Here is a 144179-nt window from a genome sequence, read left to right as displayed (position 1 = left end):
CTTTGGTCGATATGGTCAAAAGGTCGACTCGTGCAATAGGTCAAGGTGGGAAAGGTTGGCGTGAAGAAAGTCAACATGAGTTTTTCCACATTTTTTCCCCCAAATGTGGAAAATGTGGTTTTTCCTACTTTACTATCCAAAAGAGCATAGAGTTAGATTATAATAGTGTTTTGAGCGTATTGAGGCACCATGCCCGAAGCATGGCAAGCAAACGAGCCATGCGAGGGGCCACGGTACACTTATACAGTGTCCATGCTGACGTTTGTTGACATAGGCACCATCAACACACAAACCATGTGGTTACCTCCAAAAGAATTCACTTCCGATCCTGCCCACTTCCGTTTTTTATCAATAAAGATTATACTATTTAAACTGAAAACTTTTACCGAAAAAAAAAATCATCCTTGAAAAAGCATCCATTGGTGTAAAATGCATTGGTTGAAGTGCAAGCCCCAGGAGGAAAGAACACCCCTTCAACAGATACTGTCACAAACTTGGGGTGCACTACCACTCTGGGATTGGCTAGACCTGACACAGGGGCGCGGAGTCTAACCGTGCCGGGGGTTTTCTGCCAGTGACCCCTCCAAGCGGGATATGGGCTTCTGCGGCACCCGACACGTCGGTCGCGGCCCCCTGGTCAGGTTCCCCGTATGAGTGGCGGTAGCTTGTGAAATATGGAAGCGTGGTCGTCTAGCCGAGTTGGTATCAGTGCGGGCAAGTAGGAACACAAGGGAAAGGCAAAGGAGTATCCAAGGACAGGCCGGGTCATACACTGGAAGCACAGTTCGCGGTACACTGGGATAAGGTTGAAGAATAGTCAAACGGCAAGCTGGGTCATACACAGAGTCACTGGACACGGTACCAAAGGATCAGGCAGGAGAATAGTCAGGAAACAAGCCGGGGTCAAATATGGTAATCAGGAAACTGGTAATATACTAAGCACAAGGACGCTGGAGCTGGTGTGAACCTATACTCTGGCAGCTTCTTTCTGCCAGAGGCTGCCTTATATAGGAAGCACAGGGAACTCACAGGTGAACTAATCAATGGGCTGAGCATGCTCAGTTTACACTGAACTCTCCTGCAGGAGAGAGTTACCAGGTGTTACTAATTAGCTGAGCTCAGATCCCACAGCACAGTTCAACTATACAGAGCTTGTCAGCAGCAAGGACTCCTCCAGGTGCTGTAATTAGCAAAGCTTAGGCCACACAGAACTTCCTTGCAGCATGGAGCAGGCTGAACAGACAGGAAAACCAGGTAAGAAACAAACAATAACTGAATGTTGTGACATTACCCTCCCCTCTAGGGGTGGGCTCCGAACACCCCACATGGATACTTTCAAGGTCGTCTGCGGTGCTTTGTCTTTTTGGAAGATCGTTTGGATTTGGTTGATTGAGATGTGGCCTTTGGCTCTACAAAACGGGCAGTAGAGAATATTGGACGTCCCAACAAAGCAGTGACATCATGATCTGAGCCACACTCTGAACTTGAATCCTTGTCCATGATCAGTGTAGGGAGTTCTTGAGGATCCACCACCAACTTGGAAGAACCTACACATATAACTCCACCTCTTAAATCCAAGGAATCGGGTCTCAAAAAAATTTGGGAGATGCTCTGGGAATTTTAGAATGTAGTCTAGCTGACTCACCACTCTGACTGACCTCAGGTCCGGAAAGGATAGACCTCTCACCAGGAGTCTTTGGTCCAAATCTTTCAACCACAGCCCTGGAAAAAGAAATTAGGTCTTTTAGCCTGGGATCATGAGTCTCAATGAGTGGACTAACCCACTCCATGGCTTCTCCCTTGAACGACAACACTAAGTATTTGACAATGTTTGCCAAATTAACCCCAGAGGATGGATCAGAGTTCATAGCATCTAAATAATAGTCTGCTAGGGCTTGGAAATGGGTGAGATCTCCATCAAATTGGACGAACCGAGGCTCTTTAGATGGATCTAATTGAACTGGATTCCCCTGAAGAATGGACTGGGAGGACAGTTTGGGTAGGGTAGGGACTTCCAGCACGGCAGGTAAATCTTCCTGAATGGCAGGCATTGGAACCTTAGAGACCCTGATGGTACTGGAGACAGGTCCGGAGGCTGCAGAGGAAGACCCGGAGACCTTGGAGGCAGGCCCGTAGGCCGTGGAGACTGGCCCGGAGGCTGTGGAAATTGGCCCGGAGGCTGTGGAGACTGGCCCGGAGGCTGTGGAGACTGGCCCGGAGGCCTCGGAGACAGGCCCGGAGGCCACGGAGACAGGCCCTGAGGCCACGGAGACAGGCCCGGAGGCCGTGGCACATAGGTCCTCATGCCCGGAGGCAAGGGCAGATGGGTCCTCATGCCCGAAGGCAAGGGCAGATGGGTCCTCATGCCCGAAGGCAAGGGCAGATGGATCTCTACTGGGAGTGACACACTCGGAACTCCCGTCTGGAGTGAAGGACTCGGAACCCCCATCTGGGGTGATTAACTCGGAACCCCCATCTGGGGTGATTAACTGGGGACACCCTTCTTGGGTGCTTAACTCGGAACCCCCTCCTGGGGTGACGGACTCAGAACCCCTACCTGGGGTGACGGACTCGGAACCCCCACCTGGGGTGACGGACTCGGAACCCCCACCTGGGGTGACGGTCTCGGAACCCCCACCTGGGGTGACGGACTCGGAACCCCCACCTGGGGTGACGGACTCGGAACCCCCACCTGGGGTGACGGACTCGGAACCCCCACTTGGGGTGACGGAGTCGGAACCCCCACTTGGGGTGACGGACTCGGAACCCCCACTTGGGGCTGGAACCGACAGGATCTCCTCTTGTGGCTTGCCCAAAATTTTACTGTCTTTATGTAAAACTATCTTAGTTCTGGGACCCCAGTGATAACCACGGAACTTTTCCAGAGTGAGCATAGAAGCAGTACTCTTAATCCTGGCCTCACGGAGGGGACAATCCTCAATAAAATGGTTCTGGGCTCCACAATAGAAACATAAGTTCAAGGACCTGCGCCGCTGGCGTTCCTCCTCTGTCAGCTGAGGACGAGGCCGACTCAGGAACCTGTCCTTACAAGACACAGATGCATCTGCCGATGGGGTTCCTGGACTGGAATCTAAGGGTCTAGCAGGTACCGAACCCATAGCGAAATCGCCAAGTAATTTAGTGACAAGGGTGAGGATGTTGGCCAGCAGCCCCTGTAACTGCTGTATTAGCTGGCGAAGCACTCCAATAGTGCCTGGATCTGATATAGCAGGTCTTGGAGAGAGTGGAGCGAAGTCCATTTGCTGCTGCAGAGTCTGCAAGCTTTGCATAATCAGAGCTTGGTCCTGTTCTTGCTTGTTAACCCTGGCCAGCAGGAGTTCCAGGAGTTCTTTATGAGACAAACCACTAGCGGACTCCATATTCCAGTTGGGCCAGAGTATTCTGTCACAAACTTGGGGTGCACTACCACTCGGGGATTGGCTAGACCTGACACAGGGGCGCGGAGTCTAACCGTGCCGGGGGTTTTCTGCCAGTGACCCCTCCAAGCGGGATATGGGCTTCTGCGGCATCCGACACGTCGGTCGCGGCCCCCTGGTCAGGTTCCCCGTATGAGTGGCGGTAGCTTGTGAAATATGGAAGCGTGGTCGTCTAGCCGAGTTGGTATCAGTGCGGGCAAGTAGGAACACAAGGGAAAGGCAAAGGAGTATCCAAATACAGGCCGGGTAATACACTGGAAGCACAGTTCGTGGTACACTGGGATAAGGCTGAAGAATAGTCAAATGGCAAGCTGGGTCATACACAGAGTCACTGGACACGGTACCAAAGGATCAGGCAGGAGAATAGTCAGGAAACAAGCCGGGGTCAAATATGGTAATCAGGAAACTGGTAATATACTAAGCACAAGGACGCTGGAGCTGGTGTGAACAGCTTCTTTCTGCCAGAGGCTGCCTTATATAGGAAGCACAGGGAACTCACAGGTGAACTAATCAATGGGCTGAGCATGCTCAGTTTACACTGAACTCTCCTGCTGGAGAGAGTTACCAGGTGTTACTAATTAGCTGAGCTCAGATCTCACAGCACAGTTCAACTATACAGAGCTTGTCAGCAGCAAGGACTCCTCCAGGTGCTGTAATTAGCAAAGCTCAGGCCACACAGAACTTCCTTGCAGCATGGAGCAGGCTGAACAGACAGGAGAAGCCACAAACCAGGTAAGAAACAAACAATAACTGAATGTTGTGACAGATACGTCTGCCGGAGATTCGCCAACCATGGCATCCACGAGGTGCCGGCGGGTGACGTCACTGAAGTCCACTGCAGACAAATGCCAAAGACGCTGATCGCGGAAGATTGAAGGTAGGGAAAGGATAGGGAAAAGCCTCCAATCAAAGCCTCAAGTTCCAACACTGGTGCGCTTCACGCAAAAGGTGCCCAACAGGGCTGTACACAAATCTTAGCTTCAATTTTAATTTTTTATTTATTTTATTTTTTATTTATTATTTTATTTTATTATTCCATTCATTCTTTCTCATTCTCTTGGTCATTTCTTAATTTTTATGTACGTTGACCCCCATAACCCCCCAGCGCTGTGTTACCCTTTGCCTAGCAACGAATTTGCACCAAAAAATTTGAAAAATACACATCAACCTTTTTTCATGACGACCTTCTCCATGTCAACATATTGTGCTTGTTGACCTTTTGACCCTGCGACCTAATGCATATAGACCTTTTTCCTGTGTTGACATATGGCCCGTCGACCAATAGCGGTTGACCTATTCATTGTCAACCTTCTTAATGTCGATGTTATGACTTATACCTGAGAGCTTATATACCAGTGTGTATTGTATCATTCCTTTCGTAGCTGCTGAATTGTGCGTCAGCTTTAAAAAAATAATAATTATAATAATAATAAACATCATCATCATCAATTACTAATAAAAGAGATGCATGTCATCACCACATGGTATTTAGGATGCACGGCGCAACTTTGCGGTGTCCTTATTTCTTGCAAACAAAATCTTTATCTAGAATACAGGTTCTCAAAGTCGGTCCTCAGGACCCCACACAGTGCAGTTTTTGCAAGTCTCCTCACAGAATCAAGTGAAATAATTAGCTCAACCTGTGGAACTTTTCAAATACGTCAGTCAGTAATGAGTGCACCTGTCGGGGGACCTGGAAAACGTGAACTGTGTGGGATTCTAAGGGCCGAGTTTGAGAACCACCGATCTAGAACGTCCTTATACACAGAGTTACGGAAATGTGTTTAGTGGCGAATTGGACAGTCAGACTGGGGCGCACTGATGCTTATTTGGAGTCAGTAAAAAACGTGAACTCAGAGTCAACATTTGAAATGGCTTTAATAAGTTTTCAACATTTATAGCTGAAATAAGCCCAAACCAAAAAACAAACATCAGCAACCAGTCCATTGTATTATCATTACTATAATCCTAAATGAATACAGCATAACAAATGATCCAGTGCTGGACGGGGAGAACCATCGTCCATGCACAATCTGAGCAATATCAGCTCGCTGCACCTTCCCATGTAATACACACAGATTATTGTGTCATTTCTTATTACAACGACCACTTACACGGTTTCAGTGTTGCACAGTATTTGTGCTTCAGTAATATCACATAAATATATATTAGGGAAACATATATTATCTCTCGACAGCAGATTGAAATTCAGCAGTGTTTTATTGCTGCATATTCCCCATAAATGGCATAATTGCAGCTATCACCATTCTACGCTATAGACTGACTTGGTTCTAACATACAAATCATAATGTAAGTACCCCGTCCCCCCCCCCCGTCCCCGTCCCCCCCATATAAAGACACTGGGATCAATGACGCGCCTCCAGTGCTACTGGCAGTCAATGTAAATGGCTGCTCCCTGCAGCATTTCATTTCATTTATCTTAACAGGTGCATATGTTCATTAAAATAAATGGGGATATACTGTGTGTGTATATATATATATATATATATATATATATATATATATATATATATGCGTCTAGTCCATTCTGCTTGCATCCATCATCTGGAGGGGATTTTGATGTTCTGTGATGTATCAGGGACTGTGCATTGCAGGAACCGAAGCATATTTGGTTGCAGAGGAACGTCAGCACAAATGCGCTCTCCAGCCTAATGCCTTGTGCTGCTCCAGGCACTAATAGCTTTAAACACTATTAGATTAGGCTGTTGTTATGTGGGTGGCTAAAACCAAGATCTATTACACGCTCATAAAATACAGTGCAATCTACTCCCTTACATTTGATTAGGATTCTAAATAAAGGATGAATTGAGTCACATGCAAAACTATAACAGCAGTATGGCCTTAGCTCTATCGTCAGTACCACGGACAGCTCCAATGTCATATCTGGGACCCATACATGTGCACTAAAGCTTTGGGTGATTTATTTTGAAGTCAAGTATGGGAAGCTATAGAAGACCAACTGGGGAGCCGTAACAGAAGTAACCTAGTCCTTTTGATACACGAGCTAAGCATTATTCATTAAGAGCAACCATGACAACAAAGATTTGCTGGCGTTCCAAGCTGTTATAACGGAATTATATGTCATTCACACCACTTATATTAAGACAATGGTTGTTCCCGTGTAGGCGAAGGTAGGTGAGTGTGTGTGTGTGTGTGTGTGTGTGTGTGTGTCTGGGACTGTGGGGTAAGACTGTAAGGTAAGTCTAGTAGCGCCTGTTTGCAAGGGTACCACACATGTGATTACTGTTTGACTATGCCAATTATTATTATTATTACATTTTAATTATAAGGCGCCACAAATGGTATGCAGCGCCGTACATATAGCACACAGAACAATACAGGATACACCACACTAAACATAACAGTAACTGAAGAACAAATGGTAACAATTAGCAGCACAATTCTTAGTACCCAATACAGCTGCGATGTAGGGAAGCAGAGGATTGTATTCATGCTACCAGGGGCAGGTTGTCATTGGTAGAGATGATGAACACAGGTGAGAAGAGATGTGGGTATAGATGGTAAGCAGGAAAGAGCAGGGCGCAGACAGCGCAGTCGGGTCCTGGTAAAAAAGGGGCATGGCCTACAGGAGGGGCATGGCCATGCCCCTTTTTTTTTTTTAAAGAAGCTTATCAAGGGTGTGTGCGTGCAGGTGGGCGGCCGACCATATGGTGGGAACACAGCTCAGGGAGAGAGGACAGGCTGCCTCTCTCCCCCGCTCAGCACACGGCCCTTACCAGCATGTGCTGGGCTAGGGAGAGAGGCCGTGCTTCAGCAGCAACCTGTCCTCTCTACTCACACTGCCTGGGGGTGGGGGGAGTGGGATCCAGGCCTCTCCATCTCACTGGGGACCTGGTTAAGATGTACCCGCCCCCTCTCAGCGCGACTGAGTAAGAGAGCTGTGATCGAAATGCAAGAAGAGGGCTTTGAGAACAGGAGGCAAAAGGGCCCTGCTTCAAGGAGCTTACAGTCTAGGACAGTGATTTTCACCCTTTATACCTTGCGGCACACTAAATAAGATTTTAGAATTGCTAAGGCACACCATGAGATCCCCACAGGGCAAAACACATTGCCCCCACAGGAAAAAAAAAAAAACCTATTGATCCCCATATAAAAAAAAACAATCACACTGGTCCCCACAGGTAAAAATACATTGGCCCTTTACATGAAAAGAAGAGACCAGTAAATAACAGTTGATCTGGTGGTGGCTGTAAACTGGCTTGGGCATCTCTAGATCTGGGGGCTCACTTGAGAACAGCTCAAGGCACACTAGTGTGCCACGGCACAGTGGTTGAAAAACACTGGTCTAGAGGGAGGGGGAGACAGACAGGCGAAACGAGGTGCAGGCAAGGAGGCCTGAAGGCAAGAAGTGAGCATGGCAGGGATGGCCAGGACAGGATGCAAGGTCCCTACGAGCATGCACAAGTCTCCAAATCACAGCAGTGTCGGAACTACAAGTCTCAGCAGTGGCTGGCAGAGCATGCTGGTTCTTGTAGTGCCACTGGAGCTGTAGATCCAATTATAATGCTCTTCCACCTTCCTAAAGACCCTCAGACTTTAATGCACTTGGACTCTAAGATCACTCTGCCTTTGAGCATTTCGGACAGGCCTTGGTCAATGCAGAAGCTGTAATCCTCTGAGCAACATACAAAAGGGATTGAACCACAAGGTATTTCTCAAGTATTCTGTTATGAGGTGCTTAACTGGTAAATTGCAGCCATAGTCCAAACATGCTTTTTCAGGGAGGCCATTTATTTCTAAGAGAAAATGGTTGTGAGTGAGCAATAAAGGCTTCTGTTGCGTTTCCCCATCAATAGCAAACCTTTAAGCACACCATATCTCAGGCATAGGAGCAGCACTAACACCAACTTCAAAAGGAGCTAGCCCGCTAATTCACACTGAGGTGCTGTGAAGTGTTTTGAACGCTAAAAGCCGCTTCAGAGTGTCAGCTCCTGTGGCTATGACAGGGCTATGTTTTGTGTAGTGGCAGCGAGTCTGCAATTATCCATTGCACAGAGGTAACAATTTGCAGTTTTTAAAAAACAGTGGTTACACACCACCAGAGCGGGGGGTGAACAAAAAAAAAAAATCTTTGATGGGATAATTATAGGATCAATTATCCATTTACACAACCTCCTGAACACCTCAAGTAAATTACGGTTTTGTTCATACAGAAGATTCTTTCCGTATATGCAAATCAATGATAGGCTTTTAAAAGGAAGTGAGAGCTAATTGCTGTGTTAAATAAATAAAAATATTGCACTAATGGTGTATGATAATAAAGTCATTGTGCGCTGAGATTAGCCGCTGCATAAACAGTAATAGGGTGTACACACGGTTTGATGTGGCCTATTTGTCTATTTGATTTTGCTCAGTGGCGTAACAGAAAATTTTGCTCCCCCCCGCCCCGCCGGGACAATATCGTCGCCCCCCCCCCCTCCCTCCCGGGGAGCTGGCAGGGGGGTCCGTGCGGCGCGGGGGTACCTGTGGTCAGGGACTCGGGAGAGCCTGGAGGTCCCTGCGGCGCTGATTATGAGTTGCCGGGGTCCCTGCAGCGAAGTGGAAATACTGCGCTACCGCCGTGCGGCGGCGCGGGAAGCGCTTCTAACTTTGAAAACACTGGCCGTGGCCGCACACTGATTGGCTGAGATTCAGCCAATCAGCATGCGCCCAGTGTTTTCAGAGTCAGAAGTGCTTCCCGCGCCGACGCACGGCGGTAGCGCAGTATTTCCACTTCGCTGCAGGGACCCCGGCAACTCATAATCAGCGCCGCAGGGACCTCCAGGCTCTCCCGAGTCCCTGACCACAGGTACCCCCGCGCCGCACGGACCCCCCTGCCAGCTCCCCGCTGCACCTACAAGCAGTGGGGAGCTGGCGAAGAAACAACAGCGCCCGCAGACCCCCGGCGCCTCCCCGCCACCGCGGCCCTTTAGTTACGCCACTGATTTTGCTTAGATAAGCGACATTGAATTGAATCTAAATCAAACGCATTAGATTTCGAATCGATCCCAATTTAAATCAAATAGAAAAATAGACCGTACAGGCAAGACTATATGGTACAGATCTGTACTGTATAGTCTAAATGGAATGTGTAGACCGTGCCGTGCGATTTCATCATAAACGAATAGGGATTGAATAGAAAAGGAATCGCACCCGGTGTGAAATGATTCCATATAATGTATAATGTGTGTAGCCCAGGATCTACTCAGCGGCTGCGATAGAAACAGGCTGATTGGGACCGCAGCTGATGTCACATGACTTCCCTGAAAACGGTTGTGCGTGCCTGTATTTTTCCATGACACTCCCAGAAAACGGGCGGATTCAACCTCCAAATGTCGGTTTATGGTCTTCTAACTAGCGTACGGCAGCAATTTAAAAAGTAGCAGGATTTTATATTAGGGTGAGCTTGCGCATGCGTACTAGGATCTGTAAGCATATCTATCAATCATCGCTCTGGCCTGCGAAACTGCAGCCGTGCGATCAGTTCTGAATAACCCCCACGGTTTTGTCCATGTGAGAGAAAAAAACAGCTTTGCGATCAGGTCTGAATAACCCCCTGAGTTAGGCCCGGGGGAGGGGAACGAGTAGAGAGAGCAAAATTGCTAATATATGTATTGTATGTGTGTGTGTGTGTGTGTGTGTGTGTGTGTGTGTGTGTGTGTGTGTGTGTGTGTGTGTGTGTACATGTTCTTCCTACAGAACATCCATTTTTTATCTCTTATTTGGTCACTGGAGATCAATGTTTGTGGGTACCACAAAAACTAGAACTAAAAGACGAAATAGTGTAGTATGTCTATATGAGTGGAAATGTTACAAGGAAGTATAGTAATATGTGTATAGTACTATGGGCCTTATTCTGGTTGACTCTCAAGGCTGCGAATTCCGCAGCTTTGCAAGTCATTGAAATGCTGCTTGCCACCCGCACAGCTGCTCACCCCCCCCCCCCCACACACACACACGCAGAGTTCCCGCGCACGCATACAAATGGATATTATCCATATACATCCATTCGCTGCTTTGTGTGCGGGGACAAAATCACTCGATAGTCGCCAACCACCTCTGTAGTGTCTTAGATCTGCAGGCAACCCTGTACGGGAAGCAGGCGGGCAGCTGGCATCTGCTGTCATTAGCTGCCCCCACATGTGCATCATGGATACATTAGCATGGAAACGCCCAGCGTCCTTTCGCCAGCACTCTATGTTTATACTGATTCAAATAATGCAGTTTGTGAGTTTAAAGCAGGGGTGGGGAGCCTCAGGCCATTCTGAGCGGCCCTCCCACACACATGTCGGCTTTGCCGGGAGTCTAGTACTGGGGAATTCTTGCGAGAGGTCGGTTGTTATCACGAGATTAATCTTAATCAACAGCAGCTGGAGACTGTCAGTCCTATTCAGCAGCAGCCGCCGGAGCGTGGGGCGGCTGCAGCAGGACAATTTGTAAGATAAATTTTTACATATGGCCCCGAAGGAATTTTTCCCCATACAAACAGCCCTTGGCACAAAAAAGGTTCCCCACCCCTGGTTTAAAGCATAGAAGAATCCAGATCATTCCTGAGTGTTCCACATATTATTTGGGATGAGACCACTTTATTCAAGCTTTTATTGGTATACCCTAAAAATGAATATTAAAACCAAGAAGAGTGCAATACGCTATACAATATATAATCCTGGTACTGTAAAGGAAGAACATATAAAATCCCCCTACAAGAATTGTAGTCTATATAGGCTTATCAGAAATCCTTAGCAGGACAAATGGAATTGAACAACCTTGGCCACAGGAAAGTCCATATGGATTGGTGACTTGTAGTATCCACCAGGTCAGTCACAAATACCAACGCGTTTCATCTGCTTTTGGACTGAGACAACTCCACATAAAGATATAAGAACCATGTGCACTGCAGGTGGGGCCAATGTAGCATGTGCAGAGAGAGTTAGATTCACAGAAACAATATAATTCACACAAATCTTACTCTCTCTGCATATGTTACATCTGCCCTACCTGCAGTGCAGGACTGGCCATCTGGCTCTTGCCAGAAGGTGGATGGCCTGTTGGGCCAGTCTGGCCACACAGACTTTGACTATCAGTGCAGCCTGCCCGTCAGCACCTGACATACAGATAAATGGTGACCATGTGTGGCTAGGCCCCACTGACATATGCGGCACGCCATTAGGCGGATTTTTCATAAGGCAACCTAGGTGACTGCATACGGCCCAGCAGGTCCCAAGCGGCTTCATAAAGATAAAGAAATGTTTCATCCACTGTATGTGGGCAGTCAGTTTACTGTAAATGGGACACAGGTATTAAGTCTATGCAGCTTTAGGCATTTGCCTAGGGCGCCGGCCACTGGAGGGCGCTAGTGAGCCGCCGAGGAGACCAGGAAGTTGTAAGAAAGCTGGCAAGCTGCAGCAGTATGGGACACCCAGCCAATTCAATGAAGCAAGGAGCAGGTGAGTACAACCCCCGTCCCCACCCCTGACTATAGCCTACCCGCAGTCAGTGCCCAGCGCTGCCCTCCCCCCATGCTGAACAGCAGCAACCTGCTGCTTTCCCTCCTGGAGCGTGGTAGTTAGCTCCCGGCGCCCGCTGCCCCCCCCCCCCCGTGCTGAACAGCAGCAACCTGCTGCTTTCCCCCATGGAGCACAGTAGTCAGCGCCCGGCGCCCGCTGCCCTCTCCCCCATGCTGAACAGCAGCAATCCAATCTGTCAGCAAGGGTGAGGAGGGGGTCGGAGCGTGTGAGGCGGGGGGCGGGCGGCAGGCTGCTCGCTCGGGGCGCTGACAGAGCTTGCACCGACCCTGAGTCTATGCCCCCAAAGTGAAGCAAAATGGTGATGTGTCTTGCATCTGCAGTATCCCCATGAGGTCACGCTTCTTCAGCATAGGCCACACCCCCTTTCCAGACACTCCAGTGTCCTAATCTCCAATACCAATACCTAATCTCCAATGCTTCAATGTTGGGAGGTATGCTCTATCGATGCTGCCTGATATCAGCAGCAAAAATATAGTGCTATTAATTGTTAGAGGAAGGCCCCACACCAGTATCTTGCCCCATGAGGTCTAATCCTGCTTGTGCTTCATGGCCACAGTCATCCCTGCATAAAGCTGTATTCAGAATTGCAGGGGGGGGGGGGGGGTGTGTGTGTGTGTGTGTGTGTGTGTGTGTGTGTGTGTGTGTGTGTGTGTGTGTGTGTGTGTGTGTGTGTGTGTGTGTGTGTGTGTGTGTGTGTGTGTGTGTGTGTGTGTGTGTGTGTGTGTATGGAGGATAGTTGATAACTGGTTATCAACAGATGTTGGGGGCGCAGAAAAATATGGGGTGCTTTGTCAAGCTGCAGTGTGGATAAATGCAAAGAAAGAACAATGGAGGTACACTGCACTATGCAATCACAATATACATTTTAAAAGAATCATTGAGGTTAAAACTGAATTAAATTGAATAGTACTGTATAGTGCTAATTGGGTGTAAAATGCAATGACATTTATTAAAAACATATAACAATCAGACATGACATAACATGATTAAAATAGTTAGCAATATGACAGAGGGAATTGTGGGCTAAGTCCATTCAATACGGTACCTTATTAGGAGAGTCTTCTGTTCAATGGGTCCGTTCCTATAGTGCCTCCTTATTGTGAAAGAAGCTAAAGCCAGCTCAATCTTGTCCAGCAATTGGTGCCAATGTAGTTTAGTGTACAGTATATCCAAATGGCCCGGTACAGTTCCCATAGAGGCGCAGCAGCTGCCCCTTCCGAATTCCTTTTTCCCATGGTAGATAGTGGGCACTGCATTTGAACCAACTTCCTTTGTATAATTAGAAGGGTACTTGTTTCCTATCTGGGCGCCCAGGTTTTCTACGTACGGCACCGTAATGAAATCGGATCGCATCGCATCGGATTCGGTACTCGATGATGTACGATGGCATACGATGCTATCCGATCCGATCGGTGACGCGATCAACCCCGATTTTTACATTGGAATCAATGTTAAATGGTCCCTGAGACCCGATTTTACATTGATTTCAATGTAATAACCCCGCAAACCCACGATTTGTATAGGAAACCCCACCCTGATGGTTTAAAATGCGCCTCCATTGTTAACGCCACCCCAGTATTGACGTCAACCCGAAGCGTGGCGAGCGGCGGCGGTACGCGTCCTCCGACTTTTTCATACCCCCACTATCCACGTCGGCGTGGAGTTGAGAATAGAATAGTGTGGCGAGCGCAGCGAGCCACCGAGCCCGAAGCGTGGCGAGCGCAGCGAGCCCCGCGAGGGGACGCGGATACCTGTGAAGCCCGCGAGGGGACACGGATACCTCGCGGGGCTCGCTGCGCTCGCCACGCTTCGGGCTCGGTGGCTCGCTGCGCTCGCCACACTATTCTATTCTCAACTCCACGCCGACGTGGATAGTGGGGGTATGAAAAAGTCGGAGGACGCGTACCGCCGCCCCTCGTGGGGCTCGCTGCGCTCGCCACGCTTCGGGTTGACGTCAATACTGGGGTGGCGTTAACTATGGAGGCGCATTTTAAACCATCAGGGGGGGTTTCCTATATATCCTATGGGCCAACCATAAAAGCGGGAACGAAATCGGATCGCATCGCATCGTTCAATATCGTGTATGTGCATTTGTGGTATCCGATGCGATGCGATCCGATTTTTATACGGAGAATAGCATGGTGCGCAATTAACGTAGCGGGCGCCCAGATAGGAAACAAGTACCATTAGAAGTAATAATCCTACCTACTACTGCTTCAAGGGTCAGATCCAGGAAAGAGATCCGACTTTCCTGATAGGAGTGAGTGAAATGTAGATTCCAAGTGTTCGAATTGAAATGATTGACAAACCATTGTGCAGATGAGTGATCTCCTTCCCAAATAATAAAAAGATCATCGATATAACGGCCATAGAGGACCAGATTCACACCAAAGCCACTCCCCCAAATGAATAGATCTTCCACTTCACCCATGTATAGATTGGCATAGCTTGGTGCGAACCTGGTCCTCATGGCCGTACCCATCACCTGAAGATAATACGTGTTCTCAAACAAAAAAAAATTGTGGCGTAAGATGTAAGAAATAGAATCCGTATAACCAATACCCTCTACGCCTTGATAAAGCCAGCAAAACGCATTGGTCGACTAGAGGGCAACCTACATCCAGTCTTACCTACCTTGCTATTACCATTCACACTTGGTTCCGGACCAGCCTCCTTATCTAGTGTATTTCCTGACCAGCGGCCACTGTTTGGTTCCATCCGCAAGGGCAAACCTACGCCCCAACCCGGACGGAGGTTCTACACAAGCCAGGGAGTGCTATCCCACAAAAAGAAACCTACCGTGGGCCATTTGGATATACTGTACACTAAACTACATTGGAACCAATTGCTGGACAGGATTGAGCTGGCTCTAGCTTCTTTCACAATAAGGAGGCACTATAGGAACGGACCCATTGAAGAGAAGACTCGAGAAGAGTCTTTATCAAGGTCCAATTAGCGTATGCTAATTATTGGACACTAATTGGACCTTGATAAAGACTCTTTTTGAGTTGAAACGCGGTGGTCAGCGGAGGGGAGCCCCAGCAGTGGACAAAGGACATAAACACCGGAAGACTGTGAGACTGGGAAGTGATTTGCCCCGGGACAAACCACACATGCAAAAAGAACAGCCGTGTCAGTTCCACAAACTCTGGTAACCACTGAGCTTCCCCATGAACTTTTACATGTACAATACATGTTTCCTTTGTAAAACTGCTTGTGAATTGTTTTATGTTACAAAGCTGGACACATATTGTGATTGAAACCAGCAATGTTATGTTTTTAATGTTAATATTCATATAAAATTTTTTTTAACTGTGCTTCACTATATGTTACTTTCTTTCCTCCTTACATGGTTTAACTGAGTCATTATCAATAGGAGGAGCTACGTGTTTGAACTCATCAGCGCCTGACAAAGTTATGTATTCAATTTTGGTGCATATTTTTTCTTGGTGAAGGGTCTAGGCCCGGGAATACCCTAAATACACAACTTGTAACAGCAGGGCGCACTGTTTGGGAACACATCTTTCTCTATACAGCTGTTTGACTGACACAAAGCCATTTGTGGGTGGTAACTGGCTGTTATATGGGAGTGTCAGGGAAAACACAGGCGTGTGCAGGCTTTTTCAGGAAAGGGCGTGTGACGTCAGCTCCTCCTTGATCAACCTGTTTCTGATGCACAGGCAGAGTAGGTTCTGGGTTACATACAGATTGCACACACTGGGAAAATCATTGCGAACGGATTGGCAGCTATTCGCCGACTGGCGTGATTTCCGCAAGTAATACACGGCCTTGCACAAGGCAGGATTTCACTCTGGGGGGCCACGGCTATCTGATCGCAGGTTTCTGCAATTTCGCAGAGCCCTGCAATCACACAGGTCTGAATAACCCCTATATTTGCAGCAATTACATTTTATGCCTACCAGCCCATAAATAATGAACAATATATAGAATATTAATAGCTTAAAGCAGCAATCCAACATACTGTACATGAGGGATTTTTTTTAAATGGAAAATAAAGGGGAACATTTATTAAAAGTAGTTTTTTCACCTGGACTGGATTTAAATAGTGACAGTAATATGCAAATATGGTTTTACACCTATTACTATTACCCTTTCAAAACCAGCCCTCAACAACCGATCTAGTAGTTAACGTACCCCTAAGTATTCTTTAAGCATGTGGGGGTAATGTACTAAGCCTCGGAGAGAGATAAAATGGATTGAGATAAAGTACCATGCAACAACCTCCTAACTGCCATGCTGCAAGCTGTGTCTGCAAAATGACATTTAGGAGCTGAGTGGTTGGTAGTCTCTCTCTCTCTCTAATTTATCACTCCAAGGATTAGTATATATGAACAATGTGATCATTTTTAGTAGCCGTAAAAAGTCTTAGTTGTGCATCTACAAATCTCTATCTCTTTTTCAAAATCTCTCTGGAAGTTTCGAAAAAATGTATATGTGAGGAAAAATAAGTGTAGTGTATATAAATTAGGCCAAAGTTTGTGAGATATAGTTAAGGTGACCACTTGCGGCACGACTGGTAGATTGACTAATCTTGCGGACCCAAAATGAGCAAGATACCCATATATTACATAATATGATTGTCTTGGATCATTATCAGTTATTATATGTGGATGGTACATGACCACACTAAACATTAAAAGTAAAAGAGATAAATCAGCACGCTGTTGCTGGCAGCTGGTATGGGGGTTGTCCATCCCCAATTGTGCACACGCATCTGAGCTGCACTGTGTGTGTGCCATGTTGATTTGGCAGTTGTTTAGAAGATTTATGATTGGCGGTGAGGGGCCATATTGGGGAGGTAATGGGGGGTGGCAAAACACACATGGCACAGGCATGTAGGGACCATTTTCAGGGCATGTTGTACCGTGTGACTCCAATGCTGTGGCCCAGGGGTAGTCAAACCAGTCCTTAAGATCACCTGTGGAACTGTAGTCGGTTAGGAATGAATGCAGCACATTTTTGAAAGTTAATAATGACTATACTTATGCACCAACTAGGTGGTCTGGAAAACACGAACTGTTGGTAGGTCTTGAGGACCGGTTTGGCCAGGGGCTTAACTAGTTATTTGTAGGCCCCATAGCAAAAGTTTGTAAGGGCCCCCTATTTAGCAACTGATGGTGATAAATGTATGTAAAACATATTACTTAGACAGAAAAGATGGGCCCCCTTCAGCTCTGGGCCCCATAGCAGCTGCACCCCATGCACCTATGGTAGTTACGCCTTTGGGTTTGGCCATCAGTGCATGTAAAGATGGTCCAAGTGCAGCCTGGAATCCTCGAGAATCACCTGATTTATTTTATTTACTTTTCAAAAAGTTAGGTCGAAAACACGGACTTATCTTTTAAATGTGCTAGAGAAAAGCTGGCAGACAATGCAAATCTTCAGCCAGTAGAGGCCGTTTCATGTGTAAATATTATGCAAACTTAGCTTTATCTTGAAATACGACATAATAAAAAAAAACACGATTATTTTTTTTCCCCCTTCTCTCTAGGATAAACTCCGTTATATTTTCTTTCATACACGAAGCCGAAAAAAGGCCCGTTATCTGTAGGGAAAATCCTCCCAAGCTGCAGTTAATAAAAGGTATATCAGCTTGCCGATCGGAAACAAAACACATAATGGAGATTATCTTAACTAAATTCAATGTATCCTATTATTTGCAATATGCCTGAAAATATTGAGGGCAGGGTATCAAATGTCTGTCGTGTTCATAACACTCACGCATTAATTTTTTCGGGATTAAAACCGCGTAACATAGGCTACTGTACGGAACGTGTTAAGTCTGGTTTTCCTGCACCCATACGGAACATACAGCAATTTTTTTGTACGTTAAATGAGCTAATTGGCACCGATAAAAGCAAACAGGATAGAAAGAGACAAGAGATATTATGCAAAACTAATATTCCCGCTGGCTGGATTTTTTTTTCTGTCACCGCCAGTAAAAAAACCCTACGGAAACCTTAGATTTAAAAAAAAATAATAATAATTATCATCAAAACAGTGATAAGGCTATGGTTAATCACAGCCACAGTAATTGCATTTGGAATCAGGAATGCTGAAGTAACATTATCGATTTTCTGCTATAAACCTTTTTAGCAAACAAGCAGCACATCTATTCATTAAAGTTGAGTGCCGTGAGTTATATGTCAGCTCTAGGGGCATTATTAGACGGAATTACACCGATGAGGGCGCTAATTATTTTCTCCTAGATACCAATGTCGTCTTTGTGTTTTCATTGCTGCCGCTGACTGGAAAACTGCACGGGGAAAGAGGGGAATGTTGTCCTTTTAAATACATTTTCTCTTTATTTGACGCTAATACAGCACGTCCGTGGCTGGGTTTATTGTCCCATTGTACAGAGCTGTCATTAAGATGCTTTGCCGATGCTGTTCATTCTGCCGGATGAGAGTTATTTGCTTTATCTATCAAGCATTAAATGGACGTTTGTTACAGTACATCTCCCGTGATACAGATATTTAAATATGTGGACCATAACTGTCTCAGGGATTCTGATTGGATGTGGTACCGTATTGTTTGTAACCTGCAATGGTGATCTTAATAAGCTTTCATCTAGTCGATCAATAAGTGAATCAATGGATCTGTTTTATAAATCACCCACTATACAGAGGTTTTGCAGCTTCTGATATATATCCTGCTCATGTCGTTTGAATGAGAAAAGTGTTTATGTGTATTAATATGAACGGTCATTTAAAAAAAAATTGTATTATAAACATTTTGGGGTAAATTTAATGGTACTGCTTTCCTAGCACGGCGCCCACGATCTAGATTGTATGTGTGGGGCTGATATCTCAAGCATCTCATGCATCTTATGTGTTTGTGCGGCATAAGATGCATGAGATGACGCGATCGACGAGATTTTTACATTGGAATCAATGTAAAAAGTCCCCAAAACCCCAATTTTATTTGCTAATCCCCCCTCATGGGTGAAATGGCCCCCGCATTGTTAACGCTACCCCACTATTGACGCCAACCCGAAGCGTGGCAAGCACAGCGAGCCCGCGAGGGGCGGCGCTACGCGTCCTCCGACCTTTTCATACCCCCACTATCCACGTCGGCGTGGAGTCGACTTTATATAGTGTGGCAAGCGCAGCGAGCCACCGAGCCCGAAGCGTGGCGAGCGGACGCGGAATACACGCTTCGGGCTCAGTGGCTAGCTGTGCTCGCCACACTATATAAAATCAACTCCACGCCCACGTGGATAGTGGGGGTATGAAAAGGTCGGAGGACGAGTACCGCCGCCCCTCGCGGGCTCGCTGCGCTCGCCACGCTTCGGGTTGGCGTTGATAGTGCTGGTGGCGTTAACAATGGTTATTGGGGGCTCACGATTTTTTTATCTCATGCATCTCATGGATCTCATGGATCTCATGCATCTTATGCATCTTATGTATGCATAAGATCCATGAGATTAAAAAATCGGGTCCATCGCGTTGATTGTATGCCTTAAGTACCTTAAACTTAAGGCATACAATCAATGAGACGGGCGCCGTGCTAGGAAAGCAGTACCAATTTAATAAACTGTTGTTTTTTTGGGGAAGTGGAGATGTTGCTCATAGAAACCAATCAGATTTTATTTATTACCTTCTAGAAGCTAATAAACAAATAAGAGGTAGTATCTGATTGGCTAGGAGTACACTTCTAAAAAAAACACACTTTAGAAAATATATCCTCTAGTATACTTATTATACAGAAAAAAAAATATATATATATATATATATATTTTTTTTTTTTCTGTATAATAAAGATACTAGGGGATATATTTACTAAAGTGTGTTTTTTTTTAGAAGTGTACTCCTAGCAACCAATCAGATTCTACCTCTTATTTTTACTTCTTCTATAAACTTTAGTCTGATGCCGGGCACACCTCCGGAATATAGGTACTTGTCGGGTTCCTTCATCCAGGGTAAATGTAGACGACGGAATGATCCGGCACTCCAGACCACGGAAATAGTGCAATAAATCTCTTTTTATTCAGCAACGTTCAATACTTGAGTATTATCTTCAGGCTCAAAAACACAAGTGACACAGACTACATATATAGCATACAGGTGTACCTTGCGTCAGCAGGACGGCAACCAAGACCGCCCCTTGATGCAACAACATGTGGGTGGGACCGATCCCCTCAGTGTCTTGCATTTAGGCTATAATCAGGTGGGACTAGGGTTGCCACCTCATCCCTTTAATCCTGGAGACATAGTAATTACACAGGTTCTGTGGCTGATTAAAAAAACACAGCTGGAATGAAGTCTGATGGCTGTTTAAAAAAAAACAGTTGAAATTGAGTCTTGAAGTGAGCCAGCCACAGAACCTGTGTAATTAATATGTCTCCAGGATTAAAGGGATGAGGTGGCAACCCTAGGTGGGACGCCCACCTATCCCATGTACAAAAATTTACATCCACATAATATAATGCATAAAAAAATAAAAATAAAAAAGAGTGAAAAAATATACACATATACATAAGAAGATATAAATAGATGTTAATAAAGTGATAATAACAATAATACATAGTAAATCATAATTGTGTATCAGCTTGAAGTAACAGCCAATGCCGTTGTACAATCCTAGTAGTATCAGGACTGTGGTGGTTGTACGTGGTTACCCACGGCAATCGATTTTCCATGTTTGCCTCAGTGCTATCAGGATTTAGCAAGGTGTTTCTATTAAGGGACATTACTCTCTTTTTGGTGGCTTCTAACTCAGATGCCAGGTAGCCTCGCTGTAAAAAACATTCTATCATCTCATCCATTTGAGCATAATTACTGAAAATCAATACAAATCCAATTATTCCAACTATACTGTATATGTCCTCCTTAGGGTCCATAAAGACCCAATACAGTGGGGAGACCAATAGTATCAGTAGTGAATTCTTTAACAACTAATTTCTTGATTGATTGATTCTTTTCTTAAGCCATTAATAGTAAAAGATGATCACATCTCAAGGACACAAATAGTGTATTAGAATTTTTAGCAGACATTAAATGGCAAGAAGATTATTATTTGGTAACAGCTGATGTCAGTTCTTTATAAACTATTGTCAACCACACCCAGGGGATCGATGCAAATAAAAAAGTGCTTATTACCTCATCCCTAACTAAGGAAATGCAGGGTTTCATCATTGAGGGGATTGATTTTATCTTATTTTTAAGGATGAATTTTATATACAGAATTGTGGTACAGCCATGGGCACTAGGTTCGCCCCAAGTTATGCCTATTTATGCCTTGGAATGTGTGACGATGAAACAACATGGTCTAAATAATCCATTTAAGGCAAAATTAGTGTTCTAATGAAGGTATATTGAGGGGAGCAAGAACAACTTGAAACATTTTGCACTTTTTTAAATGCTAATCATTTCAATTTAGTTTTAACTTTTGATATTAGTCTTACTGTTTATATTGAGGAACATCTTATTCAAACAAAAACCTTTAGTAAAGAGACCAACCCTAGGAAATATATTATTAAAGATAATTGTCACCAAGATCAATGGTTAGACATCATCTAAACAATGTTACACTATTGAGCTTTTATTCCTCTATGTTTTGGGTATGCCTAATGAGAAATATTGTGGAAAACTTTGGAAGGATTTATGAATATTCCATCTGAAACTAATGCTGGGTACACACTAGAAGGACCATGATCATGAAACGATCGTGAAACAATCGCACGATCTTGTTGGAACATAGGATCAGCACATGATCTGCACACAATCTTCTCATGATCTCTACCCAATCTAATGTAGATTAAAGAATCTTTAGTGCAGCAGGTAAAATATCCAAAGCAACCAAATGACCTGCTGCGATGCCCATGAGTGCCCACACGTGTAATATTACTGTCTTTTGTTCTTCTTCTTGGATGCAAGCTTGCGAAAGATATAGCAGAGGCTTTATAAAGAGTAATGTGGCAGTGTTCCAGCAACTTTATCAAGAAGGTAACTACACCTATATCCATAGCTCAGGTCCAGCTTCAGAAGAAGGTCCCAGCAGTCATAATTCCACATGCATACACACTTAACCTCATACTCCTACTTACTATACCCTAACCCTACTTACTATAGAATGTAAGGGCCTTTCTACCTTTTTAACTCTATAAATACCCAGTTTGTAGTATCACTGTTTATAATTTTGTAAATCGCAATGGAATTATAAGAAACTGTTAATAAATTAAATTAAGGTCTGACAGATCTCTTGGGCATACTTGCCTATTTTTTTAAAAGCATGTCAGGGAGATAGTGAAAGTGGAACCTAGAAGTGCGGACATGTAACGCTACATCTGAGAGGCGCATCATAAAATGACTTATGTGGGGTACACACCATGACGATATGGCCCAAAACTAGCCAATTTAGATACAATCTCGACCGATTGTATGTAACTTGGCCGTGTTTTGAGCCATTTCGCAGCCCTTTTGATGCGATCCCGATCCGATGCACGGCCCCATGGGTCAGTCAGTCTTTTCTGAGATCCTGCCTGCTGCAGGTAGGATCTCAGAAACGACCATTGTAGCGGGTGGGGGTCGCGATCGGATCATGATCACATTAGGGGCATTTTCGTGGCGGCCATCAGCTCGTGAGCGGATCGTACGTTCCTGTGACGACTCGCTCATGAGCACCATCGTCCTGGTGTGTACCGGACATAACATCCAAATGAAGATGAGCCCCAATGCAGTTTGTAAGATCTACTGCACTTTTTAAATAAAAGACAGTGATACATGTCAGCGCTTATTCACGTATTGTGTTTTACATACAGTTCCATATAAGTAGCCATGAGAAATATTTAAAATGCATGTAGCCATAGGGATCATTGTGGCGTATAACCAATGCAGGTAAATAGCTTTGATGTTTCCATTTGAATATATATATATATATATATATATATATATTTGGGATTTATTTATTTTTTTTCACCAAAATTGGAAGTTACTGTATATAATACAGTTATATTGAATCGGGGAGATGACTAGAGCCTTAAGTGAGTCAGGGAGGGTAGGTAACTATATTCTTGCAGGATCACTGTGAACATAATGTTGCCCTCTGTAGCTGGGACCAGGGGCATTACTATATACAGGCCATTATTCAGATCTGATCGCAGTACAAATTTGTTCTCAAAATGGGCAAAACCATGTGCACCGCAGGTGGGGCGGATGCAACATGTATAGAGAGAGTTAGATTTGTGTGAGTTATTTTGTTTCTGTGCAGGGTAAATACTGGCTGCATTATTTTTACACTGCAATATAGATTTCAGTTTCAACACACACCCCCAAAATGTAACTCTCTCTGCACATGTAACATCTGCCCCACCTGCAGTGCACATGGTTTTGCCCATTTTGAGAACAAATTTGTACAGAGCTCAGATCTGAATAAGGGCCACAGTGTTTGTAGGCCCCATATCAAATGATTGAAAGGGCCCTTAGCTACCAACCAATGTTGAGAAATGTATATAGCACATGTAACTTACACAGAGAAGACGGGGCCCCACTCAGCACTGGGCCCTATAGTAACTGCACCCCGTGCTCGCCCTTGGCTGTGTTCATGTAATCTCTTGTAGAAATGGTACCCAATTAAAAAAGTTAAATGTTGGGAGCTGTTTAATCTCAGCTGCTCAGAACCCAGTTGCTCAACGATCTCCCATACAAACACTAATGTCATGTTGTCATTCCAATTTAACTTTTAATTCATGAAAGAGAAGGGTACCGCACAGCACTGATGGCAAATGCCTCACACAGACGTTATTGATTCTGTGCACTGGTCTGACCAGTTAGTAATTGTGTGATAACAAAGAGACAAACACTCTATCAGATAATCCGGCCTTTATCAGACAAGGCTCAGGCAATTTCCTGACTTCCATGAGTCCTGGTGGTTTAGCGGCGCAGAGAGAGTTAAAAAGATCACATGAGGTTGCGGAGGTCAAGGGATGAAATTGACAATGAAGTAACAGATACCCCTCTGCTCTCCTCCCCCCACTGCCCAGGCCAGCAAAGGATCCCCTCCAGTCGCTTCCAAAACATGTAACCCGAACCTCAAAGGGCCAAAGACATTTTGTTACATTAGTTCTGCTCAGCTGACCATGAATAGAACATTCAGGAAGAATTCAGTGATTCCTCTCTGCCTCCGGGGTGAATGCTGCAACTCACAAAGCAGAGGACAGGGCACCAATACCTGCCCCATGTTTCTCCTATCTTAAACTGGCATTTAGATGTTACTAAACAGTGAGCTTCAGATTTGAATGCTACAATGGAAAACATTTTGCCAACCTAGGATAAACTTTGCAAAATATCCTGGGATTAAGTATAATCTACTTCAAAATGGGGATCTGAAGGAGACTCTGTGAGGTCTCCTCTTAAAATGAACCCATGACTGGTCCTTAAGCATTTCCAAATCTGAAGAAGAAATATCATACCCCAGGGGGTATGTACAAATTGATAATGATACAATATTGTTGGTTGCTGGGACATTGGCTGACAAGGAGGGAGGGATGGTGCCGGGAAGGGGGGTCGGGGGATTGGGCTAAGGGGCTTTGCTGGAGCATGGCCCTCAGTACCGCGCATCGGGACTGGATGCCGCTTAAAACGATGCAATTTGAACTAACTAGCTATCGAATATGACTATATAGACATCGATAGCCAAAATCGTACCGCATGTACACACCTAAAGGCTTTCTGTTTTAGGAAATAAGGGGGAGGTGTTCTAAGCCTTAGAGAGAGAGATACAGTGTAGAGAGATAAACTACCAACTAGCTCATAACTGTCACTTTTCAAACACAACTTGTAATATGAGATTTAGAAGCTGATTGACTGGTATTTTATCTCTCTCCACTTTATCACTCTATCACACACGATTTAGGGGTATTTTATAAGCGATTTGACTAGATTAGGAAATGGCCATACATCGCTCCGTGTGTAGGGGTGATAGTAATGTGTGGCCCTGCCCGTTGCTATCGCCCGGCGATTATAATAAAGCATGCAGGATAAATCTAGTAATGTCGGAGGGGTCAGGGCCAGTGATCTCACAGAACACACTGGCCCTGACAGATCGCTCAGCACACAGCGCTGACACATGGCTGTGTGTGGAGCGATCTTGCTGAGCGTTCTAATGTCACTCAGAATGCTCAGCACATCTCCCCGTGTGTAGGCCCCTTACGGCTTATTGCATTTGCCCCTAATACCCCTTTTACACCAGAGCCAAAACCCAGGCTATTGCCGCTCCAGTCCGGGCCAGGGCTTGATGTTAAAGGTGGAAAAAAAATAACCCAGGTCCTGTTACCCGGTGTCGGACCTGGCAAATGTTCAGGGTCGGACACGGGGCTTCCCTGGAGTCAGGGGCCGTGTAAATGGGTAATCCGGGTCATCCGACCCAGGGACCTATTTCCTCCAATCAGGGAGCCCCAACCTCTGGACCGCAGCGCCCTGAGGTCAGTCCGGAGGTTGGGCAGGGGCTGCGTACAGCATCCGCTGTTGTCTGCGGTACTATGCAAGCAGCGGAGGCTGGGAGGAGGTGAATGGATACCTGTGTGCGGCATCCATTCACATCATGGACAGAGACTGGGGGCGCATGGAGGCTGGGGGCAGCCCAGCAACTTACCTGGTTGCTGGGCTTACCCCCAGCGGGTTGGACGGCGTTGCGGGGGTGACGGTTAGTGGGTTTCCCAGCGCTTGGAGATGATGTCATCTCCGAGCGCCGGCTCAGGGCCCGAATTCACCGGCGTCGCCCACCCGGCATAATGCAGGGGGGACGCCGGTGTAAAAGGGAACAACTGCCGGGTCGCATCTGAGTCCAAAGACCTAGGTGCGACCCGGCAGTTTTGGTGTAAAAGTGTTCCAAGTGTTTTCTCCTTGAGAAAGACCGTAGGGACGGTTGAAAACGCGCTTGGCGCTCTGTTTACACTCTTGGATGGGACGTAGTGTGGACTTTGGACCTTTTACCTGCTGTGCCGGACGTGGAGGTTTTATCCCGGGTACCACCTCCACTTTTGAGCGCTTATGAGAACTGTTTCACCTCGGTTCTCCACCATCTGGGTAATTGGCCCTTTCTTCTACTTATGTCCCATTTTTTATGTATGTATGTGTGTGTTTAATAAATTTATATTGCACCATATACTTTTTCTCTAATATTTTGGGTACACATCTGAACTATTTCTGTTGGGAGCCTATTGGAGAAATTCTGTTTGCCTGTGAACCAAGGCCACCTACATATTCTTAATCACTTATCGGAGAAGAGGAGACGCCACCTCTTAAGGAGGAACGTGCGGTATTGTTCATATATACCTTCTGTTTGTAAAAGTGAACAAGATACGGAGAAGAGGATCGTCCCTTTAATATTAGGGTTGTACCTCTTTTATTACTTAAAGGCACCACTGGAGGGAGCACCCACATCTTCTGTTCATTCTAATACCCACTAGTGCCTAATGTAACCCTATCCTTCCCCTCCCTAGCCTAACCTAATACCCCTTAGTGCCTAATGTAACCCTATCCTTCCCCTCCCTAGCCTAACCTAATACCCCCTAGTGCCTAATGTAACCCTATCCTTCCCCTCCCTAGCCTAACCTAATACCCCCTAGTGCCTAATGTAACCCTATCCTTCCCCTCCCTAGCCTAACCTAATACCCCCTAGTGCCTACTGTAACCCTATCCTTCCCCTCCCTAGCCTAACCTAATACCCCCTAGTGCCTAATGTAACCCTATCCTTCCTATACCTAGCCTAACCTAATACCCCCTAGTGCCCAATGTAACCCTATCCTTCCCATCCCCTAGTCTAACCTAATACCCCCTAGTGCCTAATGTAACCCTATCCTTCCTATACCTAGCCTAACCTAATACCCCCTAGTGCCCAATGTAACCCTATCCTTCCCCTCCCTAGCCTAACCTAATACCCCCTAGTGCCTACTGTAACCCTATCCTTCCCCTCCCTAGCCTAACCTGATACCCCCTAGTGCCTAATGTAACCCTATCCTTCCCCTCCCTAGCCTAACCTAATACCCCCTAGTGCCTAATGTAACCCTATCCTTCCCCTCCCTAGCCTAACCTTATACCCCCTAGTGCCCAATGTAACCCTATCCTTCCCCTCCCCTAGCCTAACCTAATACCCCCTAGTGCCCAATGTAACCCTATCCTTCCCATCCCCTAGTCTAACCTAATACCCCCTAGTGCCTAATGTAACCCTATACTTCCCCTCCTCTAGCCTAACCTAATACCCCATAATGCCTAATATAACCCTATCCTTCCCCTCCCTAGCCTAACCTAATACCCCCTAGTGCCCAATGTAACCCTATCCTTCCCCTCCCTAGCCTAACCTAATACCCCCTAGTGCCTAATGTAACCCTATCCTTCCTATACCTAGCCTAAACTAATACCCCCTAGTGCCCAATGTAACCCTATCCTTCCCCTCCCTAGCCTAACCTAATACCCCCTAGTGCCTACTGTAACAATATCCTTCCCCTCCCTAGCCTAACCTAATACCCCCTAGTGCCTAATGTAACCCTATCCTTCCCCTCCCTAGCCTGGATTCAGTATTGAATCCCGGCGGTCGGGATCCCGGCGTTCAGAATCCCGACGCCGGAATCCCGACAGCCAAAATCCCGACAAGGAGGGGACGTGGATCGCCCCCCCTTGCGGGCTCGCTGCGCTCGCCACGCAGCGGGCACGGTGCCTCGCTACGCTCGGCACACTAATTTATTCTCCCTCCAGGGGTGTCGTGGACACCCCAGGAGGGAGAATGTTTCGGGATTTCGGCGGTCGGGATTCCGGCGTCGGGATTCTGAACGCCGGGATCCCGACCGCCGGGATTTTAACTGCATCCCCCTAGCCTAACCTAATACCCCCTAGTGCCTAATGTAACCCTATCCTTCCCCTCCCTAGCCTAACCTAATACCCCCTACTGCCTAATGTAACCCTATCCTTCCCCTCCCTAGCCTAACCTAAACCCCATAATGCCTAATGTAACCCTATCCTTCCCCTCCCTAGCCTAACCTAATACCCCCTAGTGCCTAATGTAACCCTATCCTTCCCCTCCCTATCCTAACCTAAAACCCCCTAGTGCCTAATGTAACCCTATCCTTCCCCTCCCTAGCCTAACCTAAACCCCATAATGCCTAATGTAACCCTATCCTTCCCCTCCCTAGCCTAACCTAATACCCCCTAGTGCCTAATGTAACCCTATCCTTCCCCTCCCTAGCCTAACCTAATACCCTCTAAGTAAGTATCGCAAAGCAAAATAGACTGTACAGGGTGGCAATTTTGACTAGATCGTAGACTATCATAGTGAACATAGACAAAATCGCTAGTGCATATAGTCAAAACCGCTCCCTGTGTACCCGCCTTATGGGCCTAATTCAGACTTGATCGCAGAACATATTTGTTCTCAAAATGGGTAAAACAATACTGCACTGCAGGTGGGGCAGATGTAAGTGTGCAGAGAGTTAGATTTAAGTAGGGTCTGTTCAAAATGAAGTCTAAATTGCCGTGTAAAAATAAAGCAGCCAGTATTTACCCTGCACAGAAATGAAATAACTCACCCAAAACTCTCTCTGCACATATTACATCTGCCCCACCCGCAGTGCAGCATGGTTTTGCCCATTTTGAGAACAAATTTGTCCTGCAATCAAGTCTGAATTAGGCCCTACGTGCATTTAGGAGGAGATTTATCAAAGCTTGGTGAGAGATAACGTGACAACTAATCACCTCGACATTTTTTCAAACCCAGCCTGTAACATGGCAGTTAGGAGCAATTGGCGGGTACATTCTTTCTCCCCAATCTTTGATAAATCTCCCCGTTAGTTCCATGCACGCAGCGTGAGTGCAACTGCGGACGACTTGCATCCAATTCTGAATCGGTGTCTATACTCCATGTGTGCCATAATGCAATGTAGTTCAGAAATTTCGGTATCTGAAAGTCTCCCCTATCTTTTACCCCACTGTGTCCATTTGACATTTTAGGTATTTTATATATATATACCAATAGCAATGCTGGACTTTGTAATCTATGCCCTGGGAGGCAAGGAGTTAATAGATTTGCCAGACAGTGCATCAATCTGAGCGAGAGAGTGCGAGGGTAATTACAGCATTAAGTGATTACTTCGTAAAACGGCCACGCTTTGCCAATTAGTCAGAGAAAGGCGGGCACGGAGGGAGGGGGGCTCCTATTCTAAAATAAAATCATTGACAGTAGTATCTGTATATAGGGTTTTATTTCAGAATCACAGAGCCTATACAGCTATCTCCTTCCAAAGAAAAGGCTGAGAGGGCTTTTAAACTTCAGAGGTACGGAGCAGCCATATAGACCGTCCCTGGTCTTTTTGTCTGGGACGCTGTAAGTGGGATAGTGGGCAACTACTCACCGGGTCTAAGGAGACAGCCGAGAGCGCAGATGCTCCCTAAAAACAGAGGAAGTAAATGATCTATTGTCCGGCTCTTGTGTGTGAATGGAGGCAGGTGGATAGCACCGGCAGTGACTCGGAAGAATAGGTGATACTGAACACATTGAGACCAAGTACCTCTGACTCTGTCTGGCCACAATGGAGAAGTTTAGCTGCAATGGACCAAGTGCTCCCACCACTTCAGAGCCAAACAAGAGGGATCTTAATTGGGGAAAACAGCTGCTTCAACTATTAAATTCTGGGTGTCCCCCTCCCACTCAATTTGCCATTCTATTCATCCATTAATTTGCTGTAATACTGCCCAGGAGAGAGGAGCACTTGGCTGGGAGGAGATGTTTTGGCTACTATCTGATGCTGTCACATTGGTTGATCCAACACGGCTTTAACTCTGCTGAATTCATTAACCTTGTCCCTCGCTATCAAATATGCACAATATCACACCAGATCCAGCTCCACTGAAATGCATTGTGGGCACCAGGTCCCAATCTTGGGCCTGGGTTGGTTTGGATTCTTAACCACTTCCTGACCGGAAAGGTCACTTTCCTCCATCGTTCACCACTAACGTAGGGCACACACCAGAACAATTTGGCCTCAAAACACCCGATTTAGATACAATCTCGACCGATTGTATGCAAATTGGACATGTTTTGGGCCATTTCTGATCCGATTCCAATCCGATGCACGGGCCAGCGTGTCGTTTGGTCGTTTTTCAGATCCTACCTGCAGCAGGTAGGATTTGAAAATGACCCCTTCAACTGGGTACCAATCGGGATCAGATCGGGAACAGATCGTGCGCAGAACATGTGCTTCAACAGATCGTGAGGCAATCGTACGATCGTCTTACGATCTGCTCCCGATCGTTCCGGTGTGTACCGGGCATAAGTCTATTTTGAGGGATTTCGATACTTGTTCTAATAGGATTTGCTTCTCTTTGTTGATAGCTTAGCAGTGTCATTTTGATATTGAGAGAGGGGGTATGGGTCATTGGGTTGACCCATATTAGGTTAACCACTGTAGTTCGACATGACTTAAGTCGACACATGAAATATGTTGACATAGCTAAGGTCGACAATGGGAAAATTGACAGTCAAAGGGTCGACATGAGTTTTTCAAGTTTTTTAACAAACTGGTTAGTTACAGTCAAAATAGTAGGAGGGCCCTGCTCACAAGCTGTAACGCAATGCGAGTCCGGCAGCCGCACAGGATGCTGGCTGATCTCTGAGTATTTTTTTAAAGGGGCAATCAAACAAGGCAAAACCATGCCTTTTAAATGACTGCTCCTTCAAAAGGCAGCATCCCACCCGACCGCTAGCATTCGCAACGCATTACATCCAGCCCCCTGAGTATTTACCCCTAAACCCAGGCATTTTTTCAAAACGGTTAACTTAATTATGACACATCGCTCGTCTCCTGAAATACTCTGTGCTTCTGAGGGACCCTGTTCCTTCTGCTATATAAATCATAGTTTGTGGCTCCTGTCTCAGTTTCCCTCCTCATATTATTACAACTCCCATGTCACATGCAGCTCTGACCTCACTATCACTCATCTCCTGATATGCTCTGTACTGCTGGGGGACCCGGTTACTTCTGCTATATAACACATCGTCTGTGGTCTATTGTCTCCGTTTCCTTCCTCACATCATATCATATGCAGCTCATCGCCAGATATACTCTGTGCTGTTGAGAGACCCAGATTCTTCCACTATATAAGTCTCAGTCTGTGGTTTGCTAGTGCCCTCATTCCCCTCCACAGTTCAGAAGCATGCTGTGTATTTGCATAGAGTCACCTGTAGAATGGCAGCAAGTGTATTTTAGATGTGTCTGGTGTTAAAATGCTTGACCGGGCAACCCTAGTAGCAGGTTATTCTAACTAACAGTCCACACAAACAGCAGGTTAAGTAAAGACTATTAAAGTAAAGAAATGAGCAGCACAGAGATATGACATAATTAGATAATAATGAATTGTTCCTTGCACTGGCTGTGAGCAGTGGCTTTAGATCATGCGGAGGAGGCCACTGCAGGGGTCTAGGATTGCCCTGAGCATTGCTAATTGGTTTCTAATGCAGCTATAATTCATCTGCCGAATGTTTTCTCTCTCAGAGCCCTCTGTAAAAGCCTCCCCTGCGGGCGGTGTGGAACAGAGAGCTGTGTATGGACACCTCTGACAGGCTCCCAGCACTGCTGTCCACTCTGATCCAGAGGGAGCAAGCGACAGGGTCCAGCAGGTAATAGGCAGGAAACATGATACTGTAGGTGTTAATAGTAGGAGCAGGCAATCCATCGCAAGCCAGAGTACTTTAGGCCACCCTATCAGCAGGGCATCTTCATTCCTGCTAAGGAAGTCAGGAGTCAATATTGCGACCAATGACGCATCACCAGTGCACTTGAGCACTACTCGGGCATGCAAAGCAAGCGTCGCAGGTCTTGCAAAGTCCGTCTCACCATAGTACACAAGGGAAATGCTTCATCTTCCATTTCTAGATTTTTACACTTGAGAATCTGAAGCCGTTCATGATCTGTGTGCCTGTTTGACTCAGGCCTATTGCGCCTACCACAGTGTCATCACTACAAGGTATATGGAGTGTGGCCACAATGGGTGACACCATGGTGTCACCAAACAGCGTTACTAGATACCGAATGGTGTGCGCATCTGTCATACTGTCCAGGGAGAGGCTGGGGGCTGCCCTGCAGCTCCTGGAGCAGCGGGTATGCTTCCAGTGTGAGTAGAATGGGTGTGTTACACGTGGTCACACCACCAAAGTGTCAAACTCCAAAGGGTGTGGCATTATGGGCACGTGACCACACCCCTTTCCTGTGCACTGTCTGTACTGGGTGACGTCACCGCCTACTGTACACAATGGTGCCAGAAGGGAGTGTTACCTATAACACATCTGTAACTTTATACAGATGCCACTGAAAGCCCTTCCCTGGTGTTCAGACCTGCATCTGAACACACAATACCTGAGAGCTGAGGGTCTTTAGATGCTCAAATACCAACTGGTGCGATCGTAGTACCATGGAGACTTGCATCAAAGCCATACAGATTCTATACCAGAGTACAACCTCCAATGTGACCAATCATGCGTCTGAGTTCGCAACCAGTTCAGTGAATTAAACTGGATACTCAGTACTAGAGACAGGATTATAAGCATTTGCATATTTGCATATGCATTTGCATAGTTTGCCCATTCTCACTGGTTATTGCATATTTGACCTAAAATCTAGTGATGGTGATATTTTAGGTCCCGCCCCCTTTCCACCCGCGAGTCAATGCACTGCTTTGACCTACTGCTGCTGGCCAGGTAGTGGTAGAGTCTGCAGGCTGGGGCAATATGTGCGCAGGGTGGGGAACCTTGGATGTACGCTATGTCTGACACTGCTCTAGGCTGCCAATCCATGTTGATAAAAGTCAGTAGGGGCGGATGCCATTACGAAGCTCCTGAACCTTTGCCCTCCCCTGGCCTGGGACTTTACACCAAGAGACAGACTTCTGCAGCAGAGGAGGTGGGCGGAAGAGTTGTGACATCACGCGGCGCAGAGGAAATGCCGCGTCACAGTGAGTATGCGGCACAGGGAGGAAGCCTTCCACTGCGCCGCCCTCACACGCTATGCTGACATTTGATCCATCGGCGCTGGAGATGAGGGTCCGTGTAGTTGATGCCAGAAGAGCCTAGGACACTGCAGTCTGCTGTAGCAGCGCCTAGGACCCTGCAGTCTGCTGTAGCAGCCAGGAAGAAAAAAAATCCTGTGTACAGCACTAGACATCTGCAGATGCTGTGGGCCTATTTTTGAGGTTTATTTGCTACTAATTGTATGCTGATTTTTAAATAAACAAGTTAAAAATTACTTTTTTTATTATTTAATGTAGCATATTTTAACACTTTTCATGCATATTTTAAGTATTTTTCATGTATATTTGCATGCATATTTCAAGCTTTTTATGTTGCATATAATCCTGTCTCTACTCATTTATATTACAAACTTCAGGTAATCTACTGTTGCATAACTACATGCGCTGAAATGCTGGGACTTGTGGTTCTCCAAATACTGGAAAGCTACAGTTGCCTACTATAGTGTCAGTTTATAGTGACACAGGGCCTTATTCTAGTTCACTCTTTCTGACAAAATCCTTCTTAGATGGACAAAACCATGTGCACTGCAGGTGGGGCAGATGTTACTTGTGCAGAGAGAATAAGATTTGGGTGAGTTATTTTGTTTCTGTGCAGGGTAAATACTGGCTGCTTTATTTTTACACTGCAATATAGATCTCACTCTGAAGTAAAATCCCACCGAAATCTAATTCTCTCTGCACAAGTAACATCTGCCCCACCTGCAATGCACATGGTTTTGTCCATCTAAGAAGGATTTTGTCAGAAAGAGTGAACTAGAATAAGGCCCTTACACCTGATGAGGCAACTTTCCAATATGACGCTCACTGTCTTAGGGTTCTGTAGGCACAATGTCTTCTAAGTGAGCTCTTTTGTATGTCTGTTCCTAGACTAAGAGGGCGCTCTTCGCTAATGACATGTATCATCCTCATCCTCTTGTGCCTGACACTGCACCTTTCTCTTTTCTCCTGGTCCTCTCGCTGTCTCTGGCACTTCACAGAGGGGTCATTGCTAATATATTTAGGAAACTGACCCTCTGTTGATTAGTTCTTTGTGTGTATTTGGGGAGGTATTAACCTGTAACCTGCTGAGTGAGTGCTCTCCCTTAGGTTTTGTTATTACTATCACCTGTCAACAAATTAGTGGGTGTCGTTTGTGAAAGAGATTCATCATCTAACGCTCCACAGGTGTCACATCGGTCACCTTTGGGGTCTCTGTGTTGGGTAAAGTATTAATTACAAAATGATTAGACACAGTCTCTTAATCCTGTTCCCAGGGTCTCTGCAAGCAGAACATCTCCAGGCTGGATATCTGAAGGTGTTGTGTTTCTAGATCTTGTTTAACTAATAGACGTATTAAACCCTTTCTTCTCCCTATGCCTAAAGGATGTTGTGTGATTCTGTTACTTGCTGCAAACAGTAACCGCACAATGTAACTATCACTGGCAATTACTAATGTAGTGCGGACTGATCACCATCGCTAACCAGTTACACTGATAGTTACTTATCGCTGAGACGTCTCATGGCACTTGGTGCTTTATCTTATTATTCGCTGTATGAATAGTGATTATTGTTACTTCAGTTAAAATAATCAATTTCTCTCTCTCTCTCTATCTCTATCTAGTGTCTGGTCTGATTGTGTGACTCTAAACCACTGCCATCTGTTGGCAGCAAGTGAAACTACATCTCTTTCTCTATCACGCATACACAGACACAATCACAAGGTAGCACAATAGCTTTTGAAGCATTTACTTTGAGCGAGCTTACTAGTATATATATAGCTATATAATAAGTTGAAGAGTGTGTGTGTGTGTCTGTCGCATTGCGGAGGCACTCAGAGCCCCCATATTCGGCAACAAGGTACCCCTGGACCCAGTGGTGTGCACCTCGAAGGCATATTTGCGAATTTTTTGAAATTTTAAAAACACCAAGGTTCAATTTGCCTTGATTGATGAGCTGGAAAAAAGATGGATGATCAGGGAAACAGATGACGAATGAATAACTCCACACATGATTTCATTGCTGGCGTTGAGTATGAAGGACACATTCTAAAGGTGCCCACACACGCACCGATCCCGGCGGTGCGATGCTATACGATGGGGTGCGTGCTCCCGCGGCACCTCATCGCACAGTACAAAAAGTATGTGCTGCACATACTTTTTGTACTAGCTTTTTCTAGCATAGCATCGCATCGCATCGCATGCACATCGTATGCACAAGGCATACGATGCGATGCTATGTGTGCTAGTTAAGCCCACAACGCACGCCGGGATTGGTGCGTGTGTGGGCACCTTTACATTATGGTGGAGGCTACACACGTACACATTGTACACACAAAAACACACCCAGTACACATACACACACACACAGCATGCTACACACACATTAGACAGATACACACAACACACACACACACACACACATACAAAGACATAACACACCACATGCAGTACAATGCACACAGAACACACACACTTGAACATTGCACATATACAGAAACAAACAGAACACACACTTAACACACACCCACATTCACTACAACACACACACAAAAATAGTACAGCACACACAAACACACAGAACACATACCTAACTGTATAACACACACCCACATTCGCTAGAACACACACCCAAAAACAGTACAACACGCACAAACGTACACACATTAATATTGCACAGATACACAAACACACACTTACATATTGCACAGATACACACAGCTATACGTAGCGCATCTCACACACTTACACATTGGACAGATACTAGTCTACACACACATACATAACACACCACACCGCCAGCCACAGAACCTGTGTAATTAATATGTGTCCCAAATTAAAGGGATGAGTTGGTAACCTAACTATAACAAACACACAAAATATATACAACACACACAAACACACAAAAAATAAATGCATCATAGGTGCTAAATCTAAGGAGTGGATGTGGAATTCATCAACTCCTGAATTCCACCCTTTGGGTGAAATGTAATAGGATGAGAGATTCAAAAAGTGAGAGATTTGTTAAGAAATCTCCAGGTTTTTTAAAGCGGCAATCATTTACACTGCAAGATCAAACTGGTTTTGTCGTGTAAATAATTGCCGCTTTAAAAAAACCTGGAGATTTTTACAAAATCTCTCATTTGCTGTCATCCTATTAAATTTCACCTATTCAGTGTAATTCAGGATGCCATAATGAATTGAGGTGGGCCATCCCGGCGGTCGGGATCCCGGCGTTCAGAATCCCGACGCCGGAATCCCGACCGCCGAAATGCCGACACTTTCTCCCTCCGTGGGTGTCCACAACATCCCTGGAGGGAGAATAAATTAGTGTGCCGAGCGTAGCGAGGCACCGGGCCCGCTGCGTGGCGAGCGCAGCGAGCCCGCAAGGGGGGGGCGATCCACGTCCCCCCCTTGTCGGCATTTCGGCTGTCGGGATTCCGGCGTAGGGATTCTGAACGCCGGGATCCCGACCGCCGGGATTCAATACTGAATCCGGGCACAGGCCCCTATCACTGTTATACTGGAAGTCCGGAATGGACACAGAGACTTGTATCATTGATCATTGTCCTCTCTGTAGATTCCGTCCATTTCCAGCATAAATACATTTCTGAATGAAACGCTAGCGCTTGAGATGAGGTTATGACTGGCTGATCTACTGCTGTAGTCTATCACAAGCTCTGTCTCACAGAGCTGGGCACAGAAGCTTCTGCTTTATTTAACATGTCTCAGCTCTGGAGACAGGCCTCCCTAGGTAATGATGTTAAGAGAGAGACACCCGTTCTATGTAATAACTTGGGAGGGCTGGAAGTCAGAGACACAGATGAAATCACTAGATTTCCTCCATGATAGATGTCCATTGAGACTTATGTCTGACAGGGCATAGCCATATATTTGCACTCTGTGTCAACACAGCCTTATCAGGGCAGGCTGTCCGATTGTTACATATAGGCAGAGCCTTTGCATTTGTTGTGGAATGACCAAATACTTGCGAGCAATGTCTGCTAGAAATACTTGATAGCACAGGGAATGTCAATTAAAGGAGATCAATATCTATTTATGGAAAGCGAGGCCAAATAAGGAAAGTTAATGTACTAGCACTGAGGAAGTTGTATCATGGATGTGTAACCAGTCTGTGGCGGCCATTTTGTGTGCTGATCCAATAATCAGGAGAATGCAGCAATTCTGTTACTGAGGCAATAGTGACATCACCGACATAATGATGTATTGGAGGATGTCAAAGATTTCTTGTGATGTAATAGTCTGCATTAACATGAAATTTGATTCAGTCTGTGCATTGGTTGCCTCCAAATTAGACATATCATGTTATTAGTAGTGCAGCGCTGGTTTACGTAATGTTAGTGGGCACCAATACATAGTTCATAGTTGTGCACTCAGGCACAACCAAATGTCAGCCAATTTACCCTTCTCTTTAAAAAAAAATTCTCGGTACTCATGTAATGTCTGGGCTCCCGTTTTTCTTATGAGACCGCGTCCCCTCGCCACGCTTCAGGCATGGTGGCTCGCTGCGCTCGCCACACTATATAAAATCAACTCCATGCGTAGTTGGATAGTAGGGGTATGAAAAAATGGGGTGCATTTAACATGGGAGCCCAGATAATACATAAGTACCAAATTCTCTTATCAAACTAGGTGGCAGCACAGAGACTATGCTCCTCTTGGCAAGTGGGTCAAATTCTGACAACAATAGCGATGGTATATAATACTATTACTAGAGCTGCTGCCACAGCATACAGTTTGAAGGACAGAACGGAGCTACAGCACATGCCCAGTGGTAACAGCTTCTTCTTCCAAGTTCGTTGTGTGTGTTGATCTGAGTCTCCAGTCAGTGCACTGGACCAGAAAGTAGCTACCAGGAAGCAGAGACAGGAGCCTTACCATGAGGTGGGAGAATGTGAGCTTAGAAAGTGCAGTACTGGTTCCATTATGTTTGTGTATTTATATATTTATTATGGTATGTTTAACAATACTTTTTTAATATTTGAATGTACCTCCGCGGGGTGAAGATGGGCGTGATCTATGGGAAGGGGGCATGGCTTTGTGGCAATGCTGTGATCATGAGGGCCAGACCCCTGTCTCTCTGCCTCCCTGAAAATACACTGTCGCATGCACAGTATCCATTCTGTACTGCTCTGGGGGGATTCCCAACTGCCCCACCACCACTGCGAGACACTGTCAGCTGCGGGTGGGATGCGGAACAGCCCCCCGCCCCAAAAAATTGTTTTGTTGGGAGGTATGGTTTAACCCAGCAATGTCCAAACTATGTCGTCCCCCCCTCCAAAAAAATCTTTTGGATCTTGCGCAATTCCTGCCCTTGAAAACAATACTTTCTCTGGGCTCTACTAAACCTTCAAGCGTCCCTACAAAACCACCCAAACATCCTTAAATATCATGATCCTTCTACACTAGTGATTCTCAACCTCTTTTAAGGATTTGCCTTTCGAAGCAGGTGGGCTAATTACTGACCCAGCAAAGTAGATTAACTCACCTGTGCATGTTTAAAGAAATCCATAAAACATGACCTGTTGGTAGTACCTCAGGCTTAGATTGAGAACCACTTCTATACACACAGTTCATTTAAAATGTATAGGGGACGCCTGAGGTCTAAGTACAGGAGGGGTGTGGTCATAGGATTGATTTCCTCATGACCCCACCCCCTTCCGCACAACAGGCAGTGGGTGTATTACCGTGATGCGGTGAATTGGTACTCATCCCCAGTAAATTGGGTAGGATACCAAAATCCGTGGGTCTCCGGGACTTTTTGCAGAGTAGTCGGAGGCCATTAGTGTTTTTACGGCCACTTCTGTTTAATTACTGTCTTTATTTACTAATTGCAAACAGCTGCACCGCTTGCTGGCATTATGTAAATAAATGGTAATAGCATTAATAGCGATATACCTGTACGTTACAGTCTCCTGTATAGGCTGGATGAACTAATGCAGCCCCCCTACATTACTCAGTGTAATTCTCAAGTGCAGAATCTGTATTGATGATGAGGGAGCCCTGTATACAAATTGTTTTCTATGGTGAACCAAAACTGACAATTAACTTCGGCTGCAGCTTCATTAGCAATTCTGAGCCTCTTAATTAGCAAAATGTTTTGTCCTGTCATTTTCCGACATCATTTGCCTTCATTAATCATTCAGGAATTGCACATAATTATTAGTAACATAAACATTATTTCACGGATCCAGCTGCATTAAGTTAGAATTACAGCGTGCCGCGCATTTTAATTGTCCGTACTTCTGCTTCTAAACTATAAACAAATACTCATTAGGCTGCGTTAATGGGGAGATGATCATTTTTATAAACTTATCTTGCTTAAGTGTATAATTCATTCCCACAATGGCAAGTTTTCATTTCGCTGGATTCTCTCAATCGGTTTCCTACTTTTTGAAATAATCTCTACAGTTTCGGGAGTTGGAATTGAGTTCAGTGTGATGTACAGCCATGACGGGACTTTAAAATGCGCCTTGTGCCGGACGCCGCATGATGTTGTTAAGTCATGCAATGGGGGAAAGGCTGGCAGCATTGGTAAGTGAAGTGCTGACTAAGGACGATCTGATTGGCTGCACTGTGCATAGACTACAGCTGGGCTGGCCCAACCGGTCCTTGAGATCCCCCAACAGTTCACATTTTCTGGACTAACCATCTGGTGCACTGGTGTATTCATTAGTCACATTTTCAAACATGTAGTGCATTCATTCCTAACTGACACATTCTACAGATCCACAGTTGGCTTGGATAACGATCGGTTGGTAGATCTCGAGGACCTGTTTGGCCACCCCTGGACTACAGGGTGCTGTCTGAACATCCTGACCCTGAGAAGGACTCGGGCTGCTTTATCTGCTTGACAAGTAGGTGTGGCCAAGGCTTACAAGGGGCTTGTCCTCGCAGCACACTCCCTTCTATCAGCCACCCACAATTGGATATGAAAGGGGGCGGGCAGTTAGAAAGCCGGAAGGCTCTGCTGCGTGCGGCCAGTTGGTCTCTATGGGCCTTATTTTGGTTCACTCTTTCTGATAAAATCCTTCTTAGATGGACAAAACCATGTGCACTGCAGGTGGGGCAGATGTAACTTGTGCAGAGAGAATTAGATTTGGGTTGGGTTTTATTTCAAAGTGAGATCTATATTGCAGTGTAAAAATAAAGCAGTCAGTATTTACCCTGCACAGAAACAAAATAACTCACCCAAATCTAATTCTCTCTGCACATTTTACATCTTCCCCCCTGCAGTGCACATGGTTTTGTCCATCTAAGAAGGATTTTGTCAGAAAGAGTGAACTAGAATAAGGCCCTATGTGTGGCAGGACTGGCTCAACAAGCCATTGGCTGTCTTGGCATTTACCGGAAGTGCCAGTCCGGCCCTCCACTGACCCATGTGGCCGACTAATTATGAACTCTTTTAGACATGCGGGACAACTTTAGCATGTCAGACAGACCAATAATTAGCAGTCGGTTGCAGCATTGCACCGCACAACTATCTGAGTGATTCGGACAATTCCCCTATCGTACAGCCCATGGTGTTGGTCTATAAGCAAAGATTAGAAGGATTGCGTCAGGTCCAGTTTCCTGCACCAGTGCATTAAACACCACAACACCATGATTGAAGCTGCGGAGCCTCTTATTTAACCCTTTCCCGACGGGGCGTTTTTTGTTAACTTTTTTTTTTTTTCCCCTCCTTGCGTTCAAATAAGCGTAACTTTTTTAATTTTCTGGCTATATAGACACATGAGGGCTTTTTTTTTGCGGGACAAGTTGTACTTTTTAATGGTACCATTTACTATACCGTATAATATTCTGGGGAATCAGGAAATAATTCAATGTGGGGTAAAAAGGAAAAAAAACGCAATTCCACAATTTTGCGCTGGTTACGGTTTTTTTGGAGTTCCTAGTTAGTTTAAAATGATGGGTTATCTTTATTCTATGGGTCGTTACGATTCCGGTGATACCAAACTTATATAGTTTTCGTTACGTTTTACCACTAAAAAAAAAATAGAAAATTTTACGGTTTTTCTAATTTGCGTCGCGTCGCCATGTTCTGCGGCTTATAACTTTTTTTATTTTTCTACCTACGGACCTGGGTGAGGGCTCATTTTTTGCGGGCTAAAGTGTACTTTTTAATTAATACCATTATGGGATATGTGCGACTTTCTGATCTCTTTTAGTTACATTTTTTTGGGTAGGCGATGCGACCAAAAAACGTAGTTTTGGCGTTGGGAATTTTTTTCCGTTTACGCCTTTAACCGTGCGGGATAACTAATGTTATATTTTAATAGATCGGACTTTTAGGAACGCGGCGATACCAAATATGTTTATTTTTTTATTTTTTATTTATTTTTATTTGTGAAATGGGGAAAGGGGGGTGATTTGAACTTTTAATATTTTTTTATTTTTTTTATATTTTTAAAATTTTTTTTTTTTTTTTACTTTTACTACAAGGCCCCCTAGTGTACTTGACCACTAGGGGGCGCGATCGCCTGTACTAGGTTCAGCCATAGAGCTCTATGGCTGAACATAGTGATTTTCAGCACTTCCTATTACATCCTGCCTCAGGCAGGATGTAATAGGAATGCTGACATGGCCAGCACAGGGGTCTACATTAGACCCCTGGCTGCCATGGCAACCGATCGGCACCCTCCGATCTCGCCGCGGGGGGCCCCGATCGGCGCCGGAGGGGGGCGCCCCCCCTCCGATCAGCTATTTAAGCACTGCGGGCGCTTTGCCCGCGGTGCTTAAAGGGTTAAACGGCCACGATCGGCGAACTCGCCGCTCGTGGCCGTGAGAGCAGGTACCTGGCTGTAATATACAGCCATTAGCTGCTCTCTTTCAAGCCAGCTCACTCCGTGAGCTGGCTTGATTCCCCCGCAACCGACATATGACGTACATGTACGTCATATGTCGGGAAGGGGTTAAAGCATGCAGAAAACACTCTCTTCTAGAGCGTATTCAATATAAAATACTTTTACTTACACACAAGGCCATAAACCAAACCAACAAACATTGCTTATCCCAAAATATCTCCCAACTCAACCTCTTCGCTCCTCACAAAATCGATGTCTCTCCCACTGACAGTCTATATGCTCCCATTAGTGATTGCAGGACTTTCTTCATGCTGCACCTATTCTTTGGAATTCCCTCCCATGCACAATACGACGATCCAAACCTTCTAACGTTCCCTTAAAACTCTCCTCTTCAGGCAACATATCAGATTCCAGTACCAAACACACAACCTTCGTATACCTTTCCTATCTAATCACGTATATGGATCATTAGGTCTCCAGCAAGTTGGTCAATAATCATTAGGTCAACATGCATTAAGGTCGACATGCAGGAAGGTTGACATGACTGAAGGTCGATATGGGTTAGGTCGACAGGGTCATTAGGTTGACACATGCATTATGTCGACAGTCAAAAGGTCGACATAGGGTTTAAAAAAAAAAATTTTGAGCCGACATGTGCCTACAGGTGGTATTTAATGCCCTACTATCCACTACGGCGTGGTAGGAAAATAAAATAGTGTACAAAACATGGCGGACAACCAACACTTGGGTCATTGAATCATATAGCCCACCAAGAACCTTTGCAATCTAGTAGACTTTAGAGCAAATTCTCTCTTTAATGGACAAAGAAATGTGCACTGCAGGTGGGGCAGTTGTAACTTGTGCAGATAGAGTTATATTTGGGTGGGGATTGTACTTCAAACTGATATCTATATTGCAGTGTAAAAATAAAGCAGCCAGTATTTACCCTGCACAGAATCAAAATAACTCACCCAAATCTAGCTCTCTCTGCACATGTTACATCTGCCCCACCTGCAGTGCACATGGTTTTACAATCAATATGTAGCCGCACACATCCATACGCACCGCATGCACACTGATTCGCAAGGTGCGATTTCACTCTAGTGGGGCGGTGGCTTAGCACAAGGCGTCAGCATTGCCCAAAAGAGAAAGGAGGTTCAGCTTAGATAATGGTGAAGGATGGTCATGGTTGCCAGCAGGTGACAGTATTAGGTTTCCCAGTCATTACCAGTATTACACCAGTCACCCATGACTGCCACTGGTTGCTAATATAATGCTGCTGCATTACAGAAGTCCGGCAGCAGCTCCAATTGTCCCCCGCAGGTCTAAAGGTGCATACACACTACGCAATATGCTCAATGTGTTATTGTGCCGTGCCTAGCATGGTTATGTTGTGTGATTACGTCCAGAATTTGTGTACCTGATGTGTTAGTGTCGAGCATGTGTATGCTGGATGTGTAATTATGTCCAGCATGGGTGTACATGGTGTGTCATTGTGTCAAAAATGCATGCGCTTGGTGTGTGATTGTGTCCAGCATGGATGTGTTTGGTGTGTAAGTGTGTCCAGCATAGGTGTTATTGGTGTGTAAGTGTGTCCAGCATGGGTGTTATTGGTGTGTGATTGTGTCCAGCATGGGCGTTATTGGTGTGTGATTGTGTCCAGCATGGATGTGCTTGGTGTGTTAGTGTCCAGCATGGGTGTGCGTGGTGTGTGATTGTGTCCAGCATGGGTGTGCTTGGTGTGTTAGTGTCCAGCATGGGTGTGTGATTGTGTCCAGCATGGGTGTGCTTGGTGTGATTGTGTCCAGCATGGATGTGCTTGGTGTGTTAGTGTCCAGCATGGGTGTGCGTGGTGTGTGATTGTGTCCAGCATGGATGTGTTTGGTGTGTTAGTGTCCAGCATGGGTGTGTGATTGTGTCCAGCATGGGTGTGCTTGGTGTGATTGTGTCCAGCATGGATGTGCTTGGTGTGTTAGTGTCCAGCATGGGTGTGCGTGGTGTGTGATTGTGTCCAGCATGGGTGTGCTTGGTGTGATTGTGTCCAGCATGGGTGTGCTTGGCGTGTGATTGTGTCCAGCATGGGTGTGCTTGGTGTGTGATTGTGTCCAGCATGGGTGTGCTTGGTGTGTGGTTGTGTCAAGCATGGTATCCATTCCATAGGCTGACATAGCAATGGTGGACACATGAAAAATTTGACATAAGGTTTTTTTTTTTTTAGAAGCACAGTAAGGGGACACGGAACACTAATTTGGGGTTCATGTGCTGAAATCTAAAAAATGACACAAAAAAAACCCATTCAAATACAAATGCCGATAATTGCCATGTCACCTTTTTGTCAGTGTCAACCATTTGGGGTGGATGTAGACACGGTCACCCTTTTGGCCATCGACCCTTTATACCATAATCAGAATCAACATCTGTATTGATTGCCAAGAGTATCAGAGATGCACAAGGAATTATTTCCATTAGCCACAACTTCCATATAATCCCACATTTAACACAGCCAATAAGGACACAATTTAATAACACAATCGTAATAATATAAAACACACATGTGCTATGAGATTTAGATTCCAAGTTAGATTTCCAAAAACCATCCATCATGGGTGTACTTGTTGTGTGCTTGTGTCCAGCATGGGGTGTGATTATGCAAGTGTGCTGGATGTGTGATTGTGCCCAGCATGGGTGTGCGATTGTGTTCATCAATGTGTATTTCTGTCCAGCATAGATGTGTTATTGTGTCTAGAATGGGTTTATTTGCATAGCTGCTGGAAATATATTTTGTGAGTCCTTTGTTGATGTGCTGTTAGTGGCCACATGACTGATTTTTTGCATGCATATGAGAGAGAGACTGTGTGTATAACACTGCTCTAATTACGTTTTACATCACAATGATCATACACATGACAGCGCCATCACTGACATAACACAAGTGTAGTTATATCACAATAAATCCTCTGCAAGCTACAGTCAGCAAATAATGCGCACACACAATAGAATTGTACTTCCTCTGCCACAAGAAACATTATAAAATCATATACGTTGCCCTTCCAAAAAGCATTCTTTATATATTCACTGCATATCGTTATTTTATATTATCTGTAACGCGCTACATAATGTATTATGTCTATAGAAATAAATGCTAATAAATCTTTACGAAACAGGGAACAAAAAAAAAACGGCTATGCCATAGATTTCGACTTATACAGTTATTTTTCCCACATCTAATTATCAAAACACCTAGTATACAATAGATTATAAATGAGTTGGTTATTATGAAAATCTGCCGCTAGATTTTATTCCAGATCTTCAGTTTGCAAGTCCGAAATTGTTGAATGAAATGTTTTTGAATAAAAAAATAAACCAAAAATGAAACAAACAATACAATAATAGTTTTGTTAATACATGACTGGATTACAGAGGTAAACAAATGGGATCATTTGCTCATTGTTAAACTACAAACAAAAATGCTCAAACAGAACTTTCATAAACAATAATTGTTGAATGAAATGTTTTTGAATAAAAAAAATGAACCAAAAATGAAACAAAACAATACAATAATACTTTTGTTAATACATGACTGGATTACAGAGGTAAACAAATGGGATCATTTGCTCATTATGTTTAAACGACAAACAAAAACGCTCAAACAGAACTTTCATAAACGATAATTGTTGAATGAAATGTTTTTGAATAAAAAAATAAACCAAAAATGAAACAAACAATACAATAATAGTTTTGTTAATACATGACTGGATTACAGAGGTAAACAAATGGGATCATTTGCTCATTATGTTTAAACGACAAACAAAAACGCTCAAACAGAGCTTTCATAAACAAGATTTTTTTTTATTTTGATTGAATGCTATATTGGTTGTTTTTGCAGCTGTGCAACAATAATTTTTTGGGGGGGCGACTGTATTCCACTGCGTCCCCCCCTTTCCTCAGATTGTGCTCACAGACCAGTAAGAAGGAGTAAGGGGGCAGTGGTGGGAGTCACCAAAATGCAGCATCTTCAAGTCATTTGGAATCGGTACTAATGTTCCTCCTGAAACCTAATTTCATAATTTACTGGCAGCCGGGCTAAAGGAAATAAAATAATAATTTCTAGCCTCTGGACAACAAACTCCGCTTTTCTTCTGAAAAGGTAATTAGCCCCTTAAAAAAGAAGAAAAACCGCCATCTCATATTAAGCTAAAATCTCATCAGAAGAGAAAGAGGCCCTCATTACAGGTAATTACGCAGGAATTAGAAACATCATTTAACTAAATGAGTGAATAATACTGTGGAGATTGAGGGAAACTTGGTACACTTCTGCAGAACACTCTAAGTCGCATTACAAAAATTGTTCCTCTTTAATGGAATAATTCCTTTTTCTCGTCTGAGCGGCTTTCAGAAAAACCTGAGACTGCAGCCGGAGAGGGGGACTGAAAGGAGCGGACACGTAAAAGCCATCTCCGCAGGAGAGTGGAAGTATAAAGAGTCCCTGAGACAGCATAATGAGCCAAATTAAGGGCTGCAAGGAGGGAAAAAGGAAAAACGCAAGCACTTTTTTTTATTATTATCATTATTATTATTATTATGAATATCGAGCTTGTTCAGTGAAGAATGTGTTCCAGCGGCTATGTAAGAGTTGGCCGGGAAGATGGAGCTGGAAGGCCGAGGTTATGTCCGTGTCATAAATCAGCACGTCTCTGACTTACCCCTTGTACTACGGTATGGTAATCCTCTATGCTGACCTATATGCCACACGCTCCTAAGATACACAACAGATGAACACAAGTCAGCCATAATTGCTCAAGCATGGGAAAAATGTGTACAACCGTACGCTGAGCCACGGCCGGATCAACGCTATAAGTACCTTTGGTCTGGTACCCATTGTAGCATTTGCCCCAACATTATCCGTGTCTGAAAACAGGCAAAAATGATGCAAACTAAGAACACCAGCCTATCACACGTGTCTCTATCTGAACTACGTGCAAATGCCTCCATTGCCTACACCAGTGATGGCTAACCTTCCAACTGTTGTTGAACTACACATCCCAGCATGCCGCTAGTTTTACTATTTGGCCATGCTAAAACTGATGCAGGACATGCTGGGATGTGTAGTTCAACAACAGCTGGAGTGTCAAGGTTAGCTATCACTGCCCTGTAAAGGGCCGGTGGAAGGCACCGGAGCGCCCCAGGCGGGGGGCGCTCCAGCGCTACACTGGGGGGGGGGAGGTGCCAGGTACTCTGGTGCCACTACACTATTGGGGGGGGGTGAGTCGCTCCAGGGAGGGGGGGGGGGGGGGGGGGGTTGCCGCTAACCTCCATCCCCGGGGACCTGCTCCTAATGTCTAAGGCTGCCTAGTGGTGGCGCTGCCTGTACATGCGAGCAGGGCTGCAGAGTTAGCTCAGTGCAAAAACACACACTATATGGGCAGCAGGGTGATGCAGTGGTTAGTGTTGCTGCATCACAGCTACGATTACAACCAAAACAACCTCTATATATTTTTAGAGTTTGTTTTTTGAGCTTAACCACAAGGTATATGGGTAAAGACCATGGGCCTAATTCAGACCTGTTCGCTAGACTGGTCGCTCACCATCAAATTATTTTTTTCGGAACTTGTTTCCTAGCACGGCGCCCGTCGGGTCCCATCACATACCATAACTTAAGGTATGCGATGGGACCCGATCAGACCCGATTTTCGGGTTTTAAAGACCTTCCCATATAATTTAAAAATCGGTCGCATCGCATGCCATTACAATGGTATGCGATGCGACGCGACCGACCCGATTTTACATTGTAACCAACGTTAAATGCCCCCCCAGACCCGATTTTTAATTGTATACCCACATGATGGTTAATTATTGTCAAATGCCCCCCCTTTGTTGCCACGCCACGATAAACGTCAACACGAAGCGTGGCGAGCTCAGCGAGCCCGCGAGGGGCGGCGGTACGCGTCCTCCGACCTTTTCATACCCCACTATCCACGTCGGGGTGGAGTTGATTTTACAGAGTGTGGCGAGCGCAGCGAGCCCCGCGAGGGGACGCGGAATACATGTTAAGTAATACGCGTGCGCTCGCCACGCTTCGGGCTCGGTGGCTGGCTGCGCTCTCCACACTATATAAAATCAACTCCACACCGACATGGATAGTGGAGGTATGAAAAGGTCGGAGGACGCGTACCGCCGCCGCTCGCCACGCTTCGGGTTGCCGTTGATCGTGGCGTTAACAATGGGGGGCATTTCACATAGTAATTACCCATCAGGGTGGCTGTACAATTAAAAATCGGGTCAATTTGGTCGCATCGCATGCGACTGATTTTTTCGACCCGATGACATACAATATAAATCAATGGCGCCGTGCTAAGAAACAAGTACCTTTTTTTTTCTCCTTCGCAGATACTAGTCAGTCTAAACTGACTTTTATCCTGGCCAGAGATGGCCGAATTCGGGGCGGGCACGTGATGTCAGCTGCCCGTCCCAAGCAGGCATTGATGCTCCTGCGTTCACAGGGCACACCTGCGTTTCTATGGGCACACCTAGAAAATGCTGGGTATTCCTCCCAATACTGGAGCGAACGCCTCGTTGATTGTGAAACTGGCTGAAGGCGGTCGCTCAGTGGGTTTGCACATGCGTAGGCCCCCGCCATAGGCCGGTGGACCGAATGCAGCCCGCTGCTAGTGGGTCTGTATCACTCACCAGATTTCCGCATCAAGATGATCTTTCCCTCATTGGTGGGGTGCATACAGCACCAACATTTCCATTACTGACACAATCTCATGTAGAAATGTTGCACCTCCCACACACAAGCAGATGTTTCCTGAACATTTATACAAACATATCCCCATCTTCACAGCATAGTCTTGCTCCTGTCACGCTGCCCGGGACATGTTACAGACAGACCAACACAAAGACAGGCATCCAGGAAGCAGGGGCAGGCGGGTGACTTTCATTTCACGTTTATTTGCGATCTAATGAAACAAGTGTGTATACCGTATGAATTATACATGGCTTGGGCCGGTAATTGTCGCACTGTTACACACATTTATGATGCAGTTATGCAAGAAATGTAGAAAATCCAAAATCTTGTTGAAGCTCACTTCCCCCATCGCTTCTTGTCAGCGAGTCTTTAAGTCCCCACAAAGGAGCTCTTCAGAGCGGCAGACAGAGCTGCTCCAGATCAGCAGCCACAAAATGTTTCCAGGTAACGCGATCCTTTAACCTGACCAAACACAATTCCCTGATATTTTCTCTCTCCCCCCGCACAGAGGTCCTCAGGACAATGGCAGCTTGTCTGAAGTCTCATGGCCACGGTCCATGCTCATGAGGTAATTACCTGGCCATATCCTCACCTTTATTGGTACTTCCGATGTTGCCTCTGATTCTCTGATGTCCTTCATGATGGTTATCGCTAGGCAGGGTCAGAAGGGCATAGGGTGAGAACGCACTGCTGCGCAGCTAAGCTGCTACAGACATCATGGTGGGGTAATGGAGTAGAAACGGACATTTCCAAAATCACCTCGCAGATACCTTGGTGGGGGTAGAGATGGGAGGAGGGGAACTGGCCAAAGTCACTTCAGAAGCAAGCGGCAGGTTACAGCCATCAACAGATGGTAAAGTGTCTGCTCAGCAAAGGGACTACCACAATCCTGCTGTCATTGTAGTTCCCCGAAAGAACTACTAATCCCAAAACAGAATAGTGCCAGGGTCCCCCATACACATATGTGACTTCTCTTTCCGAGAATGTTGCATAAGAATTTTCTTGAACTTCCCAGCGGCTTTCCAAGCAACGGAAGTGTGACACATTTTATGCTTTGGGTCTGTCATAATTTTGCCTTTTAAATTATTGCAGCTTTAAACATAGAGGGGGAAGGTTGAGATGCATCAATCCATCTAAATAATGGACATATTGCCCATAGCAGCCAATCAGCTTATTGCTAGCAATGTTTTAGAATGCACTTTATGAATGCTAGCTAGATATTACCTATAGCAACCACTCTTTAGGAGGAGAGTCCTACATTTCTCCATCAATATAATCTCATAGGGTTACAGTATAGATGACAGCTCATGTCTAGGTCGACACCGAAAAATTGTGGACACTGGCAAAAGGTCAACATAAGTCTTTTATAATTTCTTGGTGTATATATCTATCTTCACTCGCCATGCTTCGGGCATGCATATTCCCAGTTTGACTGCAAAGTATGAAAGACCACCTTCAAAAATTTTTATTTTTAAATCATGAATATCTACTGTTGACCTTTCCTATGTTGACCTTTTGGCAGTGTCGACCATTTTTAGGTCAACATAGACATTGCCCGGGCAGCCTAGATGGTGTAATGGCCATGGGTTTGATTCCCACCATGGCCCTTACTGTGCGGAGTTTGGATATTCTCCCCGTGCTTGTGTGGGTTTCCTCTGGGTACTCCCAATTTCCTCCCACAACAAAAAGTAACCCTAGAATAAATGTGTGCGTGCATGTGGTAGGGATTGTAAGCTCCACTGGGGCAGGGACTGACGTGAATGTTTAAATATTTTTTTGTACAGCGCTACGGAATATGTGTGCGCTATATAAATAACTGGTAATAAATAGTCTATCCACTGACTGCATACAGTCTCATAGGCAATTATATGGATCCATTATACCTTTACATTTGTATCTATAAACATGTCAGGTGGGGATTGCAGCGCTCTGCAATGTTTAATGGCTTGTGTCACCAGAAGTGTGAACCACCATAGCCCCGGGATTACAACGAAACTTTGCAGTAACAATTCCTGAGAACCAAGATGCCATGAAAATCGGGAGAGCTTCAACTGTCTATACAGGAAGGGGGCGCTACAAACGTTACTGGTTTCAAAGAACAGCGGTGGAAATTTCGGCTGGACATTGAAAAAAAAATGCATTTTACTCATCATGGTGCATGTGTGACATATTAGGGCTCAGAGCAGAGTATCCCATTGCAGTCACAATGATCTGAAAGCTGAAACATTCTACAAAAAGGAAGCTCAATAAGAATAGCATAGGAAGTGAATGGGGAATTCTGTTTGTGTTGGTACATTGGTGATCCTAGTATCAAAAGACATATGGCAGGACAGATTACCTGGGAACGAATGGTAAACCTGATCATGTTATAGGAGTACACTTGCACTGCCATGCTAAAGTTTTTATTTTTATTTAAAAAAAAGTTAGGTTAGTTACAGTTGCTTGTCCTCCACGTTTGTCAGTTACAATTTAAAAATCTATCAGATCCTCTTTGTGGCTAGATATAATCCACACTTCAAATCCAGTGGCAAGAAAATAGGGGTATGTATGTATGTATGTATGTATGTATGTATCTTCACAAGAGGAATCCACCATTGTATAAATCAATGCCCCGTATGGATAATATATTAAACCGTAAGTGCTTCTTCCGACTATACTACGACAGAACAGACTGCGCTTTGACCCACCGGGCAGCAACTTCCGAATAATGAAACTTTCATATATCGTAGTAACATCTCTTTACTCAGCAAGACTGAATACAAACATTTAAAAAAAAAGTACAAGTTTAGGACTAGTCATTCCTATACATGAGGATCTTATTTACAGCGAACCGCAGCTCTAAGTGAAGGGAAAATAACGAAACGTGAAACTGTACAAGTGAAAGGAGAAAACCGGGAACAAAGAGTAACCAATAGCCAGTCAGACCCATAACTGCATTTGTAGGAAGAGTCATGGGGGCGAGAAGTCCTCCAGGTGAAATAATGAAGGGCAAAAAATGCAGAGGAGGTCGACACGCTTCTGTATAAAACAACTGAGCATAATTTTATCTGTCAGACGTCTATCAACTGACGGATATTGAAAGCTTGGGTGGATGTGATAAAATCTCCCCCAGCCCTACAGTGAGCCAGAGTTATCTCCCTCTGCCATCAATAACGCTATTCATGAGGCAAGGGAAAATTAATAAATCTCGGTGCTGGGGGGGGGGAGGCAGGTGGAGCTGCCTCACTTGGGCTTTGTCTCGGCGTCTGTCACTTGCCGTATGAAGATAGCATCTTCGGGGTGTTCAATGTCATCCATTTCATACATGTAAGAGGCAGCAATTGCTAGAGTGCTGCCGTCATTGCTGAAAGCCAGGGAGGCGATGCTGGTTGGGTAGCGGTGGAATTGGCACAGACGCTTCTTGTTGAAAGGATCCCAAATATTGACAAAACCATCTGAGCCACCTGCAGGAGATATACAAATAGGTTACTACAGATATACAGGGGTAAACCGCCCCTACTGCCCTTGGGAAATCCCAGCTTCAGCTTGCAAATTAACTGATTAATATAGATTAAGGGAATAACTACATGTTATAGCTGTAGGTATAAAAAGGCAGCAGCGTGGATGCAATGTTGCACAAATAAATGGCATTCTTCCCATTGGTTGGATTTTGAATCAACCGTTTTACAAGAGCCATATGCGGCTTTCTGTGGTATCTTCGCACTGCACTAACAGGAGTGAATCAAAACTTCTAGGCACACGTGTACGTCTTTGGGCCGTGTTCAATATAACCGGGCGAGGGGGTTAAATGGCAGGGATCACCGAGAAAAAAAAAAAAAAAAAGGAACCCTCGTGGTTTAACCCCCGTGCCAGACGCTCACCATATTCTACATTATGGGGGAACACTTGAATATACCCCTTTAAGTCACTATGACATCTATATTCAACGGAACAAATAAAAACCCCACCGCCACCACATACCCCCTGCCTAGTCAGTATCATGTGGTTTAAAGGGGGTTGAGTGCAAAAGGTCGTGACTCACTATGCGAACAGTTAGTGTCAACTCACAATGCAGGAACCTATAACCAGACACAGATATAGCTGCTAATAAAGTATTTTACCAGAGTAGTTCTGATATAGTAGGACACGTATCAGCATAATTAAAGTTATCACACCCGCATGGATACCTTGCTCTAAGTAGCATTATACCAGTGTTGGGATCAGTATTTTCAGACCACTGATCTAGGATACTTATTCGGAGATACATTCATGCTGTAGGTTTTCTGCTAAACAGAGCGCAGGGTAATTCACAAAGTGAATACTACATAAACCCAAGAGCAGGTATCGAAACCAACAGTAGTGGGACCTCAGGCTATTAGCCTTTTTTAATAAGGTATACACTTCCTCTGGGATATGGTTACCATAGGTCAGGCATGTCCAAACTATGGCCCTCCAGCTGTTGCATCACTACAAGTCCCATCATGCATTGCCACTGTTTTGCTATAAGGGGATGCTAAAACTATAGCAAGTCATGCTGGGATGTGTAGTTTCACAACAGCTGGAGGGCCACAGTTTGGACATGCCTGCCATAGGTATACACAAGCATTAAGTGGTCAGTCAAAAAGGTAGACACGAGTTTCACTTTTCTTGAGCCGACAGGCGGTATTTCATGCCCTACCATCCACTATGGTGTGGTGGGAAAATAAAAAATAGTGCCCAAAGCCTGGCGAGTGCAGCGAGGGGACAGTGCCCCTCTGACTATGTCAACATTCAGGACAAAAAAACATGAAATGTCGGCCTTGCCATAGCCCACCTAGTGATTTGGTCCATCTTCCATCCCTGTCCATCTATTTTAGGTGTCAACCTGAATTGGGGTCAACCCAATGACTCATACCCCTTGCTCTAGCGTTCCGGGTCACCTCCTGTTACTGTACCTGTGGCAAAGGTGTTGTGTAAGCTGTGGAAGGACACGGCATTGACAGGATGGATCTGCTCAATATTGTTCTCTTTCAGACGGTGACACTTGAAGGCGTATTTCTTCTTCTGCACTTCCACGCTTGGGTCCAGGTATTCAACAGCAACTCTTCCCTCAATGGAGCTCAGCACATAGCCCTGAATGAGGCAACAAGACGGATGTGAGATTCCTTAACCTGTGCTTGGGAGGGTACCGGTCAGGTAGCAGCCAACACACCATACGCTCCTAGTGTTTTATTCTAATTTAAGGCAGACATTTTTATTAAGATAAAGCCACAACAACCACTCTCATCCTAAAGACACTACACTAACCCTTTGGGTGCTGTGGCCGGAAATTTTCCAAGCTCAGCTTCACTGACAATGTGCCCAATTTCTCATTGTATATGCCCCCTATTGCTTTTGAACTATGTTAAATGTCCCGTCCCCCCATTGTTAACACCACCCCACTATTGACGTGAACCCGAAGCGTGGCGAGCGCAGCGTTACGCGTCCTCCGACCATTTCATACACCCACTATCCACGACGGCGTGGAGTTGATTATATAAAGTGTGACGAGCGCAGCGAGCCCCGCGAGGGGACGTGTATACCTGTGCTCGCCACACTTTATAAAATCAACTCTACGCCGACGTGGATAGTAGGGGTATGAAAAGGTTGGAGGACGCGTACCGCCGCCGCTCGCCACGCTTCGGGTTAGCGTCAATAGTGGGGTGGCGTTAACAATGGGGGGCCATTGATATTAAATTAGGGGTTTTTACATTGGAATCAATGTAAAATTGGGTCTCAGGGACCATTTTACATTGATTGCAATGTAAAAATCGCGGCGATTCAATCTTTGTCTATATTGATCCCTTAACGGTACTTGTTTCCTAGCACGGCGCCCGCGATTTTAATTGTATTGATCGCGGGTGCAAAAATTTGCATTGCATGCAACCAAATCGCATGCAATGCGTTTTTTTCACCCGCGATCAATACAATTAAAATCACGGGCGCCGTGCTAGGAAACAAGTACCGTTAAAAGTGATCAAAATAGACAAAGACGCAAAAGCAGAGTAAACATTTAATTCTTAATCATTAATCCAAGACATGCTGCTCAGACACTCATGTAAGCGTACAGTAAAGAGCTACAGAAGGCATTAATACCTGTTTATTGGGGAAGGCTCGGATACATCGGGTTTGGTACTTCAGACTGGATTCACGCCTCTGCTGCACATAGCCCATGTTGCGGAGGTCCCATACCAGCACCCTACGACCAGCAGTGCCTACGATTAGCCTGTCGCCAGACACAGACAGCGTGTACACCTACGCGAGAATAAGTTGTATACTTAGGACATGTCATGTGATAAAGCAGCACAAGCGGCAGCGAGGACAGTGCTCCTTACTTATATCACCTTTGTCTGAACTCAAACGCATTCATCTTAAGTAATAAGTCTTCAGAACACAGGCTTAAGCCATCATAGTGAGGCTGGCATTATATCGGCAGCAGGTGGAGGAATTCCTATGCATCACACATTACATAAATATAACATCGTATCGAAGAAGTTTTTGTACCTGCGCACTGAATCTATGTGTGTTTTCTTTGACTAGCAGCTGCACTTTGAACGGATGACTGGGTCCGTTTGTACAAGATACTGGAATGGGTGGTGGTGCCGCACTCTGTCACTGAAATTCTACAGATGTTTGATAAAATGTTGTTCTTTATTTACAAATGTAGCTTTTATACATATGGCAATTGGCCTTTTCAATACACTGTTCAGTCAATCGGGCTGAAAGAGTGCATTCCTTCAAGGTCACATAGATATGATTTACAAAATGGTACATGAATGTTGTGCCTGAATTGCACAATATTAGAATACAATTAAACGAAAAAAATGTGGAATAGAAAAAATAATGAAGAATTAAATAAATTGGGTCATGGATTGGATGTCCAATAAATTGTATGGTGTGTACACTTGTATTGGATATGTACACAATGAAGTGGTAATTCCTGAAAAAAAGTTTATACTGTATAAACTTTTTTTTCAGGAATTACCACTTCATTGTGTAAAAAAAAAAAAAAAAAATTCCTACCCCTGGGGATTAACTCATTTTTGCAGCCTACGGTCACTCTGGTTCACATACCTGAGATCATTACATGCAGTAAATGATACATAAAAGTGTGGTTGAAATTGGATTTATTTGTAAAATAATATATAATTATATGAGATACAAATCACAACAAAACAAAAATTATAAAAATTATATTTATGATTTCCATTGCGCCTGATTCTTTTAAGTAAGTTCATAATAAAAGCTATGTTTTAAACTAATTCCAGAACACTTAATCAAAACCATTAAAAAAAGAGTGCGCCCACAAAGCGTTTACTGTCTTTTGGGTTGCATCTCTGCAAACACAAAAAAAAAAAAAAACACTTTCAGTCTAGTTACTGAACGCTGGGCGCACCACCAACACCATAACTACGAGCATTGGCCAGAAGTAGTTTTTACGTTTGTCAAAAATCATTGAATCATCTAATTGATATTTAAATTGCAGCTGTTGCGGGTCCACCCCCTCTCTTTCCTAGAATGTTTCAGTGGGGTGCCACCCCTGGACCAGTTTTACATTTTCAAAATTTGCCCTATGGCTGCACCCTGCTGAAGAAGTCTACCCTCCCCAACCACAGGCCGCAATGCTCAGCAGGTGGCAAAAGTTGTGGTTTAGTGCTCACTACCAGTGGTCACAAATGTCATTGTCTGATCGGCCAGACGATATCCAAGCAACCTGGTTTATGCTAATAAAGGACAAAAATGTGACCGTTCTGACCATCACAAGATCGTTTTTGTTGTATACCCAGCATATGTCTCAGAACTAGTGCTCTTGACATGGTCAGTCAAACACCTGCAAGCCAGACTGCATATACACACACACGGCAAAGGGATATAATCAGCCTGCATCAGCGAGCCAGCTGGAGGAAAATTATAAATGAAGGCCGGGGCGCCAGCCACTTTACACTAATGCCACAGGTACGACTCCTGCCACCATTACCAAGACATACAGCTACTACAGCGCGCGTGCAAGAAATAGCACAGACCTAATGAAACAATCTCGCAGAAAATCCTAAATCTTCCTTACAAACTGGTGTCACACCTGGATTGGAAGTAGTCTTTCTACCCAGCAGGCCCATCAATCACCCCAAACCAGCCCGTCAGGCAGCCGAGTGGGTGGACACATTTATCAGGAGTATGGAGAGAGAAGGGAAAAAGAGAAAAGGGAAGAAACCTGACAAGCCGCGCTGTCTGAGCCAATAGGTAGGCGGGTTCCCAGTGGCCGTCTATTATACGCTGTCCTGTCAGCTATTCATCACCGGCTTTTACTGGTCACATACACCCATAAATCAAACCAAGAAACAATGCAATTATTCTGCTCCGCACAAAGGTCTCGCCAGAAGTAGATTCAGTCGTGATGGGGTAAAAATGACGGCCATTTAGATGGAGTGCAGGGCCTGTAATGATGCTTCCAAACTGGCCAGTATATTTAAGAGGAAGCACAGGCACAGAAGTGCTGTGTTGATTTACTGGAAGGAAAAGCTTTCCTGCTTCATCTTGACACAGTAACTTAGCGGAAAATATGAAGAGGAGAAGGATGTAATAACTTAAATGCTGGCGCTATAATCTTATGTGAGGTCTGCGGAAGAAACAATTGGTTTTAGTCTGGCTCTGAGTTACACTTCAGAAATACGACAGGAAGGCAGGCCGCAGAACATAGGTCACAGCATGGCGTATACATAACGCAGGGCAACACGAACCTTATCTGGCTGAGAGAATGTACCGGCATTGCATGGGGTCCTGGGGTCCCATAATTTCACAGTCTGGTCCCAGCTCCCCGTCACCATAACGTTCACCTCGGGGCAGAACTCGACACACCGGATGGGGGCGTCATGGCTTCCAACCACAGTTTCTGCACGAGTCAAAAAAAAAAAAACACATTAAAAAAAAAAATCAATAGAGGTTTGGGGCCAGGTATTTGTACTTTATATCACAAGGAGAGATTCAGCAGCATCATCCTATCACAGACAGACAGACTTCATAGGACTCGCCGTTCAGACTGTATTACTTTGTGTTGATAGTATTTATAAATGGAAGCTGCCAAACCAGTTCCTTGCTGAAGCACTAATCAGTATTAGCAGTCCTAACATTTGTATGCCTTTATAGTGGAGTCTTGCCAATGGATAGAACAGATTAACATTATTATATCCCTGCAAATGTTACATTTGCCCCACCTGCAGTCACATGGTTTTGGCCAGAATCCCCCTTTCAGATCCCACTTAAAACCCGGGTTATTGCCAAGGTTGACCCAGGTCGAGATGCGGTGTGAAAGCTCCACACCTAATAACCCAGGTCGATCAACCCGGCAATTTGACCCGGATTTTAAAAGGAGGGTTAAACCCGGGTCAACCTCTGTATAAAGGGCGACCCAGGTTTAGTGCGTAAGGGCCAGGGTCGTAGCTGGGTTGGACCCGGGATTAAGTTCCAGAGTCCGAGCCGGCATTGCGATCTGAAAAGAGGTATTAGAAAAAGATTTGGGATTTTTTTGATCAATGCCGAATCAGGCCCAATAACCATAGGATTGCGGCCATTGTATCAGTTACACAATAAAGAGACAGAAAACCGTGGGGCGCAATATATTTAAAACAGTTACAGTTTCCATGATACAAGTTCATACATTAAATGGGCACCATCAAATGTGGCAAAGAACACATGAAAATGCATTAAAAAAAAATCTGGATAAATCCTTTTAATTTAACAATGTGCCCCAAGCATAATGTCAATATGTAACATTGGAGACTTAGCTAGTGCAGTAATATAGCAGGCTGCCCAGAGTGCTTAGCCCCCACCTATACTAGCTAGGCTGCTGTCGTAATCTCTGCTTGTTCCTCCTCATTCAGCTGTACCCAGTCTTCCAGCTAGAACATAGGCACTTCCTATACTTGGGGGGGTATTCAATGTCAGGGTCATGGCAGTCGAGCTTGCTCGACCACCGTGACCCAGTCCCGTTCTTGGTCAGCTCGACCGAGAACACGCAGGCGGGATTCAATGTCCCGCCTGCCGGGGAGCAAAAAGGGCATCTCCCCAATGGGAGGTGCTCGCCGGAGATTGAATATCCCTCTTTATATCCATGCCCTGTTTTAGCCGTTGACCGCTGCTTTGGACGCTTACAAAACTTTTAGAATGATTCAGCGGTTTTCAACGGCTTTTTTGGTAAATTTATAAACTGGATAATTTTGCACCCCAGAAGTCTGTATTATACCTCATTGTATAGCAAATAAATGTAGTACATGCATCAAACTTCCATTCAGCCACCATAAAACTTCCTGCGTGTCCTGTCATTACCATCTACATGCTGCCCTGGGGTTAATCAGACATCTGGGTGCCAACATCTGAATTATTTCAGTACTAACTGTTCTCATTTACTTACATGTATGAGCTATTCTAGTGCTAGTATAACCTAGCCCTCCAGTTGTTGTTGAACTGCGCATCCCAGCATGCCCTGCTAGTTTTGCTATTTGGCCATACTAAAACGGTTTCAGGGCATGCTGGGACGTGTAGTTCAACAACAGCTGGAGGGCCGAAGGTTCCCCATTCCTGCTATACATACCTGGGTGACCACCTTTTTCTATGCTCTGTGGGCGGCCATATAAACAAATCGTGCTGTTTTATTATGGAAAGGGGACGTCTGCACCACAGTACAGTGCAGGCATTCCCAACCACGGTCCTCAAGGCACACCAACAGTGCAGGTTTTAGTGATATCCAGGCTTCAGCACAGATGGTAAAATCAGAATCCCTCAGATACTAATTAAGTCACCTGTGCTCAAGCCTGGATATCTACAAAACCTGCACTGTTGGGGTGCCTTGAGGACCTTGGTTGGGAAAGCCTGGTATAGAGCAACAAGACTGCATCATAAATAGAAAGCATTAAATGGGGGAATTGTGGAGCTGACATGACTGACGCTCACTTGGAGATGGGCATTGCTTCATTATGTTTGAGCCTCCACAATGAAGTAACAGACGCACACACTTACCCCCATCTGTGTTCAGGTCATGCATTTTTAGCTGTTGATCCAAGCCCCCGCTCCAGGCATGGGTAGGATCCTGCAGAAGAGAAGGAATAAAATAAAGCAGAAGAATGGACAGAACTTTAATTACAAAAGAAAAACCAGATACAATCTGATCTAATAAGTGACAAAACCTAGGAGGTACATACATAGAAGGCACAGTCCAGGACAGGACCAACATGCTGGTACTTCAGCCGCATTGTATTGGCAGGCACATCATAGAGCCGGACAGAGGAGTCCCAAGAGGAGACCAGTAGGAACTGGGAGGTGTTTGGGCTGAACTTGACCGCAGATATTCCATCTTCAGGAGCTTGGTTTAGCTTAAACTCATTGGACCCAGTCATCTAAAAGACATAATCAGAGAATAGGGTATAAGTACACAAATGCCATCAGATACGTTCTCCTTTACTGCACCCACCTACTGCAGAATACACTTGGACGGAATGCCACTGGTAAGAATCCCGGCATCGAGACAGAGGGAATCCCGACAGGGGTTCAGTCAGTATATCTGCTCTGCCTCCAACCCCTTCACAACATAACGCCTTTTAGTGCCTTACCCCAACCTATCAAGATCAGGCCTATTTCCAAGTGGGCTAAAGGACTCATCCTGTGACAGCACAGTACAGGGGGAGGAGCAAGGTCAGAATAAGAGTCCCAAACTCGCCAGGTTTCAGGTTACTAAAGCCAACCAGTAGTAGCTCTAGAAAGCCTGGGTCGTGAAAACTTTTTAGCAACTACCAACCCCTTACCCCAATTCTAAGTGCCTGGCCTTAACCTCACCCATATCTAACCCTATACCCCCCCCCCCCCCCTCTTCCCCATGCCTAAACTATACACCTTGCAAATGATTGATACTTTAAAACTGGTCTGAGTTTGGCCTGGAAACTGCACCTATGGCCATGGCTAATGTGGGCATCATTACATCTGCCACCTTGGGGGATTGCGAGAAGAGAAGAAGTGGAGAGACCCGCACCATAAGGTGCTTTTGAAGCAATGTATGGTATCGTGGAATAATTGTGCTTATATTCGCTGGAAATTTTTATAAATATCTTTCCTGGCAATTTAGGGTGCTGATCCCCTGATTCAAAAATGAACAATAACAATGGAAGAGAAAAAAGGTGAATCAGTTTGACTGGGATGCACTCCTGTTCCACAGTAATAAAATATTATTTTTACCTATAAAAGGTGTATACTTTATTTGTTGACGTATTTGATTATTTTTAGAAGTTTTATTTATTAAACTTTATTAAGAGCTAGTAGGTCATCATTCTGTAATGGTGCTGGATAATACAGTTTGTCAATGATATGAGACCTTAAGGTAAGTAGCGAAAATATTAAAACAAGATATAGATTTAAAGAGAAAAAGAAATTTTAAAGATTAAAAATCACTCTGTGAATATTGTAGCTTGAGTATACTTGTCTAGTTACTGCTTAAATTCCACAGTGTGATAGTGGATTAATGCAGTGCCTGTGTAGGGTGTTTGATTAACACTGTGATATTCTCACTGTCTGTTGTCTAATCAAAGCAATGTATTGCCCTCTGCGTATATATTCCTCAAATGGGGTTGATTCTGCCCACGATAGTTCTATCTGAACCACTGCATATGGTGCAGATGTATAATCCGTACGGACAGGACACCTTGGGGGATTGTCTTCTAGAAGCTGCTAGATAAGAAGTAGATTCCGATTGGTTGCCCATAGCAACATCGCATGTGAAATACAGCTACCATATTTGATACTTTAAAACAAGGGACAACATTCACTATCAGAATTGAATTAGAACAATGGCAATGTTTTGGTGTACGAGCTACAATGCTTTATGTACTAAAAATGGAAAGTGACCAAACCGTAGTTTTTTGAGGTTACATAGGGTTCTTTATTGCCAGTGTCATCACTGGGATACGGCAGAAATATACAATAGGTCATAAATTGTTACCTGAGCTGCCAACTGCATCTAACAGGTGCGATGGCCTCTACAATAGCGGAAGGAAGGGGAGGAGGTCCCGGAGCTGGGCAATTCAATGCACTATGATGCCTTAACAGATGATTCCGTTCGTACCTCTCCCAAGGTGCTAGCAGAAATCCGACTAAACTAGTTCTGCGATACAGGTTGGGTCTCCATTATCCGCGTATTTCAAACGCCAAAATATTCCGAAAACCGAAATATTCTGAAAAACCACGGTTTTTGTTTTCTCCCCCCCCCCCCATCCCTTTTTTCATACTTACATCGTCCCCAATGTCCACGGCAGCCTCCGGGATCCTCTTCGGCAGCATCTCCAGTCCCAGGGGTGCATTGCAGGAGAGGCACCCGCACACTCGCAGAACGCACCCCTGGGACCGGAGATGCCGCCGAAGAGGATCCTGTGGGGACCATCGGGGCACCCACCAGGGGACCAGGTATGTTTGGAAAAATATATATATTCCAAAATCCCAAAAAATACCTTATCCAAAATGCTTGCTGTACAGAGCATTTCAGATAAAGGATACTCAACCTGTACTAGGTTACTCCTTTAGCGCAGTGCAGTCAGCATCAAGGCAGGCACTGAAGTCGGAGAAAGCTAGTTCTCGCGACTTAACACCCGGCTGAAGGCACGAGAACTGGAATCTTCCAACTAGCAATGTGGACAATTGAACAGCTCCGGGGCCTACTTCCCCGTGATTCTAACATCACTTTTAATTGAATCCTATATTGGCGTAGGCTGGCCACAGACTCAACGTTTTTATCTAAAAGCATAACATTTTATAGGTCAAAAATACATAAAAAAAAAAATAAAAAAAATTGAATATGACATAGGGTTTCCAATAGACAGACATGCAAATAATCCAGTTTGAGATGAGCAGATTGCTCTCTCTGAAAGATGCGAGTAATCATTTAGAATCTTCTTAATGAAGCCTGTTCTGGTGGCAACTATATTAATAAATAAGCCAGGAATGTCTTCCCTGTAACAAGATCTGTCACTAATTACTAAGTATTTTAACCTTCTAAATTACCAGAATCTAAGATTGGTTTAAACAAGACATATGTCTTTAATAAGCAGAGGCCTCTATGAAGCCACTAATAAAATAAAAAAAGACCCACTAACGCAACTCATTTCCTCTCGGATCAATAAAGTAATTATATACTACAGACGTTTAAATAAAAATATGCCAGTGGCTTCAAGCAAATTTAATTTCACAGATTCTCCTCTACAAAACAGCCTGCATAAACAGGACCATGTCAATTAACCCTGCTCTGTTCTAGAGATCTGCTGGTAATTGTGCTGTGCAGCAGCAGAGCCTCATTATATCAAAGGGTTTAGGCAGTTACCATAATAACACAGGTGCATCATGTTGACATGCAGCAGAATTAACCAAAAAAAAAGATAAAAAAATCCACAATCAATTCACATTATCCAACGGGAAAAAAATATATAATTATTTTCAAAGCGCAAATGATCTTATCAAGAAAAAACAGGTCACTTGTGAGATTTTGGGTTCCCCCCCCATCTAAACTACTACCAAGCAGTAACAAATCTCACTAATGTAAACAAATATTCGGCCTATCAGGGTTTATTCCCACTGTAGGTTTCAAAAAAAAAAATTCAAGCCACACATCATACATGAAGGCAAAATTGATGCTGGATTCGAAAATACACCATTAGTAATGACGGGCATTTCAGACACAATTATCAGTCAGGTCCGCCCATTATCGGCAGATCGGTCTGTGTTGCATAGTATAAGGCCATCAATTGATCAGGGCATGGAAATAACGTTTCCAACATGTCCAACTGATGCGATCATCGGTTGGCTTCATCTGGCAGAGTATGCATTGCCAGGCGCCCAACATTTCCCTGATACTTTAAACCTCCTATCACTCATATGAAAAGGGTCTGAAAGATTTCTTAAGGCCCATACACACTGGGCGACTGAGCTGAAATGTTTATGGGCAGCCAATGGAGCTATTCAACTGTTTTTGATCACTCATCAATTATGGCGCAGTTTCATCTATTTATGAGTGTACTTTGTAATCGAACGCTAAAAGCCCCGTACACAATAGGCAACCCGGGACTTTTGCGGAGTGACATGCTTCAGCAAAATTGCTGAGCACACATCGTGGTGTGCCCGAAATGCTTTGTGCTGAGCGGGGCTTTGCCTATTTTTAAAAAGCAAAGCCCCTGGCGAACACTGGCTTTCCTTGCAGGCAATAGCGACACCCGGGACCGTGCATTGCCTTGGCTACAGTGTATACACATGAAGCAATCAGTGCTCCAATTCAAAGGATCTAGACAGATTGCTTAGAAAGGGGGCTGAAATCGCCCCATGTGTATTCCCCTTCAGTCTCTCTACATATAGGGGTATATTCAATGGTTTTCGCATGCTGTGATAGGTAGCAGTGCTGCCTCCTTGCTGGGTCAGTATTCAACGAGGTTTGCAGCTAAATCCCTGCATTAGCCGCAAGCCTCGATGACAGCGAGGTTCTCCCGGAAAACTGAATATGGAGATTGACCGGCAGCTGGGGTTAAACAGCGAGAGTGGCTTGTTTTTGGCGATCGCCGCTGTTTAACCCTCTTGCCGGCCGCATTGAATATGGCCCATAGTCAGATGCAATAGGAATAATAAGCTGCAAAATAGTTTTTATTTAAAGACAAAAAATAAATCAAAGCCTAAAAATATTAAAGTTATAAAGCATTAAAACATGGTTGATCAAGATTTCTGATTGGAGATAAGGGCCCTCTACAGTTATTGCGGCACCTCATCATTGTGCCAATGTCAGAGTCAGGTCATTGCAAAATCCAACAAGTTGGAAAACCTACCCCGAAACATACTGGAATCAGCTAGATTTCTAACATGTACGATTTTGCCAATCCCACAACTAAACCTTAATTGCCACCAATTACTGTTTGGCAATAGTCTCTTCCTTGGGATTATCTTCTTTCATATTGTTTTGACCTAAAGTAGGGCTCACACTGGAGGAGCGGAGCAGCATGGCAGCATATCGCTCAGTGTATATGCCCGCTCCCGCAGCCACTTGCGACACCACACATTAACATCGCTCCAGTGTTTATGGGTGAACAGGGAGGTCAGAGCGATTCTTCGTCGTTCGGTTTAAAATTCTCAAATCCAAGTGCAGGACTTTAGGAGGAGATAGTGGGGGCCTTGACAAAGGTCTGGGGGCAGACCGAAACGTTGGCCCATGGCCCACTGTCATGCACATTGCACTTTATGTTTGTGAACTGCTGAAGATGGATTAAAAAGAAAAAAAAATATTTATCCATATATGAAGCCCGGTGAGTGTCCTCATTTCCTCTTGTGATAGATAGATATATACACACTCCAATAATGAAGGCACACGACACAGGCAATAGGGGTGTGGTATAACTCACCGACAGTCGGGATCCCGACAGTCATTATCCCGACGTCGGGATCCCGACTGCCTGGCCAGCACAACAAAGCCCCTTGCGGGCTCGCTGCGCTCGCCACGATGGGGGCAAGGTGACGAGCTACGCTCGCCACCTATTCTATTCTCCCTCTATGGGGGTCGTGGACCCTCACGAGGGAAAATAGCCGCCGGGAGCCCGCAAGGGGCTTTGTTGCACTGGCCACGCTGTCTGAGGCCAGGCAGTCGGGATCCCGACGTCGGGATAATGACTGTCGGGATAATGACTGTCGGTGAGTTATACCACACCCCTATTGCCTGTGTCGTGTGCCTTCATTATTGGAGTGTGTACATTTTAAACGTTATTTAGCCGTGTAGGACTCTGCTTTAAAAACGGGTTGAAATACCATTTAGCTTTAAACGGTATTTCAACTCTGGCACTTTCCCACTGCAGCCTTAAAACGGTAAATTGCGCTGAAAATCTGCAATTTACCGTTTTTTAGCTTCAGTGGGAAAGGGGCATAACCGATATTGTAAAAAGATCACTCATTCTGAGGAACGTTATTTGTAACATAGCTTGGTGCAGAGGTTCTCAAACTGTGGGTCCCGACCTTCTCAACATGGGGTCACAACTCCATGTTGCTGGCCATCAGACTGATGACCTTTCTAATCTCAGGTCAGTGATTCAAGGGCCCTTATGCAATGCGGCCGGCGCGGGGTTGGAGCGCAGAAAACAAGCAATCCTCGCTGTTTAACACCCGTGCCGGCCACTTACTGTATTCAATGTTATGGGGGAATCCTCACTGTCAAGAGGACAGCAAGCATTCACCAAAACAGCGAGGCACGGCGCTAATGCAGGGAGCCCAATGCATTTAGCCGCCGCATACACCTCCAAAAACAGAGTGAGGGAGAATCAGCGTATGCAGGGGGTCAGTTGAAGACTGACCCTGCGAGCTGTCACAGCTCATCCAGAGCATTGAATACTGGCCAAGGAGTCTGAAAAATCTGTTGGAGCGGTCTGTTATTTAAGACTCCTCACATCATTTTGTGCCATGCATGTGCCTTCTACACATGCGATGTGATGACCTTCTGCAGTAACTTGCCTGGGTCCTGTTATTTTTATTGTCTGATGGAGTCCCAGGGTAAAATAGTTTGAGGACCCCTGGCTTAGTGCGCAAGCTCAATATTATTAACGATGCCCTCAATCACTTATACATGCAGCTCAATTTGGCAATATGTCGTCAACGACTACATGTCCAGAGCAGGTACCTGTTGTTGCTGAACGAGATTGTTAACAATATCATTTAGTTTGTGTGCACTATATCGTTTAAAGGGGCATACACACAGAGCAATTTTGTGCTCTTTTCTAAGCAATTTGACTAGATGCTTAGAACGTAAGCACAGACCTCCCAGTGTGTATGCCCCAAGCGAATACAATGCACAGTCCCGCAAGTTGCTATCGTCTGCTAAGTCAGTGCATGCAGTCAAATCGCTTAGCAAGTGACTGCAAATCTGTGTGTACAGAATTAAAGATAGTGATTGAGATCTCATTCCGAACTACTACCATGCCTTAAATTTTTGCTTAAGCAAAATTGCTTAGCACAAATCACTGCATGTGTATGCACGCCCCATGGGAGATCTGGACACAGGAAAATCACCTACCCTAAATAGCTTAGTACACATCTCTACTTGTATGCCCCTTACCGGGAGTTCAAGGGAAATAGTTGATAATAGTCACTTGTGGCCCATATCGCAGTCCTTCCAACTTTTCTACGGTGGTAGGTGGGATCTGCCACCAGCCTGATTAAAAAAAAAAGGGGGGGGGGGGGGGGGGGGGGTTGGGCCACAGGCAGAGCCAATCGCCCCCTAAATTGGCTTTGTGTGCTCAGCGTTGGATGCGCTGCAGGAACTGCAGTTGGGACTTTCTGCAAATTTCTACTTATCTCCCACCTGAGGCGGAGAGCAGCCAGGTTACAAATCAATGGAATAGCCAAAAGTTGGGTGCCCAGTATCTAGCCACAGGCCCACAACTCACTGAAGAATACGTGCGCAATCGAGCTCACAGGCTGCTGCAATACAACAGATACTGCCCGGGCAAACTGGGGATGGTAGTTTCAGAGCACCCTGAGCCAGTATAGCACACCCCGTGCTATTACAGTCTGTAATATTGAGACCGAGGCGCCCCGGAGCAGGCAGCATCATAGCAGTATACACAGAGGGGAGGGTGAGGGGCGGGAGCCCCACGTGACAATGGTACTGGCACAGGTGGAGACCCTGACCCGGCTATACACATAACGAGCACACTGCCCGACTCCACACACCCAGCCTCTTCGGTGCGCCGGCTTACCGTGCCGCTTCTGTCGCCCGATCTCTCCTCTCTCTGTTTCAAACCTGATTCAAGCTCGGCACCTCGCAACAACACGCTTCCCGACTGGTTGGTTTGAAACTCGTTCTCACCTTCCATTGGCTGACGGAATTGTACCGGCAGGAAGTGGCGGGCGGACGTCGCCGGAAACCTGGCAACGTCCTGGGCTGGTTGGCGTGCGTTCCAACGCGTGCGTGTGTCTCTGTACCGCGTACAGTTCGCCATGTTGTGGATGGCACGCAGCATATTATTCGACGTTAGAGAAGACTAGAGATCAATGATGCATTGCATATACCAGGCATTCCCAAGCACGGTCCTCAAGGCACACCAACAGTGCAGGTTTTGTAGATATCCAGGCTTCAGCTCAGATGGTTTAATCAGAATCCCTCAGATACTAATTAAGTCACCCTTGCTCAAGCCTGGATATCTACAAAACCTGCACTGTTGGTGTGCCTTGAGGACCGTGGTTGGGAATGCCTGGCATATACTGAGGTATCCCGGCAAGGTAGCAGCTAGATCCCCATAGCAGAGAGGACCTTTGCACTGGATCCACATCTTTATTTAACAGTTTTTTTTATATAGCACACACATATTCAGCAGCGCTGTACAGAGAATATTTGAACAGTCCCTGCCCCAGTGGAGCTTACAATCTATATCAGGCTTTCCCAACCACAGTCCTCAAGGCACACCAACAGTGCAGGTTTTGTAGATATCCAGGCTTGAGCACAGGTGACTTAATTAGTATCTGAGTGATTCTGATTAAACCATCTGTGCTGAAGCCTGGATATCAATAATGCTGTGTACACACGGGGGAGATATATTGCTCAGCCATATATGGCTGAGCAATATATGGCTGAGCATATTGCTCAGTTTCTACTTTACATCAGCGACCAGAGATGGTCGCTGATGAAAAAGAAACTGCCGGGGGGAGCCCGGCATGTTCCTGCGACCAGCGATCACCACAGGGGCAAAAACGGGAGTGTGCACCCGGCGATATATCGCCGGTGCACACTCCCATTGTGGGCAATATGGTCGCTCAGCGACCATATTTCCCGCGATTTTGCTCAAAATCGCCCCTGTGTGTACGCACCTTAAAACCTGCACTGTTGGTGTGCCTTGAGGACCGTGGTTGGGAAAGCCTGATCTATATTATTGTTTAAAGAGGAAGGGGGGGAGAAACCAGTGCACAAGTTATTGATATATATATATATATATATATATATATATACACATATATATAATTATTTTATTATTGGTCATTTGCACGAAGGGAAAATAGTCACAACCATCCTGGCAGTGGAAGCACCTAAACCAGGTGTCAGAGAACTCTTTTAGGGACTATGTAAAAACCGGACCCGGACTTAACACCCGACCGCCGGACATCAAAATCTGCAGTCCGGAGCTTGTATAGGGATGGCCATCGACTATCGATGTTCCCAAAACATCGATGTTTGGGACCCAGTGCTCGATGTTTTGGGCATCGATAGTGGATGGTCGAATAGTTTTATGCCATCGATGGATGGCTTCCGATGGTAAAAGTTGTGGGCGCATGCGTAATGCATGCGCAGCGTCATTGCGTCCAGCGGCATCGCTGTGGGCGGCGCGCCCCGCCGGAAGGTGCGCGCATGCGCAAAAGAAACTTAAACTGGCTAAAGTTTCTTCTGCGCATGCGCACGGATCCCGGCCAGGCAGGCTGCCCGCAGCGACCCGTCCCGCTGCTCTGCACATGCGCGGCTAAGCGATGGCAGGAACCATCGATGGTGTGAGATAGAATGGTTTATAGCCATTGATGGTTCCTGCTCTAGAAGCCATCCATGGCAACCATCGATAGGGGTTGTGCCGATGGCCATCCTTAAGCTTGTAGTGTCCGGTCCAGGAGGTGTGTCTTATCCGGGGGTCCCTGTGATAGATATCATCAGGGACATAGGGAAGGGGAGATTACAGCCTTCCCGTGTGGTCCGGCCCATCTGTTTTTTGCTACATGCCCAGACCATACAGGGAAGCTTTATTCTCTCCCTCCTCCTCTCCCTGGTGACAGGTGGGTGGGTGCCAGGCCAGACATTAGGATATCCATTTAACATCCATTTGCAGGATGTGGGGGAAACCCACATCATTCGATGGTCGCCGACCATCGAATGATGTGGAAGGCACACGCACATCGAAGGTTACTTTAAGATAAGCTTTGATGTGCGTGGGCATTCAGAAGGAAGTAAACCGGCAGCTGACATCCGGTGATCACGTCACTGGGCGATTTCCATGGGAACGCCCAGCGCTTTCACGGGAACACTCATGAAACGCTGTTTGCCGTAGCCGCACACACCTGGCGTATGCACATACATAGAAATGTAAATACGCAAAACATTGGTGCCCGTGCCAATGTACAGTCCTTGCAAATGGACCAGATGAACCCCCTGTCTGTAGATTGGGTTTGGGAAACACTGCCCTAAGCCTTCTAACACCACACACCAGACAATGGCAAGCACACATTAGGGTACAAAGGTTATTGAGGCTAACACGGAATAACACGGTACATGTCACTATAAGGCTCACCTCACACCATTTGAACTGCCAAGGCTCCAGATGCCTAGGCTAATGGTTACCAAACTATTCAAATCACGGTGCCCTAGTATTTGAAATGTTTTCATGGCCCCCCGAGGCCCAAGGTTTCTTATTGAGTAATTTAGAAAACTTTTAATTGAAGTAATTTGTGTTTATATGTCATCCTTAGGGTCAGAGTGACTGGCAGAGTATGATGGTGAGAGCAAAGGCAAATGCTGATGGAAAGAGATGGCATTTGGGTGAGGCAGAGGATGATTGGCAGAGGATGAAGGGGAGCTGCAGATGCATAATGTGACAGGCAAAGGTTGATGGGGACAGGCAGACAGGCAAAGGATGATGGGCAGAGGTTAACAAGAAGAGGCAGAGGATGATGGGGAGAAACAGAGGATGATGGAGAGAAGCAGAGTGATACAGGTTAGAGGGTGATGGGAAAGAGCAAGGAGAGGCAGAGGCTGACTGGCAGAAGATGATAGGGAGAGGCAGAGGGTGATGGTAAGAGGCAGAGTATGATAGGCAGAGGGTAACAGCGGGAGGCAGATGCTGATGGGCAGAGGCAGAGGGGATTAGAGAGAATCAATGGCTGACCTGTAGTCCAATTGGCAGATCAACTGGTCAGATGACTCAAATAAGCCTTTCCCTCTCACCTATGGCACTCAGAAAATCACTGAGCCCTCTTCATGTCCTCAGCAGGCAGCTTATGCACAGGAGCCCAGCCTGTCCAGGATTGAGTCCAAGGAACTCCCAATGGTTAGCAACCAGGAAAAGCTGTCGGTCTGACAGCTCTCTGTGCTGCAGATCATCAGTTGTGAGGGGCACTAGTGCGATGCACCAGAAGCAGTTCTGCCCCCGGGTTACATGCCCACTTGTGTTATTTTTTTTGTAAGATAACTAGAAATGCATGTAATTTCTATAGGTTTTTTTTATATGATTTTGGTTTTACCATATTTTTAGATGTAGTTATGTCTTCAGATGGACTAAAACACTACATGCATTGAAAAGGGAAATTGGTTTCACATCTATGTGAAAATGTGTTTTGCATTCCACTTAAAAATGCTCCAGAGGTGGAGCTGCTTTGCCATCCAAAATAGAAATAGTGGGATCCATAACTAATTGCCACACTGGATGCTGCTATTGCTGTCCGAGGCTCCCTGGCAGTGGGTGTGGCTTCCCTATTTGAACTTTGGTCTGTTCAGCAATACCTCCTTTGGTGCTGCCACTGCAAATAGTACACCTACAGGTTGAGTCTCCCATATCCAAAATGCTTGAGGCTAAGTATTTTGGATATCCACTCCAATCTATTCTCAATGCTGCTGCCCGGCTCATCTTCCTCTCCAAATGTACTATGTCCACCTCCCCTCTTTTACAAGTCCTACACTGGCTCCCCTTTCCCTCCAGAATACAATTCAAGCTCCTTACACTCACTTACTAAGCCATCACCCACTTCTCTCCCACCTACATATCTGACCTTATCTCTCCTTAGACTCCCACCCGCCCAGGGCCGGCGTCACCACTAGGCAGCTCTAGGCATTTGTCTAGGGCGCCGGCACCTGGAGGGCGGCAGTTCGCCCCTCACCCCCAGTGAACTGTGGAAAAAACTTGCGCCCCTGCAGTGCTGCTGGACCGGTCAGGGATGTCCGTGCCGCATAAAACTTTAAACGTGCTCTCACGACTCACTTCTTCATTCAATCTAACCACTCTCATCGTATGGTTAATATGACCATGCTCACTTCTACCCCTGCTGTGTCACGACTGTCTGTCTGCCCCTTCCCTTTAGATTGTAAGCTCTCACGAGCAGGGCCCTCTCTCCTCGTATGCTTTTCTAAGAATATGGTATATCTCTGCCACTGTTAAAATAGCGTAAATGTCCGCTGCTGCACCTGTCTTTTATTTACCATGTATTTGCATTTGTGCTGTAAATCACTAATATCTTGTTGCTCATCTTTGTATTGTAAGGCGCTGCGGAACCCTTCTGGTGCCATATAAATAAATGATGATGATAATAATAATACCAGATTCTCCTGTATTTTCCTGTATTTATATTTTCATACTGTAATGAGAAATCTAGGGGATAGGATCCAAGTCTAGAACACAGAATGCATTAATGTCTCATATACTGTACACCTTTTAGCCAATAGCCTGTGGGTAATTGTATACAATATTTTGCTCAGTAAACAAAGTTTAAACCATCAGAAAGAAAATGTGTCACTATATCCCCTTCAGTGGAACGCACTCCCTCGCTCCATTAGACTCTCCCCGACTTTGCAAAGCTTTAAACGGGCACAAAATTGTAATAATAATAATAATAATATAAGTTGTGCTCAAAAAAATTCAGAATATTCTGTATTTTGGAGTTTTGGATAAAGGAAACTCAAACTTTATCCCCAATGCCAGTAGATATGTACCCTACCATATGCTTTAGTGTCATGACCATACGGTGCCATCTATCTGTATGTAATGGACTTATGCTAGGTACACACCAGGACGACTAGGGCCCGATCAGCACAATCTAGATCCAATTCCGATCAATCGGATGTAGATTGTGTGCTGATTGGGCCCTTTTCTGACCTGGTGTGGAGCGATTCCGATCCGATGCGCGGTCCCGCGGGTCGGTCGGTCGTTATTGAGATCCTACCTGCTGCAGGTAGGATCTCAATGACGACCATAGAACCGGGTGCGGGTCGCCATCGGATCGGACCCGCTCACGGTGCACATCGTGAGCGGGTCGTGCCCTCCCGCGTCATCGTGAGCGGGTCGGACGAGACACTGACGACCCGCTCACGATGTGCATCGTGAGCGGGTCGTCCTGGTGTGTACCCCGCATTAGAGGGGCACAATGTGCCCTAGTACAATTTATTTCATAAAAGGAGGACCAATGATAGGCGTTACCTTGATTTTCTTCTTGCAAAGCACCTTAAGGGTTGACTATAAGTGCCAACTCAGTAGGGAGAACGAGGTGATTGGTCCTTAAATGTATCCAACACTGGCATTGTACTTAATTCTCCTAAAAGGCCAAAGTTATATCTCAGATCCTTACTTGACTTCACTTTTACTCTTTGATGATTTGATGAATAAACACAAATGACTCAGGAGCTAGTTCTCTGACGTGTCTCTTGTGCTATGTGTTACACTGTGTTCTAAACATCAGGCACTGTCGGTAATGATGGGTAATGTATATAACGAGGGGATATTTGGCTGCAGAAATTTGCAAGAACACTTTCTATAAATGCTACATTTTGTGTCACCGTTGTCTGATTGAATTAGTTTCCTATTGATTGTCACGACCACCATGGCGGCTACCCAGTGCCCCTGTGCTGTGCCTAGCCCTAGGTCCTGCATCAGCATGTCGCCTACCCTGGCGCTCACCTCCGCTCCTGTTCCTTGTGCTGGTGGGGTGCATATTCCCGCACTGTCACCGCGTGGTGACAGTGGTGCTGTGTGCTAAGGTGCCATGCAGGGCATAGGTGGCGTGAGACGTGAGCCGCCATGTGTGTCTGTGCCTGGTTAGGCCTCTGGCTGGAAACGCCGGCAACTGCGCAGCTGCGCACACTCACCGCCGGCTGGTTTCTGTCGCCTCCGCTGGCGGCCGCCATCTTTTGGGATCCTGCAACCTGTACTGTGAGGCTCCACCTACTCCTGTCAAACGGCTATCCAATCGCTGCACAGCTCACTCCTTAAGTACTGACTTGCCGGGCAAGACCGGCAGTCAGTACAATGATGTCCATGCCTATGCATCATTGCTCACTCCTGGCTGTCTGTAGTAGTTGCTACAGTTCTTGCGCCTTCGGTGAAGTTCTCTTCTACTCCTGCTGATCGTCTCACTGCTACACCTGTGTACCACGGAACCTGCTGTCGCCAATATGGACTGGACAAGGTTAGCCTCCCAAAGGAGTATTATCTTTCTCCTCACTCCTGACGGGCATTCTCCACGGTTACTTCTGGTTCTGCAGCCACGATCCAATTCAGCAAGGACATTTAGACTTCATCATTTAATCTTCATCCAATTGTTCTTCCAACCATCCAATCCTCATCCAATCATCCAATTGTTCTTCCAACCATCCAATCTTTATCCAATCATCCAATTGTTCTTCCAACCATCCAATCTTCATCCAATCATCCAATTCTTCATCCAATCATCCAATTCTTCATTCAATCATCCAATCCTCATTCAAGCATTCCATTCTTTATTCAATCATCCAATTCTTCATCCAATCATCCAACCCTAAAATCAAATATCCAATTCTTCAACCAATCCTCCAATACTTCTTTCAAGTACCAAGCATCTTCAGCCTCTTCAATAAAGTATTGTATTATTGACTTTTATCATAGCATCACTTACAGTATATGCTTGTGCCATCATTTACAACCTGTATCGCAGTATCTTCATTAAATAAGGTTTTACTTTATCTCATTGCTTCACTCCCTTCTGTCGTTAATGCAACAACCTTATATCAAAGCACCCAGCCTCCGTTACACTCCAGCTGGTTCTTCACGAAACGTGACATTGATGCTATACCTAGTTATGAATAATATGTCTTCTGTAAGAGCAGAATGATTGCCAATTTAGTTCAATATAGACCATACCAGATAAATTAAATATACTGTACAGTTTTCACTCTTGTTCGTTGATTTGTTAAATAAACGTACATTTAAACCAAGCTTTGTGGACCTGTGTTTGCTCCTAATACCTAACTAGACAGAGGCGTAACTCTGGGAGGCAACGGAGTCATCTCCTGCCGGGCTCCTGCTCTCAAGGGGGCACCTCTCCTCCCCTGCAAGTTTGAATCAGTCAATAGAAAGCTGTTGAAATCCCTTCTGTGGCTGACTCCCCCTCCTAACATCATTTTTGCAGGCGTCACACTCTGTAGAACCCATGACCTGTCTTACTGGTGACAGACATCTTACTGAGTGAGCTATTTGGGGGGCACCAGTATATATATATATATATATATATATATATATATATATATATATATATATATATATCTTGCCTCCAGGCAACTGGTACAAACTTACGCCACTGTAAAACCAAACAGAACTCTATAGATTCTGTTACAGTTACTCCTGAGGCATCAGATACTTCATTTATGACATCCAGGGGCTGGCTAGCAACTTTCAGCCTGGGGGGCAACACAAGCAAGTGGCCCACCTCCATCACCATTGTTTCACCACCCTACCCTCTCCCCTCTAGTATGCGGCAAGAATGAAACAATCCTTCCCCCACACACATACATCTGAAAAGGGGACAGTGCATGCCGAAGGTGCGTTGCAACACTGTAATGCTCATTACACATAATGCCACACACCATAATGCCCATTAAGCATAATGCCACACACCATAATGCTGTGTACACACTGTAAGATTTGACATTAGATTTTGACTATATATTCAAAATCCCATGCAGATCGTATGCAGATTGCATGCTGATCACACAGGTTTTGTCCCTTGCGATCCCGATGCGCGCTACCGTGACAGCACAAATCGAAACCCAGATACACAGGGCAGCAATGACTATATAGTGCAAATTGAATGTAGATTGTATGAATTGTATGTAAATAGTACAGAGTTAGCAAAGATTGCATAGCATTCAAATATTAATTCGAATAGCAAGGGAATCTCACTGTGTGTACACACCATTACACATGCCAACACTGTACTGCTCATTACACATAATGCCAACAATGTAATGCCCATTAAACATAGTAATGCCTATTACATATTATACCACATAACTGCTACTTACCTACATGCTCATTGTCAGAGGTAGATTGAAGCCAGGGGTAGTAATAGATTTTTTTTGCCAGGGGGGAGCCAGGGTACATGGACGCTGTCTAGGGGGTTCCATTTAAACAGCACACCAGTGCTACTCGAATCCGCACTTCCGAGTAGTGCTGGCCGCGCTGTTATCCTCTGACAGACACTAGAGGTATTGCAGTTCCTCTAGTGTCTGTCTCCTCCAAGGCGGCAGCCATTTTTGGAGGGGCTGTTGCCTTACATTCGTGTGGCCAGGAAGCCTGTGTTTTTTTGCAGCTGGATCCGGAGGCGGCGGCTGCGGCAGCAGGGGTGTGCAAGATGCACACAGCCGGCCCAGGCTCAGCCAGTAGTATATACCGGCTCGGGGGCATGTAGTACCCTGCCCCCCGGCCCAGCCCGCCCCTGATTGTATCTTTGATACATCTTTATTTGTCACCTCCTTGCTATTAGCCCCAGGCTTTGGCATCATCACATACATGCTAGGGAGTCTTTGAAGTGTACCTAACATAAATCTAAAGGTGGCCATACATCTACAGATCGATTGTCAGATTGGGCTGGTTGGAAAAAAAACCTGGAAGTATCTGAATGGCAGTTTGGCAGTTTTCCAGCATTTCAAACTATCAACGTAGGCAAGCACAGCGTGCGTGGCGAGCGCAGCGAGCCCGTGAAGGGTGGCTGTATGCGTCCTTTTCATACCCCCACTATCCACGTCAGCGTGGAGTCGACTTTAGATAGTGTGGCGAGCCACCGAGCCTGAAGCATGGTGAGCGCAGCGAGCCCAGTGGGGGACACTGATTACTTTACATGTATTTCGCGGCCCTCGCTGCGCTCGCCACGCTTCGGGCTCGTATTCCACGCCCCCTCGCGGGGCTCGCTACGCTCGCCACGCTTCAGGCTCGGTGGCTCGCTGCACTCGCCACACTATCTAAAATCAACTCCACGCCGACTTGGATAATGGGGGTATGAAGAGGTCGGAGGACGCATACCGCCGCCCCTCGTGGGCTCGCCACGCACGCTGCGCTCGCCTACGTTGATAGTGGGGGTGGCGTTGACAATGGGGGTGCATTTAACATTGTAAGCACCCATCAGGTTGCTTGTACAATTAAAAATCGCATTGCACCGCATGCCATTTGCTGGCATGCGATGCTATGCGATATTTCATTGTACAAGCACGCCTGTTAATTTAACGGGAAGATCGCATCGCATCGCACACCACTAAATACAGTATGCAATGGTATGCGATAGGCGCCGTGCTGGGAAACAAGTACCGGTATATGTGTATGGGCGATCTAACCACTGAGTTGCACATTGCCTACACAGGGGCCCATTACTTATTGGATTGCATAGGCAATGCTATCTGGGCAGGATCACATTGCAATATGCAATCCTTTTGGGTGAAAATATTAACCTGCAGAAGCAGAGACAGGGGCTCTGAAAGGATCTCATCCCTGCGCTCTGCTTCGCTGGGTGACGGGGGGGTCTACACTTGCATGGTTAGCGCTGACCCCCGCCGACCTTGCTGAACACATTGCCTCACCAGCAATGCAGTCTGTACCCTATAGGCTACAATGGGCTACCGGCATCTCAGAATGGCGGTAGCCCAGGGACCCACTGCAATGCTACCTGATGTTGATACATGAGGGGAGCAGGAGGGATCGCAGCATGGATTGGAGATTCCTGCTGCGGTACCTCCTACAGACATTCACGGGATACTTAATATTGGCGGCTAATCCCCGCAAATTGGAAGTCCAACCTGCCAGTCACTCAAGGCAGTCCCATTAGCAGGTGTTTCCTCCCTCAGGAATGCCTCTATATGGGCTGATGAGCGGCAGCCCATAAAAAACGGGTTCTGCACATGCGAGGACAAAACTGCGCATGCGCCAGACCCGTGACCCTGAATATGCCTATGAGGACTGCTGCAAAAGCAGCTCATAGAGGCTTTCGCAGTACCGAAAAAGCTACTGCACATGTGCCGGCCCTGCGAAGGAGACCGCAGTTGGGACTGGGATTGGTGGTGGCAGCGGCCTGGACCACAAGCACTGCGTCAGTGGCGGCAGCGGAAGGGTTGCCCTGCATCACGCCAGCCCCCTCCTCCACAGAGGTAAGAGCCGGCATTGGTCCCAGCATAGCTGATCAGTGTACAACTCCTAATGGGGCCTACACATGGGGCGATCTTAGGGCATTTTCTAAGCGACCTCACATCATCCGTGTGTAGGGGCCATAGCGATAGCGATTCATGGTTCCGTGCCCCACTATCGTCCAGCGACTAATATTCAGCAGTCTGGATACATCTATAATTGGCCAGTCGCAGGGCCAATGTTCACACTCAGTGACACATCGCTATACGTTATGGCTCTAGCATCGCTCGGAAAGCTCATCTCCCCATATCGCTATGTGTGTAGGCCCCATAACAGCGAAATGTACTACGCCTTGGTGAGTGATAACGCAGAGAGCGAGAAAGCACCAATCAGTTCCTAACTGCCATGTTACAGGCTTTGTTTGAAAAAAATGTCAGGAGCTGATTGGTTGGTACTTTATCTTCCCACTTTACCACTCTCCAAGGCTTAAGGTGGCCATACATCTACAGATTGATTGTCAGATTGGGCTGGTTGGAACAAACTCCTGGTAATGGAGGAGAGCAAATGACAGTTGACCATTTGCTTGGAAATGCTGGAAAACTGCCAAAAACTGTCACTCAGATATTACCAGGTTTTTGTTCCAACCAGCCAGATCTGGCAATCGATCTGTAGATGTATGGGCAGCTTTAGAACATCTGCCCCAAAGTACTAATATGTAATGAGAAATAGATCTTCTATCAGAGATGTTAGTTAATGCAGGTGCCCAATCCTTTAGGATCCCCCCCCCCCCCCCTGTAATTATACTAAGTTTATGCAAAAAGAGCAGCAAATAAATACGACAATTCTGTCATTTATAGTATATAACCGATTGGGGGAAATTTACTAATATGTGTATTGTACTTCACATGTGAAGTTGCTATAGGCAACCAATCAGATCCTGTCTACTATCTTGGGTGCTAAATAAATAAGAAGTAGATTCTAAATGGTTTCCCATAGCAACATCACATGTGAAGTAGAATACACATCTTAGTAAATTTCCCCCATTATGTGTTAGCTATTGTTGTAGTATTATTTGAAAATAGTATTTTATATTACAGGTTTGTTTGTTTTTTTACACCTTTCCGCCTCATCGCTTAGTAGAATAGACCAGGAAGAACTACAAATTAAAATAAATGTTATAGCTGTTAAAAACCATTAGGAAAAATTTTAGAACACAAAGATAAGATACACGACATTCATTTGATTTAAAGATATGTGACAGATAATTATTGATTCAAGTTAACAAAGACTGTCAGATCTGAATCGTTGCCCAATTAAATGCCTCATCCTTGCCACTTTTTATAGAAATTTGATAACCCAGGACTTTTCTATGTCCCTGACAGCATGAAAATACTAATAACGCTCTCACATATGTTATTCTTGGTATAATTACGTATTTTCCTTGGAAAACCTATTTTTACAATGAACAGAAAAAGCATTTTTCATCACAGGCTGCATTGACAATGTAAAAATAATTGCATTTTCTACAATGACATCAGTTTGCAGCTGAGTTGCCAACTCTCAGACATATTAGTGCTATCAGTCGAAACTTAAGAGCATCATTTCATCTGTCAGTAAATAAAATAAAGTCAGTAAAAAAACAAACCCTAGCTCAAATTTTAATAATGTAATCAAAAGTGTGACTTTTGTCATATGCTATGTCATTTTCTTGTAAATGTTTTACTTTTAAACATTTTTTTTTTAAATATAGGTTGACACTGTCAGCAAACACGCCAGCTGTCAGCAAATATTTCATAAAGTTTTCATTAAACGATGTTTTTAAGTATACTTAACAGTTACTTGTGCAAAACTAGTTTAAATACCCTACAAAAATACTTTTCTCCATCATGGAATATGTTATGGAAATGAACGATAATCGACAGGAAAATGACTATCGTACAGCCTCATTCTGATTATTTTATTTTGTCAATAATAATAATAATAATAATAATAATAATTAAAAAAAATGATAAAGTAAAATGTGATTTTTATGTATGTTAATATGCTTTTATGTGTATTTTTGTGCATGTTATGTTTGTGTTTTATATTTGTTGTGTTTCGCATGACTGTTATATATTATTAGTATCACCTTTACTGTTGATACATAATTATTTATACATTTTGCTGTTTTTTTTTCAGTATGTTGCCACTTGTAAAGTCGCATGTCACACTATGAAATAACCCAGCACCCTGAGCACAATTTATCGCACAGTTTGGTTCCTGCGGAAAGTCAACATGCAAATCGCTTGATTACAGGCAGAGCAGATTACCCTGACAATGATGATTTGGGAGGGGGAGAGAATGGCACGCTTAATTGTCAGCCGCATCTCTCTCTCTGGGTCATTGCTTGTCTCCGGTTATTGTACCCACTAGTGTTGATGTCTTAAATAAAACAGGTGGCTGGGTGCGATCAGCAATTAATTAGCTCGCTCATAAGTGCGGTTTCTTAAGTATTCGACAGATTCAATAGTTTAAAATATCAGCGACCTATCAATAAAGGAATTGGGACAAAAGGAAATCCTCGCTGAGTGCAGATTGCATTAGCCAGGAACGCAGGTACACTATTTAAAAGTGGATGTTAATTTGTGTGTTCCTATACAAATATTCAGAACAAAGATTCCAATTAGCATTTCAGAAGTTTCGAAGAAATCGCATGAATAAATAATGTCACAAAAACCAAGATATCTGTCGATTTGTGTAACATTGTTACAATGATTTACTTTATGTAGTTATTTGTTTATTTTTTGTTATTGTGTAGTGAAATAACGGTGCCTTCATGTGTGGTACTCTATCTTAATTTGTAGCAATGTTTGCACTATTGTGTGTGTGTGTGTGTGTGTGTGTGTGTGTGTGTGTGTGTGTGTGTGTGTATATATATATATAAAAATATATATATATATATATATATATATATATATATATATTAATAAATTACCTCCCAATGGTCGATGCTTCACTAATCTCAATAGTCAGACGATTATATATATCTTTTATTGCTGACAATACAATTTTATTAGGGAAATATTAAGGATTGGATTTTGGATCGGCAAATTACCTTCTAGAGGTATTTCCCGTCGTGTCCTTGTCACATAAGCGACCAGGCTGCGATTTGCACCTTATTGATACGATTAAAGGGACAATATTCACACGATCCACACTAATGTACATGCAATCTGTTTAGTTACCCCCACAGCAACATCGCCCACTCATGTCTACATGCGACGAGCCATCAAGAAACCCAGGATAAAAGTTAGTATTTATTTAAAAAAAATATTATTTACATAAACACTTTTTTTTCCGGCTTTTCCCAGGGCATGGGCAAGGTAAGGGTTAACAAACCAGGTATTCTTGTACAAGCAGCTCCTCCGGAACACTTTAGTAGACACGTGGAATAAGAAAGGGGGCTGGGATTTATATACATATATATATATATATATATATATATATATATATATATATATATATATATATATATATATAATGCACTGTCAAATACCTGTCTAAATAAATACATACAACATGGTGCAGAAAATAATTGTAGACATATACACATGGTGTATTTTCCTTTGTGATCTGAGCACCTAGGCTGGTAGGACTTGTAGAGGTGAAGGGGTGTGGTGGGGGGGCCGGGGGGGGGGGGCACAGTCAGTAGTCCAGCTTGTTGTATAGGTTATACAGAGGTAGGGACATGTTGCTGCCTGGATAGTACAAGGGGGCTGGGAAGGCAATGGATCTGGGCACTGGCACCCTCAGAAGTGAGTTGTCTCTGAATACCAGCGGCATGCCCACCAGAGTCTGTGCTGAGGCATGTGCCATGTTGGCAGCCTCCAGCTCAGCGGATAGCTGCCTCTTCCATTTGTTCCTTCTATTCTGGAACCAGGTTTTGACCTGAGTCTCTGTCAGCTGCAGACTGGAGGCCAGGCAAGCCCTCTCCGAGCTGCTGAGGTACCTCTTCATGTCAAAGGTGGACTCCAGCTGGTAGACCTGGCTCCTGGAGAACACTGTCCGGGTTTTCTTCTTGGCACTGCTCTGCCTGTCCCCAGGATCTCTCTGCCTGTCCCCTGGAAAGGGAGTGCTGGGGGTTAAACGTCTCTCCTTCTCCCCGGTATAGTCCTGCGGAGATGGAGAGGGCAGCTGGGTCCTCTCTGTACTGTGTGGTCCTTGTGCATTGTCTGGAAAGAGATAACCAAGTCACTGCACTGTCACCAAAGCCTGTCCATCACTCAGCGCGCACATTGTTACCCAATTTGCTCGCAGCAAGTGCCCGGCACGCATTTTGGGGGCACCTGGCACTTAAAGCGTTAACCTTCCAGCCCCCGGAACTAATCAGGGCGACTAATAAGTGTCGGATTCATCCGGGTTCATTAGAATTACAGCTATTTTATGTGTCATTTCATCTGAAGTCACCGCAGGAAATTGGTCATTTCTTTTATTTAATGCAACAGCAGAAATAAATACATATTACAATGCAATGATTTATTTAGGATTGCCTGCATTGGAAAAACTTTGAAAAGCAAAATATTCCACATTCGCTTTTACTTGTCCAGAAAGAGATTCTGGAATAAGATCACTCTCCAGATCCATTATCGCCTGCAATTATTTTATAGCCGGGGTGATAACATGGGAGAGGATTTTTTCTCATGAAATACAATTATATTCACTGTGCCTTAGTAATGCAACAATGAGTGGAGATATAGATTAGTAAGATGGATAGATAGATAGATAGATAGATAGATAGATAGATAGATAGATAGATAGATAGATAGATATGTGTATATAAATATATATATATATACACACAGTATATAGATAGAGATGTGTATATATATATATACACACACACACACAGTAGATAGATAGATAGATAGATAGATAGATAGATAGATAGATAGATAGATAGATAGATAGATAGACACACACAGGAGAGAGAGAGAGAGATGTATCTATATAGATTGATGTGTGTATAATATATATAGATAGATAGATAGATACACACACACACACACACACACACACACACACACACACACACACACACACACACACACAGTAGAGAGACTGATTTTGTTGCTATACCGAACCATTATGTCTATCTACTGTCTTTATCTGCATGTATATATATATATATATATATATATATATATATATATATATATATATATATACATGTATGTGTGTGTGTGTGTGTATATATATATATATATATATATATATATATATATATATATATATATAAAATAGATAGATAGATTTTGTTACCAATTTAACCATAATGTCTATTTGCTCTTTGTAACTTCCTCTGTGTAGAATATATATATGCAATGAACTGGCTGGGATAGAATTTACACACACTATTTACTTTAACTGTTTGATGCTTTCCATAAAGGAAATCCTGCCCCGGACAGGTGCTTGCCTGGGTGGGAGATAAATGGGAGCAGTGAACCGAGAATATTATCATGTATAGTAAATTATTTAGTGGAGGAAGCGCTGTCAGTCCAAAGATGAACCATCCAGACGCAGATCCTAGGTCCCCAGTCCCCCCTGCGCCTCCATCACTGCTATGGGGCTGCTGACATTTTCATCTGATCATTTTACTGCCAAATATAAAACTGTACAGTACACAGCACTAAAACCCCAAGCCAAGCCATGCAACACACACACCCGCAAATGCCAGGAGGGGAACCTTGGGTCACCAGAAGTGGAGGACAGATCCCCCCCAACACCCCCCCCCCCCCCCTCAAATCCACCACATAACCCCCAATACTTTGTGAAGAGCACATACTCACTGAGACAGGTGTGTGGGCTGCAGGTGTGGGGGGCTTGGTCCCTCGGCTCCTTGCTGCCTGATTTGGAGCAGAAGCAGCGGTGATCCCTCCATCCCTCCTCTTCCTCATCTGAGGAGGTGCTGGGGCTGGGCTCGCTGCATGTCAGAGATGCCCTGGCACAAGGCTTGGCACTTGCCCTCCCTCGGTTGGATGTGGTGCCGTTCAGGATGGAGTGGATGGTGAAGCTGGAGAGGGTGGCTGGGGCGCACTTAGTGGCCTCTTCTTTGCTGCTCATCCTGGATACATAGGAAGGGAGAGGAGAGGGTGAGGATGATGGAGATGCACTGAGGAGGTGTGGGGGCTGGAGGGAAAGGGGGGGTGCTTATTAGTATTATTTTTATTGGGGGTGCCGTTGCTTCCAGTTTGCACACACAGCCTGCATCCCTCCCCTCCAAAGCACCAGTCCCTACTGATCTGCAGGCTGCCTGCTGGCGGGGCTACATGTGCATGACACTCACAGCAGCTCACAGCCAATCCCAGGCTGCAGCCAGCCCCGGAAAAATTGAAATTCTATTGTAAAAGCATCGCCCCGTGCTCCCGGTGTCAGGGATGACTCGCAGCCTGTCCCTTGTCGCAGCTTGTACCTGGATGCGCTCCTGCCGTTATGGCGCTATTGCGCACAGCACAGGTGCGCAGCAACCAGGATATGCACAACAGAATCTCACCATTCTCATGACGAGATCCTTTCCTCTCCCTTCCTGCTATAGATTACATGTAATTCCTACTGTATATGGTCTCCAGCTCACACTGACACTACTGTAGTGGGTCTGTATGGGGGCACAATCACACAGGTGATCATCGCCCCCCCAGGTAACTCACAACCCCGAACCGCAGTCACACCCATCTCCATTGCTACAATCATTCCAAAAGGAACATATAAGGAAGCATTTATTTAGTGCTGCTGCCACTATTATTATCACTAATACTACTGCTATTATTATTAATATTATTATTATTATTATTGGTACTTGTGTATTATCACGGCGCCCATCGCATCGCATACCACTAATTAAGGTATGCGATGGGAAGCAATGGGAGCCAATTTACGGCTCCAAAGACCCGCACTGTGCAATAAAATATCGCATCGCATGCCATTAAAATGGCATGTGATGCGATTTTTAATTGTACAAGCACCATGATGGGTGATTACTATGTTAAATGCACCCCCATTGTTAACGCCGCGGTACGCATCCTCCGACCTTTTCATACCCCCACTATCCACGTCGGCGTGGAGTTGTTCTTAGATAGTATGGCGAGCGCAGCAAGCCCCGCGAGGGGACGCGGAATACATGTGACGTAATCCACGTCACCACGTCACTATCTAAATTCAACTCCACGCCGACGTGGATAGTGGGGGTATGAAAAGGTCGGAGGATGCGTACCGCCGCCCGTCGCGGGCTCTCTGTGCTCGCCACGCATCGGGTTGGCGTTGATAGTGGGGGTGGCGTTAAAACAATGGGGGAGCATTTCACATAATAATCACCCATCAGGGTGCCTGTACAATTAAAAATCGGGTCAAATGCGATGCGATGCAATGCGACCAATACGATGCCCTACGATGGAAATCTTGGGCACCATGATAATACACAAGTACCTTATTATTATTATTATTATTATTATTATTAATACTACTAATATTACTAATAACACTACCACTGCTGCTGCTACTGCTACTACAACTACTACTACTGCTTCTATTACTCCTACTATTACTCTAATAATAAAAATAAATTATAATAATTATTATTATTGTTACTACTAATACAACTTTAATTACTACCACTGATATGTATTTTACTACTACTACTACTACCACTACTACTACTACTACTACTACTACTACTACTATAATAATAATAATAATAATAATAATAATAATAATAATAATAATAATAACTAGCTTATGTGCCCAGTTTCAACTGGTGAATTTTTTTACCGGGCTGAACATTGTACCCCTTTCACCACTTAGGAGGCAAATTTCAATTGCAAAGTCCAGCATAGTACCATAAAGTAGAAGAAATTGATTCCTAGTTGGTCACCTGAGACTCTACAGATTTTGGGGAACTACAAGTGCCAGCAAGAAATGTGACCATACTAGTTCTTGCAGCTTCACAAAAGCTGAGGAGCAACAAGTGGTTAAAACCTGATGTAAATGAATAGAGTTTGCAGCTCCCTGCCATCCGAGGACATAGAACATAAAGCAATGTATTATGTGACAGCTCATCTGGAAGGAAAGTTATAATTGCTTGATAATCTGTGAATATGAGTGTGTGGAGGAAGTGATTTCATGTTGCGTTCTATGCTCCCTGAGTATGGTGGTGCCATTATTATTATTATTATTAACTGTGGAAGCGACAATATATTCAGATTTCTGGAGTACAATATATATTCATTGTGGCAACTTTTATCAAGTCTCTTTGTTGCTACATATAGGGCCTTATTCTAGTTCACTCTTTCTGACAAAATTCTTCTTAGATGGACTAAACCATGTGCACTGCAGGTGGGGCAGATGTTACTTGTGCAGAGAGAATTAGATTTGGGTGGGGTTTTACTTCAAAGTGAAATCTATATTGCAGTGTAAAAATAAAGCAGCCAGTATTTACCCTGCTCAGAAACAAAATAACTCATCCAAATATAAGTCTCCCTGCATATTTTACATTTGCCCCCCTGCAGTGCACATGGTTTTGTCCATCTTAAGCTGCCCATACACGATCCGTTTAACGGATCCATTTGGGACTTAAATAGCACGCATCGCATCACATGCCTTGTGCATGCAGTGTGCATGCAATGCGATCCGATACGATGTGTAGCTAGTACAAAAAGTATGTGCAGCACATACTTTTTGTACCGTACTATGTGATGCGCGGGAGCGCGCATCGCATAGCACAGAACGGAGCCGGTCCACAACGGACCGTGTATGGGCAGCTTAAGAAGGATTTTGTCAGAAAGAGTGAACTAGAATAAGGCCCATAGAGCAGGTGCTTTTGGATTCCCTGGGTCGTCTTAACATCCTTTCTATTTGCAATATAGTTTTGCACTATAGCTGACAACTACTTCACTAGATCTGTTACCTCTCATATTACCCTGCTTGTTTGTTTAGAACGTTTATTGTGTGAAAATCTGAATAAACATTTATTGAAAAAAAAAAAAAAAACAGGTGCTTTTTATATATATATATATATATATATATATATATATATAGATAGATAGATAGATAGATATAGATATATATGTGTGTCATTAGTATTAGCAGCGGCGTGCAGTGGGGTGAGGCACAGCCTTTCCTTTCATACTAGAGTATATGGCGGCATTTTAAATTGATAAAGTATGTCAAAGATACAAATAATTTATTAAAAAAATTCGGTACTTATGTAATATCTGGGCTCCCGTTTTTCTTATGAGACCACGTCCTCTCGCGGGGCTTGCTGCACTCGCCACGCTTCAGGCACGGTGGCTCGCTGCGCTCGCCACACTATATAAAATCAACTCCATGCTTAGTTGGATAGTAGGGGTATGAAAAAATGGGGTACATAAGTACCAAAAATTCTTATTTCTATTATTCTAATAATTTTTATAGTCAAAACTCTGGAGTAAGTGCCTCACCTGGCTACCTTTTCTGCACCTTTCTTATCAAAACTCAGCGAATCTCCAGCAGTGTATACTGCTGCACATGTGTATAATGCCGGCATGTACCCCATGGCCCATATATTGTGTGCAAATCTGACTCTGGTACTTGCCAGGGACTCCTCAGCCATTTACCTCACCGCACGTCCCTGAATTAGATAAGTTGGGACAAACAAATGCCAAAGCACCGAGCAACAGATTCCATTTCCAATTTGTCCACCAGGGAAAGAGATGGTTAATTGGTACTTGGATTAATTAACCAGAACACACACCCATTCCAGGAAGACTACTCCCATTCCAAGAAGACCACGCCTATTTTCTCGGGTGCGACATTGCTTTGACTGTAACAAAAAATTGGGTGCATATAGTTGGCCACTATCACTATCGAATGATTTTCAATGCCTGCAGTCTGTGCGTTACCCACAACGTACTGACGCTCCTGTATTTTTTCTGACACTCCCAAAAAACGGCCTGGTGACACAAACGGCAAATCAGGAAATCTCTGTTTGAGCTTACGCTTGCATGCTACAGATCATAGTATGCAAGCGTAAGCTCAAACGACGCATGCTCAGTCGTTTGATAATCAGCCACTGTGCAAATTCGTAAAGCAGAGATCAAGTCTGAATTGGGCCCTATGTCTGATTGGATACGGTCGCTTGGTCGACCTAAGGATGGTCGACAGTCATTTTGTTGACACTATTGGGTCGACATACTGCAAGGTCGACAGGTATCTATGTCAACATGGGAAAAGGTCGACAGGTGCCTAGGTCGATGCAAATGTTAGGTCGACAGTCAAAAGGTCGACATGGGTTTTTTCACTGTTCTTTGAGCCGACATGTGCCGACAGGCGGTATTTTAATGCCTTACCATCCACTAGGGCGTGGTGGGAGAATAAAATAGTGTGCTGAAAGCATGGTGAATGCAGCGAGGGGATGCGGTGCACTTTAACCTGTTTCCATGTCAACTGTGTCGACATTCCGGTAAAAAACAGTGAAAAACCCCATGTCGACCTTTTGAATGTTGACCTAGACCATGTCGACCTAACACTTGTGTCGACATTAGCACCTGTTGACCTTGTCCCATGTCGACCTAGACACCTGATGACCTTGCAGTATGTTGACCCAACGGTGTCGACCTAATGACTGGTGACCGACCATCCAACCCTGTCTGATGTAGAGAACACAGTAGATTTGCATTGCATCAGAGGGAAATGCAAATACACCACTCCAGTTATGTATTTGCTTCCTCCCCCCCCCCCCCCCTCAGAGGACTAGAGAAGAAATTAGGGGCAGATGGGTGTCAAATGCTAAAATCAAATCAAAATCAAACAAAGGAAATTGTCATAGTTAAATCAAAGAAGTTCTCATTTTAAATAATTTTAAAGCATCTTATTTGTGTTGTCCATAAGCCCCCCCCCCTCCCTTTTTCACGCCCCCACTTTCTCAATGTGTATGATTGCTGAGAGTAGGGAGAGAGAGAGACAAGTGTCTGGCGCCGGGAACCTGAGACAATATTATTTCATAAGGAAGCACTCTTACATGATCACCCAATGCCAGCAGCGCACTCGGCACTCAGCCCCCGGCTCATCGTATTACAGCTCATGTTTATTGGGGAGTAAGAGAAAAGATTCATTAAATAATGTTGCATTTTGGTGGAAATGGTTTATTGATCTCTCACAATGCCCTTAACTGGCCGCAGCAACTATATTTAGGCCGGAGAACACTGTGCTTGTACAGTAAAATCTGCACTCATCATGAATACGCTTTTTGCATTTTGTACGCAAGGTGGTGACTACCTCTGCTAATTCTAAGAAGACACAGGCATATACAACCCGACTCTTTCAGCCGGGGGCTGGCAATAGAATCACCAGCCGTCAACCTCCATCAGCCCCGCCATCCACCAGAAAGGGGCGCACGCAAGATACACTGGCACACCCCATTATGACAGAGCTCTCTGCCGCCTCCCTGTCACTCCCCGACGTCTTCCCGCATCCCCATTATCCCTGCCCATCTCCCTGAAGCAGAGACGGGCAGGGTTTCCGCTCCCCGCCGCCGAGTGACTTGGACGCGCATGCCTGTGAGATGCGCGTGCATCCCAGTCAGATGGAACGCCCCTCCGCCAGCGATCACCAGCATTCTGGCAATTCCCTGCGCTGCAGGAGAGGCGCTCCAAGTGTAGGGCCTAATTCACTAACGATCGGAAGGGGCGGAATTCAGCCCCTTTCCAAAGGTAGGGGGTTTGCAGCATTTCTGCGCAAGTGCAAACCTCAGCACTCGCCGGGCCATTCATTGCGAGGAGGGAGGGCCGGGCGGACATGGGCGGAAACAGCGCTAGACCATGGGAACACCCAGCAATGATTCTATTATCTTCTAAAGGTGCCAAATAAATAACAAATTGACTCTTAATTGGTTGCTATGGGCAACACCCCATCTTGAATAAAACTCCCGTTTTAGTAAATAGCCCCCTGTGTGTTTATTATGCAAGGCCTACTTATCTCCCATTGGGGCACATGGAGCCTTGAGAAGTGATAAAATCGAAGGTTATAACGCAGCAGCCAATCAGCTCCTAACTGTCAAGTTACAGGCTGGGTTTGAAAAATGACAGCTATCAGCTATCAGCTTCTATTTAAACCACGCCCCCTAAAAAGTACCTAGGCCCAGCCATGCTCTCTACTGCCCTGCATATGGAATCACATCCAGCACCAGATGCTAAATGGAGGTAAAGTAAACCTTCTCTGCAGAGCGCCCCATGATCTAGTCCTTTCAATCATTTAGAAACATTAAGGCACCCCAATAGAGTTTAAGCTGATAAGGCTTGCTGAGCCTTGTAGTTCCTCCACAGCTGAAGGGAACACAAGGTGGTTAAATTTGATCTAGACCAGGCCTGTCCAAACCATGTCCCTCCAGCTGCTGCGAAACCACAAATCCCATCATGCCTTGCCACAGTTGTGCTATAAGGGAATGCTAAAACTACAGCAAGGCATGCTGGGATGTGTAGTCTCACAACAGCTGCAGGGCCGGAGTTTGGACGTGCCTGATCTAGATGTAAAGACCTTGTTCCGTTGCTAGGACAAAGTAACAATACTTTTTTATTCTGCGCTATTACAAATATGAAATATGATATAAAGGCAGAGGGCAGTATAGTGATCCATAGAGACAAAATTCTAATATTCTCAGATTATATTTTCATTAACCCTTTGAGCAACCGACATCTCTGTGAGAGATGTTCAAAATATCTGCTAAAAAATGCCGGCGTCGCTCACATTTGTTATATAAATTCAAATAAAAAAATGAGTAAAAAAAGATAATATTTCCTATGATGAAAATAAATGTTTTATTGGCAATTTTCACACCTATTTTGACAAATTTGCTTGGCATTCAAAGGGTTAAATCCGTGTGGGCTCTAATGCTTTATTGAATACAGTGAACGTAATTTTATTACATGGTTGTCACGTGTCGTCGTTCTTCAACCAATCTTTAAATACTCACTTGATAGACTCAGTTAATGGACTCATTGATTCCCATGGACTGTGCTCACCCAAATCCTCCCTCCTTTACCCCTAGCCACCCACGGCACACTGTACTGTATGTAGCAAAATATACCAGTAACTGCTGTATGCTCTCTTACCTAAAGACAATATTTGCGCACAGTGAGTAGACTTCAAGTCAAGTAAAAAATACGAGACTCTCCATGTTACAAAACGAAATAATTCTGAGCTTGTTTAAGAACTATTTCACTAGGAAAAAAATGGGTAATAATATTTAGGACCAGATGCACTAAGCTTTAAAAGTGATTAATTGGAGAGTCATAAACAACCAGCCAATCAGCTCCTATCCGTGGTTTTTCAAACCCAGCCTGTGACATGGCAGGTAGGAGCTGATTGGCTGACTGTTTCCATTGTATCACTTTTTGAAGCTTGATACATCTGGTGCTTAATGTTAGGTCACTAAGGGCCTTATTCTAGTTCACTCTTAGAGGAAAATTCCTTCTCAAATGGACAAAACCATGTGCACTGCAGGTGGGGCAGATGTAACATGTGCAGATAGAATTAGATTTGGGTGGGGTTTTTCTTCAAAGTGAGATCTATATTGCAGTGTAGAAATAAAGCAGCCAGTATTTACCCTGCACAGAAACAAAATAACTCACCCGAATCTAACTCTCTCTGCACATGTTACATCTGCCCCACCTGCAGTGCACATGGTTTTGTCCATGTGAGAAGGAATTTTCCTCTAAGAGTGAACTAGAATAAGGCCCTATGTTCTACGGTTTTCATTGAGTTGGCTTATACACTTTTAAGCCTGTAGGTGTCACTGTTTCTAGTGGTATTTACTAAGAAGAACAGTTGCGTGTTTCATTTTTTTGTTTGTATGTATTATGTATAATAATTGATAATAGAAAAGGGATCATTAGGATGAAAGCGTTACGTGTTAATTTTTTTAATGAATATATTTTTCCTGATAGTTATATCTCTGTCCACTTTTTAAGTAAATATTTAAAATAGCCAAAAGAATATACATTTTCTCTACAGGAGTATATTACAAAGGGGGTTATTTTCAAACTGATTGCATAGAGATTATCGAGCAACCGTGCATGTGTATGGATTGTAGCAAACATGCGCAAGGCTGTCCAGCGATAAAATCCTGCTCATTTTTTTTAATCGCTGGTCGTACGCAAGTAGATTGACAGGAAGCCGGCGTTTGTAGGTGGTAACAAGACGTTTTCTGGGAGTGTCCAGGAAAATCAGGCATTCTATCGCAACCGCCAAGTAAGTCCTGGGCAGGGCCGCCGACAGGGGGGGTGCCATGGGTACAGCTGTCCTGGGCCCCGGCCTCTGGAGGGGCCCGGGCAGCTGCCCCCAGCGGCACGGATCACCCTCCCCCCGCACCCGCACCCCGCCTCCGGGCCTCCCCAACCCGGCAGACCCCATCCAGGCATGCACAATGCACAGTGCAGCCTGCAGAGCGCCGAGCCTAGGACACAGAGGGGCTCGGCGCTCTGCAGGCTGCACTGAGCAGTGTGCACTCCGGACCGTGAAGGAGGGAGACAGAGATGCTGCCGCCGCTGCTAGATGCTGGGAAGTAATGGGGGTGGGGTGCACGTCAGTGCGGGCGGACGTGCGTGTAGGCGGGGGGGCCTGTGCCGCTGGGGGCCCGGACAGAAGGTCAGTTCCGGGCTCCAACATTTCTATCGGCGGTCCTGGCCCTGAGCTATGCACAGACTGCGCACACTGGAGAAATCATTCGCAAGCTATGTTAAGCATAATAACCCCCAAGTTTTAGTCAAACTCTTAGGGTGAAATTTAATAGGATGAGAAATTCAGAAAGTGAGAGATTTGCTAAGAAATCTACAGGTTTTTTTTTTTTTTTTAAAGCGGCAATCATTTACACTTCAAAATCAAACTGGTTTTGCAGTGTAAATGATTGCTGCTTTAAAACTGGAGATTTCTTACCGAATCTCTCACTTTCTGATTCTCTCATCCTATTAAATTTCCCCCTGGATTTCTCTATCCCCAACTGTTTCCTTCTTTTCATCTGCGTATGTCTAGAGCTCTCACCTTTTTCCCTGTCATCTATCTCAGATCCTTTGTTCCTCTCCCCAGGCCCTGTGCCCCCTTTCTTCGGCAGTCAGGGGCAGGTGCTGTAGAAGAAGACCTCCTCATTTAGAACATTAACCTTTTCTGAGCTCAGGACCACAGTTCAGACACATTACAAATGGTCAGCTTTAATCACAATGTCAGCTCATTAACCCTGGGAGCCCCAGTCATTGATAAACTATTTGGGAGTCTGTCATCAGTCCAAGTGCATTCCCAAATTCATTCACACGCACTCTAATATACAGTTATGCCTTGCAGGCCCTCGATTCGTTTAGAAACAGGGATGACGGGGGAGGTAATTAAAATAAAGTTGTTGAGTACAAAAAAATGTCACATTTTATTTTATTTATATTGTCAAACTGACATATGTATTATGTATAGTAAGAGTTATCTATTGCTGCGACTCCCTTCAGTCTCTGCCCTTGCAGAATCACGGGTGCGCACTGAGCGATCTGTCCGATACCTCTTCCGATTTGGCTGGAAAGGACAAAACAGCCCGAGATCGCTGTAGTGTGCAGTGTTTCCGGCTATAATCTAGCAGCCTATCAGCTCTGAGCTGTCATTTTCCAGGCTGTGTTTGAAAAGTAACAGTTAGGAGCTGATTGGTTTAAGCTTTATCTTTCTCCACTTTTTCGCACTCCAAGGTTTGATACATGTCCCCCCCCCCCCATTGTCTTCTTTAGAAAGTTCCTTCCCTACTACATGGACATAAATGGATTGTGAGTGCCGCATTACCTCCGGCCGGGATGCAGTTACAATCCCGGCGGTCGGGATCCCGGCGTTCAGAATCCCGACGCCGGAATCCCGACCGCCGAAATGCCGACACTTTCTCCCTCCTGGGGTGTCCACGACACCCCTGGAGGGAGAATAAATTAGTGTGCCGAGCGTAGCGAGGCACCGGGCCCGCTGCGTGGCGAGCGCAGCGAGCCCGCAAGGGGGGGCGATCCACGTCCCCCCCTTGTCGGCATTTCGGCTGTCGGGATTCCGGCGTCGGGATTCTGAACGCCGGGATCCCGACCGCCGGGATTCAATACTGAATCCCTCTGGCCAGGGCTTAGAGTGGTCATGCAGAGGTGGGGGAACTAATTTCTCTATGCCACCGAATGACCCGCCCCCCTCCCCTCATTAGGCAGAGACAGGGCCAGTGGTAGGGTTTTTGGCACACCCTGCAAACTAGAATGATTTTCTGTGAGAATTACTGTGCAGGACCAGTGTGGAGGATAAAATGTTCCACCTCACCATTAGAGGTGGTGGAACTCAGTGACACCCTGTTCCCCCTCACTTTAACCCCTGCCTCCGGGAGAACTTGCAAATGCCACACAGATAGATCCTTGTTTGGAGCGGAACACACTGGAGACAATGTACTTTCTATTTCGCATGGGATGTTGCTGCCAATCAGAATCTACTTCTTATTTTTTTTAGCACCTTCTAGAAGATAATAGATAGTATCTGATTGGTTGCTCAAAGCAACAGCCCATGTGAACTCCTATCTTCGAAAATTTCCCCCTCTACATGTGTCCTGAGACAGCGTCAGTGGCGTAACTACTGTAAGGCAGTCCCAGCAGCTGCTTGGGGGAGCAAGCAGCAGCAGGGTCTGTGTGGGCACCGGCACCCGCTCAATGCACTGACATGCTGCTGCCTGCCGCTGCCCACTGACTAAGCACTGGAGGCGAGTCAGCCACAGCGCGGGTGCGGCCATGGCAGAGATGACGCATTTCCGCACTAATTCAATTGACTGTACACAGAGCTGGCTATTGGCTACTGTGTACAGGATGGGCGGGGGGCTCCACACACTTTTTGGCAGGGGGGAGCAAAATTTATAGTTACACCACTGGACAGCGTTGCTAACCACTGAGTTAAAGGGGGAATGGGGGATGTACAAGAAGGCGTATCTAGCCAACTACAGCAGCCAGGCACAAGTTGCAGTATGGAAAATTCTTTTAAGGGCCACAAATGCAGCGATGCTAGAAGATTATCGTACATAGGGGCTGATTCAACACAGCTCCCTAAGCAGTGGTCGTTCGCTGCTTAGCGAGTGTCTTTACCCCGCTAACCGCACAGCCGACAAGCAGATGCACCACATCGACCCCCACATACCTGACCCTATCAATATTTTTATTTCTAAAATTGCTCAACAAGACATTTTTTGGTCTACGGGTGCCATGAAAAATGCTTAACAGTTAGCATTTCCTAAAATTGGAATTGACTTTTGATTCAGTAAATCTAACTAAGCGGGAGATTCAGGATGGTTTGCAAAAGCAAACTCCTTCTTTAATGAACAAAAGCATGCTGCACTGCAGGTGGGGCAGATGTCACATGTGCAGAGAGAGTTAGATTCGGGGGAGTTATTTTGTTTCTGTGTAGAGTAAATACTGGCTGCTTTATTGTTACACTGCAATTAGATTTCAGTTTGAACACACCCCACCCAAATCTAACTCTCTGCACATGTTACATCAGCCCCACCTGCAGCACAGCATGGTTTTGTCCATTATAGAATGAGTTTGGTTTCGCAAACCAACCTGAATCACCCCCTAAATTCTGAATATTTGTAAATTAAAGGAACAGCATATCTATCCTTTTGTAATAATTTTATTATAGGGTTCTATTAGTTATTTTCCTTAAATACGGCCTGTGTAAAAGTAACCAGTGCTTCAGGCTTCAGCAAGTAATCTCTAGAGCAGTCTCTGAATAGTCCAGATACATCAGACACTTTGAAAAAGTGCAAGATCAGGTCTATAATTACTATTGTACTGTTTTCACACATTGTTTATTTACAGGACTACCTTGTTTGCTGCCTCTTATCTCTGAGAGGGTACAGTACAGGAGGAAGTTCAGTATGTCTGACACACGTCCGCAGATGCCTCAGCAGATAGTCTGATGAGACTGTAAATAGGAGCCTCACACACTGACACAAGGAGGCACAAGCTCTGTGTATCAACCCAAAATAGAAAATGCAACTTTTAAACAACCTTTGTTATCACTGATCCCAGGTCTGCCTCGTACTAGTTTAAATACTGTATCAGCAGCCTAGCACTGCTAACTAATGTTCACCTGTCAGCTGCTTCTTGTTGGTGGTAGAACATGAATACTGATTCTTATATTAGTATGTCCACAGTTGCCCATTGTCCATGCTTTCCATACACATTGGGGCAGATGTATTAACCATACTTTCCTACTTTTGAAAACTAGTTTCAGGGAGATTATAGTTGGTAGTAGAATTTTGCACAGTGCACCATTGAGGGGGCGTGTCATGCTCTTCCCAGAGGGCTTTTCTAGTTCCATATATGGAGAGATTGTGAAAAGAGATTGTGAACGTGGCACCTAGAAGCGTGGGTGTGTACTGCTACATCTGAGAGGAATCTTGACTTAGGAATAAAATGACTTATATACAAATGTAGATGAGCCCCAAAGCAGGTAGTAAGATATACTATAATTGGTAAACTGCTGGTAAATGGTGCTGATGATTCAAATATGTAAATATATCTATCACTCATTCCTTTTTTACCCAAATATGTAACAGTTTAATGTGGGGTAGGTGAAATGAGGGAGATTGCTAGACTAATGAGGGAGAGAGGGAGATTGCTGATATGTCAGGGAGTTTCCCGCAGAATGCAGGAGGGGAGGCAAGTATGGTATTAACTAGCGTTAAGTGCATTTCTATGATCTTCCTGCATGCATGGAAGATCATAGACCATCGTTAACAATCGTCGGGTATGCGCAGGGCTATTTTTCAGTAGGCTCCAGCAGGAACTGAGGCCTTTATTCTAGTTCACTCTTTCTGACAAAATATTTCTTAGATGGACAAAACCATGTGCACTGCAGGTGAGGCAGGTGTTACTTGTGCAGAGATAATTAGATTTGGGTGGGGTTTTACACCTGCAGTGCACATGGTTTTGTCAATCTAAGAAATATTTTGTCAAGGTGTGTACACACGTACAGATTTTCTGTCTGATCTATCTGGTGGGAACAAAAACTTGGAAATGTATGCGAGCAACTGACAATCAAAAAATTGTTCCTTAACACTTGAAAACAGACAGTGATCAGTCAGACAAATTGTTTAATCTGATATAACAAATTTATCAAAACATATATATTTTTTCTGTTTTCCTGCATTTGGGTGGAAATTTTTGATTGTCATATGCTCCCATATATTTCCAGGTTTTTGTTCCCACCAGATAGATCAGACAGAAAATCTGTACGTGTGTACGCACCTTCAGAAAGAGTGAACTAGAATAAGGGCCTGAGTTCCTGCTGGAGCCTGCTGAAAAATAGCCCTGGGTACGCGCATCGCTGACAGGGCCGATGCAAGTCACCGGAGCGCCCCAGGCGAGTCGGGGTCGGTGCGCCCCGGTGCCGGGGGGGGGGGGGGATCTTGCGGTGGTGGTGGTACCTGTGTAAAAAACTTGCGGCGCCGGCTTCCCTGCAGTGCTGGAGCGGGCCGGGGTGTCCGTGCCGCGGGGTACCTGTGGCGCTATCATTGTGTACAAAGCTGGCGGCGGCCGGCGGGGTCCCTGGATTGAATAGAAAATAACTAGCGCTATGCGCGCGGCGGCTCGGGAAGCGCTAGTTATTTTCTATTCACTGCAGGGGCCCCGCCGGCCGCCGCCAGCTTTATACACAATGACAGCGCCGCAGGTACCCCCGCGGCACGGACACCCCTGCCCGCTCCAGCACTGCAGGGACGCCGGCGCCGCAAGTTTTTTACACAGTTCGCTAACCCTCCATGCTGGGGGTGAGGGGCGAACTGTTGCCCTCCAGGTGCCGGCGCCCTAGGCAAATGCCTAGAGCTGCCTAGTGGTGGCGCGGCCCTGATTGCTGACGATGCATGGAACGATTTGAACGATTGGTCATTCGGATCGAAAGGGAATGACCATATTGTCCTTCAAATCATGTGTAGGCACCTTAAGGGGTACATTTACTAAACATTCTAAAAATGAAAAGTTTGATTCTGTCAATCATTTTCTAGAATGCAATAAAAAAAAAAAATATAGACAGCATCTGATTGGTTGCTGTGCGCTTTATCACTGCTTTGTTTTTAGAAGCTTTAGTAAGTAAGAGTATGTAAATGTCATTTAGCAAATACAATAAATATGACGAGGTCCCACAATGCCGTAAGTCCTGATGGCATTTATTTTTTAAGCATATCTGCATAACTGTGATGCCTCAGGGAAAATGTACTAAGATGGGCGTTATATTTCAGATGGGATGTTGCTATTGGCAACCAATCAGATACTATTACTTATTTATATATCACCTTCTAAAAGATAATAGATATTAACTGATTGGTTGCCCATAGCAACATCCCATGTGAAACAGAACTCCCATCTTAGTAAATTTTCCCCTTCATATCTACTTAAAAATTATCACCCTATTCAATTGAGGGAGTAAAACCACCAATGAGTTTACATGCTGTACTCTATGGATACCATATACTGTATATCTCATTGTTATGGCCCATGAGAAGTAGAGCTGTATTCAACATGTATAGCAGGCAAACTGGCTACATGCACAGGGCAGCAGGAAAAAGAAGACTCTGCGCCAATCTGTAGACCGGATCCCCAGGTAAATTTAATGGACAGAAAAATATATCTGCAACAATCATTTCAAAGGAGAATTATTTGAGTACTTTACAAACCATATACCCTAGTTACCTCCACTCCTGCATTCTGCAGGAGACTCCCTGAAATAGCAGCAATCTCCCTCTCTCCCTCATTAGTCTAGCAATCTCCCTCATGTCACCTAGCCCACATTACACTGTTACATCATAGTTACCTCCCCTCCTGCATTCTGCAGGAGACTCCCTGACATAGAAGCAATCTCCCTTTCTCCATCATTATTCTGGCAATCTTCCTCTCTCCCTCATTAGTCTAGCAATCTCCCTGATTTCACCTAACCCATATTACACTGTTACATCATAGTTACCTCCCCTCCTGCATTCTGCAGGAGTCTCCCTGACATAACAGCAATCTCCCTCTCTCCCTCATTAATCTAGCAATCTCCCTCATCTCACCTAGCCCACATTACACTGTTACATCATAGTTACCTCCCCTCCTGCATTCTGCAGGAGACTCCCTGAAATAGCAGCAATCTCCCTCTCTCCCTCATTAGTCTAGCAATCTCCCTCATTTCACGTAGCCCACATTACGCTTACATCATAGTTACCTCCCCTCCTGCATTCTGCAGGAGACTCCCTGAAATAGCAACAATCTCCCTCTCTCCCTCATTAGTCTACCAATCTCCCTCATTTCACCTAGCCCACATTACACTGTTACATCATAGTTACCTCCCCTCCTGCATTCTGCAGGAGACTCCCTGAAATAGCAGCAATCTCCCTATCTCCCTCATTAGTCTAGCAATCTCCCTTATGTCACCTAGCCCACATTACACTGTTACATCTTTGAGGAAAAAATGAATGAGAGACAGATACATTTACACTGAATTATCAGCACCATTTCCCAACACTTTACCAAGTATAGTATCTCTTACTAACTGCTTTGGGGCTCACCTACATTTATATATAAGTCATTTTAAAAGATTCCTCTCAGATGTAGGAGTACACACCCACGCTTCTAGGTGCCACGTTTACAATCTCTCCATATATGGAACTAGACACGCCCTTTGGGTGGAGCATGGCACGCCCCCTCAATTGGGCACTGTGTAAAATTCTACTACCAACTATAATCTCCCTGAAACTAGTTTTCAAAAGTAGACCAGTATGCTCTGTACCAGACCAGAAAAGGGAAGGTAAATTCTGCCTCTTTTTCAGCAGTACTCAGGGAACTTCAACAGATGTTGCAAACTGCCTCTCACAGGTATAGCAGTGTGTGGGCAGCATTTGTCTCAATTTTAGATTATTTACACCTAAATGATGCTGCAAGAATAGTCAGCTTTGGTTATATGGAGACAGGATCCCTACAAAAATTCCAGCCCTAGCTACATTTTTGGAATTTGTTCCAAATAATTGTTGCAGGGTTACTCCATTATAAAACAAAGGACACTTGTTTCTAAAACATGATCCAGGAGAGAGCAAAATACTTGTGTGTCCATGTAGGGCATCTCTGGAAAGCTCCGGTGTTATCTTCTAGGAAGGGATAAGCAGCTGGAGTCAGGTACCAATTGTTATTCACTAGCACAGGAAGAAACCCGAGTTGTGTATACTCTCTCCACATGCAAGGCTGACTTGTAATAATAATGTCTTTACATTCAGTTTTAGGAAATTCCACTGGTTACTTATTAAGCTATACACTATACACTAAATAAAAAAAAGGAAATGTTTTCCACAACAAAAGTCAAGAATATTAAGTGTAAAAACTGTGAGGGTGAAGGTCACACTGCGAGATACAGTAACTGGAACATTTAGGCTATCAGTGAAGGGGTTACTATGAAGGTGAGGGTGTGTTGTCATTGGAAACCAATGAAATTCTGTCATTTTGAAATCAAACGTATGATTGGTTGGTTGCTCTAGGTTAATGTATACTTTCTCCATGGCTTTCTAGGTGACAGATGTAGAGGTCACATGTAGGGTATTGTATAATTAACAAGTAGAATATGCGTACAGGTTTAAAAGACGACTGCAGGTAGAATGGTTTACGGATGTGATTAGGAAGGGTTGACATTTAATTGGTCGACATCATGTGTGTCTGCATGCATTAGGTCAACAGGTACAAACGGTAAACAGATGAAAGATCAACATGCATTAAGGTAAACAGGTTAAAAAGGTCAACATGGCATGGCCGACACAAATGGTTCGTCGTCACAGATTTTTTTTTCATGTTTTTGCCAACTTTTGATTGATTTACTAGGGTGTGGATTATTAGGTCGACGGTGTCTAGGTCGACAGTGAATAGGACGGCCACTATTGGTCAACAGGCAATAGGTTGACGCATTTAGTCTACACGGGGAATATGATTGGGAACAGTAACCTGTGGCAGGCGAAGCTAGCCCACCAGGGTACTGGTTTCCACTGATGAAACATAAAATAACAACCTGACTCCCCCCAAAAATTGTAAATATTTATATGTCGACAATTTTCATGATGACCTTTTGACCCTTCAAACTTTTTTACCTGTAGCCCTAATGCATGTCGACCAAAAAAGGTTCAACCTAATGGCGGTCTATCTAGGCACCGTAAATCTGTAGGTACCACACTCAGGGATAGATGTATGAAGCAATGATAAGGGAGGAGAAGTGGCCCATGGCAACCAATCAGCTGCTCTGTATAATTTTATATCATGCAAATTATATCTGTTACTTCAGTGCTGATTGGTTGCCATGGGGCTGGGCCACTTCTCTCCTCGGTTACAGTTACCTGAACGTCTAAAAAGTAAAATGGAAGCATTGTCTATTATCAACCAATCGGAACTTAGCTATCTTTTAACCGGTACATTCAATAATATTGTAGCCAAAATTTGATTGGTTGCTATGGGCAACAACTTCATGTTTCCTTTTTAGTACACATAGGAGTCTACTGGATGGTCCAGGACAGGATTATTTTGTTTAGCGGCGAAAAAAGAGGGTGCACATACAATGAAGGCAGCCATTTTGTAAGTTAAACCAAAACTCAGCCTTCCATTTGACAAGCAACTAACATGAACAGTTCTGAGGCACAAAGTATGGTATACACATCAGAAACATATACTGTGTATCTCGCTTACTCAGTTGCTTATTCAGCGACACTTATTTACATTTTGATGTAACAACAGATAATTAAATGTCCGTCCTAGCGACAGAGGCAGCATAAAGCCAATTCAGCAAATGTCCGGCTCTTGTATCTCAGCTGTCAAGATAAGGTGTTAAACTAATTAAATGTGCGATAACGTCTTTGTATCAATTACTTGTCAATCCTGTGGACAGCTATTATAATGCACAACGGATGAAGAAACAGAAGCGCTGTTGGAATAGCTGACAACCTCTGGTAAGGGAAGACAGCGCGGTGGGCATTAAATAATAAGCTGATCTGTGTGGCGTACAGTTACCCTCTGGGTGCCCAAGGGTCTGTAATACAGCTGAGTGCACTGTGTTTTAAAACATGATATAATGCAAAAGGTTAAGAGAAATGGTTCTCCTTTATTGTGGAGGAGAACTTGCTGAAAAGCTCCACCACTCGCTACAGCACCAGACACCCGCAGTATTTGAGGGTGCGGAACCTTGAAAACCTGCTCATTGCTACCAGGCACATTGCATCTGGATGATTAATCTCTTGGCCTTTTGGAGAAAGGAGAGAATTAGATTTGGGTGAATTATTTTGTTTCTGTGCAGGGAAAATACTGACTGCTTTATTTCTACACTGCAATATAGATCTCACTTTGAAGTAAAACCCCACCCAAATCTAACTCTCTCTGCACATGTTACATCTGCCCCACCTACAGTGCACATGGTTGTGTCCATTTCAGAAGGAATTTGCCTCTAAGAGTGAACCAGAATAAGGCCCCAAGTGTAGTATCTGCTCTTATCAGTGGGTCTGGACTAGATCTTGGCAGGAATGGGAAAGACTGGATTTAGTAATAATCTAGCACATGCTGGGGTGCGCCAATGTTCCCCAGTTATGATGCAGAGAAAGGTTCAGGTGAGTACCTCACCCTGCCGGGGACAGTTGTTTTCCCCATTGGTAAGGAGGGGAGAAACATTGGGCCCAGTAGATGGGTCTCTTTTCTGGGGGTTTGTAGCCCCTGGGGGAGAGTCGTCAAAAAGCCCAGTCTCGTATCCAATCCCAGGAGAACGGGAAATGCTGGGACTGAGTAGATTGCTCTCATTCCAGGGGTTTGTAGCCCCTGACGGAGAGACAGCAAAAAGCCCAGCTTAGTACTCAATCCCTGGGAGGCGAGAAGCATCAGGACTGAGTAGATGTTCTCGCTGCCTAGCGAGCCCCTTAACGCCGCCCCCCGCCCCGGTCGAACACCCACCCCACGGCTGCCGCCCCCACCGCCGAATCCCCTCGGTACAATGCAAGGGGATGTACACGAACACATGCCCTTGCATGCAGCCGAAGGGGACAGGCATTGTCCGTCTACGTTCCCAGGGGAACACCAAGACTTTTAATGGAGACACCCATAAAAAGCTGGCCTCTGCTCTGGCCCCTGCCTCCCCTACCTGTACAAACGCCTCGGCTACTGTGACGCTTATAAAAGCCCATACGCATGCACAGAGCTGCACCATCGGTCCCTGCCACAAATACGCTGTGGGCCGTGTGCTGCTGATTAGGCCAAATGTTTGAGTTGATCCTTCTCGGGAATGCTAGACTCAGCTGTCATTCTGTAACTCCTCATTATGCAGTATGTTGTGTTGTTGGGCTGGGGTAGGGCCGGGGTAGGGCTGGGGTAGGGCCGGGAACATTTATGGAGGTGCCCATACAACCTGCAAATATTTTATGGAACAATTTTAAACATTTTATAGCTGTTCATATTTGGGTTTCTTAACCAATCACTGTGAGGGGTATTTACTTACAAAATGTAAAAGCGTCAATATACAGTAACCCATAGCAACCAATAAAAAAAATGACCTTTCATTTGTGTTGTGCAAATTAGACAATGAGAACCAATGTCTGGTTAGTTGCATTGGATTTCTGGGCATTTACCCTTTTGCACTCTATTATTAAATGGCCCCGGCAGCTATGGCAGATATATTTATAATTAAACCTAATTGTACATCAGGGATATGGCCGTGTCTATCCTGGGAAAGAGGTTCCTCCTAAGTAGGGTTCATAAAGTGAAGATGGTTTGTTATGTGTCTGCCAGTCAATAGCACCCAGCATGTCCATTTGAGAGAGGCATATGCTAGGAGCAGGGGGTCCCTGCCCGCGGTGTCTGGATACATTGACCAACGTTGCTGCGGCACAGTTGGGGACAGAATTTACAACCTCTGTAGACAGGCCGTGAAATCTCCTCTGTCAGAGCTAAATGGGCAGGTTTTATACACTCATTTCAGCTTCAGCTTGTTAAATGAGCACATCTGTCAGCTGAACGGAGAATCTCAAAGGCCTTTCGGGCTGGTTCTCCATCTCTACTAGGCTTACTCCACAAATCAATGTCTTATTCCCATTTCAGACACCTCACAGCCAAGCTGTACGGCCACCACAATATACACACACCTCCGCCGTCCTCTTCTGCGGGGAGAACTGAGCATAGTCCAAGTCAGCGGACTTCTCACTTCATTCAGGAATCTTATGAAAAATTAATTCCAGCGAGCAGGCAGCCTAAGAACCTGTGCAGCCATGCAGCGGACATGTTTCATGGCGAGAGAGAATTAGAAGAGAGGCCTGGTTAAACTGTTAAATTGAGTGATACAAATGAATGGGGACTTGGGAAAATTACATGGCTCGTAAATAAAAAAGATCATGGACACATTCACAGTCTACCCGTCCCTATGTACAGTGCTGCCAGACATTTGTGGCTTGGTTAATATTCAGCCTATCAAATCACTAGGGACACTAAAGGGGGAGATGTATTAAACCTTGGAGAGAGATGAAGTGGAGAGATAGAGTAGCAGCTATTCAGCTCCTGTCAGTGTGGCCCACTGGGGGGGGCATGTGACATCAGCTGTGGGATGGGTTCGGCGTGTGATGTCGCAATGCGGAGCAGGTCCGGTGAGCCCGTATGCTCTCCATGGCTCCTCTTCTGCCTCCTAGCCTGCAGCCATCCTCAGGCCAGCTACAGAATGCTTTTGTTATCACCGCCGGGTCAGTCAATCCGCTGCTGACTGCCTGCAACATTAAATGTCAGGTCTCTACCACTTTTTTTAGGTGGGCGAGGCCTGACAAAAACTTTTAGTTGAAAATCACTGGGGCCTACCGGTCCCCTGCTGGGCCAGTCTGAGGCTGGCTTCTATAATTTTCCAGGCTGTTTCTGAAAATGGCAGTTAGGAGCTGATTGGCTGGTATTGTACCTCTCCCTACTTTATCTCTCTTCAAGTTTTTTTTACATCATCTTCCTGTCTTTGCAAATTTACACTTGACCAGGGTCAGTTATGGGACAAGGCACAGAGGTGATTTTTTTGTAATTTTTTTTTATTTTACTGATTATAACTGTCATATTTTATTTGATATATATTAATGTGGGACTTTTATATATTACCAGGTGGTAGGGTTTTATTTTTAACAAAAAATTGGAGAGCCATCTAGATTTTCTTCTTAAGGCTCAGACACATGTGGCAATTTTTCCTTTGCCTGCATGCTGAGCGATGTGGGTTTGGGAAATCGCCTTTGTGCTTATCGGGGGGCTAGATCACCCATACACACATAGCGATGATCACCCACAGATCGACCATACACACAAAGCGATGATTGCCCATAGATTGCCCATACACACATAGCGATGATCGCCCATACACACATAGCAATGATTGCCCATAGATCACCGATACACACATAGCGATGATTGCCCATAGATTACCCATACACACATAGCGATGATCGCCCATAGATCGCACATAGATCACCCATACACACATAGCGATGATCGCCCAAAGATCGCCCATAGATCGCCCATACACACATATCAATGATTGCCCATAGATCACCCATACACACATATCAATGATCACCCATAGATCGCCCATACACACATATCAATGATCGCCCATAGATCGCCCATACACACATAGCGATGATCGCCCATAGATTGCCCATACACACATATCAATGATCGCCCATAGATCGCCCATACACACATAGCGATGATTGCCCATAGATCGCTAATACACACATAGCGATGATTGCCCATAAATCGCCCATACACACATATCAATGATCGCCCGTAGATCGCCCATACACACATAGCGATGATCGCCCATAGATCGCCCATACACATATAGCGATGATTGCCCATAGATCGCTAATACACACATAGCGATGATTGCCCATAAATCGCCCATACACACATATCAATGATTGCCCGTAGATCGCCCATACACACATAGCGATGATCGCCCATAGATCGCCCATACACATATAGCGATGATTGCCCATAGATCACCCATACACACATAGCGATGATCGCCCATAGATCGCCCACAGATCACCCATACACACATAGCGATGATCGCCCAAAGATCGCCCATAGATCGCCCATACACACATATCAAAGATTGCCCATAGATCACCCATACACACATAGCGATGATCGCCCATAGATCACCCATACACACATAGCGATGATCGCCCATACACACATAGCAATGATCGTCCATAGATCGCCCATACACACATAGCGATGATCGCCCATAGATCGCCCATACATACATAGCTATGATCGCCCATAGATCGCCCATACACACATAGCGATGATTGCCCATAGATCGCCCATACACACATAGCAATGATCGCCCATAGATCGCCCATACACACATAGCGATGATCGCCCATACACACATAGCGATGATTGCCCATAGATCACCCATACACACATAGCGATGATTGCCCATAGATCACCCATACACACATAGCGATGATCGCCCATAGATTGCACATAGATCACTCATACACACATAGCGATGATCGCCCAAAGATCGCCCATAGATCGCCCATACACACATATCAATGATTGCCCATAGATCACCCATACACACATATCAATGATCACCCTCAGATCGCCCATACACACATATCAATGATCGCCCATAGATCGCCCATACACACATAGCGATGATCGCCCATAGATTGCCCATACACACATATCAATGATCGCCCATAGATCGCCCATACACACATAGCGATGATTGCCCATAGATCGCTAATACACACATAGCGATGATTGCCCATAAATCGCCCATACACACATATCAATGATCGCCCGTAGATCGCCCATACACACATAGCGATGATCGCCCATAGATCGCCCATACACATAGCGATGATTGCCCATAGATCGCTAATACACACATAGCGATGATTGCCCATAAATCGCCCATACACACATATCAATGATTGCCCGTAGATCGCCCATACACACATAGCGATGATCGCCCATAGATCGCCCATACACATATAGCGATGATTGCCCATAGATCACCCATACACAAATAGCGATGATCGCCCATAGATCGCCCATAGATCACCCATACACCACCCATACACACATAGCGATGATCGCCCAAAGATCGCCCATAGATCGCCCATACACACATATCAATGATTGCCCATAGATACCCATACACACATAGCGATGATCGCCCATAGATCACCCATACACACATAGCAATGATCGCCCATACACACATAGCAATGATCGTCCATAGATCGCCCATACACACATAGCGATGATCGCCCATAGATCGCCCATACATACATAGCTATGATCGCCCATAGATCGCCCATACACACATAGCGATGATTGCCCATAGATCGCCCATACACACATAGCAATGATCGCCCATAGATCGCCCATACACACATAGCGATGATCGCCCATAGATCGCCCATACACACATAGCGATGATCGCCCATACACACATAGCGATGATTGCCCATAGATCGCCCATACACACATAGCAATGATCGCCCATAGATCACCCATATACACATAGCGATGATCGCCCATAGATCACCCATACACACATAGCGATGTGTGCTTACGAGTACTCTCTAATTAGACCACTGGTGATTTTAATCGATCTTGAGTACATGTAGTCAAGATCTGAGTTAGTGCGGGACCGTGCATCCCCATCGCTATGGGGCATACACATGGAGCAATCCGTGCTCACTTTCCTAGCAATCTGGACAGAAAATATCACTTAGAAAATTGGGCTATAGGGCCAGATGTGCCAGCCAATCAACTCCTATCTGACATCAACTCCTATCTGTGTTTGCAAAATGCCAGTTGAGAGCTGATTGGTTCATGGTTTATCATTTTTCAAGGCTAAATACATCTGGCCCAGACTGTTCCCTTCTTTGGCAGGTATACTCATTGCTAGATAAAAATGGCTGAAAATGATTAAGTCCTATATTGAGAAGGGGAGGGGCTTTGACCGGTCTTGTATGGGTGTGGCCAATGTCATGTGGGCATGTCCAGTCCAGTGTCTACAGAAGAGTAAAGTTATACAGTGCCTTTAAAAACAACAATTATAGGTACAGTATATAAGTTCCAACCGTGTAGATAACATTACAGCTCGCTGCACCTGTTCAACTTCCAACCCAGGGCATCGCCCACAGACTTAAGACGGTAGAGACTGTGGAACCTCTACTTATTCTGAAGTGTGATGAAATATTTAGAAGTGCAAGAAAGTGCAGAGGGGGTGTAACAGCCCAGGTGAAATCCAAGATGAAACGCTGAATCCTTTCTAGCTCTCAGTGTGCAATCTGATCCAGGACTGAGCTTCAGCCTGCTTGTTCAACTACATTTCTACGGGAGCTTAAGAGCACGATTCCCCACTTTACTCATTTAAATGCCAATACATTCACTATGAAAACACACAGGATCACCTTCAATGACTTGGCTAAACAGGTAACAAAGCTACGGTGTATAAAGCAGCTTTACACATAAAATAGGGGCTGAAGAATAAGATCCAGCTGAGTCTGCGGATAAAGTAAAAGCCTATGATGGGGTTCACGTACTCAGAACACCTTTCCCTGTACAAGGCCATAAAAGACACAACTGTGAATACGGCTGCTTCATTTCCTACTGCTACGGACCATCCGTAGGCATACTGGCCCATGTGACTACCGTATGGGGGTTATTCAGGATTACAAGCAAATGGAACCACACAATGTGCCGGGATACAGTCACCAGGTAGACCCTATTTAGGTTGACATGCATTGAGCTGGCCACTAAAGGTCCACAGGGCTTAGGTCGATACCTGAAATAGGTGGACAGGGTTGGAAGGTTGACACAAGCTTTAGGTCGACAGACAAAAGTTCGACGTGAGTTTATCATGGTTTGTTGGCGCTGACGTGTGTTGAAGGGCGGTATTTTATGCCTTACCATCCACTACGGCACGGTGGGAGAATAAAATAGGGTGCCGAGGGCAGCGAGCCATGAGAGGGGATGCGGTGCAATTGGCCAGTGTCCATGTCGACTTTCGGGGCACAATTTTTTGACAAACTAATTGCGACCTTTGACTGGCGATCTTCCCACTGTCGACCTAATGCTTGTGTCGACCTTACAACCCTGTCAACCTTAGCCATGTCTACCTATTTCAAGTGTCGACCAAAGACACTACTAAATCTCTTATCCATGCACTCATTATATCCCGCATAGATTACTGCAATAGTCTCCTAACTGGTCTTCCCAAGAACAGACTCTCCCCACTGCAATCCATTGTAAATGCTGCTGCTAGGCTGATCTTCCTGGCAAGATGCTCATCGTCTGCTGATCCGCTCTGCCAGTCCCTCCATTGGTTGCCTGTATATTACCGTATTCAATATAAAACACTTCTACTCACATATAAAGCTATTAACCATACTGCACCAGCTTATATCTCTGCACTTATCACAAAATATCTCCTATCTCCACCACTCCGCTCTACACAAGATCTGCGTCTCTCTTCTGCACGGATCACCAGCTCCCAATCACTATTACAGGACTTTTATAGGGCTGCTCCCACCCTATGGAATGCCCTTCCACGCACAATAAGACTCTTCACTAGCCTCCAAACTTCCAAGCGTTCCCTGAAAACTCACCTCTTCAGGCAAGCCTATCATATTTAAGTTCTACACGCATAACCCTCTGAGGCGCTTCTCGGCCTTTTGGCTAAGATCAAGTGTAGTATCTGTTCTTATCAGTGGGTATAGACTGGCCTCTGGCAGAGAATAGAGAAAGGCTGGTCTGAGTAGCTGCTCTGATGGGCGAAGGGTGTGGGACCCCTCTGTTTTTTCCCGGGAGCAGTGAAAGGGCTAGCTGAGTACCTTCACCTCTGCCAGTGGTAGGAGGTGTTGTTTCCGTAAACCCACTGGTAAGAGGGGGGGAGAAACACTGGGCCTAGTAGTTTGACTCTCTTGACGGGGTTCGTAGCCTCGAAGGATGAGACAGCGAAAGGCTCAGTCTAGTATCCATTCCCAGGGAGCGGAGAAAAGCTGAGACCGAGTAGATTGGTCCAGGTTGGGCAGGATCCAGCCTGGGCACAGCGAAAAGCTCAGCCTAGTATCTTAACCCTGGGAGCGGAGAAACACTGGGACTGAGTAGATTGCTCTTCCGAGGGGGGTGCAGCCCCTAAGGGAGTCTTTCGAAAAGCCCAGTGGAGTACCCATTCCCATGCCAGGGGCTGGAAAGTGCCTGCTGGTGAGACGGTGAAACACTTGGTCGGACGCTGACTGGTCGGCTGCCTGGAGCCCGAGGCTGCACTGTGCCCCCGGGGTAACTCGGGGGTGCCTGATTTGCACTGGTGATGTCCAACACCATGCACTGAATGGCTCTTGCACCGCGCACTTCCCTCTAGGTTAGGCTACACGTCCTTACCTCGTCCTTTTGGATGGGGTAGGACAATTTTTTACACCCCCACCCGGCCTTCTGGCTAGGGCCTCTTTTTATTTCTTTCTTTGATTTGCACTTTTGAGCACTTCACGTTTTTCGTTAGTTTGTCACGTTTTTTTGATTTGGGTAGTGCGGCTGTCCCTAACGGGCCTTCCGTTCCCCAAACGTGACTGGGACTTTTCACCTTTTGGGGAGAGTCCCGGTCCCCTCGAGGGCAACCCCGAGCCGCAAGGCGGAGGGAAGCCTATGCGGGTCTCTCCAAACCTTCGGGTGCGGAGGACCCACCGTCCAAAACCCTTCCGGGGGTGGAGGAAACGTGGGTCTCTCTGAGCTTCGGCGAAGAGGACCCACCGATCCCTTTTTTCCCTTCCTCGGCCTTATGGTTGAGGGGGGTTAGGGGAACCATGGGGCCTTTCTCCTTTGGGAGAGGGTCCACACGTTCGTACGGCTGCCACCTTTGCACGTGTTTAGGCACAGCACTGGTGGTGGTGGGAGCACACCTCGGGCTCCCTGAGTTTCTTCAAATTCAAACTTATGTATTATATAGCTTCCCTTCTGGACCTGCAACTTGGTGGGACTGCTATGCTATTACTGGTGCCTGTCCTTGTGTTTCCCTCCTATGTCCCTATAGATTGTAAGCTTGCAGCAGGGCCCTCTAACCCCCAAGTCTGTCTGTTGCTACCCAGTTTGTTTTATCACTGTCTACAATTGTAAAGCGCAACGGAATCTGCTGCGCTATATAAGTAACTGTAACGGAATCTGCTGCGCTATATAAGAAACTGTAAATAAATAAATAAATAATAAAATAAAGCCCTGGCGCCCTTCAATACGTAAAGTGAGCGTAAAGTGCAGACAGTGGCGTTAAGAGGGGGGTAGTTTTTTACCCGGGCCTGGGTCTGCTGGAGAGGCCCAGGGCCCGCTCCGCCCTTCCCAGTTGCACGGAGATGGGTAGTTGGGAGACAGATGACAGGCTGCTGCCGCAGCACAGCCTTTCTCCCCAGCTCTGCACATGCTGCTCAGTGCTGTGTGCTGAGCTGGGAAAGAGACAGATACAGAGGAAGCCTGTCCTCTCTGTGTGCAATGCCGCCCGCACAAATTCAGTTTATTTTTTTCCATGGAGGCGAGCCGGATGCCATGTCCCCGCCGGTGGCCACGCCTCCTCCATTTTACCGGTCCTTGGCTGACCTGTTGGCACCCCAGAGTGCAGGTGCACTGCATAGTAAAGTCACATGACCAGCCACAGAAATCACCATATAGAGCAGGGCTGGGCAACACCGGCCCTCCAGATGTTGATGAACTACACATCCCAGCATGCCATGCATCAGTTTCAGCATGGCCACATAGCAAAACTAATGCAAAGCATCCTGGGATCTGTAGTTCATTAACATCTGGAGGGCCGGTGTTGCCCAGCCCTGATATAGAGGATAAAAAGAACTAAAATAGTGCACCGTGGTGTATAAAATTGCACTGTATTAAGAACCATTAAAAACCTTTAAAATGCCAAACTGTCCTTTAGGAATATTGATTTCCCAAACAGGTATCACTACCAGAAGTTTTTCAGTGTTTTTCCAAAAAGTTCAATATTTAACGCATACAAGAAACATAAATATAAGCATTTATCTGTCCATGGGATAATCTCAGGAACAACTAGGCCAAACCAATGCGTTTCATCTAACTGAGATACTTAATAGTATAAATTGAAGTTGCTTAGACTAAGGGCCATCCCTGCTTCTGTGTTCACTGTTTCTGACAAAATCCTTCTTAGATGGACAAAACCATGTGCACTGCAGGTGGGGCAGATGTAACTTGTGCAGAGAGAATTCGATTTGGGTGGGGTTTTACTTTAAAGTGAGATCTATATTGCAGTGTAAAAATAAAGCAGCCAGTATTTACCCTGCACAGAAACAAAATAACTCTCCCAAATCTAATTCTCTCTGCACATTTTACATCTCCCCCCTGCAGTGCACATGGTTTTGTCCAACTAAAGGTGCGTACACACGGGGGCGATTTTGTGTAATATCGCTGGAAATATGGTCGCTAAGTGACCATATTGCCCGCGATGGGAGTGTGCACCGGCGATATATCGCTGGGTGCGCGCTCCCGTTTTTACCACTGTAGTGATCGCTGGTCGCAGGAACATGCTCCTGCGACCAGCTGATTACCACTGCCGGGCTCCCCCCCGCAGTTTCTTTTTCATCAGCGACCATCTCTGGTCGCTGATGAAAAGGAGAAACTGAGCGATATATCTCCCCCGTGTGAACGGGGCTTTAGAAGGATTTTGTCAGAAAGAGTGAACTAGAATAAGGCCCTATATACTATTATCGGTGGTGCACCTTTGCGGGCTGTGATGGAGATAGTGAACATATGAGAGGCTTCTGAGAAATCTGTAAAACTATTATGGTGAAAAGTTGGTTCATCTATCGATTAAACCCCTGATGAAGTCGGAAGGATGAAATGTGCGGGGTTACAAGCACAATGTCCACACATCCAATGGGAAGGACTCTATTGTCTATGGACATTGGCTCATAATAGTATAAGATTGTTAACTCCTAATGTTCCCTCATCTATGGATTGTGTATTTGGGAGTTTTATGGTTAAAACTTTTTTTTAGGAGTGTTTTATCTTCAAATAAATATGAGATATTCTTTTATGAAGTTCTGGGTGATAATATTAGTGTTCTCACTAAGAAACTCAAATGATATATATTATATGACTTGTTGCCAGCACCCTTTGTTATTGTCTTTCACACACACACACACACACACACACACGCACGCACATATACACACACACACACACACACACACACACACACACACAGGATAGCACCGCATTTACCATTCCTAGGAAAGCGGTGTAAACTGCACTCACCCTACCCAGGGTGGGGTACAGTGGCCTGTAAACACATGTTTAAATAAATAAACAGAGGGCTCTTTATTTATTTGTGCATGTGGTCACAGGCCACTGCACCAGGGCCGGATTAAAGGGGGGGGGGAGGGGGTCACTACCCCTGCCCCCCCCCCCCCCCCTCTCCCTCTATCTATGGGCCCCCTGTGGTTGACATGTATTTAAAAAAAAATGTTAAGATAAAGGTTTTGTGCATGGGAGTGTGGTAGTGCTGCAGCTTCACCTATCTGCCAATGTGACAAAGATTAATGGTGCTGAGCATCGGGAGCCAAGGCACACTGACTGCACAAGTGTGCAGTGCATTACTGGGAGTTTACTCAAGAGGTTTGAGGCTGAGAGGCTTGTGCTAACTCTGCTTGGTGGAGTTCATCATATGCTTCTCAGGCCCATGGAGGACAGCAGCAGCAGCGGCCTCCTCATGGGAGGGTTTTTAATCATAGGCAGCGCTGAGCCTGTCAGGCCATTTTGCAATGCCATGCCATACCTTGTGGACAGCGTTTGATTGGAGTCAATTTCCTCCTCCAACAGGACAATGACCCAAAGCACAAAATTATGCAAGCACAAAATTATGCAAGAACTATTTAGGGAAGAAGCAGGCAGCTGGTATTCAGTCTGTAATGGAGTGGCCAGCGCAGTCACCAGATCTCAACCCCATTGAGCTGTTGTGGGAGCAGCTTGAACGTGTGGTACGCAAGAAGTGTCCATCAACCCAATCCAACTTGTGGAAGGTGCTTCAGCAAGCGTGGGGTGACATTTCTTCAGATTATCTCAACAAATTAACAGCTAGAATGCCAAAGGTCTGCAATGCTGTAATTGCTGCAAAAGGAGCATTATCTTGTCTGGGTGACCCTAAACATTTGAACAGTATTTTAAATAAATAAATGACATCTTTAATCTAGAATTATTATTTGTACTTTATTGTATCGTTGTTATTCGATTTGCATACATGACACACCTCACAAAAATGGAAGGTATAATATAAATAAGTGAAGATAAAACTGGAGCCAGATAGTGGTGTACACAGAAGAAAGCATGGGGATACACTGCGCTATGCAATAAATGATTATACTAATAAAATAATATTAATGAAATAATAAGGAAATGGTGTTTTACTTCAAAGTGAGATCTATATTGCAGTGTAAAAATAAAGCAGCCAGTATTTACCCTGCACAGAAACATAATAACTCACCCAAATCTAATTCTCTCTGCACAAGTTACATCTGTCCCACCTGCAGTGCACATGGTTTATTCCATCTAAGAAGGAATTTGTCAGAAAGAGTGAACTAGAATAACCCCCTGTGTCCCCTACATACTATTTGTTGTTGTTGTTGAGGGGGGGGGGGGGGTACATTTTGCATTGGCCTTCTGCACTACTCTGTGGGTATGCTATGCAGAGACAATTTGGAGAAATGATGAATAATACATTGTCCAAGGGCAAAGTGCTGAAAGTCACCAGGATTTAGGGGGTTATTCTGGTTGATTTGCAGCCTCGTGAGTCCACCAAACCTCGCCTTGCGAATAGTTGACTGGAGCCTCCCATTCGCCAGCGTGATTTGCAAGCAGGGCATGGAAATGGATGTTACACTGTAGCATCCATTCGGAGGTCATGGGGGAACGCTTACATCTTTCGATTGTCGCCGACCATCGAAAGATGCGGAAGGTGCACGCATATAAAAGTGACTCTCAAGTCACTTACATATGTGTGCACGCTGGGAAAGAAACGGGCGGGTAGCTGACATCCGGTGATGTCAGCAGCCCACCCCCCCCCCCCCCCCCGCATCCTGGCCTCATTAGCATAAGAACACCCAGCATTCTCATGGGAGCACCCATGAAACACTGGGCATTCCTATATGCTAATGAGGCTGGCCGCCGCCCCACGCCCCGGCGCGCTGAACAGTCTGTTTGCTGTGGGTGCAAGCACCCGGCGTATGCACAGGAATGTGCATGCGCAGTACAAAGACATCGGTCCCTGTGCGAACGCAGCCCTGCTGCTAATGGACCAGAATTAGGCCCTTAGTCTCAGCTCTGTAATGGCGCAGTGACACCCCTCAGTTCTCACATGGCACATGCTGTTATTGGCATAGAGCAGTCTAGATCATCTGTGTACATCTATAGGCAGCTACATATGGGGCAGATGTCTTCCCTCAATACTCAACCTGGGCCATATGTACTAAGCCTTGAAAAGTGATAACACGGAGAGTGATAAACCATCAACCAATCAGCCCCCAACTGCAATTTTTCAAACCCAGCCTGTGACATGACAGTTAGGTGCTGATTGGCTGGTACTGTATCACTCTCCATTTCATCAATTTTCAAGCTTAGGGCCTGATTTAAGCCCTTACGCAGCCCTACTGATGATCGAATGGCTGTGCATGCCCACTGTACGCTGTGTGCATGCGCGGTTTCTCTTGTGACCCATCGCTGTCCGATCGCATGGTGATTGACAGCCGGGGGCACCTGTAGGCAGCACCCAAGCGTTTTGTGGGAGTGCAGCCCAGCGATGAGGTCAGTATTGGGCCCTTAGTACATCTGGTTTCCTGGATGGACTAAGAATAAATCAAGGTGCAGCTAGCTTAGGGCCTGATTCAGTCCTGTTTGCTAGGCTGCGCTTACTTGCAGCCTAGCAAACAGGTCAGCACCACCCGCCACCCTGCCGAACGCCCGCCCATCGCCCACACTGCCCGCATCCGAGGGGATGTGTATGAGAACACACCCCATCACATGCGGCCGAAGGGAAGAGAAGTCATTCCATGGTTGCCGTCCATTGAATGATTTTTCTCCCCTTCGGTAATAAAAGTCCGTTTAAACTGACTTTTATTTCCGCCACAGATCGCCGAAAAGGGGGCGGGCGCTGACATCATGTCAATCATGCAGAGGCTGACATCAATTAGCAGGCTGACAGCCATTCACTGTCTAGCTGGAGGCAATTAGAGAATGCTGCCTGGCCACTCTGATCATGTGTTACTGACAACCAGAGCAGCCGGCCAGCATACTCTACCTGCCTCCCAAGAAGCTTTAGAGGCACCAGCACAGGGGCAGATAGCTGCCCCTGACACGGGCAGTCCCTGCTCTGAGGACCCTACAATCATGGCAGCTGCCCAGTGTGGCTATGCATTATCCCTGTGAGTGCCAATGTTGCTGTGAGAGATCCTCAAAATATCAGCTAAAAATGCCAGCGCTGCTCACATACTACAGAACAGTCGCTGTGGGCGACACTGGCATTTCTAGCGGATATTTTGAGGATTTCTCACAGCAGTGTTGGCACTCACAGGGGTAAGATGTCCCCGAGAGAGAACGCCTCCTTTGTTATTATCATCATTTATATATATAGTGCCACCAATTTATCAATATCTTTTTTGGAGCTTGTGAGGAAACCCAGGCAAACAGGGTGAGGACATACAAACTTTACACAGATAGCCCGTGACTGGGAAATATACTTATGACCTCAGTGCTGTGAGGCGCTAACCACTTTGGGGTTTAATTACTATGATGGGAGTTCTTTTGATGATAGGATGTTGCCCATAGCAACCGATCAGAGTCTACTTATTATTTATTTAGCACCTTCTAGAAGATAATAGATAGAATCTGATTGGTTGCTACCGGCAACATCCCATCTTCAAACGAACTCACATCTTAGTCAATTTACCCCTATGACACCATGCTACCCACATCACACCCACTTATCTGTCATTAGCCCGGGTATGGGTCTTTGGGTTGATCAAATTAAGGTCGACATACATTGTGTCGACTGCTAAAGGTCATCAGGCCTTAGATCGACACACTTGAAAAAGGTTGACATGCCTAAGGTTGACAGGGTCAATAGGTTGACACAGTCAAAAGGTCAACATGTATTTTTAATATAACTTTTTTTATTCCATTTTTACAGTTAAACAGAAATAATAATACAATACACATTGTTTTTACTGACCCTAATGTCGACACAGTCAACATGGACACCGAAAAAAAGCACCGCACCCCCTTGCCATGCTCACCATACTTCTAGCTCGGTGCCTCGCTATGCTGGGCACACTTTTATATTCTCCCTCCACGACCTAGTGGATGGTAGGGCATGAACTACCACCTGTCGACACATGTCGGCTCAAACAAAACATGAAAAACCCCATTTCTGCCTTTTGACTGTCGACCTTCCCAATGTGGACCTAATGCTTGTGTCGACCTTTTGACCCTGTCGATCTAAACATGTCAACCTTTTTATGTGTCGGCCCACGGCCTGTCGACCTTCAGCTGTAAACCCAATGTATGTCGACATTAATAGTGTCAACTGAACGACCGTATGCCCAGATGTGCCCATTGGCGCATGGGCAGAAATTGATGCAAAATACCCTCATCACAGGGGCCCCTGTTGATGCCAGTGTGTGTGTGTGGAGAATAAGAAGGGCACCTCATCTGCCATTGCAGACAACAGGGCTCTGGTAGCACATTGCTGCCAGCACACAACCTGCAGCGAAAGGGTGCACAAGCAGTGGATCAGCAAAACTGTTAATATCGAGGTAGCTGTGAGCTTTCATGAAGCCTTAATAAAAATTGATCTTTTTTCCTCCTTTTTTTTTTTGCTGCAGTTAGAAAATAGGCTTGTAGCTGGGCTGTTATATTGGGAGAAGTGTATGGGAGTAAATGACAGATGGAATCATAAACACGTTTGATCTTGAAATCAAGCTTTGCTAAATATTAAGCACAGGCTGCTCACCACTTTTCCAGGGACTGGGGATATGATATACGACATGTCCAAACTTTAAAATAAGGAAATTACCAGAGAAAATGATTGCAATAAATTTTCTAAGTATAAACGTTGATTATATTTCGATTTTCATTCAGGACATATTTTGGAGCAAATGGCATTTGGCTCGGTGCTATAAAGAGGGGGAGGGGATGGGGGGGCTTTAAAAAAAAAAAAACCCTGGAGCCTTTAGAGGTGTACAATTTATGTAATCTGTGCTTGGAAAATGAATTGGGTAATTTATTGGAAAACAGAAAACTCCTAAAGATTGGATCAGCATTGCCTACCCTGACTCCTCCAATCTATCAAGTTCCAATTAACAAGCCAGCCAGAGAGAACTTTAATGGCTTTCCAATCTAGTTGCCTGATAAACCCATCAATTCCTCTGGGAGAAATTAAGAACATCGACCGGCCCTTGGCGTTGTAGTGTCATTCCTTTCTGCAACTATATGTCAAATTAAAAACACAATTAAAATTTAAACTGTTCCAATCAGGGGCTGCCCTCCAACCTATGTTTCACTTAATAGAAGTTTGATGAAAAACTGATTCCAGCTCTCTATCAACAGGAGGCTGAGAAGTCAGAGAAAGCTCCAACCCAGTCCTGGCCAGGAGACAGGGGAACAGACAGGCTGCTGGGGGGAAGATGGGCACTTCTCTGGCCTCACCAGGTTGGGCACACCAGGGCAGAGGATATAGACTGTAGCTGGCACTGATTAAGCACAATACTGTCAAATGAATCTAATTAATAAGACACTAGGGGGTGTAGAAAAGAAAAAAACTCTAGAAGCCAAGGACACTTTTAAGGGAATTAAACCGAATTTACAGCCTGGAACATATTACTGCACCAATAAATAAAACACATTTCCCCTTTTTTAACGCTGATTAGTTGCAACTGTGCAGCTTTAATAAAGGGGACCTTGTGCTTGTCCAACTGTGCTGGACCTGCAGATCACTACTTTTAGGCACGCTGGGACATGTAGTTCTACAAATAGAAAAATGTGCATTGTATAAGCTTTAATATGGAATCAATCCGCTCATTGTTTTCTGCAGGATTCAGTAAACACATACTGTATCCCCTCTACCTGCATCCAGCCATACCCCCCCCCCCCCCCCCCCCCCCAGGCCCTGCTCTCAATTTTACACACACTAATCACCAGTATATCACCAACAAAACATAAAGCACATAACACAAGGATCTATGGCAGTGATGGCTAACCTTGACACTCCAGCTGTTGTTCAACTACACATCCCAGCATGCCCTGCATCAGTTTTAGCATGGCCAAATAGTAAAACTGGAGCAGGGCATGCTGGGATATGTAGTTCAACAACAGCTGGAGTGTCACGGTTAGCCATCACTGATCTATGTTCTATCTCACTCCTATTTACTATACATATTGTCTTTCAATCCTTCCAGCGCTATAATGACGCACAATCAGCCTTACAATAATGCAGTGGTTCTCAATTCCAGACCTCAAGTATCTCTTAACAGGTCAGGTTTTCAGGATTCTGTCTCTGAAAACAGGCTGGATCATTACTGACCCAGCTAAATGGATCTACTCACCTGTTCAGAGATCCAGAAAACATGACCTGTTGGGGGGGGTTACTTGAAGACTGGAGTTGAGGGACACTGACGCAAATAATCCTTATTATAGACCAGGGGTATTCAACGCTAAACGCCATGCTGTGACTTGTAGTACCACCCCAGTTAGAAAGCCACAGTGTGCACCTTGGATTGAGTTTGTGTGTACCCCACTCAGGACAATGCAGGTGTACTAGAAGCAGCCCCCCCCCCCCCCCCCCCCCTCCCCTCCTCTCCTTCCCTGAAATTATTTAGGAAACCTTATTCCATCTGGGAGGAGGACAGATGCCTATCTGCTGGAATAGTAAGTTTGTTGGCTGAAGTAGAAGGTCACCATAGGATGAGTTGGAAAGAGACGGAATCCATAACGTTACAATGAGCATTTAACTAAGTGCTTTATGAGGGGGCTGGTCTGAAAATTATAAAACCACAGGGAAAAAAACCTGTGCCTGTTCCCTACCCTGCAGTGATATTTGCTAAAAACTTGTTAATCTAATAACAGTCATGAAAGGTTCATTTGGCAGTTTGCGAACAAACCAAGGTCACTCAAGTGACAGAGCAGCCCTGGAACAATAGATTCATTTGAAACAATATTTTACAGACATTTTACGATCAATATGGACCGGGGCATTATGGGGTAGCAATCTGTTAATGTTTCTTAATGGGCTCCTCGTTCTGTTTGCACACTGTGACTAGTCGATAAGCTAAAGTGATTATTTGCAAAGACAGTTGCATTATATTTGTATATAAATATAGGCGATCAGGAAGCATACTGCGCCCATACATGAGCTAATCAATGTATTATTATTATTATTATTATTATTATTATTAATAATTTATTTTAAAATGATACTTTCTTTTTTCCATGGCACTTGCTTGTGATGAGCAAGAACACGTTATTGGTAATCAATGACCAATGATCACTCATTAAATGGAGATAAACACAAGTGTCATACTGCATTTTATATATATATATATATATATATATATATATATATATATATACACACACATATATATATTATACCGTGTATACTCAGATGGCTAATAGATTATCTCCCACCCCATTATTTTACTTACAAAGTGTCCCTTGAGAAGGAATACTCAGTATTAAATGACTTAGGTCATGTGTATTGGTCTTACAGTGACTTTATTTCATATTTACTGGTAGACGACGTCGCTCATAGATCTGGACAGATCTGAGGATCATTGTCAGATAATAGATTATCACCACCACCACCCCCCCTCTAGAAATCGGAGATTTTACTCATTTGCAGGCTATCTCCAGTATATAATTGATGTCATTTTAAGCTAGTGCTGATTACAATAGTTGGAGCAGTGAGAATTCAGAATAAAGAAAAAGAAGGTTAAATCTGGAATCGCAGCACCCCCCCCCCCCCCACCTCCTCCCTCTGGTGCCCCCATGAAGTACCCACCTGCACTGGCAAGGTTGTCCCCGGGTAGAAGAGTTTGGAGCCAGGTGGAAGCAGGGAGAAGACGCTGTTGGGGTTAATCTTCTGCTGGCAGCATCTGGTCCTCTTCTGAATAAAGACTAATATGTGGTGGCTGGAAGTTTATATATTTCTCACGTGTTTGCTATACACAGAGAGGGAGTATTTACTATCAAATAAAAGAAATACATGTGTGTTTTTAGTACAAACAGCGAAGCGAGATCAGCTCAGTCTGATACAAAACACTGGACATGTACAAATGCATCTTTCTTTAATTGCAAACAAACGCACAGATTTGGAATCCAAACTGGGGAGAATCAAGACAAGTGGTGCCGGGATTTATTAACAGATTGCCTGGGAAAACGGGGCAGCTTGACTGAATTGCCCAGATCAAAGCTATTCATAAGAAACAGATACTGTGCCCAGCTCAGGGGCTGGGAGGAGGGTGGCAGCAGCAGCAGCAGTAGTAGTAGTAGTAGGCACTGGATGGCACCAGCAAATGCGCCAGGACAAAGTACCCAGCATGAAAAGGCACACCACCCTACCTGCCCACAGCATGGTCATTATGATTGGTCAGGATAGCTGTGACCTTGGTCTATCGCAATGAACAACTATGTATGTGCCACCCCACCCTGTAGTGCCACCCTGCTCTGTGGCGCAGTGCCACAGAGCAGGGTGGCACCACGTTCTATTATGTGGCACAAAGAGTGGCATGGTTATATTCTATCTCCACACTCTGTGCCCCCCCCCCCCCCATGACGCTACAAACTCCAAGCCCTTGGTATGACCCCCAACGACTACCTGTGCCATCCCTCCATCTCATCCTACGCCTTGTGCCATCCTTTGTGCCAAGTTCCGCAACAAATGCGCAATGAGGGCGCATTTTGCTCCTAAACTACCCACTGGCTGTAAGGGCTTGTTCAGTGGACAGATAGAGCACCCCCACCTTTCCAGTTCCAGAGACGATGCACAATATGGCTGGGGATCAATAAAGGACAGTGGTGCTAGTCCTAGCTCTGTCTGTTCCATGTGTAATTGCATTGCTGGAGAAGAGGACAGCTGTTTATTTTAGCCATCATGAATGTACTTGTTGTACTGTGAGTGTTATCTCTATTTGGAACACAAAGATCTGTATTTTGTTCAAAGAAATCCTCTTTGTGTCTTTAATAGTTTAATTTGCTTATTCAGGGGATGCGCAGTTACTCAGGAAACACACAGGTGGTATAATCTGTGCTCCATCCGCCTTTTATCTGTAAATAAAAAACCCTTTTAGATTTTCTCTTATTAAAGTAGCTAATTCCCCATTCATCTCTCTGCCTTCCAATTTTACCATTGCATAAAATTCATGTCTTTAAATTGAATCAGGGCACTCCATAACCTAATTGCGGGGTTATTAATATAGAAAAGGTCTTAATGTACATCTTAATGCAGCCTGCATAAGAAAAATCGTGTTTAACTTTAAAAGCACACTCCCCACACAAACCCAATATTAGGGGCAGCAGCGCTGATTATAACGTACAAATACCTCTAAACCAAACCGTCCTATTAATGCTACAGGGTGCTGAGAAATAATTATTTTTACTGGAAAGAAAATAAACTGACTTTTAAACATGAAATATTTATTTGGAAAGGAAGAAAAGACTTATAGACATATATATTGGAATTAAAAATCTATCCCTAGCCAGTTTACACAGACAGCTATGAAGATGCAACCTGTCGTGCCACTCTTTCTAGATATTGGTACATAGAAACCATGACATTATTTACATGGACTAGGAGCATAAACTGATACATGGACAAGTTGGCAAAATATTGAGTTCTTTTATCAGCCAGAATGCGAAATAAGGACATCGTTGCTTCATTGCTTTCGATTCTGGAGCTGATCTAGACTGGTTCTAAGCAATAATTGTGTGATGCTCCACCTGTGTCCTGCAGTACAGTATTGGAACTCGTATTGTCTGAGCCTGCTGACCAAAGTCATCAAATTTGCCTGCACACACACACACACACACACACACACACACACACACACACACACAATTTGCCCCATACGTATATAAAATTAGAGAGACACACACACACACACACACACATATATATACATACATATATTCATATATATATATATATATACATACATACATACATATATGCACACATAATATATATATATATATATATATATATATATATATATATATATATATATATATAATGTGCCACACACACATAAAATTAGACACACACACACACACAGCACAGTGCACACTGCACAGACCGGGCTGGATAACATCACTTGTCGTTTCTAGTACCAGTAAGGACTGGATAAGTCAAGAAGCGTTTTGCAGACACTAAACCCCAAATAAAGAAGTTATTTTCTTCTGATTTGGTAACAGGAGAATATCTCTGTTAAATCTTGCGCTTGTTTGTGATTGAAACATTTTAATGAGCTCCTATTTGGTTCCTTTAAAAGTTAGTATTGCAAACAGTGGAGGCATCCCTCTGTTGTCATCATATACAAGGGACAACATATTTTGACTTTAGAAAATGTGTTTGTATTCCAGTTAGGTCGCATGCCAACTCGTATTTGTTTCTAACCCGACTGCCAGTAAAAGGTACTTTTCAAAGCATTCAAACCTCCTTTAAAAACATTTAACAAAAACACACACACGCATTATTTTAAAGGTTAGTTTTTTCTATCAACCACCCCTCCAAAATAAACCCAGATAGGATCTTTTGCCATCACAACAACTGAGTGGTTTTGCCAGCGCTATCACCAGCAAGGAGATGGATGGGAGGATCGACTCGGTGTGTACTGGGACAACCTTAAGTAGGTTCAGATCTTTCCAAGAACAACTGGGAAATACAACAAATACAAAACAGGTACACGTCCCCAGTGTGTACACATAACATTGCATATGGCAATGACACTTGGGTGGATTTTATTATTATTGGTATTATTTTGGATACTTATCTTGATGTAAAAAGAGATTGATTCCTACAGGAGGGTTTGTGGATTTTGCAGAAACTATTCCAATTATCATTCAGCAGGGAGAGCCATAAGTAGGGCAAGTCTTACATGAAAGGGGTGCTGCACTGATATCCTCAAACGGGGACGTCAAAATCGTTTCCATGCTGTGGAGAACACAAGACTGGATGCCAAGTTTTGGACAGGTGTTACCCAGATATGTTCCTCTATGTGCTCCCTATATACAACCATTTGCTGATTTTATATATAGAGAGAGAGAGAGAGAGAGAGAGAGAGAGAGAGAGAGAGATCTATAGATATATAGTTCTAGATATCCATATCTATCTATATAGATATCTATATATCTATATCTATAATTATATATCTATATCTATAGATCTATATATATAGATATATCTATATATATAGATGTATAGATACATATGGATATATATCTATATATCTATATCTATATATATATATAGATATATATGGATATCTATATATATATATATATATATATATATATATATATATATATATATATATATATATATATAATCCCTGTGGAAGTGCAATGAATTTACAGCAGGTGTGCATCTTATAAATTGTCTTAATTAAGCACATTCATTAGCGGGGAGATCTCATTAGTAGGTGTGTATTTTAGTGCATACCATAGGTGCATGGAGACAGAAACTCATTTGCCCAGCAGGTGTGAATTGTAAGGATATAAAGTATTACATGTACAAATAATAATAATAATAATAATAACAACAATAATATTACATTTTATATTGTCTTTGGAAGAAAGTCAAATTCCTAAATAAAAAGGGGGGAATTGTGTGTAAAATCTAGGACTCGGATGCGCTTTTGGATTGCGCCGTGACGCACGTTGAGCGCTCCAGGTACCGGTGCGGTTTGGAAGAGAAGGAAGCGGTTTTTCAGTTGCGCACAGGAGAACTGCGCATCGGACACCGCAAGCGAAAATCAGACGGAGACAAAACTAAATAAAGCTTCTTTTATTCTTTATTTTTTTCATTTTTCACAACAAACATTAAGTTTTACAAATATATTTTATTTAAAAAAACAAAAAAAAGTCTGAAATATGTCCAAGATACAGGTGGGGAGTCGGTGCCCTGCGCCAATTATATTCCTACGCAACAGCTAACTTGGGGAAAGAAGGGGTGATTGAGGGGGGAGGGGGGGGGGGAGCAGACTGCGCAGAGCCACCAAAACCCCACAATGTATGAATACGGTATATTTACAAAATAACTTAAATTACATTATTGATTGTCCCTTATTACAAAGCCCAGCTTCTAGTCTCATTTTCCGTGACCCACTCAAGTTTCCAGCCCCTATTTCACGATGAAATTCCTGTAGTTATATATTTGCTTGTATTATACATCACTCTTTATTACTGTTTTGCCTTTGTGATGCGGTCATGTAATCATGACCTTCCTTAATTTTCCGTTATAATTAGCAAAACAATCATCTTCAAAGGGGCCGTCAACTAACATTCCTATTGCACAGTCCAAACAAAAAATATATATATATTTATATTACAACATAGAATTTTTAAACAAACAAAAAAGTAAAAAAAAAAAAAAGTACAATTTTTGTTTCAAGTCAAAACGCCTAAAGGACAGAAAAACAAAATTATAGATGAAGACTTTGTGTTTTGAAGAGCGAATAAGCCTTTATAATAAATAATAGAATTGGGTATAAAAAAAAAGAAATATTTAAACACGTTAAAAGTTACAAAATTGAGCAAAACAATTATTTTCGCGAATAGACGATGCGTTCGTTCTGCTTGCGTTTAGTGGTAACTTATCTGGAATTAATGGTTGCGGTTGAATTCAGTTCTTTCTGAGGATTTGGCAAATTGAACAGGAAACCAGTGTAATTGGATTTGCCCTTTTTGCAAGTGAATTAATAGTAATAAAAAAATTTCCGGAGAAACAAATGCCTGCGCATTTTATTGACTTTAAAAAAAATCCTGTATTTTTAGGAGTCTTCTTTTCCTGCCCCCTTCCCTGGGGTCCAGCCATCTTCAGTACTTACAAACACTTTGGAGAAGTCCTACGGCTTTATGTACTCATAGTGGCCTGTCCTGCTCACCAAACCGGAGGGTTTGTCCATCACTACCCCAGTGCCAGGTGTCTAGGGTTCTCCCCAGCCCTCAGACAGGCCTGAGCAAGGGGACTGATGTGACCACAGGATGAGAGTAGTATACGGGATGGGGGAAAGTCAGGAGGGGCTGACTGACTGGCACGTTGGCTGCAGAGTTGGCACTTTCTGCACTAGAAGAGTTCTCATGGTACAAGATGGGCACCCGCACGATTCTCTGGGCAGCTGCGTGGCTCAGGTTGGCAGCCTCAAGTTCTGCTGCCAGCTGCCTTTTCCATTTGTTTCTCCTGTTCTGGAACCAGATTTTGACCTGAGTCTCTGTCAGATGCAGAGAGGCCGCCAGTCCTGCCCTCTCCGAGCTGCTGAGGTACCTCTTCATGTCAAAGGTGGACTCCAGCTGGAAGACCTGGCTCCTGGAGAACACTGTCCTGGTCTTCTTCTTCCTACAGGGCTTCTTGTCCGGGCTGCCCTCCCTTTTCTTCCAGTCCTCCCCACTTTCGTCCTTCTTGCCGTCCTCAGGGTCGCTCTCCTCCAGGATGATCTCCTCTGGACTCTTGGAATCATTCTCCTTGGAGTCCAGGTCTGGTTTGAGGGCATGGATGGGTTCTGGAGAGTCTCTCTCGCCCCCAGAGACCGGTGACGGAGGACCAAGCAGCAGGCTCTTCTCTGGAGCTAAAGACAAACAAACAGCAGTCATTAGTCACTGTCACACTAACATTATCACTGTCATCATTACAACCAATTGATCTGAAACGTGCGCCCTAAAGACTTGTGGAGACGTAATCATCAGATCGGGCTGGAGACCCAGAGGAAAATGCCAGATAAAGCCAATATTTTGCATAAGAGCCCTTGTATACGCCTTACACCCAGAGATAACTAGACATCTGTTACAATGTGTATTTATTTGAATACATTACTCGCACAACCACTTTTATTTTCCATATGCAGATGAGAGAAAGAGGAAGGTAATTCGATATAATATTCCACTGCTGTATTTCCGCTCACTATTTAATTATAATTGATCAGCTACCATTTGTCATCCCACAGATTCTTAATTTAAATGCATTTCAGAAAAAAAAACTGCCAGTGAAGATCTGAGACTCGCTATTAATACACCTGCCCATTAGTACATCACCGTGCGCCTTAGCCATCCCAGCCCTCGTTAATTAAAGTGTCCCTACTTTTACCAATACAAAGTATTCTACTTTTCTTTCCATGTGTCCTGGTGTCTGCTGAGTGAGACCCTACAGAACAATAGTTCGGTATATGAAGTGCTACTTCTCAATGCTGGCTTTAGCTGTGCGTCCTGGGATGCGCAATCCAGCCTGGTCTTGCTGAAGTCATTTCTGCCTCTTCATCTGTTGCTTAACTACATGTCCCAGCATGCCCTGCAGGCTATGCTTGGATTTGTAGTTCCCCAGCTTCTGCTACCCCCCTCTCCCCCATGCTACAGCTTTATGTGCAAATGAGACAGATATATACCTTCAGTCCTGGGCGTGTGACCTCCATGCGTCAGGGTGTAGGAGTACCACCAGGCAGGGGACCTCTCGAAGTAATGCGCAGGTAAGGCGAACCTCTGTGTTGGGATTTCCAGCCGGGGGAAGGAGAGATCTGTGAGTGGGGATATGGCAAAGGCCGCTCCATCCAAAGTTCCTTTGATGGGGGTGAAGAGAGCCTTATGTGGGCGCACTGCCCTGGGTGGCTCACAAGTCAGGAGGCTCTTGATGGAGAAGGGGGACTCCTTGACCGGTGGGGTGCTGCTTTCTTGTCCTGTCTCAGGCATGGTGAGGTCTGATGTCACCATCAACCAAAAGCTGAAAGCACAAACCTTTCCCAGTGGAACCTGAAATCCTGATGTGGAAAGGAGATGGGACGAGGCAGGTGAGTGGGGGGCTAGGACTCCCAAGCCAACATGGGGAAGGCCAGGAAATGTCTAGGCAAAGTGATCAACTAAACAGCCATCCAGGGAGTAGCAAACAGCACCTGCAAACCGGGGAGGCTGATAGCAACTGGGAAAAGGCGAGAGCAGGAAAGAGAGGAGGAGGGATAGAGGCAAAGGGACCAGGAGGTGGAGGGATGGGGGGAGGAGGGAGGGTTCAGCAGTCAGCCCAACTCCCACACTCTCTGCTTTGGCTCTAGGCTGCCAGAACTCGCATCTTATTGGCTTTATATAGTCCAATTAGGCAGCAAATGAGGACAGGGCTATTAGCACAAAAGGATATTGGCTTTAGTAAAGCACCACTAGAAGTGCAGCGGGCAAATGACACAGATCTGACTATTGGCACAAACTGGAGCCAGTTCTGTGTAAGTTGGGACTTCTGCTTTCTATAGGAGGTAGGGGGAAAATAGCAAAGTGCATTTCAAGCCCCGTAACAACTCGCCGATTCCCAAAGCCCCAACATCCACATTGTCATCGGCGCATGTCTGAGCCGATGAGACGTGTGATAAATAACATTTCCCAAACTCAAGCATCCTATTCAGGCTCAACCAAGCGCTACCAGGGAACTAATTAAATATTTGCTAATTAGTGTTTCATACACAAATTCTCGCTTGTTTTTTTTTTTTATTTGTTTTTTTTTTTTTTTTTAATTTCAGCTCACAGTGGCATTGTAGTCACAAGTTATTGGGAAGTTGGGGGAAACGTGCGGCGCATTTCCCAGCGATGCGTTCCGTCTGCGTAATTGTCCTGTAACCGGCAGACTGCGCATTTTATTCACCTATGTAATCGCAGAAAAGCGTCTCCTATTCACTCCAACCATGCCCTAGACTGACAGCTATTTCCGGTACGTAAACAGCGATCTGTGAAAGGAACACGACATAAAAAATACCCAACATTTCCCTTTATATTATCTGCCACCTCTCCTGTAATAGTTACAAGGAAATATTCCAGGGAATGGCAGGGCTCAGTCCTAATTCCCCAGATGTATCTCTAAGCATCAGTGCTACGTGGTTCTAAGGATATATCCAAGAGTATTAAATAGAGATACAACTCTCATTACATTAATAGACAATAATGTGTGTGTGTGTGTGTATATATATATATATTCACATAGATGGATAGAAATTTACAGTATATTATAGTTCCAATACTATATATATGTATGTATGTATATATATATATATATATATATATATATATATATATATATATATATATATATATATATATATATATATATATATATATATATATACTGTAATGTGCCCATTTCAGGTGTATAATACCAGGGACAGCTCTGCCTGTGCTCAGCCTGTTGATGCTCCGGGTCTCTTGCATAGATCACACTCAGGCTCCCTATGCAGGATGCTGGGGAGGTGATGCTAGAGGGGAGGGGGTCGGTTATGGTGCACATAAATATTAATATAGATAGGAAAATAAGTTTTCAGTCACTGCAGTTTAACCGGCATAAATTGTACAGCGGCCATAAATCTCTATTAGTAGGTGGCCCTGTGCATCCTTTATGTGACTGTGCTGGGTGTGATGCATGCGGCCAGATAAGCGCAATGCACCGCTAGCTGTCACCCCACTCCCTGCTGATCCTGATGTCAGGGGACCAGGGAAATACTGTACGTCTCTGCTGCAAATCCCATTCACTAACAGCAGATCAGAGAAGATGCTCTGACCCTGACAGCCCCCCCAGTAGCCGGCAGGTCTATGGAGCTGATGAGACACCTGGATTACGCTATGACCCCACCACAATAGAATCTTTATTGTTTATCTCATGTGAAATAAATACATAAATGTTCATTTTAAACGCAGGCTGAAAAAGTGACTGTAGTATAGGTGCTAAAGATAAACACTCAATGTCATTACAATGAGGGCACCCATTGACTATGTGCACATGGGAGCTGATGAAACTGATATGTATGAATAGATGTGGGCCAGGGTTGTGAGATTGACGCATGAATTTGCGCACTTAATTGCGCAAATGTCTTGCATTTTGCAAAATGTAGGACCGGTAGGAATACGTTGGTCATATTGCTTCCTATGTCTGAACACTGCTAAAATCCTAATTTCAATGCAATAAAGTAGTAATATCTATCTAACTATCTATCTATCTATCTATCTATCTATCTATCTATCTATCTATCTATCTATCTGTCTGTCTGTCTGTCTGTCTGTCTGTCTGTCTGTCTATCTATCTATCAATCTGTATGTCTGTCTGTCTGTCTATCTATCTATCTATCAATCTATCAATATCTATCTATCTATCTATCTATCTATCTATCTATCTATCTGTCTGTCTGTCTGTCTGTCTGTCTGTCTGTCTGTCTGTCTGTCTGTCTATCAATATCTATCTATCTATCTATCTATCTATCTATCTATCTATCTATCTATCTATCTATCCATCCATCCGTCTGTCTGTCTGTCTGTCTGTCTGTCTGTCTGTCAATATCTATCTATCTATCTATCTATCTATCTATCTATCTATCTATCTATCTCTATCTATCTGTCTGTCTGTCTGTCTGTCTGTCTGTCTGTCTGTCTGTCTGTCTATCTATCTATCTATCTATCTATCAGTATTTATCCATCTATCTATCTATCTATCTATCTATCTATCTATCTATCTATCTATCCATCTATCTATTTATCTACAGCATCTATCTATCTATCTATCTATCTATCTATCTATCAATATCTATCTATTTATCTATCTATTTATCTATCTATCACAATATTTTCTTTATCTAAATAAGTGTTCATCTATCTATCTATCTATCTATCTATCTATCTATCTATCTATCTAAATTGTAAGGAATATATATATATATATATATCATTATTATTATTATTATTATTATTATTATTATTATTATTATTATTATTATTATTATTATTATTATTAACAACTGAAATCTGAATGACAAATTTGACGATTTGGGGAAACACACCACCCCCCCAGCAGCAATGTAATCTCTGCCTGACAAACTGTTACTTTTATGAATAAATCGGTTTTGGCAGAATGTGATTATTATCGAACTTACTTCAGCTTAACGCCTCTCGCCCACAAATGTGCTAAGGGGGAAAAATGACGATGGTCTCTTTGAAATGCTTGTTACATTTCATTCCACGGCATGGAAATGCCTGCGATATTTAATCTTCCCCTGGAACAACATCGTTCTTTTATTTATTTATTTGTTTATTTTCGCAATGTCGAATTAGAATAAAACAAACCACCCCCCCAAAAAAATGATTCCCCTTTTGTGCGGAGCAGCGCTTTATATTTTTAATGGATGCTCTATAGCGGAATATGTTCTCTGAAACGAATTTTCAAACGCTAACAGTATTGTTAAATATAGGCAGTAGGTAAATAAGTCATAAAAATCAAAAATAACAGCTATGAATTTGTACATTTTAGTGGCTCTCGAGATGAAAAATAAAAAATAAAAGACCAGTGCGTGAGCGCCCTCTGCTGGCCGTTCTGGAGTTGTGTATCGATAAAGGTTGATCTATTTATGATGTGCAGAATTGTCGAGTCTATATTGTGTGACAATGTCGTACCATGTTCAAACCGGATTTGCGGTCCGTTCACATTGCATCAGTGGACCGGTTCGCTGACGTCATCCGGGGTCCGGCAGAGCATCATCGGGGGCGGGGGGTGGGGGAGGCAGCGCTTAGAGCTGGTGCTGCTCCAAGCACTGCCTCCTCCATAGTGTGATCCGGAAAACGGATCACTCGACCTGATTAAGCTGTTCACACTGCAAAGCAACACGGCAACGAACCGGTAAGAACCCTTCTTTTTAACCAGTTTTTATTGCCGTGTTGCTACCGGTTTGCTGTAACCGGTAACCCCTTTCACATCACAGCAATTACCGTCCGAACCGGCAAGAAAAAGGCATTAACCCGGTAATTAGGTGCAATGTGAAAGGGGTATTAGTAATACAATATGGGCCTTATTCAGAGACGTAAGTAAACCCAATCCTGGAGCAGTTTCTCATGCGCAGGATCCTTTCTGAGAATGGGTACTGCATGATCGCCCACGGTGCCTTCAAAGCCGCAGCCTATTTGACAAGCTGCTGGAGTTTGGGTGCTGCGGAATAGGTGGAGCTTTGCAGCACTCCCAAGAACTAGGATGTATCGCCCCATTTCTGGGAGCGTTGTTGGTCATTCTGACTAAGTTACAGCTTACTCAACTGAACGATGCTGTGAATATTGCAACCGATGGTTGCAGACAGGGTGGGATTAAGGTCTGTGGGGGCCAAATGTTCCAAATATCTTGCATAATATATATAATATAAAGAATAACAATAAATCAGTTTCGGCAATCATTTATTAATCCATTACTTCTAAGTATTTTCTTGGAATGCACCAATGAATCTTTGGTGCATTAGAAGAAGAAGAAAACGCAAATAACATAAGATGTAAGAAAATGGGACTCTAAATACATTTGTTAAAATTAAAGGACATATAAATAAAAAATGTATGGTTGTGTAAGGCATCTCACAAAAAATTAGCAGTTAACTAATGTTACCTAATGAAAAATAGTATATAGTGCTGTTGTTTATGACTAATTCACAATAACTGATATATCCGGCGGCACATATCCGGCGCTCAAAATATCACTCTAACCTCCTGGACATCACAGAGATCCCAGTAACCGTGGCGGTGACTGTGAAATCCCGTGAGAGGCTGACAGTGACTTCAGCAACACCTTGGCGGGCGACGCTGGAGGCGGCTGTGGCTGAATCACGCTGTGCTCCGATTTCAGTACCAGTGGCATGATTGTTTCATTTAGAAATTGTAACACTTCAAAAGAAAGAAGGTCTGACTGATGTTCCGACTGTCATCAGTGAAATAAAAACTTGGTTGGGTGCAGTCAAACAAGTCACCTTGGTACTCTTTACTTATCACGGCGCCCATCGCGGCCATCGCGGGCATTGAATATTCTAAAAAATCGGGTGTGACGCGACCGACGTGATGCCCGTGATTTCCCATAGGGAACAATGTTAAATGTCTCAATTGACCCGATTTTCCTGTTCAATGCCTCAATTGACCCGATTTTTCCATAGGAAACAATGTTAAATGGCCCACAGAGGCCAAATAGGCACCCTGAAGTGTGAAATGGCCCCCACAATTGTTAACGCCACCCCACGATCAACGTGAACCCGAAGGGGCGGCGGTACGTGTCCTACGACCTTTTCATACCCCCACTATCCACGTCAGCGTGGAGTTGAGAATAGAATAGTGTGGCGAGCGCAGCGAGCCACCGAGCCCGAAGCGTGGCGAGTGCAGCGAGCCCCGCGAGGGGACGCGGATACCTGTGAAGCCCGCGAAGGGACGCGTTTACCTGTGAAGGTATCCGCGTCCCCTCGCTGCGCTCGCCACGCTTCGGGCTCGGTGGCTCGCTGCGCTCGCCACACTATTCTATTCTCAACTCCATGCCGACGTGGATAGTGGGGGTATGAAAAGGTCGTAGGACGCGTACCGCCGCCCCTCGCGGGCTCGCTGCGCTCGCCACGCTTCGGGTTGACGTTGATCGTGGGGTGGCGTTAACAATTGTGGGGGCCATTTCACACTTCAGGGTGCCTATTTGGCCTCTGTGGGCCATTTAACATTGTTTCCTATGGAAAAATCGGGTCAATTGAGGCATTGAACATGAAAATCGGGTCAATTGAGACATTTAACATTGTTCCCTATGGGAAATCGCGGGCATCGCGTCGGTCGCGTCGCACCCGATTTTTAGTGCATTCAATGGCCGCGATGCCCGCGATTTTTTTACCTGCGATGCCCACGATCAAAATCGTGGGCACCGTGCTAGGTAAAGAGTACCGTCACCTTTTGTATGTATAGCATAAGAAGGAACCATGTGTATCACTGCTAATAACCCAGTATTCAAATGTCAATAATAAAAATTTTCTCCAATAGGACTCCAAGCGCTTAATAGAGCACATAAACATAATGCCATAGTTTAGATTTTCGTGAAATACAGAAACAATGAGTATAATACAGAGGTGAGGCGGCAATTTTGGATCATGAGATCCAAGGATTATTCATCCTACCCAGGAAGGATCCAGGTGAGGCGGCCATTTTGGGACATCAATTCCAAGGATCACGCATTCTACCCATGAAGGAGCAGATGAGATGGACATATTAGGTCTTCAGTTCCAAGGACCATTCAGCGTACCCAGGAAGGATCCAGGTGAGGCGGCCATTTTGGGTCCCACGAAGGAAGCAGATGACATTGCCATATTAGGTCATAAATTCCAAGGATTACTCGTCCTACACACAAAGGATCCATATCAGGCAATTTTATGTCCACTACATAGGATTACACTGGCAGAATAGGCAATGTATGTATGGCATAAGAAGGAACCATGTTGATATGTTTATCACTGTTTATCCGGAAGGATACAGGTGAGGCGGTAATTTGGGGTCATCAACTCCAAGGTATATGCATTCTACCCATGAAGGATGTAGATGAGATGGCCATATTAGGTCTTCAGTTCCAAGGATCATTCGTTGTCCCCAGGAAGGATGCAGGTGAGACAGCCATTTTGGGTAATCATTCCAAGAATTACTTATTCTACCCATGAAGAATGTAGATGAGATGGCCATATTAGGTCTTCAGTTACAAGGATCATTAGTGGTACACAGGAAGGATCCAGGTGAGGCAATCATTTTGGGTCATCAATTCCAAGGATTAGTCATTCTACCCATGAAGGAAGCAGATGAGATGGCCATATTAGGTCTTCAGTTCCAAGAATCATTCATCGTACCCAGGTGAGAAAACCATTTTGGGTTATCTATTCCAAGGATTACTCCTTCTACCCAGAAAGGAATAAAATGAGATTGCCATATTAGGTTATAAATTCCAAGGATTACTCTTCCTACCAACAAAGGATCCATAGGACGCAATTTTATATGTACTAAATAGGATTAAACTGGCAGATTAGGCAATGCCTGGAACTGATGACCCATAATGATGGGGATAAAAATATATTTAAAAATATATTCTACAGAATAGACCATCAGGAAGTATAATATGTCTGCATGTTACTGAATATGTGGCCTGTAATAGTCTCTTGTTATGTAAGACCCACTTATTACACCCAGAGTCACTTATTACACCCAGATGGTAGAGACGGAGGTATTGTCAACAGAGAAGGTTGGACATGACGGGACCTTTGAGGGAATAAAAAAACAAGTTCAGTTTTAGAGATATGAAGTATTGGGAAGTGCTGTATAAAGGAGATGGCGTCCAGTTGGTTATATGGGTGGGGGGATAGTGACAGACTAAGGAAGGAGAGGTAATGTTGAGTGACAGAGGATCAGCAGTTTCAGAGACATTCAAGCCACCATCAACTAACAAGGCCAAAGTCACTTACATCCCATTTCTTTCACGTTCACTCAACAACTGAGCCCGCTTACAAAGTCTGTGACTCGATGCACTCAAGACCATGCATCGGTTGGAGCAGATGTCCAACCATGCAACTTAGCCCAATTTCACCCGTTTCTTGACCAAAACCATCAGAATCTGGTGTCTAGGAGTCCAAATAGACAGCAATCTAGGATGTAGTGCCCATTGTAATGTAGCTACAAAAAAGGCCAACAAAATTCTGGCATGTATTAAGAGGGGAATGGAAACTAGGGACTCAAGGGTAATTATGCCACTATATAAAGCATTGGTGAGACCTCACCTAGAGTACGGAGTACAGTTCTGGGCCCCACACTATAAAAAGGACATCATAGAATTAGAAAAAGTCCAAAGGCGTGCAACAAAGCTTATTAGGGGAATGGAGAATTTAAGCTACGGGGAGAGATTAAGCAATTTGGGACTATTTACATTAGAAAAGAGACGTTTAAGGGGGGACATGCTCAACATGTACAAGTATATCAAGGGCCAATATAAGGAACTGTCACACACCCTATTTTCTACTAGAAAGGAATCTAGGACGCGAGGGCATGAGTATAGATTAGAAGAAAAAAGATTTCATTCAGCTAGTAGAAAGAATTTCTTTACGGTCAGAACAGTCAAACTCTGGAACTCTCTTCCCAGAGAGGTGGTAACGGCTGGCTCATTAAATGCGTTCAAGGCAAAGTTGGACAAACATTTACTGGAGAAAAACATCCATGGGTACAAATAAGAAATATAATTTGTCTGTAAAATACCAGAACCTACCAAATCAGCAATGGATATCTATACCAGGTTGAACTAGATGGACGCAAGTCTTTTTTCAGCCTTACCTACTATGTAACTATGTAATATCTCAGTGAGACTATTTATGGTATATAAACAACCTCCCTCTCTTTATCTGTGGTAAATGTACTAAGATGGAAGTTCTATTGAAGATGGCAATCAATCAGATTATATCTATTATCTTCTAGAACAGGCATATCCAACCTTGGTCCTCCAGCTGTTGTGAAACTACACATCCCCCAACATGCCTTGCAATAGCATTAGCATTCCCTAATAGCAAAACTCTGGAAAGGCATGATGGGAATTGTAGTTTCACAACAGCTGGAGGGCTCTCTCTCTCTCCCTTGCTCTCTCTCTTTCTCTCTCTCTCTCTCCATATAGACACACATACACACTCATACAACTACAGATCAGCCACATCTAAGACCATATAAGACAGGGTATTATTTTATATTAGGAGTGACAGAAGCACACCGTAAATCCTATATATCACAAGTAATTTCACTGCTTCCCATAAATTGTCCTGTTTCTTAGGTCACTTTCTTCTGACTTAATCTTAGTTGGGGGGTCAGATAATAATTCAGTCCGAGCACATTCTCAAAACCAATAAAATTTTGATGCAGTGATCTACGGTCTGAGAGACCCCTTTGCCCACCACCCAGTGGTAATAAATTATTAGACCTCTCCAGGAGAGAGGCCTGACCATAGCCATTAACCTCTTCCATGCTACGCTCAGCTGTAATTGTGCAGTTGCATTATGGACGGAACGAATTTCATACAATTTTAGAACTGAAACCGTTTTAAGCGACAGTTAAGGACAATGACAGTGACCATAGCAACCGTTTGGTAGACAAGGCTTCGTTTAATCTCAGTAGTTGATGTACTAATGCGAAATGTAAATGACTGATGTAAAGAGAAGGATTGTGTTGATTATGGCTTTTAGCTTTTTACTATAAGGATATCTAGTAAAGCGAAAGTGTCCCTTTAAATGTGCCCAATAAAATGTCAGGGGTGGTCACTTACATAACTGACACATGCATCTTCTTAATAGACCATTACAAATACTATACGTTAGTGATATACTGGTTTTTAACCAATTTTGTAGGCAACACAATTCTCATTATGGCTCGCTGTACTCAGGACTTATGTATGATTTGTTCATGTCTGTAAAATAAAACCATGCGTGTGCTTATAACCCGCTATGAACATTTATGCATTATGAAGCTTATTCGGCACTGGTTCCGCACTGGCTCACTGAGGTTCCGACTCTTTTCTAGACCACTTTTCTGTTGCAATTTATTTAGTCCCGCCCATCTCCTATACTGTAGCTAGGATATAAAGTGTATGGGATTGTGTCACTGCTATGTCTTATGAGTCATTTACTATGTTGCAATCAGCCCAATGCCGGCAACCCAGGTAATATGATGGTGGAGATGGCGCCAACATCAAGGAATGTCTGAGCACACCCTAGAACCCAGCGTCAGACTGGGGCAGGAAGGGTCCATGGTTCAATGCGGTGCTAGGGGATTATACTTAGGGGTGTGGTCAGCCTCCAGAGAGGGTGTGGCCAGCCACCACGGAGGCTTGACTAACCACTACCAGAGTGTGCAAATCTTTATAAATATACAGTAGTCTTGGTATTTATTTTGTAGCAGGTTAACAGCATACCAGGTACATAGACAAGCACGGTTACAGCCTTGCAGCATACAGGTGTCACAGCATTGTTCAAACTCCTCTCAACGTTCCAGTGGACCCTACCATAGCCCACACACCTGGCCTATCACCTGGACAGCTATTCCAGCATCAGGAGAAACCATGTGGCCAGCTGGTGATCATCATGCTCTCATGACGTCAGGCCTATTTTTATGTAGAGGCCTGGAGCTGCTGTTCCATCCACCCCATTGCTAACCTGGCCCTAATGGGATGCTGTTACGATGCCGCATACTGAATCCATTCCCACCCCTCTGACTAATATACCAGTAGTTTATGGCAAAAACTGAAATGTGTCAATTATGGTGGCCGATGGCTGATCGATGTATAATCATTAATGTATAATGGGTAAGAATTGATACGCTTCCCTGAAACCCCAAACAACAACCTCTGACCGTGTAATAAATAATGTGTTTGTGATATGCCCATTGTGTTTTATTACACCTGAAAATAGAATGTATTTATTCTTTTTCAATTATGCCGTGGTGAGGTCACGGGTGCAGCCAATGAGGTGGCAGATTGGGGAATGGGTACGGAGCCTTCTTTCTGCATGATGAATATTCTACCTTACATTGCGTCTGGCTGGAGGGGCAGCTGTTCCGCTGATGAGAAGCGCTCTCCGGCACCCCTGCCTAACTTCTACTTAACAGGAACTGAAAGGGAAAAATAATGTATGGGAGAGTGTTAAATTATTAATTTCATAGCCGAGATATTGATTCTTTCTGTGTGAAAATGACAAATGGTGCTGAGCAGCCACTGATTCCTATTAAAGCGATGATGGGAATAGTGGGCTGCTGGATGGCTAAAGGTTTTAGTTTAGGTATTTTTTATAGCTAAACATCCATCACCATCTAACAAGTAAATGATGAAAAATCTCACCCCACTAACAATTCTTTCTCCTTGACTTTTATTTGCAATCTCCAAAATATAAAAATAATAAACAAAATATAGTGCACACCGCGATTTTCTTCTCACCCCTCGCGTGGGCTGTTTTTTGGTCACATTTTTCACTTTGGTGCAAAATATTGACATAGGAGGAATTATGGATTCACAGAGGCAGCATTAGACTTGCTCCGTTATTGTATATTTTGAAATACTATCATTTATTTCCTTTTGTGGATCGGAAGAAAAAAAATCCCCGGAAGAATGCGCCTTTTATTTAACCCCTTCACTTCTAGGGCGATAATAAGGGAAGCAGTACAAATGTTTGAAACATCGGAGGTCATTCTGGGTGTCTCACTAAGCAGCGGTATTTCGCCGGTTTGCGAGCCAAGTAATGACGCCCGCCGGGCGTGCGAATTCCCGCCCCCGCTACACAACGAATGTCCTTGCCGCAGGCTTGCATGCGGGCCCGAAATCTTTCGATGGTTGCTGACCATCGAATGATTCCTGTAGCGCTCGCAATTGTAAGTCAGTCTCTGCTGACTTAGATTAATGGCGACCTTCTCCGAGAACAGGGCAGCCAGCTGACATATGGTGACGTCATCCGCCTTCCCCGGAAGCCAAGTGCCCCACCCCGTTCACATCGGGACGCCCAGTATTTTCCTGGGCGCACCTAGTGTTTTTGTGGGTATGCGCAGGAAACACAGGGTGTTCGCATGCGATTGCCCTGCCTGCCTCCTACACGCCCACCCCGGTGCGAGCGCCACGGAGCCTGTGCAAGTCTCCGAATGCACCCACATAGAAGGCCTGCACACGGACCAAATCAACTAGAATGACCTTTATGCCAACACTTAGTGTGCCAAGCCTAGCGAGATTATAATAGTGTGTCCAAGGGGACCCCTCTTACATTCGGCACCAAAAAACTTGTGTTGACCTTGCTACTTGTCGACCACAATCCCAACGATCCTTCATTTGCGTCGATCTAGCGTCACTATCTACACAATGTCGACCAAGTTTAGGCATCTCACTAGACTCTATACGGGAACCTATGCCACATGTACTAAGCATTGAAAAGTGATAAACTGGAGAGTGATAAAGCCATACTTCCCTGACGATTTTTGGTGGGACAGTCCCAATTTTTGGGGACTGTTCCTCCTGCGGGCAGCAGTATCCCTCATGGGGGTGGCACTTGCTGCTCTGCTTATCAGTGCAGCAGTGAATAGATGCTCAAGGGAGACAGGGGGGCTGCCATGCCCCCAAAGGGATGAAAGGGGCGTGGCTGGTGAGAGCATCATCTCTGTGAGGCCATGCCCCTTTTTAAGGTCACACCATCTTTTAAGTGGCGTCATGCAAGAGGCTCAACTCCCACCTCAGGTATGTTGGGAAGTATGATAAAGCCCAGCCAATCGGCTCCTAACTGCCATATTACAGGCTGTATTTACAAATGGCAGGAGCTGATTGGTTGGTAGTGTATCACTCTACACTTTATTATTTTTAAAAGACTTAGTGCAGCTGTATGAACAATTAGGATAATGGTGTCACGTGCATGGATGCTGGTAGAGTGGTTAGCCCTGCTGGTTTCCAGCACCTGCTCTTTTGGTTGGAACATAACACTCAATGGATAGACCGCATTGCAAATTTTGGATGGGGCCCAGCGATCTTCACTGCTCTTTAGAAGATTCATGGGGATGGTACAGATACATGCTTTCAGTTCTGCAGGCCCTGAAGTGGACAGACAAACATCACAGATACTCTGTCATCACTGGCCGCCATAGCACCCTATTCCATTTTGCATAAGATGTTATTGCCAGTGGTGGAACTACCATTGATGCAGCAGGTGCAATGGAATTAGGGGCCAACTGCTGCCCCTATCACCCACTGTTTTTCACTGTCACCCTCTGCCTCTACCTGTCACCCAATGCCATTGTGCATATTGTAAACCTGGGTTGGGGTGAAGGACAGAGGCCAAATTATATTTTTGAACGGAGCTCACCAACCACAAGTTCCACCGAAAATTGTAATATGGGGACCTTCAATGCAGCATTCCTCCCCTGAATGGGGCACAGACAATTCTATTATCATAATGAATTGTGCACACTATAGGTCAAATATAAAAGGTATTCTCACATCACACTTGCCTACTCTCCAGGAAGTTGCAGGAGACTCCTAATTTTTTGGGTAGTCCCCAGCACCCTTGGAAGAGTATGCAGGCATACCAGATCCCACCCACTTCCATAGGGAATCAGGTAAGATGTGGAGAAAACACCAGGAATTGTGGGTCCATTTAGTCTTATTTCTTCATTGCAGACCTGCAAATCGCTGCATTTTGCTGCAATGGGAACAGGGCTTAATGCCATAATAGTCTTTGTCGTCCTCCTCCACAATGTTGCCTGGCAATTATGGCTCAGATTTCGGTTAGTTATCAGATTTAAAGTACAAGTGTTTTTTTTTTTTGTACTTTCAGGTTAATTTTGTCTGAATAAATACTGTTAACCCTACAAAATACCTGTCGATTACATTTGGTCGAGTGCCGGACCGGGTACCAACAGTAATTTACCCGACGACGGGATCCCGACTGTTAAAACACTGACGGACGGGTTCCCGACGACCGTCGGCTGTTCTCCCTCATGGGTGTCCACGACCCTTATAGAGGGAGAATAGAATAGGTGGCGAGTGTAGCGAGCCACCGTGCCCGCAAGGGGCTTTGTTGCGCTGGCAACACTGTCTGAGTCTGGCCAGTCGGGATCCTGGCGTCGGAACCACATACGACACCCATTTGGTCATATAAAGGAATCATAAAATGGGCCAGATGCACTAAGCTTCAAAGTGATAAAATGGAGAGTGATAAACCACCAGACAATCAGCTCCTGCCTGCCATGAGTGTGTTTGAAATATGTCAGGGAGGAGCTGATTGGCTGGTTCAAGCTTAGTTCATATGGCCCAATATCTGTTTAATGAGAGTTACCCGACCATAAGAAGACAAATGCCAATTTGACCCCATATAGTCGGAACAATGTGGCCACTGTGTGATGTTACAGATATGGGTCTACAGATAGCCCTATCCCACCTAACCTTGTTAAATCTCTATGGTTTTAATAACATTAATACATCCATGTGTCCATAATGTATAAATGATAATATAAGGAGCAAATTGGGGATGATGCCCATGATTTTCCCTTGCGGTGGCATTAGAACATCAGCAAGACAGCCTGAATCGCGAGGAATTCATACAGCATTTGGCCCATACTCTGAAGCCAGGAGAGGAGACGTTGCTGCACACTTTGTGGGGAGGAGCTAGGCTACCGTGTCATAAGGCCCTACTCCCCCAACAGTAACCTGCTGCAATGTGTCCATGCGGAGGGTGCAGGGTTAAAAATGCCGTTATTTGTATCATTTTGCCCCAGTCATACATATGCTGCCGCAATCCCGCAACAATGTATACATCCTGTTCCCTTCACTAGGAAGCAGTTGAGATGTGGGCGATCCAACTTTGGGGGAGTGCAAGGCACTACCCAAAAATCTGGAGTCTCCCACAACTTCCTGGACAGTGGTCAAGTATGATTGTGCCCCATAGGGGGGTGTAGTATAATATGCAATGGAGGGGTTGTCATAAGTGTGACATACATGGGGTGATTCTGGTTGACTCTGTAAGCTGCGAAGCTGGCAGCCATGCACGTGCCCCTAGCAGGAAATATCATTCTGCAACCATCGAAGACAACGGGACGAAGACAGGGCTGGCAGCTGAGATCATGTGACCTCAACCGCCCGCCACTGGCACACCTCGTCCCACCTGTAAACCCTTGGGAACGGCCATCATGGGGACGCCCCCCCCCACGCCCCCAGCTTGCACAGCTCCGTACGAACAACCCAGTGACATTGCAAATTGCCGCGGCCGTTCGCAGTCCGCAGTTTGCACCCGCGTAGAAATATGCAATCGCAAACCCCAACCATCGGGGCAGGGGCCGATTGCGCTTCACTGCGAGTGGACCTGAATCAGCGCCTATGTGCGTACTACACCTCCAGCATCACACCTACTCGAATTGCCCCTATTAATGTTAATGAAGGAGCTGGTAACAAGCAACCGGGAGCCAAGCAGCTGCTCTACTGTGAAAACGACAGATTGGATTAGCTACAATACAGATATATATATATGAGCGAGTGATATATAGGTTGTGGAAGGTCACCCAGTAAATAGGGCGCAGCAGACAGCCCGTTGCTGGATTCTGCACAGTTTCTTCTGCTTTGTTCCTTTAGGCCTATTTATTTTATGTCACTGTTTCCCTGTTTACAGCCTGGCATACTCTCAGGGTCCTATGCTTTGTTTTATAGTCTTTATACAGCCTGGGCTTCTCTTAGGACTGCGGTTATCTAAATCTCTCATAAACCTTCCAGTCTATCTAGATGTAAGCATTCAGGAAACGGGAAATAAACCTCGCCGGTAGAACGCCTCCTAAGACACATCCAGCACAGCCACAAACAGAAATAGAGTTTGCAGAAGTATAAGGGGCAGTAATAAGATTGTTATCCACCATCCCCAAGCTCTCACAGCTGCTGGCAGCTAATATCTAGGATCTTTTATTGGCGATGGCAGGAGAAAACAATCGATGGTTGGAGACCATCGAAAGATTTCTCCTGCAGCGGAGGCATGCGAGGGGGGTGTGTTTTCGTTACACATCCCCTCGGAAGGTACAGAGGGGAATCTGGGGGCGGGTGTTCGGATGGCGTCTCAGGCGCTGGGTAGGCTGAATCAGCCAACCTGAATCAGACCCAAAATCATTGTGTTAAGGAAATAAAATAAACGTTGCTATTTGCATTAATATTGGAGGTGGTTTGTTAGGCCGACATTTTTTTAAGTCGACATGCACCATGTTGGCATTTAAATGTCGACATTCCTAGCATATCAACAGTGACTGTGTTGGCATTCATTGTGTCTACACAGATGACTCGTGGACATGACAGAATTTCCATGGAGTCCCATTGGTCACTAATCTGGCTCCAGCGCTCCAGTGTCTTCTTACAGGTTCCGCAGTTATGTGATGTGCAGTTCCGGTGCAGGAGTGTGATGAGCACAGTTCCAGTAAATATCCCTAAGTCTAACCCCCCTCCTACCCCCCCCTTACTGGCAGCCTACCCCCCCCCCCCCCCCTTCCCCCAGTATTAGCATAGAGAAGTATCACCACCCGGTTGTTGCACATATACTCTTATTTTGTGGGCATAGAGATCACAAAGCAAACAGGGTGCTCTCATGTACTCTGTCAACGTGAGTATGGGCAGTGCAGGGGGTGTACGGTCTTCAGTTACTATTTTTGAAACATGTGCCACCTGCTGATTATCACAAGAAGTGTCCAAAGTCGGAGTTGATCCGACCCAGATCCAGGCTCTTGTTTTTGATCATCACTAGTTGACCTGGGGTTTGTGGTTCTTGAAGCAGCAGCCTGACAAGTAGCAGCCATGTTGACACCCTTGTTGATTGAAA

General features: G+C 44.8%; 3 protein-coding genes and 1 pseudogene across 3 annotated transcripts; 1 reads left to right on the top strand and 3 right to left on the bottom strand.

Annotated features, from left to right (window-relative positions):
* Positions 1 to 51292: 51292 nt before the first annotated feature.
* Positions 51293 to 67460, bottom strand: BUB3 (BUB3 mitotic checkpoint protein). The gene is made up of 7 exons (XM_083149427.1): positions 67316 to 67460; positions 59762 to 59956; positions 59580 to 59649; positions 57305 to 57456; positions 54663 to 54821; positions 53483 to 53660; positions 51293 to 52012 (listed from the first exon to the last, which is right to left on the bottom strand). Exons 1-7 carry the CDS (start codon positions 67430 to 67432, stop codon positions 51792 to 51794), a joined length of 1092 nt encoding a protein of 363 aa, XP_083005553.1. The 5' UTR covers positions 67433 to 67460; the 3' UTR covers positions 51293 to 51791.
* A 13788-nt stretch (positions 67461 to 81248) lies between these two features.
* On the bottom strand, positions 81249 to 120959 carry HMX2 (H6 family homeobox 2). Its single transcript, XM_083145622.1, has 3 exons — positions 120863 to 120959; positions 83548 to 83822; positions 81249 to 81933 (listed from the first exon to the last, which is right to left on the bottom strand). The coding sequence occupies exons 2-3, from the start codon at positions 83819 to 83821 to the stop codon at positions 81407 to 81409; spliced, it is 801 nt and encodes a 266-aa protein (XP_083001748.1). The 5' UTR covers position 83822; positions 120863 to 120959; the 3' UTR covers positions 81249 to 81406.
* Positions 109463 to 109598, top strand: LOC146012777 (U2 spliceosomal RNA; annotated as a pseudogene).
* A 3890-nt stretch (positions 120960 to 124849) lies between the features above and the next one.
* On the bottom strand, positions 124850 to 128099 carry HMX3 (H6 family homeobox 3). The gene is made up of 2 exons (XM_083149426.1): positions 127455 to 128099; positions 124850 to 126644 (listed from the first exon to the last, which is right to left on the bottom strand). Exons 1-2 carry the CDS (start codon positions 127774 to 127776, stop codon positions 126025 to 126027), a joined length of 942 nt encoding a protein of 313 aa, XP_083005552.1. The 5' UTR covers positions 127777 to 128099; the 3' UTR covers positions 124850 to 126024.
* Positions 128100 to 144179: the final 16080 nt, after the last annotated feature.

This window comes from Crinia signifera, chromosome 6, assembly GCF_055691185.1.
Source record: "Crinia signifera chromosome 6, ASM5569118v1, whole genome shotgun sequence".
Taxonomy (NCBI): domain Eukaryota; kingdom Metazoa; phylum Chordata; class Amphibia; order Anura; family Myobatrachidae; genus Crinia; species Crinia signifera.
This window is presented reverse-complemented; position numbering and strand designations above follow the sequence as displayed.

Bases quoted from the DNA above. Each gene is read 5' to 3' on its own strand.
- HMX3 (XM_083149426.1), bottom strand. From the start codon at position 127,776: ATGGTGACATCAGACCTCACCATGCCTGAGACAGGACAAGAAAGCAGC. The intron at 126,645-127,454 runs GTATATATCTGT...GTTTGTCTTTAG, and splicing joins TCACACGCCCAGGACTGAAG to CTCCAGAGAAGAGCCTGCTG.
- BUB3 (XM_083149427.1), bottom strand. From the start codon at position 67,432: ATGGAAGGTGAGAACGAGTTTCAAACCAACCAGTCGGGAAGCGTGTTG. The intron at 59,650-59,761 runs GTATGTACCTCC...TCTCTTCTGCAG, and splicing joins TCCTGGACTGTGCCTTCTAT to GATCCTACCCATGCCTGGAG. The intron at 54,822-57,304 runs GTTCGTGTTGCC...ATTCTCGCGTAG, and splicing joins CATTCTCTCAGCCAGATAAG to GTGTACACGCTGTCTGTGTC.
- HMX2 (XM_083145622.1), bottom strand. From the start codon at position 83,821: ATGAGCAGCAAAGAAGAGGCCACTAAGTGCGCCCCAGCCACCCTCTCC. The intron at 81,934-83,547 runs GTGAGTATGTGC...ATCTCTTTCCAG, and splicing joins CAGCCCACACACCTGTCTCA to ACAATGCACAAGGACCACAC.